This window comes from Triturus cristatus, chromosome 9, assembly GCF_964204655.1.
Source record: "Triturus cristatus chromosome 9, aTriCri1.1, whole genome shotgun sequence".
Taxonomy (NCBI): Eukaryota; Metazoa; Chordata; class Amphibia; order Caudata; family Salamandridae; genus Triturus; species Triturus cristatus.
Window position 1 is genome coordinate 458,700,708 of NC_140592.1, and position 144,179 is coordinate 458,844,886.

Below are 144,179 nucleotides of genomic sequence, written 5' to 3' on the forward strand. Positions count from 1 at the left end.
GAATTAAAAAAAGTGTCCTGGTTTAGCTGATTTTAAGAACTGGGAGTGCAGGTGATTATATCAGTATTCTTTTCATAAGGCCTTAAGTTTGGTTAGAAAGATAGAGCATTTGGGAGCTCTCCATTGATTTTCCAACTTGTGCATGATGTGTCTTTTTGAGCTAAGGTCTTGTGTTAACCATTGTTGTGAAGGACAGTTATTTTACCTTTTTTAATAGAGCCATAGTGTTGGTGGCATTGGAAATGATATTGACATCTTTGTAAGGTAGAAGACATTTTAGATCTTGTGACGAGATTAATGTGAAAGGCCATTTCCAGAATTTACTCAGAGGTTTGATGGAGACATATGTGTGAAGATGAAGCATTAGCAGAAAGGGTAGAAGAGCATGGTTGGCCCAATCATCATCTATGGGTTGAATGCAATGCACATGGTCAGTTTTCATTATAAAGAGGTCCAAGATGTGTCCCTTATTATGTGTAGGTACATGAAGTGTCTATGTAGATCCTGAAGGTCAATTAAAGATTTTAGGCCAACATGTACAAAAGGTTTTAGGGGTCGCAAAAGGAGAATCTGACCGTTTGCGACCACTAAATAGCCTTTTGATATGTGCTAACCCTATTTTGTGACTCGGTAACCTATTACCGACTAGCAAAATAGGATTTGCGAGTCAGTATTAGGAAGGGGCATGTTAAGGGCATCCCTTTCTAATAGCAAGTCACAGGGGGATGTATGAATGTTTTGCGACCGAAATGCAGTCGCCAAACATTCACATTTTAACACCTACTTCAAGTGGGTGGTAAGCCAGTCACAAACGTCCTCTTTGTGAATAGTTTCAAAAATATTATTTAAGAGCAGGCAGTGGTTCAGTGGTCGCATGGACCACTGCATACTCTTAAAAAAATGTAACTGAAACTTTGATTTTTCTTTATGAAACGCATTCCGTTTTCCTTTAAGGAAAATGGGTATCTGTTAAAAAGAAAAAGAAAAATTGCTTTATTGAAAAAGCACTCACAGACATGGTGGTCTCCTGACCCCAGCAGGCCACCATCCCTGTGATTTTGGCCATTCCCAATGGGTAGCAAAGTTGCGACCTGCCTCATTAATATTGATGAGGCAGGTCCATTTGTGACCCATTGGGAATCACAAACAGTGTCAAACACACTGTTGTACATAGGATTTTGCGATTTCCTAATTGCGAGTTGAAAAAAGTAAATTTACAAGCTCGCAAACATGTGGCCCTTAATGATGTAAAAAGTGTGAAACTTTTGTTATAGGAGCACGATATCTGGCAGGACGCAATGTATTCACAAACTTGTGCATCAAAATCACATGTTATGATCAGCGGGTGGTAAATTATGTGTAGAGTGCCAGATGTAGACAGTGTGTTTGAACTGATAGCTTAAAGCATTGAGCTCAGAGGTCCATCTCTTATATTTTGCTTAAATGTTCTGGTACTCTGTTCATGTGCGATAGAATACCTTCTTAATTCACCCGTTTTTTTCTTTTCATTTCATTTTTGTTTGTCAACGTATTCTTTTATATACCTTCAGATTTGCAAGAATTTAAACAGTTAGCTTTTATCTGATTAGTGCAGTAGCGGCCGACACATATCAAGGGTGGCGGGGCGAGGGGGGCTGTGTAATGGGATTAAAGAAAAATTGAAAACCATACCTTACTGCCGCATTTCACTCTCTCTGTCGTCTCTCCTCGGAACAGGAAGCAGGCAGCCAAGCTCCCCTGACAATCACAACAATGCAATGCAGCTTTGTGATTGGTCAGCACCCAGGCTCCCCTGACCAATCACAACGCTGCAATGCAGCATTGTGAATCAGCCAGGTACTGGGGGCCTGGGCATGTTCTCCACGCAGGCTGTAATGCAGCCTGCATGGAGAACATGCGAAGTGCGCAAGACTGTTTTGGGCGGCCTGAGAGGGCCAACCAAGCAGTCATTGCGCACTTAGGAGGGTTCCACCACTCTTCCCCTGCCCTGCGAGCAGAACAGCCCCGCCCTGCCCGGTCGCACAAAACTGCAGCAGAGGGAAAAAATAAAATGATAATAACATTACGTTATTATCATTTAATTTTTCCTTTCTTGCACTGCTTCGAAGCAGTGGGGCGACGCTCCTCCACCTTAGCAGAGGGTCCGCCACCGCAGCAGTGGCTGTAATATTTTTTATGATCTTTGCACTTTGAGCTTGTCAGCAAAGATATTCTGCTTCTTATGCTCCAGTAGTGGGTATTCTTGAAATAAAAGCTGTAAATCTGGTCTCTCAGTGTGCCTTTACAAACAAGAAATCCTACAAGCTGTCATATCATTTTGAAATGTTTTCTGAGTATGTTGATTGTTACATGTCTTTAGATTCAATATGAACACTCATTTTTTTAAAAGTATATTTGGCGACTGACAGAGATTAAAAATGTTATTGTGCTTGTGTATAGTTATTTTCTCAGTAGCAGTAGTAGCATCAAATATAAATACTACTCAGTGTTGAAAACAGGAATGGTGTTCCTTAGTAATAACCCTAAAGTGTGTCTGAGGAGTAAGTGCTGATTGTACTAATGAATACTGACAACAGAATATTGTAATAGAAGATTATTGCAGACAGAATATCGAGGGATAATATATCAAAAAATAAGTGCATATAGGGAAGTATAGATTTGCTATTCCTAATTCCACATTTACTTCTCTCTTGAGATATATTTTATGCATAGGCATAAATGTGGTGTAGAAAATCTAGACTTATTTACATGTCAACATTTTTGTAAATATTTTGCTCTCAGTATTGTTTCCCACTCAGGGCCGCTCCTCCCCTAAGGCGGAGGAGCGTCGCCCTACTGCTCTGAGAGCCGAAAAAAAGAAGAAAATGATAATAACTTTGTCATTATCATTTTATTTTTCTTTGCTACGGGGCTGGGTTAGGGCGGGACAGGCTGGGGTTGGAGCCTGGGAGGAGTGGTAAATGCACCCCCTCAAAGCGCGCATGACTTCTTGGCCGGCAGTCTTGGCCAGGCCAAAGCGTCATGCGAACGTAGCATGTTCTCCACCAGGGTGCACCATACAGCCTGGTGGCAAATATGCCCAAGCCCTTAGTCCTCATCTGAGCGTCGAACCACGGCACTCAGACCAATCACAACACTTGTGATTCTCCAGTATTGGGGTGTCTTTCATAGATTCACATGCTTGAATATTCCCCGTCGTCGGAGTGGGAGTCCCACGGTAAATAATATAGCAATATATACAGCCATAATATATATATATATATACATATACATAAGTAATCATATAAAAACAGAGATATAAGTAAGTAATAACATCAAGAATGTCCCTATATGAAATTTCCATAGAGATACATGGAAAGAGAAAAAAGACATTCGTAGTCTATCTCTGTCATTATGTTAGTCCAAACTACGGCCAATCAGGCGCCAGCTCCTCTCTAGAACCTTCTCCTCAGAGCTCCTCACCTCAGATTTTCTACCGCACGTCGTGTGACAGGGAGTCTCCCTGAGCTCTGCTCAGTTTTTGTCAGTCAGAATGTCTTCAAGTAAGAAATCTTTGTTTAGACCATGTTCTTCGTGTGGAAAGCTGCGTTTATTTTCTGAGGACCCACACAGTAAGTGTATTTACTGTTTGTACCCAGATCATGAAGTGGCAAAATGTAAATTTTGTAGAACTTTTTCTACAAAGACTTTAAAGGACAGAGAAGGCCGTCTCTTAATATGGCTTCAGAGACTGAAGGATAAAGATGACCCAGTGTCTGACATGGAAAGTCTTCTTTCTGGCCGTTCTCACACAGCCTCTAAGCGCAGTAGTGTGCAGGAGTTACCATCTCCTTTCCTCAAGAAAAAGAAACTGTCAGCTGCCACTTCTGCAGTCTCACCTACTGTTTTGTCGCCTTCGGGACATAGTTCTCAGGCTGTAGAGGCGTCTATTTCCCAGTCCTCAGGAAAAAGACTGTCCGCCTCGTCGACGATGCTGCCGACGACGAGATCTGCTGTATCTGGCTCGTCGACGGTGACTCTGATGACGACATCGGCTGCTTCGTCGTCGACGAGTGTTCTGTCGACGTTATCCTCGTCAACGGTGACCATCAGTACTTCAAGGGCGGTGACTTCTATTTTGCCCATTACATCGTCGTCGACGAAGAAGGTAAAGGTACCGTCGACGCAACCCGTGTCGTCGACGAAGACGTCGTCGATCTCGTCGGCGTCCACTTCGTCGACGAAGAAGAAGAAGATCCCGTTGACGGGATCGTCGACGGTGGCTTCGTCGACGGTGGCTTCGTCGACTAAAGCCTCGTCAGCGACGGCTCCGTCAACGGCGGCTCCGTCGACGTCGATTTCGTTGGCACAGTTTCCGCCGACGTTTATTCCGTCGACCAGCGTTCCATTATCAACAGCTCCGTCGACGAGGCCTTCGCTGAAGACGTCCACAGTGCATACCATGCAGCAGTCGACGGCAGGTTCTTTCATAAAGATAAAGGTGAACAAGATATCGTCTGCCCAAGGGTCAAGGAGGGAACAGCTACCTCATGCAACTTCAGCCTTGCTTTCATCATTCACTGAGGTTCCTTTGACACCATTACCAACTGGTTCTAGCCTCGATAGGCAGGAAGAGATTATTCCTGTAGGGGATGCGCAGCCTCCCTCCCCTTTATTTGCTACGGATTCTGATCAGGAGTCCGAGGGTTTACCGGAGTCCTTTGGAACGGCGCAAAGCCCATCCGACTTGATAATTAAATGCCAGGATGTCAGCAGTGAGGGTGAAGACCCAGTTTACATACAGCAACTGCCTGTGAAACATGCAACGGCGACTCTTCCATTGTCGCTCATAACTAATCTCCAACGCATGTTGGACGACTACAATCAACGCTTTCCTCTATCTCCACAGCGTTCTGAGGTCCCGTTAACTCCTGTGGTTCCAACAACTATACCACCGATACCAAATGTAAATCCTTTACCTCAGCTACCGTCTGCACCACCAAGACAGGTCCCAGAGAGAGTGTTGCCTCACTATGAGCCTCCGCAGGAAGTCCCTCAAGAAACAGAAGAGGGTGAAATCCCAGATGATAGTGGGGATGTGGATAACGATGACGATGATATGGCGGAGTGGGACAATTACCAAGCACAAACTCCATCCCCCTCTCAGATAGTAACAGGGGATTCACCTCCAGTGGACATAGCGAATTTTCACCAACTAATGGAGAGGGCGGCGCAACGTTTTAAACTGACAACGGAGCGCAGAGAGGAAGATTGTTTCCTGTATGATTTTAAGAGTCAACCTTTTAAACAGACTCATGCTATTCCTATTGTGGAATTTATTTGGGAAGAAGGCAAGAAGTTGATGCAAACACCGAATACCTTGCCGGCACAGGTGCCTAGATTAGAGAAGAAATATAAGGCACCAATAGGAACCCCAGCATGCCTCACGGGACAGGCTAAACCTGAGTCAGTCGTTACGCAGGCAGCGCAACGTAAGGCAAAAAATCCGGCGTCGACTGTCACCGCACCACCGGATCGTGACGGACGTCGAATGGACGCCATAGGGCGTAAGTTCTCTTCAATGGCCTCTACTGTGGTTAGAGCAGCTAATGCCTTGGCCATTTTGGGTCGCTATGACCGACAAGTGTGGGCTGATATTTCAGATGTGCTGCAAGAGTTGCCGGAGCCATCTAAGGCAGAAGCAATGAAGTTGCTTCAAGAGGGAGAAACAGCATCGGCGGAGATAATTGATTGTGCAGTAGACATCGCCTGCACGGGGTTCCGTCAGCTTGCCGGAGCGGCTGTTCTGCGCAGGCAAGGATGGTTAAGATCAACATCCTTTCGACAGGAGGTACAGTCCATGATCCTTAACATGGCTTACGACGGCGAGGCGTTATTTGGAAGTCACGTTGATGAGTCACTCCAGTCCATAAAGAAGGATACTGAAACAGCTAGATCCTTAGGAAACCTACAATTTCAAAGGCAAAATTTTCGTGGTGCACGCGGACGCGGCACCTCCTCCAATTTTCGAAGGGGTAGTAATCAATACAGACCCTATAATCAAGGATCCAACCGATATTCGAATGGCCAGCAACAGCAATCTTCACGACAGCAGGCCTCCAAGTCGTATAGAGGGAAATCCTCATACAGAGGAAACGCATCTAAAAGACAGTGACTCTTTCCGGACATGCAGGGTTGGAGGTCGAATCTCTCTGTTCTTTTCTCAATGGTCCTCCATCACAAGGGACCGTTGGGTTTTGGACATTGTGAAAAAAGGACACGCCTTAGAGTTCACCAAATTCCCTCCTCCCACACCACCCTCCGGACCACCACCTGCTCACATGAAAGAACTTTTGCATCAAGTTCGACTTCTAAAGCAGAAGGGAGCTGTAGAATTGGTGCCAGTATCTCAAAGGGGAAAGGGTTTTTATTCCTGATTCTTTCTGATCACGAAGAAGAACGGAGAGTGGAGGCCCATCCTCGATCTAAGGGCACAAATACCTAAAGAGCCAATCCTTTCGTATGATGACGCTAGTAGACATCTTGCGTCTACTCTCGCAGGAAGATTTCATGGCAACTATAGATCTCCAGGATGCCTATTTTCATATTCCTATATTACAAAGGCATCGCAAGTTCCTGCGCTTTCGAGTGGGTCAACACGATTACCAATTCACAGTGTTACCGTTTGGTCTGCGCTCGGCCCCTCGTGTGTTCACGAAGGTACTAGCTCCAGTAATAGCTTTTCTGCGACTTCAGGGAGTGCAAATTTTTCCATATCTGGACGACTTTCTCCTGAAATCTCAGTCAAGCACTCACCTAAGACAACACATACTTCTATGCCAGAACGTGTTTCGCTCATTAGGTCTGTCCATAAATGCAGCGAAATCCCAACCTCATCCTGCTCAGCAAAGGGATTTTCTGGGAGCAACTCTGGAAACGGTATCAGCAAGAGCGTTTCTTTCCCAAGAGCGTCTGCAAAAGATTCTACGGCTGGTCGCTTTGATCAAGTCAAAAGAGTCAGTTTCTGTGAGGTTGTTAAAATCGTTTCTGGGGATGGCGTCATCCTCCATTGCCTTAGTTCCCCATTGCAGGCTGAGAACACGTCCTATTCAGGAAGCACTGGATGTTCAGTGGCGTCAAGTAACGGGCTCTTTCCACGACATGGTACGTGTCACAGATCAAATGAGGTCAGCACTCGCATGGTGGGCAAATCCAGCCAACTTGACAGAAGGCACGTCTTTTCTGTCGGTGCCGCCGGACTGGACAATCACGACAGACGCCTCATTAGAGGGATGGGGCGCACATTTGGAGGATCTCTCGGTAAAAGGGAGATGGTCAACACACCAAAGAACTTGGCACATCAACAGGTTGGAGTTGATGGCGATTTATCTCGCTCAAAAGTCCTTTCTGCCCTTGATCCAAGGAGAATCAGTGCTAATACAGATAGACAACACAACCTGTATGCACTATGTGAACAAACAGGGCGGAACAAAATCCCCGAGTCTGTCCAGGTTAGCTCAAAGAATTTGGGACTGGTCTCTCAGTCATCAAGTCATGATTACAGCAGTACACCTGCCAGGAGTATCCAATGTCCTAGCGGATTCCCTGAGCAGGTCCTCTTCGTCGACCCACGAGTGGCAATTACACCAACCCACTCTAGAGAGGATATTCCAACTATGGGGTCGTCCGCAACTGGATCTTTTTGCTACGCCGCAGAACCGGAAATGCCGGAATTATGCAAGCTGGCATCCCCACAAGGAGTCGCTGGGGAATGCCCTTTTGATAAACTGGTGCAATCTATTTGCGTACGCCTTTCCTCCAATTCCCCTCATACCTCGGGTCCTTTGGAAGATGAAGAGACAACCTTGCCACCTGATTCTAATAGCCCCTTGCTGGCCGCGACAAGCGTGGTTCTCAGAACTTCTCCTGATGTCCCAATGTCAACCAATCCTCCTGCAACATCGGACAGATCTGCTCACAATGAGCGAAGGGAGAATTTGCCATCCGAATCCCTCCTCACTGAGCTTATCTGCCTGGAACCTGAACACCATGAGTTCGCCCATCTAGACATCCCGCAGGATTGTAGGGATATTTTGGCCCAAGCAAGAGCACCCTCTACAATCAGGACGTACAAGTTCAAATGGAGAAGATTCTGCCACTGGTGCGTTTCTAACGGAGTCCACCCGATACACTCCACGGCGCATCAATCACTACCTTTTTTCCTGCACCTAGCTAATTCTGGACTGTCTTATGCAACCCTACGGGTTTTCCTAGCAGCAATTTCCCGTTTCCGGCAGGATGGATCAAATTCCCTTTGTTCCTCAAGAATAATCCGTCAATTTTTTAAAGGTTTGTTTCGGAAATTCCCGCCAATTCGACGCCCTCCTCCGTTGTGGCCTCTTAACGTTGTGTTGGTGCAATTGATGAGACCTCCGTTCGAGCCCATTCACAAGGCCGACTTAAAATATCTAACTTGGAAGGTCGCACTACTTCTGGCATTAACGTCTTCACGTCGTGTCAGTAACATTCATGCTTTTACCGTCAAACCTCCGTTCCTGCAGTTCAAACCGGATGCTGTAGTGTTACGCACCAATCCATCATTCCTACCCAAGGTGCCTACTGATTTTCATATTAATGAACCAGTAATATTAAAGACCTTCTTTGCCAATCCTCAGACACCTGCAGAGCAAAGATTGCACTCTTTGGACGTGAAGCGATGCCTAAAATTCTACATCAGTAGGACAAGTTTGTTTCGAAAATCTGATCAACTTTTTATAGCATATGGACGTTGTCATAAAGGACGTCAGGTTACTAAGCCGACGATTGCACGCTGGATTTCGGCAGCTATTGTTTTCTGCCAGCAAAAGGCAAACAAACCCCTACAGTCTTCAGTGAGAGCGCACTCCACTAGGGCAGTATCATCATCTACTGACTTATTTGCTGGAGTACCTTTGCAACACATCTGCAGAGCAGCTACGTGGTCGACCAGACACACGTTTACTAAGCACTACTGCTTGGCAACTTTAAGCGAAGAGGACGCTGCAGTAGGACAGGCAGTGCTACGCAATCTTTTTAAATAAGGTGAGCCTCTTCCTCCCGCCTCCATATTGTTTCCATTTATAATTGACATATGATGCATTTATACAATTACAGTTATTCAGTACTGTCATATGCATAAGAAGATTGATTGTCATTATAATTTCAAAGCTGTGTGATCATGGAAACAATGATGATTGTTACTGCTAGCTATTCTATATTCAAGCATGTGAATCTATGAAAGACACCCCAATACTGGAGAAGAACAATTGTTACTTACCTGTAAACAGGTGGTTCTCCAGTATTGGTGTCTTTCATAGATTCACATGCGACCCTCCCTCCTCCCTTCAGAGGCTCTCTTCTCCTCATACACTCTAAGGTCACTTTGGTGCTACGAAAATCTGAGGTGAGGAGCTCTGAGGAGAAGGTTCTAGAGAGGAGCTGGCGCCTGATTGGCCGTAGTTTGGACTAACATAATGACAGAGATAGACTACGAATGTCTTTTTTCTCTTTCCATGTATCTCTATGGAAATTTCATATAGGGACATTCTTGATGTTATTACTTACTTATATTATGGCTATATATATTGCTATATTATTTACCGTGGGACTCCCACTCCGACGACGGGGAATATTCAAGCATGTGAATCTATGAAAGACACCAATACTGGAGAACCATCTGTTTACAGGTAAGTAACAATTGTTCTTGGCTTACGGGAACCAATCACAATGCTGCATTGCACCATTGTGATTGGCTATGGGGAGACCAGGTGCTTCCTTGTTCCGGACTTGCCGGGAAGAGAATGAATGACGGAGAGACGGCGGCAGCGGAAAGGTAAGTGTTTTTGTTTCTTGTTTTATTTCCAACCCCCACTTCCTGTCAGCTGCCACTGGTACCCACGTTATTCTGGGAATGATATTCAGAGTACACACCATCAGGTAGGAAGAGTGTTCCGTAGTGCAAAATCCCACACAAAATCTGGAATCGATGCACCTACAAGAACTAGTTGGTCAGACTGACTAGTCTGACTGACTTCTGAGACGAACTCCAATCCAATTTCCAGAGCCACACAGCCTCATCTCTGCGCTGGGACCTTGGCTACTATCAAAATCCATTGCTGGCATTTCACTTTAAGGCATTACTACACTAATAGCCTTGATGAAAGATGCTCATTGAAAGGAAAAGTGTGGGAGCTGATCCTCTGATATATATGAATCTCTGGCTGATCTGACATTTAGGACGAGAAGGACGTCTAGAAGTACGGGGTTCCCAAAGTACAAGGAGCGTTTTACCCGTACGCCTCTCGCAATCTTATGAAGCCCAAAAAGGGCAACCCATAAGATGAGGATATAATACCTGTGTAGATCCTCTTTATTGGAGTACATGATTGAAGAAACAAGGTAAAGAGTCTCACCTAGTATACGTAGAGGGATCCATAAAACCGATCAGAGGTCCTGACGAAACCCACCGACCACAGAAGGCGCAAGTAGACTTGCTATTTCACATAGATGTGTGGGACATAATATTTCCTAAACACATCCTTTTTAATAATTAAAACTTGCCAATACCCATCCCCCCCTTTTAAATATATATATATATATTTAATACATTTTGGAGGTAGGAGGTAATTTTAATACACTTTATCAACCTTTTGGGATCACAAATTGTCTCTGAAATTCATGAGACTATTCCTCCTGGTGGAGGTTAGACCCTATGATATAACTATCGGCTATAAGTACGTCAGAGGGACACTGCTGATGACAGAACACAACCCATTAAAGGTTTCACAATCATCCCAAAGGAGATCCTACAATTGGAAATTGTGTTCCCACTTCTTTTTGATTGTTTATGATCTGATATCTGAACCCCTTCACCACAAGTCACTTTCAACACCCACAAAGCAATGACTCAGTGCTTTGAATTTCCATAAACATATCAAGAAACTGAGCATAGGGGAGGAGCTTAGCGCGCATCCAAGATGGTCGCGTGAGCACAGGGCTCCCCGGACCCTCGCCGCTCCTCGCAACTTATCCTGATGATATCCTGATTTCTTGGACAGACTTTTGAAGGCGAACCTAGACTGAGTCCATAACTCTTTCCAGAATTTGAATCGGACTTGGGCGACCGAAATTACGGCACTTTGAACTTTTTAGGCCCACCTTGAGGCCGTGCCGGGGACTTGGTGATCTGTGGAGCCGGGGCGTAGTTGAACAACAACGGCATTGGGACCTCCTCAGTGGCCGTGTCCCCACTTTCGGTTTCGCTTTCGGTTTCTGGCGTGGTCTGATCGAGGGCCTGTTTCGCTCGGCCGGGGACCAATCCAGCCTCCTTCTGTTGTCATCGCTGCCTTCTCATCACAGCGTACTGGGTCAAGTCGCGCCTCTCTCTGGACCCCACGAGCCAGCTTCTTGGCCGGCTGGTGCCCGACCTGCCGGCGGCCATTTTCACTCGGTCTTGTGGGCCCCTCCAGGGTGCATCTTCCACCATGGCGGGCAGGGGTGAAACCGAAAGGCGGAAGACCAAGACGTCTCTTCGTGGGGGACAGTTCCAGACAAATGTTATGGACTGCTATACTCAAGCCAAAGGATCCCCCGGGCCTTCCGGCAGTACCCCGGAGGACGCCAGAGAAGACCTATCTGCCCCTGTTGACTTGTCCCTGCAGGACATTATGGGCGCCATTGCTGCAGATCGGCGCATATAAATTCTCCCAGCTTCCACGGACAGAGTAAATCTACAGTCACACGCGCAATCACACATCATACACTAGGGCCCATATCACTAAATTCACGCTATTACTCTATCCACACTGAATATAGGAGAGAAAACCTAGACCAATCTGCATCTACAATGAGGTCAATGCGACCATAATGACATTGCCTTGAGTCATGATTTTGAACATAAGAAATACATTTGAAACTCAATAAATGACAAAGAATAAACACCCGACACTGTAATTCAAACAAATGCTTGTTTATCTAAAATTAGTTCAAAAGTAAAGTTAATCATTAGCAAAATCGTTATTCTCATAATTACCTATTCTAGCTAAATGGGACAGGACAGGTCTCTCGGTAAAGTCTCTCGAGCTGTCGTCCTCAGCATGAAGTCCAAACGCGATGACGATGACCGCAAGGAACGCGATGAATGTAAAGAGCGCAACGAACATGGACCCTCTCTAGTCTAACATTTTTATAGGAAAACTAACAAATCAAAGTAACAAATAAATGTTGAATATCCGTTGAGCCACTGAGCAGAGCGAGCAGGAAAGGAAGTCTTTAGATACATTTAGAAAATCTCTGCTCAGGAAAAATCACAAAAATAAAAAGACGGAAGAAGGAAACTCAAGTTTGCAAATGTTTCTTTCGAAGACGCTCTTCCTTGATATCTCTAGCAGAGCCACCGCAGCATTGTCATTGTTCATTGTGACTTTATCCTTGTCCAAGGGCAATTGGACCCGCGCCCAGAGCTGCTGTCCTCACGGAAAACTTTTAAACCAGGCAAAGACTGTGGTCAGGTGACTCTCGACCATGTTCAGCAAGGCCCTCTCATCAAAATTCGTTCACTCGAGCGCAGGCTGTAAAAGGCAGCCATCTTTATCTAGGCCAAAACGGACCATCTTAATTAAAAGAGACAAAAACAACGTTACCACATCATAATGATTGTACAGTGTTAACCCCTCTAATACCCTTATGTGTATGTACTTATCTAGCCCTCTGCAACACAATAAAGCATTAGTACACGTTATTTTAAACGCACAAAACACAAAACAAATAGCATTTGTGAATAAACCGCACACTATTATTAAGCAACATAAATGCATCCCACGTGTAGTTTCTCTCGTTAGTGATATTAGTTAGTCTAGACAAAACAAACTATTAATTAATTGTTATTAATTAGTGTTTTAAAAAACTTAACATTTAGACGAAACTGGAGCTTAAAACTCGATAAATTTTCAACAGAAAACTCTGCTCCAGCACCATCACCGGCATGAAGGAGACCATCGGCCAGCAGTATGAGGCCCCGGCTCGTAAAATTGACACGGTCGCCATTGACGTCACTCTAATCAGGGCTGACCTGTCCAAAACTAATGAGAAGGTGAAGTCATTGGATTTGAAGACCTCCAGCCTCACGGCCGGTGTGTCGGGACTTTTAACAGACCTTGGCGCTCTGAAATCGGCCAACTACTTGATGTCCCATCGGCTGGACGATTTTGAGAACAGGGCAAGACGCAACAACATCCGCGTCATAGGTGTTCCGGAGAATCCTGAGACTCGTTCTGTTGACCTCCTGGTTGAAGATCTAATCCTTACTCATCTTGCCCCTTCTGGACTCAGCAAGTTCTTCGCTGTGGAGCGTGCACATCGTGTTCCGGGCGGCAAGCCCAAGCCTGGCGCTCCCCCGAGGCCCATCATTGCTAAACTCTTTCATTTCAGGTACCGTGATGCGATTTTGCAGGCCTCGAGGGTGCACGGCCCGGTGAAATTTGAAAACTCCTCTGTCAATTTTTTCCCGGACGTCACTCAACTTGTGCAGAGACAGAGGATGGGCTTTCAGGGGGTTAAGCGACGTCTTCGGGACCTGGGCTTGAAGTATGCTATGCTTTTCCCTACCAGGCTTCGAGTGGAACATGAGGAACGGACCTTCTTTTTTGAATGACCGGACAATGTGAGTGACTGGTTGGATTCCCTGCCTGGCCGGGGCGATCGAGCGGGGCATCCTGGCGGTGCCGAAGGTGGTGAGCCTCCACAGAAGTGATCTTTCGGTCCCTAACCTTGATAATCGGACATTGCTCAGTTGGGTTCTTCCTTTTTTGTATATTTTGTCTTATAGTAGTTTGCGTCCGGGTGGCGGGTGGAGACGGGCCTCTCTCCTCCTCCGGGGTCTTTTTGTAGAATGGGATTGTTAGGGCGACAGGCACACTGCATTTTGGGGTGGTTTTGTTGTTTGCAGGGGTGCAGGGAGGGGGGAGTTGTAATGGGTTTTGGTTGGGGGGTTTGTGTTTGTGTTTTCTTTTCTCAAGGCGGCATATTGGTTCTTTCTTTGCTTCTGGTGTCCTGCTCTCTGTGGGGAGACTCCTGCTACTTTTGTGGGGATGGGGGGTAGTGGGTTGAGGTTGATAGCTTGGAACGTCAATGGATTGGGGGATCGTATCAAACGGGGTGTTGTATTGCAATATTTGCGTCGTTTGACTCCTGATGTCGTACTCCTGCAGGAGACGCATTTGGTTGGCAATGTGTGTCATGCTATGAACAGGTGGGGATACCGATTGGTTGCACACTCTGGGTTCACCACTGGTTCCAGAGGGGTTGGTATTCTTGTCCGGTCTTCCCTCCCACTAGAGATTGATAAGGTCATCCTTGACAACAGAGGGCGTTATGCTGCCCTAACTGGGAGGTGGGAGGGCAAGACCCTTTCCTTGGTCACGATATATGTTCCCCCAGGCCTCCAGACATCTACTTTCTCGGATGTCGGCCGGCTGTTGTTGGAACTCCCCAATAGTCTTCTCCTCATGGGTGGGGACTTTAACTCGGTGCTATCCGGCAATCTGGATCGTCACCCCCCCAGGGCCCTTCCCGTTTCCCAATCATGGCTCGGTGGGTTCTTGGACACCTTCGGTCTGGTGGATTGCTGGAGGTTAATGCACCCGACGCAATGTCAATACACCTTCCACTCCGGGGCTCATGGGAGTCTCTCTAGGCTTGATTACTTCCTCATGCCCGCGGCCCAGTCCACCCACGTTGGGGAGGTTCGACACTTGGCCCGGGGCATTTCAGACCACTCCCCTGTGTGGCTGCTTTTTGACACGGGGACGCAAGCCGCGGGGCGGATCGCCCCTATTAACCCTTGGCATCTGCGCAACCCCGGGACTCGCGACAGCCTCATTAAGTCGCTCGACCACTACTTCCTGGAGAACGAGGGGTCTGTCCTGTCCTCCGTGTCCCTGTGGGAAGCTTTCAAAACTGTTATTCGTGGACAGGCCCTCTCTTTAATAGCTGAGACCAAGAAAGCTAGGAATTGGGAGGTTGTGAGGCTAGAGGCTGAAATACTGGAGTTGGAGGCTGAGCTAGACTCGGGTGTCACCCAGGATAGGCTCCACGCCCTTGGCTTGAAACAGTTCGAATACAAATCCCTTGTTACTGACGCTGCCAAGACACTGTACAGGGAACAGCAAGGTAGACTGTATGATGTTGGGGATAAGGCGGGTAAACAGATTGCGTGGCTCGATAAGAAGGAGAGAGTGAACCGCGTGGTCCCTGTGCTTCAGGATTCTGGTGGTGTGCGTGTGACTGACCCTGGCGAGATTGTGGAGTGTTTTGCTGATTATTTTCATGTGGTTTACTCCCCGGTGTCCGACAGAGATGAGGTTGACTCTCGTTCCTTGTTGAGGGACATTGCGCTGCCTTGCCTGTCTGAAAAGGATCGAGAGTGCATGGAGGCATCGTTGTCAGCCGACGAGATTGCTATCGCGATTCGTTCCCTTCGTACTGGTAAGGCTATGGGCCCCAACGGATTGCCCATTGAATTGTAGAAATTGTGTCCGGATAAAGTCACGCCTTTTCTCCGTGATATGTTTTTGGAGTCGCGTGAGCTTGGTTCCCTCCCTAGTGACCAGCGGCTGGCCACCATAGTTGTGATTCCCAAGGAGGGCAAGCCTCGTGATCGTTGTGCCTCATACAGGCCCATTTCCCTACTGGATGCTGAACCAAAGATCCTCGCCAAGGTCCTCGCTAATCGCCTACTCGCTGTTATCTGTGACCTGATTCATCCGGATCAATCTGGTTTCATCCCGCACCGGAACACCGCTCTCAACCTGCGGCGTTTGCATGGCGTTCTTGCCAGTGCGGAGTTTCTTTCCGAGCCGGCCATCTTGGCTTCCTTGGACGCCACGATGGCCTTTGATACGATAGAATGGTCATATCTTTGGGCCACTCTGGCGAAGTTCGGTTTCGGGCCGGGATTTATTAGTTGGGTCAGACTTTTATATACAGATCCGCTGGCTCAGGTTGTTGTCAATGGGAGGGTGTGCCAGCCCTTCGTTCTCGGGAGGGGTACTAGGCAGGGATGTCCGCTGTCCCCCCTGCTCTTTGCTCTTGCTTTAGAACCGCTCGCAGCCTGGCTCCGATGGGAACCGTCGATAAAGGGCATTCAGTGCCGACGATATTCTTTTGTACCTCACCTCCCCGCGTGAATCTCTTAATGTCCTTTTTGACGTCCTCACTTCTTTCGGGAAAAACTCCGGGCTGATCATCAACTGGTCCAAATCCTGTGTGTATGTTATTTCCGGTGACCTTCCCCCCTTGCCGAATAGGCTTCCCATTCAAATTTCGCAATCCGGTTTCAAGTACTTGGGGATCTACGTATCGTTGGACCCGGCGGTCCGCCATGAGCATAATCTCCTTCCTCCTCTCCGACGACTAAAGTTGGACGTGGCTCGCTGGCGTAGGTTGCCGTTGTCGCCACTCGGTCGAGCGGCACTTTTTAAAATGATGTCCCTGCCCCGATTTCTTTACGCACTCCAGAACTCCTTTGATATTATTCCAGCGGCCTACTTCCGGGAGGTGGAGGGTCTATAGAGGAGACTTATTTGGGACGGTCGCGCTCGTATCGCTCTTGCAAAACTGACTCTCCCCTGGTATGACGGGGGCATTGCGCTCCCGGACATCAGGAGGTACTATTGGGCCTCCCAGCTGTCCACTGTCAACCATGCTACGTATGCACCCGGCCCAAATCCGGCTTTCGAGATGGATAAATATCAGTTGCCTGGTGGCAACTTCAATTGAGCGCTCTATTCTCGGACGGCGGGGAGGAACCTAACGGGACCCACTAAGATTGCAGTGCGTGCGTGGAGGGATGCCAATGTGGCCATGCGTTGGAATGACACGAGCGACCCCCCCTGTTTGCGTCGGACTGATTGGGATGCCTCTGGACGACGAAAGGTTTTGAGAACTGGGATATGATTGGCATTAGCAGAGTGGGTGATCTCTGGGTGAAAGGTTCTGTCAAATCCTTTGCGGCGCTTCAGAGTGAGTATGAGCTGAGTGAGAGGGAGTTCTTCAGGTACGCACAGGTTCGCCACGCTTTGCTGTCGGTACCACGATCCCCGTAGCTTCACCACTCGAGGACCGTATACTTGATGGTCATCTGCCCGATAGTACGATTTCTTTGATTTATAAGAAGTTAATCAACAGTCGGGCGGACCTCTTTGTACATCTTCGGGAGGCCTGGACCGGAGACGGGTTGGAGTTGGATGACGAGGACTGGAAGTCTGCATTGTCTTCCCCGAAAGAGGTCGCCATTCCTGCCCGTCTCCGTCTTGTCCAGCTTAAAATTCTTCACCGTGTGTATGTGACGGGTCCTCATTTGGTTGCGATGGGTTTTTCTTCGGATGGGCTGTGTAAGCGCGGCTGTGGTATGAGTGCCACCTCCCTTCATATCCTTTGGGAGTGTCGCGAGGTTGCGGCTTATTGGCGCCGTGTGCATGTGGTAATGGAGTGTGTCACTGGGGTTGCTCTGTTGCCTGAGGCTCGTCGATGTTTGCTGAATGTATGGGAGCCGAATGATTATAACGTTGCCCAGGCCCGGTGGGCGGCACTTGGGAACATGATTGCAAAGAGGGATATCGCGCAGCTTTGGGGTTCCCGACGGCCTCCCACCGTGTCAGTGTGGAAGGAGAACATGGACTGGTGTATGTTCAGGGAGAAGACGGTATATCTGGTGCGGGGCAAGCCTGGGGCGTGGGGTAGAATTTGGGGTCAGTGGAACGCCTACTGAGGTAACATTTGTACGCCCCCTTTTGAAGATACTTCTGATATTTCCCTGTCCCCCTGATCCTGGGGTTCCCTGAGTACTGTACTCTTTACGCTGATTGTTCTGGCCTCCCCGCTGCCTCCCCCTCCCCCCCCCCGGTCATCTTTATTGACCTCCTGATTCTTTACCTGGTAGGGTGGGGTCCCCCCGTCGGCGCTTGACACTGTCTAGACTGTTTCTCGCCTTGAGTTTTGTTTTTCTTCTTTGTTCGTTTTCCTTTTTTCTAAATTTAAAATATCAGTATTCTGCCTAACTTCTCTGTTGCCGAGCATAACTTTGTAATCCTAATGCGCCTCTGGGGATCAGTCGCTGCTTTGTGACGTCACGTAATTGGCATGCATGTGCTAGCGGCCGGCCCTGGTGGTTGTAGGCCCACGTTTGTACTGTTGCTTTCTGCACAGTAAAGTTTTTCAAAAAAAGAAACTGAGCATAACAAATCTGGTACTTTCTTGTTTCTACTACAAATTGCTATGTTTGTCTGGCTGTTTTTTCAATTTAACTTGGAGAAGGTAAAAAAACATTTGCACCTATTAAAATTTGTGTACTTTTATATAAACTTACGCATAATGTGTGTTTCGTATATTTAGGTACTGTAATTGACTTAATAGAATCGCACAACCCAGACAATGATTTAAATCCACTTCCAATTTTACACTTTATTTTCTATTAGTTTTGTTTTGTTTTCCTTTGTTCCATAAGCTTCTTAAAACCGATTACATGTAATAATAATCATACTAAAATTGGTTCAAATGTAGCTTTTGTTAAGCAATTGTAATGGTGCCTAACCACTTTTTTATTTGTTTGAATTCCATTGTCAATCTCCTTGTGTTTTGCTTCTGGGTTAATGCGAGTTGAGATGTTAGTATGTTAACTGGTCCTTTGGGTCACATGCTTTTAGTGCGGAAACTATTGACCGGTTAGGACGTTAAATAATTTAACCCACCGCGCTATTAACAGAGAAAGAATGAATTGTGATTAACGAATTTACGTCTGTGTGAATCTTTTCCCTCGTGGAGCTTGGATACACTGGAGTGGTCTACGCTCAGACCACACCAGTTTCTTACCTTTTGGGTGTTTAGCGGTTGTTGTTCTGTTGTCATCTAATTCACAAATTAAATTCAAAAACAGTGTAATGGAAAATGTTCTGAACTCAATGTACTGCAGCCATCAGTAGAAGATGAGGCATGCCAGTAACACATGATTTATGAAACCCTCTCCCAAACAAAGACCACACCAAGGCAACTCCCAATAACTCACTCCCAAGAGGTCCTCCTCCAGAAAGGAAACCACCCAGCTGACAAATGCTTTTCTGCCTTGGTTGATGTAGTTGAATGTCCACATCCGAGGCAGATAAAAACCAATCTCGCGCCAAAGCTATATATTTCAATTTCACTAATATGCAAAGCAAAGCGTATATCTCATTAGTATGTAATGCAATGTTTACATTGCACTGACTTGGGTGACCACTGTACCCTGCTGTAATTTTGGGTTGTATCCGTGCAGAATTGCACCTGTAAACACCAAAGTGTTTTCAGCTCACATTTCACACTACCATATTCCACCTGCTTCTTGTAGGTGGAAAGTGTGAAAAGAAAATGGTCCGGAATCCATGAAAAACGTGGTATGCACAGTGGTAATTCCAGGACCCACTTATTATTTCCCATCTGGGACGCCAAACTTGAAATGATTGGTAAATAGGGTGATGATACCGGCCAAAACTGGTAACCCTGTAGTCGCTGTAGGGTCCTCCCCAGCCTGGGTTCATGCAAATGATCACGCCACACATGGAGCTTGGGATTACACGTCTTCATTCCTCAGCGTGTAACCGTTAACTGAACAATCTACCTCAGGAATTCTATCACCCAAGCACTTACATCACTGTTCTACAGAGTCCGTCAGGGACCATAAGGTCCCATCATCTCTAACTCAGAACACACTACGGGCATATGTACAAGGAAATGGCGGATAGAGGCGTTAGCCGTCATGGCTTAACGCCTCACTCATCCACTTCAGAAGCGCAAGGCTGCACCATATTTACAAGGATACGGTGCAGCTTTGCGTTTTCCCCGTGCTGGTGCAACACTTAGCAGTGTAGCACCAACGCAGGCACCCTTGCATTGTAGTGCAAGGGTGTCTGCATGCAGGGGAGGATTGTTTATGTGTAGGAAGGTGTCCCTTCCTGCATATAAACAATCCTGAAATGCCATTTTGTCACTTCTATGTGTTTCTGCCTAATGCAGCACACATGCAAGTTACAAAATTTAATTTTGTTTAAAGGATTGTTTATGTGCGAGAAGGGTCACCTTCCTACACATAAACAATCCAAGACGTTTTGGTTTTTCCATGTGTATGGCACAAGGCGGCACACATGGAAAAAGCAAAACCGAGAGGAAATAAAGCATTTCTCCTTGTTTTGCCAACTTAAGACCAGGTTTTCCTGATCTTAATTTTGGCGCTGCCTCCTATTTATGCTGCCTTTGTAAATAGGGGGTAGCATCAAAAACAATGGGTGTTGTGGTGGAACGCCCACTGCAACGCCCACACCTTTCACGCTAAGCATAGCGTGAAAGGGGGCTTATTTACATGGCAGAGTTAAGCCATGTTAAGTGGCTTAACGCTGCCTCGTAAATAAGGCCAGGCCCCTATTGCAACCACAATGTCACTCAAAGTAACGTTGTGATGGCGATAGGGACTTGTACATATGCCAGTACATTTCCCCCTTTTTAAAATAAAAAATACAAATAATACATATACACATCACAACTCTTCAATAAGTTGTGTTGGTGCTCAAATCAATCATCCAGATCTTGTCATGTGAGGAGGCGGAGATACAGGAGAAGTGTCCAAAACTGGCACTGGTGACAGAGACACTGGTAAAGCCATTGGGCTCTCCGGATTCTCAGGTGGATAAGTCTCACTTCTGACATCTGAAACTGGCAAATGTCGAGGCAGGAGCTTCAAGTGGGAAGAATCTCATATAACAGACTTTCCGGGATGATGCGCAGTCGCCATGTGTTCTTTACTAGTCACAGCCCTCAGTGGGGCAGCATCAAATGGAGCATCAGACCTGTGTTTCTGTTTCTGCCGGAGAATGACTTGGTCCCCTTTTTTTAAAACAGTGCTCCCAGCACAGCGGCATCTCTCCGCATAGGTCTTCATTTTGCGTTTGTGAGACTAATCAGTAGTGCGAAGTTTATCAGTGTCAATAGGTCTTACAGTGGTCCAATGAGGCAATTTGGTTCCTCTGGCTCTCCCAAACATTAAGGTGGCCGTGCTTTCATCCATGGTAGAACAGGAAGTTGACTTGTATGCACGAAGCGTAGACTGAAGAATTGTTTTGAGTTTAAGCTTTTCCAGTACAGCGCGCTGAGCGGTCTTCTTGAGGATGCTCATAAACCTCCCCACACCATTTGCCTGTGGCCAGAGAGGTGTGCTTTTCTGATGCTGCACATTTAGAAGAGTGAGAAACTTTTTCAATTCTCAACTATTGAACGGCGGGCCATTGTCAGATTTCAAAATAAGATGAACATCCCAAGTTGCAAAAAGACTTTCCAATCCCTCAATGACTCTGTCATGAATGGTTGAGGACAGAGTTTCCATAAGGGGAAAACAGAAATATTCATCAGCAATTACTAGTAGATGTCTATTGTCAAGGGATCCAAAGAATTCAATTGCCATCTTCTCCCATGCATGCTTTGGAAGATCAGACCTGTTTAACAGATGCAGGGTTCTTTTTGATGACAAGCAGTTGCACAAATGAAATGCCCTTAACTCTTTTTTAACTCTTTCATCAAGATGAGGAAATCACGATGTCCCTAATTGGCCAGTTCAATAACTTGTTGTCTCAGACTCTCAGTTATGACAATGCTCGACCCTCGTTAGATGATGCCTTCTGGGGTAACTGCAAGTTCTTACTGCACATTTTTGAATTTCTGGTATTCAAAGTCATCATGAAGAAGCTGTGTATGTTTTCACCACCATTGACGTGTAATAATGTCTTTGAGTGTTAGCAAATCTCTGTCAGTGCTTGTGGCATGATGATTTGTTTGCAGCAGGGGTACTGGATTTCACGATGAAGTTAACATAAGATCAGCAGCTTTCGAAGTGGTGCCATGACACGTTATTGGTACACATGAGAAGTAGTGAGCAGGGTTTTGATCTTTTCTTGGACGATGTACAATCATATAGTCATGCTCCTGCAGTCGCAACCCCTACCTCTCAAATGCGACAGGGATCTTGGCTTTAGGATTGACAAAAATGGTGAGCATGGTGCTCAGTGACAACCATGAAATGCTTTCTTATACAGGAACACATGAAAATACTCACAAGTCCACAACACAGCGAGGATTTCTTTTTCAGGTTGTGAATATGCACGTTCCATCGATGACAAACTCCGACTAGCATAACCCACAATGTATCTTGGAGCATTGGGATGTCCAGTGTGCTGGGCAAGGATGGCACCCAACACCACTGGGTGTGCATCAACAACAACATTCGTCTGCAATTTCAGATCAAAGTATGCCATTTCAGAGGAGTTTTCAATTGCACGCATGATTTTCTTGAAGCTTTGTTCTTATTCATATGACCATCGAGATGGAACATTTTGTTTTGTTAAGCATATCAATGGGGCACTTACAGTGGCAAAGTCGCATATATACCTTGATCAGTAACTGGTCATACCAAGGAAGGATCGCAGCATAGTTACATCATGTGGAGGAGCAGTGGATGATAAGGCTTTAGCGGCGGCTGACCCGCAATGGCAGAGGAGCGTTACCCCTCTGACTCAGCCAGCATCTGAAGAATAAAATAATATTGTTTTATTGTTGAGCTGCTGGCTGAGCCAGCATGTGTCGGGGTGGGCAGGGCCAAGCCATGTGAGGGGGCAAAATGATGTGCACTGCTAACTGTGCATCAAGCCTGCTTAGGCCAATCTCCACGCGGCTCTCATGCAGGCAGGGTTTGCACAGGGAGTCTCTGAGGCTAACCCAGTGGCTACTGGGACCAGGAAGCAGAGGAGCTCGGAGGCGTGAGGTGGCAGAGCAGCATTAGGTAAGTTTTATTTTTAACAGCTGCGTACTCAATGGAAGCCAATGGAGAAGTTGCAGTTTTGAAGAAGAAGGACTCAGCGGACCTCAAAGACACCCTTTAGAAGATATAAGGTTGGAGAACTGCCCCTCCCATGGTTGCCCCGGGAACCAGACTACACCAGGGAAGCCGGGTGCATAGGGGTGAAGTTACGTTGAAACCTGCCATAGACAACAATTGACGACTTCAAAGAAGATGCCTCTGGAGAAGATTGTGTAGGTTCCGGTGGAATCCAAGAGTGGATTCTAGAACTAAAGAACCTGCAAGCAAAGGGGACTGAGTCTATGCCACTTGGATGTGACCAGTAGGCACGGAGACACAATCCCCACCAATGTCTGGAGGTTCTGAAGAGCAGAAGGTGACCTTGTTTCTGCAGCTGTGAGGACCAGGCCATGCTGAGGAAGACCAGGAGCCATGCACGAGCTGTCCCACATTGGATGTCAGTGACTAGGTGCTCGTTGTCCCGCGGGAGCACCAACAAGCCTTGGTAGCTGCAACTGGCGTCGAAGATGAAAAAGGAGCAATGTTTGGACCAGCAAGGTCCAAGATGCGCATCATCAGCAGGAGAGTGGGAGCAGGCCCCCAGCAAGCAGAGGCGCTCACTGAAGCAAGAGAAGACCCTCCGTAGGACCCATAGGCCAAAGGCACAGGGGTCGCAAGAGGACCTCGAGCAGCTCACCAAAAATGGAGGCCCACGGTGCTGAGGACACAGTGAGGACTCTGATCTTGGAGGGAAGAGTTGCTGGAGGCTGAAGCGTCTGGAGTGCAGAGCCAACAAGCCTTGTCAATGGCACAGGGGTTCAGTCCCAGTGGTTACGACGAGTAATAATAGCCTCAAAATTTCAGAGAGGTCAGGTCACGTCTCAAGGGAGTTGCAGAACCACCACCTGTGTTGCTGAGCCTCGGGAAGTCAGTAGGACGTCAGGATTAGCTGACTGGTCAGCCGTGTTGAGGTGCCTGCAGATGCAGGGGAGTTACGCCTTCACTCCAAGGGGGATTTCTTTGGGTGTCCTTGATGCCCACAGGTCTGTTGAAGAACCTGGGTGAAGCACAGACACTGACGATGAAAAAGACTTGAAAAACAGTGAGACCAGTAGCAGTAAGAGTCTTCCTTGGTGCAGTCTTGGTTCCAGTCGAAGTCCAACAAAGTCCAAGTGTCCAGACGATTGAAGAGCGACATAGTTTCAGGGCTGGGTCTTGTCCCACGACGAATCTAAGGACCCACCCACTAGTAATCCCTTAAGTACCCTAAGGAAAGGGTTGGAACAACTCGTGGGGACCTCCCAGAGGAGAGGCTGGACAGGGGGGACGACACTCCCATGTCCTTTGTCCAGTTTCATGCCAGAGTGGGAGCCAAGGGCTCCCTGAACTGGCTCAAACTGGAGTATGCAAGGAGGGCACCAAATATGCTCTTCAAAGGAATCTGGTGGTGCTGGCAAGCACCCCATCCCAGTCCAATGCACTAAGTCCTGTTTGGGAGGTGGTCACACCTACCTGTGACAGGAAACCTATTGTTCTACCTTCCCCTGCTCAAGCTCAGCTCAGCTACAGGAGGGCAGAATCGTATCTGTGGTCGGCAGCAGCACTAGCCTGCTTGCAGAACCTGAAGGGCTGTTACCGGGAGTACAGGGGGGATCCCCTAAGGAGCCCCCCAGTACATGGTATCATACTTCCAACACTGGAATCAGTGTTGGTATATGATTCCAACATGTTTGATAGCAAACATGACTAGTTTGGGCACAGCCAGTATATAGTTAGACATCTCATAATGACTGATTTCCACTACATGTCTTAAAATTGCTGACCGCACTTAGAAAGCCTGGAGAATCAACTCCGGAGTTTGTAGGGGTATTCTGCTCATGCAGGGGTGCCCTCACACTTGTAACCAAGCACCCAGCCCTCAGGACTGAAGAGCCTGCCTTAGGGGTAACTGATATGTTTTAAGTGCAGTGACCTCAGATATAAGGAAACTTATATCTGTTGTGAGAGGTGCAAGCACTAACTCACACAGGCTGCAATGGCAGGCATGGTGTCAAAGTTTAACTGGACTTCCATAGGTGGCACAATACTTTTCTACAGCCCATGGGAAACCCCTGGGGTACCTATGCCCTGGGTACCTCAGTACCATATACTAGGGACGTACAAGAGTACTCCAGTAGCCAATTGTGGAGGTATAAATGTACTTACAATGTCAATTTAGGGGAGAAAGCACAGTTGCTGGGTTCCAGTTTGGCAGTATCCCAGCAGAATATGTCGAAAACACACTGACACCAAGCAAAAAGTGAGGGTAACCACGAAAGCATATCCTTTCCTACAACACCTCTTTGATTTGACAGTATGCCACTTCTTCACATTGTGGTATTTTTTGTCACTTCTTTTACTCCTTCACTGGTCAAATTCTTCAGATATTAATGATCTTTCTAACATTTACTTTTTCCAACGCATCAATGAAATCATCAAGAGTTTCGATCAAGGCAGTCCATTTATCACTGATATTCTGCTTTTGGGCAGTGTAGAAGGGAGACAATGGTTTTAAGAATGTGGCAGCATCTTAACCTGTGGAACGTTCTGCTTTCGTGAGACCGGAGCCAGCTCAGGATGCGTTGGCTGCCCTCTTGGACCGACATCTTCGTTAAGCACTAGCCGTGTGCTTACATTTGGGTCGTCACTGGCTGTGACGTGCTGTCTTCTTCTTTGGCGGTAAGTAGCAGTTTTGTTTCTTGCACGGTGTCTTCACCACTTTCATTTCTTTGCATTGTACCTGGTTTCTACTGCCTTTAGCGTTTCTTTGAGTTAGCCTCTTTTAACACTTCCTTGCGATCTGCGATCACTATCTTTGGTGCTTCTCTGTACCTGGTAGTCACTGCCTTTAGCGTTGTCGTACTGCATGAATGACAGCTCTGTGTTATGCTGTGGCGCAGTATTTCTTGTCTCGACTTTACTCGCATATTTCTTGCCAATGGCAAACAAATATCTATTTCTCTCTATTTCTATGCCTTCACTTTCTTCACAGGCCTTGCCCCGGCCGAAGTGGCGCTTTGACTCCACTTATGCCAATTGTCAATTTTCACTCCGACTGAGGCACATGTGGCATGCACAAGCAATTTGCTAAACCACAACAAACTCTCTGGGAGAGCGCTCTTGCTTCCTCAAGTTGCTGGGTTTTCATAATCCCCTATCTCGTCACCAGTTGTAGCGTCATTCCCAGCCCGGGTACATACAAATGATCATGCCACACACACACAGAGCTTGAGATTACATGTCTTTATACTAAGCATGAAACCATTAACTGAACTGAACATTCTACCTCACATGGTCTATCACCCACAGCCAAGCACGTATGTCACTTTTCTACGGAGTCCGTCATGGACCAAAAGGGTCCTGTCATCCCTAACTCACAAGACACTACAGCCACCAGTGCCACATTTCGTCAGCTCTGAAAGAGGACCTTAAAGGCCTTATTCGGAGTGCTGCGTGAATCCTGACGGTGTCGATCACGATAATTATCGTTCCCCATTGGGAAAAGTAAACCAGGAAAAACCAGAACACAAAAATCAGAACCTGTAGTATGCATTGTGATTTTTCACACAGCCATTTTGTCCCCTTAAATAGTCCGGATCATTTTTTTGTGAATATCTGCATGGAAATGGTGACAAGTCTGAGAATCGATGAGGCAGCAACTTTATTTGACAGAGTCAGAACACACAGGTCCTATTTTTATTCTTTTCTAATCGTTCTGCGAGTTGCATTTTCTGGGTGCCCGCATTAGACAACTTATGCACACGTTGACAATATATCCAGGCAGAAAATAACATTCTTGTGTAATGAAGATATTTGTGGATTCTGTGAATAGAAAACTGGTGTACTGTTTGATGAGAAGTGGTTTCTTTGCTTTATTCTTGGAAGATGAGGCACGTGGTTATAGGTGTGACTCAGACACTCAAAATCATTTCAAGCCAGGTAAGGAACATCCGAAGATAGACCCTTAAGCATGAATTTACTGAGAAAGACAATATATACTTGGGGTTCCTTTAGATTAGTGGTTCTTAACCAGTGGTCCTGTGACCACTGGGGGTTCGTGACTGCTTAAACAAATTAAATATTATTTACAGTTTAATAAGGTGTATAAAAATATAAAAGCAAAATGTAAAATGTTTAACTTTCTGTAACTGTGAAGGGATTTGAAATTGGATACTAAAATGTAAGTTGGTATCTTCAGATTGATTCGTGGGGGAGTCAAACAGAACATAGTTTGATGTTGGGTGGCCGTTAGTAAAACTTCAACTTTCCCTTTAAAATAAAAAAAAAAGATATATTTATATTTGTTTGGGAATTAAACAAAATATTTCATCATTTGGTTATTTGTATGATGATTGCATGTTCCCATACTTTTGTGTATCGTTTTGCGATTCAAATAATGGAAATTGCTTAGACCAGGGTCCTTTGATTCCAAGAAATACCCAGTGGGGGTCCCCTGATTCCTGTAATGATTAAGTGGGGGCTTAAAGACATCAACAGTTTAAGAGCCAGATACAAAGACCTGGTACTAAACCCAGTCAAGGTTTTTCTGTTTCAATGAAACTTTGGCTAAGTGGAGGATTCCCTCCCCATAAAAAAGGATTTCGTCATATACAAGACCTTCTCGCGAAGAAAAGGAATGCATCTTTGAAAATGCAACAGCCTGTTTACATCTGAAAAACTAGCGACGTGTGTTCTCATCTCCACATTATGGTTACAAATAAATATAACAGAACTGATTGCAATTTTTCTTGTTGGCCCGAGGGACTGACTGTCTGTTTTTTTGCACATGTTAAATACTTACGTCAGGGTTGCGTCTAATTTTGATCTGACTATTTTAAGATTTAATTTATTGCCCAGTAATAGTGTAGGACAGCTCTACTCTCAATCACTCTCATGCATTGTGTCACTATGAGAATGTAATTTTCTCATCATGCCTTCTGCCTGCCAACTGGTCAGAGACTGGACTGAAACTGTGCAGCATATATTTGTAAATCTGAGAATTAAAACACAGTTAGACAAGTGTACAAAGTAATTTGGATATACTTATGTTGAATGATAACAGAATTAGAGCACAGATTAGCTCATTGGCCCAGCCTTGCCTACTTTAGGTTCTCACGGCTACTCTTCAGAATTCCTCATGATGTTTCGGCTCTTCTGGGCTACCATATATAGCACTCAGGGCTACCATATATAGCACCCAGGGCTACCATATATAGCACTCAGGGCTACCATATATAGCACTCAGGGCTACCATATATAGCACTCAGGGCTACCATATATAGCACCCAGGGCTACCATATATAGCACTCAGGGCTACCATATATAGCACTCAGGGCTACCATATATAGCACCCAGGGCTACCATATATAGCACTCAGGGCTACCATATATAGCACCCAGGGCTACCATATATAGCACCCAGGGCTACCATATATAGCACTCAGGGCTACCATATATAGCACTCAGGGCTACCATATATAGCACTTTCATCAATTCACTGACTCCCTATAAATCCTGTGAACAACACTCCTCTACCAAATGTCTAGCAACCGGTTTCTTCTCTTGAGCTTTTTTAGTTCCTGTTTTTCTCCTATCGAAGCATACTGAGACTCAATATCAGAGGCATGTTTGGCCATTTGTAATCTACTATAAACAAATTCTTTCGCTTTGTGCAGGTGACTGGCAAAGGTAGGGATGGCGAAGGTCATACAGGATTTTAGGGGAGTGTTCAGTTCACTAATAGACTGACCTTTTGGCAAATGCAAGGCAAGCAATGTGCTCTTATTAAAGGACACGCGGTACTCCTGACTCAGGCACAAACAGGTGTTTACGCTAGTATCCGAATACAGGTGGTGTGTAAATAACACACTCACTCACATTTGTTGCCCACACACATTTTGTTAGGAGGGATGGTGACATTTCTGCATGGAAAACCACACGATTTCCGGTTTTGCAGCCCAGAAACCCAGAGAACACGCACCACTATCCCCTTGGAATTCAGAGTGGTTGTGAAATACCACATCAGAGAAAAACCAAACCATGCAATATGGGAACTCCCATGAGCAGTAATACCTCCCACGATTACTAATGGTCCTGTAATAGGGGCATCTGTCTAAGTTTGCAAGCGGAGTGTACAGGCATCAGCGCATGGCAAACTTTATCTGACCACCGCTCCGTCGTCTAGATAGATGCTGGGTCCCCAAATACTAGAAACTCTGTGCTTGATTTAGAGTTTGCCAGAAGGGTTGGTTACTTTGCCACAAATGTGGTAGATATTCAGTTCACCTTATTATAAGTGCCATATGATATAATTCACTTGTAATTCACTTGGGGGAGAGGATGTGGTCTCACGGCTAGACTGCCAACTTTGGAGCTGGGAAACCAGGGTTCGAGCCTCGGGTCAACTCTACATCCTGTGATTCTGGGCAAATCACTTAATCTCCCCGTGCCTACCAAAAAATGAATATATCCTTGTGTAATGTAACTGGTGCTCATGTAAAGCGCTCCAATAACTTCAGGTCGAGTTTGTGCTATATAAATCTGCAAAACAAAAAAAAATACAGCGGACAGGTTATTCCAACATATTTTAGTCCTTCCTGTACTCTAGGGCATCGTTTTTTCCCCCTCACTGTGACATTAAAGACAGGACCTAATTTCTTGTAAATCAGCCTTGATTCTGCAGCTTGAGTCTTTTGCCACAGTGAGGCGTAAAACTCATGCCTGAGCATACTAGTCACACTCAGGGCATCTCACGAGAAAAGGAACACAAATTATGGGTGGAATAATTGTATTAAACTCAGTCACTGATAATTAGTTGGGCTGCTATGTAGTCTATTGTTTTCTGCTATCTGTGCTTCTGCAAAAAGATGCAAACTTTTTGCAATTCTGACCTGATTCTGCTCCAGTAGGAACAGTACAGGCCAACCTCCCAGGCAAGAATGTATTATATTTACCATCAATGAAGCACACCTATGCTTGTAATGCCTGCTGGTCTCTCTCCACAGAAGTCAAACCTAGCCCAAGTTTTCTTGGAATTGTTTTGTTTGTTTACATAGCCTTCCGGATACCCTCATCATTGACAGGGGCACTCAATTCACTGCGCAAGTCTCGACTGAACTAATAAAGAAGTTTGGTCCTGTACATTTCAAATCCACTAGTTACCTTCCTCAGATGGATGGACAAACAGAGAGAGTAAATCACTCTACAAAAGAGTGCCTTAGGTATTTCCTGACTAATCACCAGTCACACTGGTCACAGTGGATATATCTTGCAGGATGTCTTTATAATAACTCCCTGTGCTGCTCATTATGAACATCCCTCTTTGACTACACGTATGCTATCCAACCCAGTATATTGCCCCTCATAGCATCATCTCTGGAATACCCTCAGTCTCACGCTTATTACATCGCATAAACTACATTCAACAAACAACCGCAATGAACCGCACTCCGCTAGCTCCTCCTCCGGGTCGCCCCAAGGGAAGCTGGTACATGAAGTTCTTGAGTGGTTCACCCCAGTGGGTGCAAGTAAGTACTTGTTGAACTGATGATCTCTGATGGAGTTCTTGAGTGGTTCACCCCAGTGGGTGCAAGTAAGTACTTGTTGAACTGATGATCTCTAGACCCGATACATGTCCCGGGTTTTAAAATATCGCCCGAGACATGGCTCGGGTTTCGGGATAACTTCCTTCCTCAGTAGAGAAAATAGTTAGGGGTGGAAGAGAGGGCCGCCAAGCAACCATCAAGGGCCTCAGTGCCCGCACAGGCACGCAGGTGCGTCGTCCAGGAGCTCGTCAGCTCAAAGCTCGAAGGAGCCATTTTTATAAACAACCGCAATGGACCGCACTCCGCTAGCTCCACCTCCGGGTCGCCCCAAGGGAAGCTGGTACATGAAGTTCTTGAGTGGTTCACCCCAGTGGGTGCAAGTAAGTACTTGTTGAACTGATGATCTCTGATGGAGTTCTTGAGTGGTTCACCCCAGTGGGTGCAAGTAAGTACTTGTTGAACTGATGATCTCTAGACCCGATACATGTCCCGGGTTTTAAAATATCGCCCGAGACATGGCTCGGGTTTCGGGATAACTTCCTTCCTCAGTAGAGAAAATAGTTAGGGGTGGAAGAGAGGGCCGCCAAGCAACCATCAAGGGCCTCAGTGCCCGCACAGGCACGCAGGTGCGTCGTCCAGGAGCTCGTCAGCTCAAAGCTCGAAGGAGCCATTTTTATAAACAACCGCAATGGACCGCACTCCGCTAGCTCCTCCTCCAGGTCGCCCCAAGGGAAGCTGGTACATGAAGTTCTTGAGTGGTTCACCCCAGTGGGTGCAAGTAAGTACTTGTTGAACTGATGATCTCTGATGGAGTTCTTGAGTGGTTCACCCCAGTGGGTGCAAGTAAGTACTTGTTGAACTGATGATCTCTAGACCCGATACATGTCCCGGGTTTTAAAATATCGCCCGAGACATGGCTCGGGTTTCGGGATAACTTCCTTCCTCAGTAGAGAAAATAGTTAGGGGTGGAAGAGAGGGCCGCCAAGCAACCATAAAGGGCCTCAGTGCCCGCACAGGCACGCAGGTGCGTCGTCCAGGAGCTCGTCAGCTCAAAGCTCGAAGGAGCCATTTTTATAAACAACTGCAATGGACCGCACTCCGCTAGCTCCTCCTCCGGGTCGCCCCAAGGGAAGCTGGTACATGAAGTTCTTGAGTGGTTCACCCCAGTGGGTGCAAGTAAGTACTTGTTGAACTGATGATCTCTGATGGAGTTCTTGAGTGGTTCACCCCAGTGGGTGCAAGTAAGTACTTGTTGAACTGATGATCTCTAGACCCGATACATGTCCCGGGTTTTAAAATATCGCCCGAGACATGGCTCGGGTTTCGGGATAACTTCCTTCCTCAGTAGAGAAAATAGTTAGGGGTGGAAGAGAGGGCCGCCAAGCAACCATCAAGGGCCTCAGTGCCCGCACAGGCACGCAGGTGCGTCGTCCAGGAGCTCGTCAGCTCAAAGCTCGAAGGAGCCATTTTTATAAACAACCGCAATGGACCGCACTCCGCTAGCTCCTCCTCCGGGTCGCCCCAAGGGAAGCTGGTACATGAAGTTCTTGAGTGGTTCACCCCAGTGGGTGCAAGTAAGTACTTGTTGAACTGATGATCTCTGATGGAGTTCTTGAGTGGTTCACCCCAGTGGGTGCAAGTAAGTACTTGTTGAACTGATGATCTCTAGACCCGATACATGTCCCGGGTTTTAAAATATCGCCCGAGACATGGCTCGGGTTTCGGGATAACTTCCTTCCTCAGTAGAGAAAATAGTTAGGGGTGGAAGAGAGGGCCGCCAAGCAACCATCAAGGGCCTCAGTGCCCGCACAGGCACGCAGGTGCGTCGTCCAGGAGCTCGTCAGCTCAAAGCTCGAAGGAGCCATTTTTATAAACAACCGCAATGGACCGCACTCCGCTAGCTCCTCCTCCGGGTCGCCCCAAGGGAAGCTGGTACATGAAGTTCTTGAGTGGTTCACCCCAGTGGGTGCAAGTAAGTACTTGTTGAACTGATGATCTCTGATGGAGTTCTTGAGTGGTTCACCCCAGTGGGTGCAAGTAAGTACTTGTTGAACTGATGATCTCTAGACCCGATACATGTCCCGGGTTTTAAAATATCGCCCGAGACATGGCTCGGGTTTCGGGATAACTTCCTTCCTCAGTAGAGAAAATAGTTAGGGGTGGAAGAGAGGGCCGCCAAGCAACCATCAAGGGCCTCAGTGCCCGCACAGGCACGCAGGTGCGTCGTCCAGGAGCTCGTCAGCTCAAAGCTCGAAGGAGCCATTTTTATAAACAACCGCAATGGACCGCACTCCGCTAGCTCCTCCTCCGGGTCGCCCCAAGGGAAGCTGGTACATGAAGTTCTTGAGTGGTTCACCCCAGTGGGTGCAAGTAAGTACTTGTTGAACTGATGATCTCTGATGGAGTTCTTGAGTGGTTCACCCCAGTGGGTGCAAGTAAGTACTTGTTGAACTGATGATCTCTAGACCCGATACATGTCCCGGGTTTTAAAATATCGCCCGAGACATGGCTCGGGTTTCGGGATAACTTCCTTCCTCAGTAGAGAAAATAGTTAGGGGTGGAAGAGAGGGCCGCCAAGCAACCATCAAGGGCCTCAGTGCCCGCACAGGCACGCAGGTGCGTCGTCCAGGAGCTCGTCAGCTCAAAGCTCGAAGGAGCCATTTTTATAAACAACCGCAATGGACCGCACTCCGCTAGCTCCTCCTCCGGGTCGCCCCAAGGGAAGCTGGTACATGAAGTTCTTGAGTGGTTCACCCCAGTGGGTGCAAGTAAGTACTTGTTGAACTGATGATCTCTGATGGAGTTCTTGAGTGGTTCACCCCAGTGGGTGCAAGTAAGTACTTGTTGAACTGATGATCTCTAGACCCGATACATGTCCCGGGTTTTAAAATATCGCCCGAGACATGGCTCGGGTTTCGGGATAACTTCCTTCCTCAGTAGAGAAAATAGTTAGGGGTGGAAGAGAGGGCCGCCAAGCAACCATCAAGGGCCTCAGTGCCCGCACAGGCACGCAGGTGCGTCGTCCAGGAGCTCGTCAGCTCAAATCTCGAAGGAGCCATTTTTATAAACAACCGCAATGGACCGCACTCCGCTAGCTCCTCCTCCGGGTCGCCCCAAGGGAAGCTGGTACATGAAGTTCTTGAGTGGTTCACCCCAGTGGGTGCAAGTAAGTACTTGTTGAACTGATGATCTCTGATGGAGTTCTTGAGTGGTTCACCCCAGTGGGTGCAAGTAAGTACTTGTTGAACTGATGATCTCTAGACCCGATACATGTCCCGGGTTTTAAAATATCGCCCCAGACATGGCTCGGGTTTCGGGATAACTTCCTTCCTCAGTAGAGAAAATAGTTAGGGGTGGAAGAGAGGGCCGCCAAGCAACCATCAAGGGCCTCAGTGCCCGCACAGGCACGCAGGTGCGTCGTCCAGGAGCTCGTCAGCTCAAAGCTCGAAGGAGCCATTTTTATAAACAACCGCAATGGACCGCACTCCGCTAGCTCCTCCTCCGGGTCGCCCCAAGGGAAGCTGGTACATGAAGTTCTTGAGTGGTTCACCCCAGTGGGTGCAAGTAAGTACTTGTTGAACTGATGATCTGTGATGGAGTTCTTGAGTGGTTCACCCCAGTGGGTGCAAGTAAGTACTTGTTGAACTGATGATCTCTAGACCCGATACATGTCCCGGGTTTTAAAATATCGCCCGAGACATGGCTCGGGTTTCGGGATAACTTCCTTCCTCAGTAGAGAAAATAGTTAGGGGTGGAAGAGAGGGCCGCCAAGCAACCATCAAGGGCCTCAGTGCCCGCACAGGCACGCAGGTGCGTCGTCCAGGAGCTCGTCAGCTCAAAGCTCGAAGGAGCCATTTTTATAAACAACCGCAATGGACCGCACTCCGCTAGCTCCTCCTCCGGGTCGCCCCAAGGGAAGCTGGTACATGAAGTTCTTGAGTGGTTCACCCCAGTGGGTGCAAGTAAGTACTTGTTGAACTGATGATCTCTGATGGAGTTCTTGAGTGGTTCACCCCAGTGGGTGCAAGTAAGTACTTGTTGAACTGATGATCTCTAGACCCGATACATGTCCCGGGTTTTAAAATATCGCCCGAGACATGGCTCGGGTTTCGGGATAACTTCCTTCCTCAGTAGAGAAAATAGTTAGGGGTGGAAGAGAGGGCCGCCAAGCAACCATCAAGGGCCTCAGTGCCCGCACAGGCACGCAGGTGCGTCGTCCAGGAGCTCGTCAGCTCAAAGCTCGAAGGAGCCATTTTTATAAACAACTGCAATGGACCGCACTCCGCTAGCTCCTCCTCCGGGTCGCCCCAAGGGAAGCTGGTACATGAAGTTCTTGAGTGGTTCACTCCAGTGGGTGCAAGTAAGTACTTGTTGAACTGATGATCTCTGATGGAGTTCTTGAGTGGTTCACCCCAGTGGGTGCAAGTAAGTACTTGTTGAACTGATGATCTCTAGACCCGATACATGTCCCGGGTTTTAAAATATCGCCCGAGACATGGCTCGGGTTTCGGGATAACTTCCTTCCTCAGTAGAGAAAATAGTTAGGGGTGGAAGAGAGGGCCGCCAAGCAACCATCAAGGGCCTCAGTGCCCGCACAGGCACGCAGGTGCGTCGTCCAGGAGCTCGTCAGCTCAAAGCTCGAAGGAGCCATTTTTATAAACAACCGCAATGGACCGCACTCCGCTAGCTCCTCCTCCGGGTCGCCCCAAGGGAAGCTGGTACATGAAGTTCTTGAGTGGTTCACCCCAGTGGGTGCAAGTAAGTACTTGTTGAACTGATGATCTCTGATGGAGTTCTTGAGTGGTTCACCCCAGTGGGTGCAAGTAAGTACTTGTTGAACTGATGATCTCTAGACCCGATACATGTCCCGGGTTTTAAAATATCGCCCGAGACATGGCTCGGGTTTCGGGATAACTTCCTTCCTCAGTAGAGAAAATAGTTAGGGGTGGAAGAGAGGGCCGCCAAGCAACCATCAAGGGCCTCAGTGCCCGCACAGGCACGCAGGTGCGTCGTCCAGGAGCTCTTCAGCTCAAAGCTCGAAGGAGCCATTTTTATAAACAACCGCAATGGACCGCACTCCGCTAGCTCCTCCTCCGGGTCGCCCCAAGGGAAGCTGGTACATGAAGTTCTTGAGTGGTTCACCCCAGTGGGTGCAAGTAAGTACTTGTTGAACTGATGATCTCTGATGGAGTTCTTGAGTGGTTCACCCCAGTGGGTGCAAGTAAGTACTTGTTGAACTGATGATCTCTAGACCCGATACATGTCCCGGGTTTTAAAATATCGCCCGAGACATGGCTCGGGTTTCGGGATAACTTCCTTCCTCAGTAGAGAAAATAGTTAGGGGTGGAAGAGAGGGCCGCCAAGCAACCATCAAGGGCCTCAGTGCCCGCACAGGCACGCAGGTGCGTCGTCCAGGAGCTCGTCAGCTCAAAGCTCGAAGAAGCCATTTTTATAAACAACCGCAATGGACCGCACTCCGCTAGCTCCTCCTCCGGGTCGCCCCAAGGGAAGCTGGTACATGAAGTTCTTGAGTGGTTCACCCCAGTGGGTGCAAGTAAGTAATTGTTGAACTGATGATCTCTGATGGAGTTCTTGAGTGGTTCACCCCAGTGGGTGCAAGTAAGTACTTGTTGAACTGATGATCTCTAGACCCGATACATGTCCCGGGTTTTAAAATATCGCCCGAGACATGGCTCGGGTTTCGGGATAACTTCCTTCCTCAGTAGAGAAAATAGTTAGGGGTGGAAGAGAGGGCCGCCAAGCAACCATCAAGGGCCTCAGTGCCCGCACAGGCACGCAGGTGCGTCGTCCAGGAGCTCGTCAGCTCAAAGCTCGAAGGAGCCATTTTTATAAACAACCGCAATGGACCGCACTCCGCTAGCTCCTCCTCCGGGTCGCCCCAAGGGAAGCTGGTACATGAAGTTCTTGAGTGGTTCACCCCAGTGGGTGCAAGTAAGTACTTGTTGAACTGATGATCTGTGATGGAGTTCTTGAGTGGTTCACCCCAGTGGGTGCAAGTAAGTACTTGTTGAACTGATGATCTCTAGACCCGATACATGTCCCGGGTTTTAAAATATCGCCCGAGACATGGCTCGGGTTTCGGGATAACTTCCTTCCTCAGTAGAGAAAATAGTTAGGGGTGGAAGAGAGGGCCGCCAAGCAACCATCAAGGGCCTCAGTGCCCGCACAGGCACGCAGGTGCGTCGTCCAGGAGCTCGTCAGCTCAAAGCTCGAAGTAGCCATTTTTATAAACAACCGCAATGGACCGCACTCCGCTAGCTCCTCCTCCGGGTCGCCCCAAGGGATGCTGGTACATGAAGTTCTTGAGTGGTTCACCCCAGTGGGTGCAAGTAAGTACTTGTTGAACTGATGATCTCTGATGGAGTTCTTGAGTGGTTCACCCCAGTGGGTGCAAGTAAGTACTTGTTGAACTGATGATCTCTAGACCCGATACATGTCCCGGGTTTTAAAATATCGCCCGAGACATGGCGATATTTAGTGGCTCTCTGAGCCGGGGAGTCGACGGACTCAGGTTACGCACCTGCGTTGCTACGAGAGGTACTAGACCTGATAATGATTTTAGCAGCTTACATTGCAACCCTACACTCTTTCCTACTCCCTGCTGATGAGAGGCAACTACCTCGAAACACGTGTCCAGGGATGGCTAACGCTATTCACACTTGCACTCACGACACGAGCATAGGTGTATCCGCTGACGCTGACTACAGGGACCACAGTTCTTTGGGGTAACACGCAGGTAGGTCAGCAGTGTGCGACCATTTTGATGTAACTATTTAGTGGCTCTCTGAGCCGGGGAGTCGACGGACTCAGGTTACGCACCTGCGTTGCTACGAGAGGTACTAGACCTGATAATGATTTTAGCAGCTTACATTGCAACCCTACACTCTTTCCTACTCCCTGCTGACGAGAGGCAACTACCTCGAAACACGTGTCCAGGGATGGCTAACGCTATTCACACTTGCACTCACGACACGAGCATAGGTGTATCCGCCGACGCTGACTACAGGGACCACAGTTCTTTGGGGTAACACGCAGGTAGGTCAGCAGTGTGCGACCATTTTGATGTAACTATTTAGTGGCTCTCTGAGCCGGGGAGTCGACGGACTCAGGTTACGCACCTGCGTTGCTACGAGAGGTACTAGACCTGATAATGATTTTAGCAGCTTACATTGCAACCCTACACTCTTTCCTACTCCCTGCTGACGAGAGGCAACTACCTCGAAACACGTGTCCAGGGATGGCTAACGCTATTCACACTTGCACTCATGACACGAGCATAGGTGTATCCGCCGACGCTGACTACAGGGACCACAGTTCTTTGGGGTAACACGCAGGTAGGTCAGCAGTGTGCGACCATTTTGATGTAACTATTTAGTGGCTCTCTGAGCCGGGGAGTCGACGGACTCAGGTTACGCACCTGCGTTGCTACGAGAGGTACTAGACCTGATAATGATTTTAGCAGCTTACATTGCAACCCTACACTCTTTCCTACTCCCTGCTGACGAGAGGCAACTACCTCGAAACACGTGTCCAGGGATGGCCAACGCTATTCACACTTGCACTCACGACACGAGCATAGGTGTATCCGCCGACGCTGACTACAGGGACCACAGTTCTTTGGGGTAACACGCAGGTAGGTCAGCAGTGTGCGACCATTTTGATGTAACTATTTAGTGGCTCTCTGAGCCGGGGAGTCGACGGACTCAGGTTACGCACCTGCGTTGCTACGAGAGGTACTAGACCTGATAATGATTTTAGCAGCTTACATTGCAACCCTACACTCTTTCCTACTCCCTGCTGACGAGAGGCAACTACCTCGAAACACGTGTCCAGGGATGGCTAACGCTATTCACACTTGCACTCACGACACGAGCATAGGTGTATCCGCCGACGCTGACTACAGGGACCACAGTTCTTTGGGGTAACACGCAGGTAGGTCAGCAGTGTGCGACCATTTTGATGTAACTATTTAGTGGCTCTCTGAGCCGGGGAGTCGACGGACTCAGGTTACGCACCTGCGTTGCTACGAGAGGTACTAGACCTGATAATGATTTTAGCAGCTTACATTGCAACCCTACACTCTTTCCTACTCCCTGCTGACGAGAGGCAACTACCTCGAAACACGTGTCCAGGGATGGCTAACGCTATTCACACTTGCACTCACGACACGAGCATAGGTGTATCCGCCGACGCTGACTACAGGGACCACAGTTCTTTGGGGTAACACGCAGGTAGGTCAGCAGTGTGCGACCATTTTGATGTAACTATTTAGTGGCTCTCTGAGCCGGGGAGTCGACGGACTCAGGTTACGCACCTGCGTTGCTACGAGAGGTACTAGACCTGATAATGATTTTAGCAGCTTACATTGCAACCCTACACTCTTTCCTACTCCCTGCTGACGAGAGGCAACTACCTCGAAACACGTGTCCAGGGATGGCTAACGCTATTCACACTTGCACTCACGACACGAGCATAGGTGTATCCGCCGACGCTGACTACAGGGACCACAGTTCTTTGGGGTAACACGCAGGTAGGTCAGCAGTGTGCGACCATTTTGATGTAACTATTTAGTGGCTCTCTGAGCCGGGGAATCGACGGACTCAGGTTACGCACCTGCGTTGCTACGAGAGGTACTAGACCTGATAATGATTTTAGCAGCTTACATTGCAACCCTACACTCTTTCCTACTCCCTGCTGACGAGAGGCAACTACCTCGAAACACGTGTCCAGGGATGGCTAACGCTATTCACACTTGCACTCACGACACGAGCATAGGTGTATCCGCCGACGCTGACTACAGGGACCACAGTTCTTTGGGGTAACACGCAGGTAGGTCAGCAGTGTGCGACCATTTTGATGTAACTATTTAGTGGCTCTCTGAGCCGGGGAGTCGACGGACTCAGGTTACGCACCTGCGTTGCTACGAGAGGTACTAGACCTGATAATGATTTTAGCAGCTTACATTGCAACCCTACACTCTTTCCTACTCCCTGCTGACGAGAGGCAACTACCTCGAAACACGTGTCCAGGGATGGCTAACGCTATTCACACTTGCACTCACGACACGAGCATAGGTGTATCCGCCGACGCTGACTACAGGGACCACAGTTCTTTGGGGTAACACGCAGGTAGGTCAGCAGTGTGCGACCATTTTGATGTAACTATTTAGTGGCTCTCTGAGCCGGGGAGTCGACGGACTCAGGTTACGCACCTGCGTTGCTACGAGAGGTACTAGACCTGATAATGATTTTAGCAGCTTACTTTGCAACCCTACACTCTTTCCTACTCCCTGCTGACGAGAGGCAACTACCTCGAAACACGTGTCCAGGGATGGCTAACGCTATTCACACTTGCACTCACGACACGAGCATAGGTGTATCCGCCGACGCTGACTACAGGGACCACAGTTCTTTGGGGTAACACGCAGGTAGGTCAGCAGTGTGCGACCATTTTGATGTAACTATTTAGTGGCTCTCTGAGCCGGGGAGTCGACGGACTCAGGTTACGCACCTGCGTTGCTACGAGACGTACTAGACCTGATAATGATTTTAGCAGCTTACATTGCAACCCTACACTCTTTCCTACTCCCTGCTGACGAGAGGCAACTACCTCGAAACACGTGTCCAGGGATGGCTAACGCTATTCACACTTGCACTCACGACACGAGCATAGGTGTATCCGCCGACGCTGACTACAGGGACCACAGTTCTTTGGGGTAACACGCAGGTAGGTCAGCAGTGTGCGACCATTTTGATGTAACTATTTAGTGGCTCTCTGAGCCGGGGAGTCGACGGACTCAGGTTACGCACCTGCGTTGCTACGAGAGGTACTAGACCTGATAATGATTTTAGCAGCTTACATTGCAAACCTACACTCTGTCCTACTCCCTGCTGACGAGAGGCAACTACCTCGAAACACGTGTCCAGGGATGGCTAACGCTATTCACACTTGCACTCACGACACGAGCATAGGTGTATCCGCCGACGCTGACTACAGGGACCACAGTTCTTTGGGGTAACACGCAGGTAGGTCAGCAGTGTGCGACCATTTTGATGTAACTATTTAGTGGCTCTCTGAGCCGGGGAGTCGACGGACTCAGGTTACGCACCTGCGTTGCTACGAGAGGTACTAGACCTGATAATGATTTTAGCAGCTTACATTGCAACCCTACACTCTTTCCTACTCCCTGCTGACGAGAGGCAACTACCTCGAAACACGTGTCCAGGGATGGCTAACGCTATTCACACTTGCACTCACGACACGAGCATAGGTGTATCCGCCGACGCTGACTACAGGGACCACAGTTCTTTGGGGTAACACGCAGGTAGGTCAGCAGTGTGCGACCATTTTGATGTAACTATTTAATGGCTCTCTGAGCCGGGGAGTCGACGGACTCAGGTTACGCACCTGCGTTGCTACGAGAGGTACTAGACCTGATAATGATTTTAGCAGCTTACATTGCAACCCTACACTCTTTCCTACTCCCTGCTGACGAGAGGCAACTACCTCGAAACACGTGTCCAGGGATGGCTAACGCTATTCACACTTGCACTCACGACACTAGCATAGGTGTATCCGCCGACGCTGACTACAGGGACCACAGTTCTTTGGGGTAACACGCAGGTAGGTCAGCAGTGTGCGACCATTTTGATGTAACTATTTAGTGGCTCTCTGAGCCGGGGAGTCGACGGACTCAGGTTACGCACCTGCGTTGCTACGAGAGGTACTAGACCTGATAATGATTTTAGCAGCTTACATTGCAACCCTACACTCTTTCCTACTCCCTGCTGACGAGAGGCAACTACCTCGAAACACGTGTCCAGGGATGGCTAACGCTATTCACACTTGCACTCACGACACGAGCATAGGTATATCCGCCGACGCTGACTACAGGGACCACAGTTCTTTGGGGTAACACGCAGGTAGGTCAGCAGTGTGCGACCATTTTGATGTAACTATTTAGTGGCTCTCTGAGCCGGGGAGTCGACGGACTCAGGTTACGCACCTGCGTTGCTACGAGAGGTACTAGACCTGATAATGATTTTAGCAGCTTACATTGCAACCCTACACTCTTTCCTACTCCCTGCTGACGAGAGGCAACTACCTCGAAACACGTGTCCAGGGATGGCTAACGCTATTCACACTTGCACTCACGACACGAGCATAGGTGTATCCGCCGACGCTGACTACAGGGACCACAGTTCTTTGGGGTAACACGCAGGTAGGTCAGCAGTGTGCGACCATTTTGATGTAACTTTTTAGTGGCTCTCTGAGCCGGGGAGTCGACGGACTCAGGTTACGCACCTGCGTTGCTACGAGAGGTACTAGACCTGATAATGATTTTAGCAGCTTACAATGCAACCCTACACTCTTTCCTACTCCCTGCTGACGAGAGGCAACTACCTCGAAACACGTGTCCAGGGATGGCTAACGCTATTCACCCTTGCACTCACGACACGAGCATAGGTGTATCCGCCGACGCTGACTACAGGGACCACAGTTCTTTGGGGTAACACGCAGGTAGGTCAGCAGTGTGCGACCATTTTGATATAACTATTTAGTGGCTCTCTGAGCCGGGGAGTCGACGGACTCAGGTTACGCACCTGCATTGCTACGAGAGGTACTAGACCTGATAATGATTTTAGCAGCTTACATTGCAACCCTACACTCTTTCCTACTCCCTGCTGACGAGAGGCAACTACCTCGAAACACGTGTCCAGGGATGGCTAACGCTATTCACACTTGCACTCACGACACGAGCATAGGTGTATCCGCCGACGCTGACTACAGGGACCACAGTTCTTTGGGGTAACACGCAGGTAGGTCAGCAGTGTGCGACCATTTTGATGTAACTATTTAGTGGCTCTCTGAGCCGGGGAGTCGACGGACTCAGGTTACGCACCTGCGTTGCTACGAGAGGTACTAGACCTGATAATGATTTTAGCAGCTTACATTGCAACCCTACACTCTTTCCTACTCCCTGCTGACGAGAGGCAACTACCTCGAAACACGTGTCCAGGGATGGCTAACGCTATTCACACTTGCACTCACGACACGAGCATAGGTGTATCCGCCAACGCTGACTACAGGGACCACAGTTCTTTGGGGTAACACGCAGGTAGGTCAGCAGTGTGCGACCATTTTGATGTAACTATTTAGTGGCTCTCTGAGCCGGGGAGTCGACGGACTCAGGTTACGCACCTGCGTTGCTACGAGAGGTACTAGACCTGATAATGATTTTAGCAGCTTACATTGCAACCCTACACTCTTTCCTACTCCCTGCTGACGAGAGGCAACTACCTCGAAACACGTGTCCAGGGATGGCTAACGCTATTCACACTTGCACTCACGACACTAGCATAGGTGTATCCGCCGACGCTGACTACAGGGACCACAGTTCTTTGGGGTAACACGCAGGTAGGTCAGCAGTGTGCGACCATTTTGATGTAACTATTTAGTGGCTCTCTGAGCCGGGGAGTCGACGGACTCAGGTTACGCACCTGCGTTGCTACGAGAGGTACTAGACCTGATAATGATTTTAGCAGCTTACATTGCAACCCTACACTCTTTCCTACTCCCTGCTGACGAGAGGCAACTACCTCGAAACACGTGTCCAGGGATGGCTAACGCTATTCACACTTGCACTCACGACACGAGCATAGGTATATCCGCCGACGCTGACTACAGGGACCACAGTTCTTTGGGGTAACACGCAGGTAGGTCAGCAGTGTGCGACCATTTTGATGTAACTATTTAGTGGCTCTCTGAGCCGGGGAGTCGACGGACTCAGGTTACGCACCTGCGTTGCTACGAGAGGTACTAGACCTGATAATGATTTTAGCAGCTTACATTGCAACCCTACACTCTTTCCTACTCCCTACTGACGAGAGGCAACTACCTCGAAACACGTGTCCAGGGATGGCTAACGCTATTCACACTTGCACTCACGACACGAGCATAGGTGTATCCGCCGACGCTGACTACAGGGACCACAGTTCTTTGGGGTAACACGCAGGTAGGTCAGCAGTGTGCGACCATTTTGATGTAACTTTTTAGTGGCTCTCTGAGCCGGGGAGTCGACGGACTCAGGTTACGCACCTGCGTTGCTACGAGAGGTACTAGACCTGATAATGATTTTAGCAGCTTACAATGCAACCCTACACTCTTTCCTACTCCCTGCTGACGAGAGGCAACTACCTCGAAACACGTGTCCAGGGATGGCTAACGCTATTCACCCTTGCACTCACGACACGAGCATAGGTGTATCCGCCGACGCTGACTACAGGGACCACAGTTCTTTGGGGTAACACGCAGGTAGGTCAGCAGTGTGCGACCATTTTGATGTAACTATTTAGTGGCTCTCTGAGCCGGGGAGTCGACGGACTCAGGTTACGCACCTGCATTGCTACGAGAGGTACTAGACCTGATAATGATTTTAGCAGCTTACATTGCAACCCTACACTCTTTCCTACTCCCTGCTGACGAGAGGCAACTACCTCGAAACACGTGTCCAGGGATGGCTAACGCTATTCACACTTGCACTCACGACACGAGCATAGGTGTATCCGCCGACGCTGACTACAGGGACCACAGTTCTTTGGGGTAACACGCAGGTAGGTCAGCAGTGTGCGACCATTTTGATGTAACTATTTAGTGGCTCTCTGAGCCGGGGAGTCGACGGACTCAGGTTACGCACCTGCGTTGCTACGAGAGGTACTAGACCTGATAATGATTTTAGCAGCTTACATTGCAACCCTACACTCTTTCCTACTCCCTGCTGACGAGAGGCAACTACCTCGAAACACGTGTCCAGGGATGGCTAACGCTATTCACACTTGCACTCACGACACGAGCATAGGTGTATCCGCCAACGCTGACTACAGGGACCACAGTTCTTTGGGGTAACACGCAGGTAGGTCAGCAGTGTGCGACTATTTTGATGTAACTATTTAGTGGCTCTCTGAGCCGGGGAGTCGACGGACTCAGGTTACGCACCTGCGTTGCTACGAGAGGTACTAGACCTGATAATGATTTTAGCAGCTTACATTGCAACCCTACACTCTTTCCTACTCCCTGCTGACGAGAGGCAACTACCTCGAAACACGTGTCCAGGGATGGCTAACGCTATTCACACTTGCACTCACGACACGAGCATAGGTGTATCCGCCGACGCTGACCACAGGGACCACAGTTCTTTGGGGTAACACGCAGGTAGGTCAGCAGTGTGCGACCATTTTGATGTAACTATTTAGTGGCTCTCTGAGCCGGGGAGTCGACGGACTCAGGTTACGCACCTGCGTTGCTACGAGAGGTACTAGACCTGATAATGATTTTAGCAGCTTACATTGCAACCCTACACTCTTTCCTACTCCCTGCTGACGAGAGGCAACTACCTCGAAACACGTGTCCAGGGATGGCTAACGCTATTCACACTTGCACTCACGACACGAGCATAGGTGTATCCGCCGACGCTGACTACAGGGACCACAGTTCTTTGGGGTAACACGCAGGTAGGTCAGCAGTGTGCGACCATTTTGATGTAACTATTTAGTGGCTCTCTGAGCCGGGGAGTCGACGGACTCAGGTTACGCACCTGCGTTGCTACGAGAGGTACTAGACCTGATAATGATTTTAGCAGCTTACATTGCAACCCTACACTCTTTCCTACTCCCTGCTGACGAGAGGCAACTACCTCGAAACACGTGTCCAGGGATGGCTAACGCAATTCACACTTGCACTCACGACACGAGCATAGGTGTATCCGCCGACGCTGACTACAGGGACCACAGTTCTTTGGGGTAACACGCAGGTAGGTCAGCAGTGTGCGACCATTTTGATGTAACTATTTAGTGGCTCTCTGAGCCGGGGAGTCGACGGACTCAGGTTACGCACCTGCGTTGCTACGAGAGGTACTAGACCTGATAATGATTTTAGCAGCTTACATTGCAACCCTACACTCTTTCCTACTCCCTGCTGACGAGAGGCAACTACCTCAAAACACGTGTCCAGGGATGGCTAACGCTATTCACACTTGCACTCACGACACGAGCATAGGTGTATCCGCCGACGCTGACTACAGGGACCACAGTTCTTTGGGGTAACACGCAGGTAGGTCAGCAGTGTGCGACCATTTTGATGTAACTATTTAGTGGCTCTCTGAGCCGGGGAGTCGACGGACTCAGGTTACGCACCTGAGTTGCTACGAGAGGTACTAGACCTGATAATGATTTTAGCAGCTTACATTGCAACCCTACACTCTTTCCTACTCCCTGCTGACGAGAGGCAACTACCTCGAAACACGTGTCCAGGGATGGCTAACGCTATTCACACTTGCACTCACGACACGAGCATAGGTGTATCCGCCGACGCTGACTACAGGGACCACAGTTCTTTGGGGTAACACGCAGGTAGGTCAGCAGTGTGCGACCATTTTGATGTAACTATTTAGTGGCTCTCTGAGCCGGGGAGTCGACGGACTCAGGTTACACACCTGCGTTGCTACGAGAGGTACTAGACCTGATAATGATTTTAGCAGCTTACATTGCAACCCTACACTCTTTCCTACTCCCTGCTGACGAGAGGCAACTACCTCGAAACACGTGTCCAGGTATGGCTAACGCTATTCACACTTGCACTCACGACACGAGCATAGGTGTATCCGCCGACGCTGACTACAGGGACCACAGTTCTTTGGGGTAACACGCAGGTAGGTCAGCAGTGTGCGACCATTTTGATGTAACTATTTAGTGGCTCTCTGAGCCGGGGAGTCGACGGACTCAGGTTACGCACCTGCGTTGCTACGAGAGGTACTAGACCTGATAATGATTTTAGCGGCTTACATTGCAACCCTACACTCTTTCCTACTCCCTGCTGACGAGAGGCAACTACCTCGAAACACGTGTCCAGGGATGGCTAATGCTATTCACACTTGCACTCACGACACGAGCATAGGTGTATCCGCCGACGCTGACTACAGGGACCACAGTTCTTTGGGGTAACACGCAGGTAGGTCAGCAGTGTGCGACCATTTTGATGTAACTATTTAGTGGCTCTCTGAGCCGGGGAGTCGACGGACTCAGGTTACGCACCTGCGTTGCTACGAGAGGTACTAGACCTGATAATGATTTTAGCAGCTTACATTGCAACCCTACACTCTTTCCTACTCCCTGCTGACGAGAGGCAACTACCTCGAAACATGTGTCCAGGGATGGCTAACGCTATTCACACTTGCACTCACGACACGAGCATAGGTGTATCCGCCGACGCTGACTACAGAGACCACAGTTCTTTGGGGTAACACGCAGGTAGGTCAGCAGTGTGCGACCATTTTGATGTAACTATTTAGTGGCTCTCTGAGCCGGGGAGTCGACGGACTCAGGTTACGCACCTGCGTTGCTACGAGAGGTACTAGACCTGATAATGATTTTAGCAGCTTACATTGCAACCCTACACTCTTTCCTACTCCCTGCTGACGAGAGGCAACTACCTCGAAACACGTGTCCAGGTATGGCTAACGCTATTCACACTTGCACTCACGACACGAGCATAGGTGTATCCGCCGACGCTGACTACAGGGACCACAGTTCTTTGGGGTAACACGCAGGTAGGTCAGCAGTGTGCGACCATTTTGATGTAACTATTTAGTGGCTCTCTGAGCCGGGGAGTCGACGGACTCAGGTTACGCACCTGCGTTGCTACGAGAGGTACTAGACCTGATAATGATTTTAGCAGCTTACATTGCAACCCTACACTCTTTCCTACTCCCTGCTAACGAGAGGCAACTACCTCGAAACACGTGTCCAGGGATGGCTAACGCAATTCACACTTGCACTCACGACACGAGCATAGGTGTATCCGCCGACGCTGACTACAGGGACCACAGTTCTTTGGGGTAACACGCAGGTAGGTCAGCAGTGTGCGACCATTTTGATGTAACTATTTAGTGGCTCTCTGAGCCGGGGAGTCGACGGACTCAGGTTACGCACCTGCGTTGCTACGAGAGGTACTAGACCTGATAATGATTTTAGCAGCTTACATTGCAACCCTACACTCTTTCCTACTCCCTGCTGACGAGAGGCAACTACCTCGAAACACGTGTCCAGGGATGGCTAACGCTATTCACACTTGCACTCACGACACGAGCATAGGTGTATCCGCCGACGCTGACTACAGGGACCACAGTTCTTTGGGGTAACACGCAGGTAGGTCAGCAGTGTGCGACCATTTTGATGTATACATTCAACAAACAGTACAACAGCATTCAGTGAAGGCCCAAGCTGATTCCACCTCTCCTTCCTATTGCCCTGTGGATACATTTGGCTCCCCTAAACACTTCTTTTTTTCCTGGGTTGCATCCAAAGTTTACACTCAAATTTGTAGGCCTCTTCAGGATCATAAGGTTAATAGCAAAGGCAGCAGTCAGATTACTATTCCCGGTAAAACAGCAAATACACCTTGTTTTATCAATTTCCAGGGTTAATTCTGCTACTTCTGACAGAGGGTCTCTTCCACTTGCTACAATGATTGATGACACACCTGAGTATCAAGTAGAGGTTATTGTATGCTCTAGGATATGTTATGGGAAGTTGCTGAAAGGGTCATGAAATATAAAAAAATCATGGAAACCAGCCTTATTTGAACATGCATCTCATTTGGTTTGCCAGTTTTACGATTGTTTTCCTTAGAAATCACATAGAGAGGGGGTGGCCTGGGCGGTATTTCAAGATGGCGTGCCCCGACTGATCTCTTCTCACATGCAAAGAAGGGAGATATTCAATCACTCTTCCAAGAAATAAGAAAGGAATCAGTGGGGGGGGGGGGGGGGGGGGGGTTTCCCAACAGTCGCCCCCGCTACAGGGATGATGGGCACCAACAAGCCATCATGTTCTGTTGATTATTATGCTTTAGGCTTTGTTCTTTTGTTATTGTTAAGCTTTAGCTTAATTTTTGTTTCATACTCCATACACCGATCCAGGTTGCGAATTCTTTTCTATGGTAGATATGGCACAGATGCAAGGCCACCTTCTCCACGGGGAGCCAGTAGAGCTTCCTTAGGTGTTGGCTGATGCGCTCATGTCGAGGGATGCAGAGGACGAGTCTGGCAGCAGTGTTCTGTATCGTCTGGAGTTTGCAGAGTAGGGACTTGTTTATGTCGGCGTAGATGGTGTTTCCGTAGTCCCGTCTGCTAGTGATGAGTGCCTGGGTAACTGTCTTCCTTGCCTCGGGGGGATCCATTTGAAAGTCCTACGGAGGATGCGGAGGGTGCTGAAGCAGCTGGAGGCGATGACGTTAACCTGTCGGTTCATGGAGAGGGATGAGTTGATACAGAGCTTTTACGCATAGTCTGTGGGGGTCGGTGGGCTGCCGAGGGCAATGGGCCACCAGGTGTCGTCCCATGCTGAAGGAGTGGTCCGAGGACGAGGACTTCTGTCTTTTCAGAGTTGAGCTTTAGGCAGCTGTTGGTCATCCAGGCTGCGACATCCTGCAATACTTTCTTGAAATTGAGTCTGGCGGTGGTGGGGTCCTGGGTGAGGGAGAGGATGAGCTGGGTGTTGTCAGCGTAGGATACGATGCTGAGGCCGTTTTGTCGGACGATGGCGGTGAGGGGGGCAAAGTAGATGTTGAAGAGGGTCGGGCTGAGTGATGACCCCTGTGGGACTCCGCAGGTGATTTCCGTGGGATCAGAGAGGAAGGGCAGCAGTCTAATCCTTTGGCTTCTGCCGGTGAGGAATGCTCAGATCCAGTCGAGGGCGGTTCCTTGTATACCAGAGTCATGCAGTCTGGCCACGAGTCTGCGATGGGAGACGGTGTTGAATGCTGCTGATAGGTTGAGTGAAATCAGGGCTGAGGTGTGGCCTTGGTCGAGGAGGGCGTGGATGTCATCTGTGGTGGCGAGTAGGGCGGTCTCGGTGTTGTGGTTGCTTCAGGATCCGGATTGAGACGGGTTGAGGACGGTGTTGTCTTCTACGAATCTTGTCAGTTCCACGTTAACTGTTTTCTCTGCGACTCAAGCAGCAAAGGGGAGAAGCAAGATGGGCAGGTAGTTATTGAGGTCCGTGGAATCTGCTGAGGGCTTCTTGAGCAGGGGCCTGAGTTCTGCGAGTTTCCAGTCATCTGGGAAGGTGCCAGTTTCGAAGGTGGTGTTAATGGTGCGTTGTAGTTTGGGTGCAATAGTGGTGGCGGCTCTGTGGTAGATTTGCGGTGAGCAGGGGTCAGTGGGGGCCTCTGAGTGGATGCCTTTCATGGTCGAGGCAGTCTCTTCGGCCATGATTGGTGTCCAGGAGGAGATGGTGGGCTGGCTGGTGTGGCTGGAGGGCGGGCCGGCTGCAGAGTCGGGAGTATGGTCGACAAAGTTGTCATAGAGGTTTTTGATCTTCAGGTGGAAATGCTAGCTTGTCTCAGACGTCCTGTGAGGGGGTGATGTCCATGGCTTCGCTGCGGGGATTGGTGAATTCCTGGATGACACTGAAGAGTTCCTTGGAGTTGCTAGAGTTGGCGAGGATTTTGTTGTGGATGAAGGTCCGTTTGGTAGTTCTTTTTTTTTGTGAAATATTTTTATTGTTTTTTAACAAAACATCAAAACAGTTCAGCAGATATATCTCGGTCAGCGTCCATCTGTCACAGGTGACAAAGATTGCATATGATAAAGATCCAATAGTAGCAGGAGTACAATTCTCCCTTAGGACCCCGGCGGTAGTTCCTCCCCCCGGTATGGGATAGCTCACAGATCTCTTAGTGGAGTGTAGGCTTAGAGGAGCGAACCCCCACCCCCACCTTGTTTCAGATGCTGGCTTCCGCCTCTCTCCCGTCTTCTTCCATTTCTAAATTGTAATAGCTCAGCCATGGTTGCCAGATTTTCCGAAATTCCCGCGGGCATCCCCTTGCTTTATAGATCATTTTTTCAGCTCCCATATACATATCCATACCCGACCTCCACTCCTTCAGTGTGGGAGGATCGGGTGTTCCCCAGTACCTAGCTATATCTCGTTTAGCCACTATAAGACCCAGGCTGCTAAGTAAAAGTTGATATCTAGAAATGTCAACATACATATTGATGCCCAACAAAACATTTCTGGGGTTCATCGGGATTTGTATGTGTAATACATTGTTTAACTCTTGCACTATCTGCATCCAGTAACAATGTATCGGCTGACAATCCCATAACATATGAATGAAGGAGCCTCTTTCTGTGTGACATCGCAAACACTCTGGTGTCTCTGCCCTACCCATCGCATGCAGTTTCGCCCTGTCATAGTAAACCCTATGAAGGATTTTAAACTGGACCAATCGAAGTCTGAGATTAATCACCACCTCTCTGGGGTGCATCAGGGACATCTCCCAGTTTATATCTTCTAGTGGACCTACGAGGTCTTCCCACTTGCCCCGGAGTGTCTTAAGTCTGTCAGGCATATTGTTTATTAGAGTCTTATAGGTCCAGGAGACTGTTTTCTCCTGTATCCCCTCCTGTGAAAACTGACCCTCTAACAGGGCATATTCTGGGAGCTCTGTGATATCTGGTTTCTGCGCCAGCCATGCGTGTCAGAGTTGAACATATTTGTAGTGCTGCGTATCGGTCAAATTATACTCCGCTTGCAGGTCTGCAAACGTCATCAGAGCGCCCCACCGCGTTATGTCTCCCAGGGTAGTGATGCCTATAGCGTCCCATCTCTTAAACCCCTGCAGCTTTACATGCTTGGGCAGGCGTCTACCCTCCCATAGTGGTGTGGATTTCGTTAGCTGTTTGTCCCAGCGCATCTCCCGATCGGCCTCTCTCCATGCCGCAATTACTCTGCGTTGCGGATAGAAGGCTTCTAATCCCTTGCCCCCCATAGATGTAGTGAAAGTGTGAGCGTTTGTGAAATTGGAGACTCTCTAGGGTGTATGTGGGGTGGTCCTGCAGTGCATGTCCCCATTCATTGAGAACCACTAGGTGTGCCGCCCTATAGTATGCCCTAATATCTGGTAGAGCAATTCCTCCGTTGTATTAGCTACGTTGTAGCATTCGGAGTGACACTTGGGGGTGTCCTCCGTCCCACAGCAAGGTGCGCAGCTTGGAATTTATAGTATTGAAGATTGCATCCGGTATTTTATGGTACGTATTTTGGAGGACATACAGTAACTTAGGCAGGGGGATCATTTTAAAGCTAGCCGCCCTACCGAACAGTGTCAGGGGGAGGCGTCGCCATCGAGCCACATCACTCCTAAAATCTGTTAAGACTCGTTGAATGTTATGTGAGAGGCAGCTTGTCACATCTACAGAGATGTGGAGACCCAAATACTTAAAGCCCTCCTGGGTCATCCGAAGATGTGCCGGTATGGACTGTATGTCAACGTGTCCTGCTATTGGGTAGAGGACTGACGTTCCCCAGTAAATCTTATATCCTGCCTATCTGCCGTATTGTTCAGTTACCGTCAAAATAATTGGGAGTAAAATTAGTAACATACAACAGAACCCTGTGAGGTCTGGGTGGGTTCTAATCAGGCATGCAAGGGGTTCTAGAACAAGTGAAAAAAGCAAGGGGGACAACGGGCATCCCTGCCTCGTACCCCTTTGGATGGAAAACTCAGCCGATTTGACGTTATTTTTTATTTTTATTTTATTGTATTTATTTATTTATTTTTGATGAAAACTCACTCAGGCTTACACTATTACTCGCCTACAACCCGGAGGCCGGCTGTTTCATTACTGATAGGCACTACCCAACACAGCTTATCCCACATCCCGGGGGCTGGGCATCACTGTCTTCTTATGCAGTAAGTTGACATCTCTATCAATAAGTGAAGCCCATCTCGCCATTCCTCCTAGTCTATTTCCTGTTAGGGGCTACAAAGTTTTCTTCTGAAATCAACACATAAAACTTAACATCAACCCCCCTCTCCCCCCCACCCGCTCCCGTCGAGAAATCCTGTCAGCTGCTCCCAAAGCTCCCACACACATGCCATGCCTGTCATGCCACGCTCTTAAACCGGCCTATTATATCTAACCAAAACGAGACCCATTACCCAGTACCAGATGACCTTTTATGACCTCTAGTTCTCAAACTCTTCCCCGAGACGCACGCCCCCCTCTATACAGCAGTATTCGGAGCTCCAGCAGACGTCACAGAGCTCATCTCAGTTCGGACCAGCACTCGCCGCCTCCAGGGCCGGGTCTTCTGCTTCCCCAACCCTAGGCTTCTCCCCCGTGCCACCCCTCCCGAGGTATTCAGCATACAGTCCCCAAAAGTTCTTAGGTCTGCTTCTCGGAGGCAGCAGTTCGCTAAACGTCTCCGACTGCGTGCAGCAATAGGGCACGTCTCGTTTCCACTGCGCCGTGGGCAAAGGGCCCCGCATCCAACATATAGCCACCCTGCGCTTGGCGATCAGCATGCCCATGTCTACTAGTCTACGTGCTGCCTTTGGGAGCCCCCTCGAGTGACCCAGCAGTGCCACCGCTGGATCCAGATTTAATTCCAAGTCAGCTATCTCTCCGATCTGTCGAAATATAGTCTCCAAATATTTGCCTACTCCGGGGCAGTACCACGCCAAATGCATGAAGTCTGCATCCGGGTGTGCACACCTTTCACATGCCGACCCCTCGCGAAGGCCATATCTGTGCAGCCTTTCCGGCGTGTAATATACTCTGTTTATGAATTTGAAGTGTACAAGCCTATGCTTTCCATGCAATGAAATACGACGTATACCTGCACAGCAATATGACCACATGGCATCATCTATCACCGTGTCCAGGTCCCCCTGCCAGGCCAATCGGGCTTTTGTATATTTCTGGGATCTCTGCGACATCGCCAAGCAATATAACTTGGACATCATCCCACGAGGGCTTTTGTGCTTGATGAGATACGATAATTCCAGAACCTCAGGGGGTTCGGCCATATCCTCGCCTAGGTGTTGGCGCCATGCGCCTCTGACCCTATGAAATTGAAATCGCTGTAGCGGAGTAGAGGTCACCAATGTCGACGCCACGTCTTCCCACGTATTGGCAATACCGTCCTGAAACCAGTCACCCAACAAGTGTATGCCTAATTCCCGCAGGGACCGCACAACGCCACTGCCCCTGCAAGGGGACAACCACACCGCCCATTCAAGAGGCATGGCCGGAGAATACAGCAGCGCCCCCGCAGTCTGCCTAAGCAGCCAGTGCCATGCATGCCGAGTAGCATTTAAGGAATCTAAGAAACCAGTTCTACGATCGGCTGTCTCGAATATGACTGCGGGTAACGGGAGAGGAGCTGCAAACAGCCTCTCTAGTTTTAGGTATGGAATCGCGTCCTCGCCATGTACCCAGGCATGCGCCTGTGCTCCCTGTGCGATCCTGTAATATAATTCCATATCGGGCGCCCCTAGGCCCCCCATGTGGTACGGCAGCGTCAGGATGCTCCAACTCACACGGGCTTGCTTCCCCGCCCACGCCAGCCGTACCAGTAACTGAGTTAGCCTAGCAAAAAAGGTACGCGGCAAAACTATTGGGATATTGGAGAACAAAAATAAAAATCGAGGCAACACTACCATTTTGGCGATGGATATTCGACCCATAAGCGAAAGGGGGAGGCCAACCCATGTTTCCACGTCTTCCTCCAATTTATTAATGGCCCTCCCATAGTTCTCAGTGAAAACTACATCAGAATCCCTGTGCAGTTGGATCCCAAGGTATCTGACAGCATCGTCCGACCACTGCAGTGGGTACTCCATTTCAAACGGAGCGGTGGACAACGTCAGCGGAAATGCAATGGACTTGTTCCAGTTGACCTTTAACCCAGACAGCGCCCCAAACTGCACGACCTCCCTCAGAACTGGTGCCAAGTTGCTCTCCGGCTCCCTGACATAGAGCAAAGTATCATCTGCATATGTAGAGACCACTATACGATACGATGGAAAGCTAACGCCTCTCAGGCTGTGGTACTCACGCAGGGCCCGAGCCAGCGGCTCTGCCACCAAGGCGTATAGTATGGGGGAAAGGGGGCAGTCCTGATGCGTCCCCTTGGAAATCGATATAGCGTCCGTAACCAGATCACCCAGTCTAATCCTAGCAGTAGGGCCCTTATACAGCACCCCAATCATTTGCAAAAAAAACGGGCCCAATCCCATTTTGGTCAGGACCTGTCGCATAAAGGGCCACTCTACAGAGTCAAAAGCTTTCTCCATATCAAGGAAAACTGCAAGAGCCCTCGAGTCTTGTCGAACATGCTGCAATACACCAAACACCGTCCTAAGGTTGTACGTGAGGTTCCTGCCCGGCCCAAACCCCGCCTGCTCCGGAGCGACCAGCTCCGGAGTGAGCAGCGCAAGTCGCGTGGCCAACACCTTCGCGAATAGTTTAGTATCAACGTTCAGCAAAGATAGTGGTCGATACGAGCTGCACTCCTCCAAGTCCTTGCCTGGCTTGGGGATGGCTACCAGAATAGCCTCCCTCATGGTGGGAGGCAAGTGGCCGGTGACGCACAAATCGTCAAACAGCGTAGAGAGATGCGGAAGCAGTAAATCAATAAAGGAGCGGTAGAAGGCTACCGTGAGGCCATCCGCCCCTGGAGCACTATTTGCCTTCATACCCGCCAGCGCCTCAAGGATTTCGTCCCTTTCTATCGGCAGGGCCAAAAATTCCCTGTGCTCAATTGAGAGGAAGCGTAGCTGGATATGATCTAAATAGTCTTGTATGCTGTCGTCCATATTGGCCTGTTGAGATGCATACAGGTTAGCGTAATATAATTGAAAGCGCGCGGCAACGTCCGCCTCTTCAGTCAACATCGCCCCATCATCCGATCGTACTTTAGTATCCGCCACGCTGCATCTACGCGCTTTTAGTATATTGGCTAGTACGGAGCTGGGCCTCTCACCTTCACCATACACTCTGGCCGTAGCATACTTCCCGAGATGCAGCACTTCCGCATCAGCCGCGTCGTGGTATTCTGCCAGCAGCGCCTTCAGCTCTTCTGCAATAACTTCCGACGCTTCAGACCGCTGCGCAGACTCAACTTCCAGCAGCCTGCTTTCCAGTGATGCTAACCTCTGCCGGATAGATCGCAGCACCCCAGAATGCTTAGCAATCGCCACCCCTCTAATATAAACTTTAAACATTTCCCACACCATTTGGAAGCTGTCCACCGACCCTAAATTGGTATCAAAAAACTTTGTGATCTCCTCAGCCATTTCTACTTTAAACAAGGGATCAAGGAGGGAGTATGGGGGGGACCGCCACGCAAAAGGAGGGATAGTCCTACTGGGCGCAGCCAACGTAAGCACTATGGGAGAGTGATCCGATAGGGTGCGCAGCAACACCTGGCACGCACGGACCTGCCACATGAGCGACGAAGACGCCAGCCAATAATCTATATGAGTATGCAGGTTATGAGAAGCGGAGTAGTGCGTAAAACCCCCCTCCCCAGGATAGAGGACTCTCCAAACGTCTGAAAGGGCCATACAAAGCATTTCCCTCCTGATTGTCTTAGCCGCAGTCTGTCCGGGCCACCCAACCTATCAAGATCGGGATTCATAACCGTGTTAAAGTCCCCCCCCCATAGTATGTGGGCTGAACCAGAGTCCTTGACTCTTTGTCAAGAATTCCTGTCATACAAGGGAAACACGCCCTTATGTAAACAGGAGAGCTGTTACATAACTCAAGGGAAACACGCCCTTATGTAAACAGGAGAGCTGTTACATAACTCGAGGGAATCACGCCCTTATGTAAACAGGAGAGCTGTTACATAACTCAAGGAAAACACGCCCTATAAAGGGAGGAACCGGGAGGTACAACGCTGTCGGATATTGTGTTCACACCGACGTACCTGCTTCGTGAAGAGCAGTGTTCCGGAGTGGTGCTCCAGTAAGGCAAGAACGGAGGTAGGTCGAGTCGTTACTCCCTGGGCCGTGTCTTGCCCCATCGTCACCTGTGAAGGACCCGGAAGCTCTACCGGTCAACCATTGAGCTTCGCTTTTTGACTCGGCTGAGTCCAAGCGCAGTGGCGCTTTTGCTGGTTGGAGTCGTAACTCCCAGCCCGACCAGAGACACAGGGACTGCCAGCTGTAACGCACACCAGGAGGTGTTTGCCGCGTTACAGACTCAGAAGTCCACAGGATCGATCGAGCGGCTGCTCTCGGTTCAGTCTTCTTGCTTGTGATTGGGGTATCGGTGACGCATCACCAGGAGGTGACTCCGCGTCCCGGTGCAGTCTGAGGAAGAGGTTGAGCGGCTGCTCCCTTCAGGTAGAGACCCCGGCTGGGTGTTTCCCTGGCTCCTCGATTCTCCCCAACACTCTTCGTGCCCCTCACAGCCTACCGATTGGCATTGTCGGCCATTTCATTTCTGCCCTCTGTTGGCATACGCCGGGACCGGCGTATATGCAGAGGACGGTTAGGACCATCCGTGCTGTGGGCTGGTAACGTACTTAGCCTGGAGGATTCCAGTGACTATAACTTGTTTATTCTTTGTATTATATTTGCCTTCATTAAAACAACTAACCCTTCACTAGTGGTTGCGTCCTCATTGTCGTGTCTGTTAAACGATCCTGAGACGTTCAGGGCGTTACAAAATATCCGACCTTAATAACACTAACTGTCTCCCGGTCGATAACAGACATGGCAACACTTGATGATGTGCTGGCTGCTTTAGCGGCCATGCAAGTTGAAGTGGCTGCCTCTAGGCAAGAAACAGCTGATGTAAAAGCCAGACTGGATGCTATCCAATTGGACCCGCTCACGCCCAGCACCTCCCTCACGAATCAGACCCCTGCGGTAGTAGTGGAATTGCGGTAGCCATCCCCTTGGCGACACCAGAGAGGTACAGTTGGGATCCTAACACAGTGCAGGTATTCCTCACACAAGTGGCGCTACATTTATCGTGCAAACCAAAGGCGTTCCCCACGAGTCAGGCTCGTGTGGCTTTCCTTATATCCTATTTGGCTGGAAACGCGGCACAATGGGCCGTACCTCTGGTGAGCAGGGACGACCCCCTCTTATGTGATTGGGGTGCTTTTCGCGAGGAATTCCTGAAGGTATTCGACAGAAGGGCTGACTCGTACACGGCGGACCGTGAAATGCTTGAGTTGAGACAGGGATCCAACGACCTGGTGCAGTATCTCAACGCGTTCCGAAGGCTGGTTGCGGAAACCAAGTGGCCTGTTGCTAAACAGACGGCGCTCTTCCATCAAGGGCTGTGCGATGAGCTCAAGGACGCCGTGGCTCATATTGACCCTCAACCCAAGACATGTGAGGGCCTTATCAACCTGGTATTACGGCTGGAACATAGGCTAAGTGAAAGAAAGGGGGATCATGGGAGAAAAGGAAAATCCCTTCCATCCTATGTGACGGTGGGAAGTCCTGAAACTTCCACCGCATCCAAGGGAGAACCCATGGACATCGGCGCAATACAAGCGAGCCTCACAGCCACGGAGAAAGAGTCACGCCGTAAACAAGGATTGTGCCTATATTGTGGCAAAAAAGGCCACTACGTACGTGAATGCCCTGCCAAACCGAAGACGTCACGTTATCGGGCCAACCGGTCAGTAACAGCCGTGGTGGACATACCGGCGGAAAACTAGAGGACTCCAAGACCAGAGAAGGGGCATCTCGGAGTCACTCATCCATCCCTTCACTTTCCAACTCGGTCACTAAGGGACAACGACACCTGTTTATCACGGTGCACGTGGGAGTGCATGACCAGTGGATACCCGTTGTGGCCATGGTGGATTCAGGGGCCACTGGCATGTTTATGGACCACAACGAGGCATGCAGGCTAGGGCTAGTGCTTCTTCCCAAAGCTGTACCCGAAGACGTCTATGCTGTAGACGGAAGGCGATTGGTGACGGGGCCCATCGGGCAGCACACGGGGGTCCTTCCGATGAGATATGGGTGGAACCATTTGGAACAAATCGATTTTAACATCATCCGAGCGCCCCAATATGGCGTCATATTGGGATTGCCGTGGCTACAGAAACACAACCCCTTTGTGGATTGGCCAACACATCGCATCGAAATGACGTCACCGTATTGCATCCTGCATTGTGGAATAAGAACGGAATCCCTTGACGCAGATGAGAGCGGGAGTCAGACGGTGGCTACAGCGGCAGAAAAAGATGTGGCTCTCCCCCAGGCTTATCACAGTTTGGAGGATGTATTTGATGAGGTGAAGGCGGAAGTGCTACCACCACATAGACAGTTTGACTGCCAGATCGACCTGGTGCCAGGGGCCAGCGTTCCCAGCGGCAGGCTGTATGCCCTGACGGAGCCTGAAAACGTGCATCTCCGGGGGTACCTGGATAAACTCCTCAAGCTAGGATTCATCCGCCCGTCCAAGTCTCCGGCCGCCTCACCACTCTTCTTCATCCCGAAGGCTAATGGGGAGCTGAGAGCCTGTGTGGACTTTAGGGCATTGAATGCGATAACCATAAAAAATCGGTACCCCTTGCCTCTCATCAGTGTACTTCTGGAACAGGTCAAGAAAGCTCGTATCTACACCAAGTTGGATTTGAAAGGGGCATACCATCTGGTGCGCATGAGGGACGGAGACGAGTGGAAGACCGCCTTTAAGACCAGGTTCGGCCTTTTTGAGTACCTCGTCATGCCGTTCGGTCTGTGCAACGCCCCGGCAGCCTTTCAGTACTTTTTGAATGAGGTATTCAGAGAGGAGTTGGATATCTACGTGGTCGTATATATCGACGACATCCTCATCTATTCGTCCAGTGTGGAGGAGCACGTACACCATGTCAAAGCTGTGCTCCAAAAGCTGAGGGAAAACATGCTGTTTTGTAAACTCAGCAAGTGTGACTTCCACGTCACATCCGTGGAATTCCTCGGAGTGATGCTGAGTCCAGAGGGACAGGAGATGGCAGAACGAAAGATCAAGGCGGTGAAAGAATGGCCGGTGCCCCAAAGCGTGAAGGACGTCCAAAGTTTCATTGGCTTCGCCAACTTTTACAGGCGGTTCATAGATGGATTTTCAGGAGTGGTGGCCCCAATCACACAGCTACTGAGGAAGTCCAAGGAGTTTGTCTGGTCCCCTGAAGCGAACAAAGCCTTTGAGGCCCTGAAAAGTGCCTTTGGTAAGGCGCCGGTGTTGGCTCACCCCGATCCGGATCTCCCCTACGTGGTGGAAGCGGACGCGTCGGATGTGGCGCTGGGGGCTATCTTGTCCCAACGCAACCACGACACAGGGGTGCTTCATCCCGTTGCGTACATGTCCCGCAAACTCAACGACGCCGAACGCAACTACCATATTGCGGAGAAGGAGCTTCTCGCAATCAAGGACGCCTTCACCGAATGGAGGCATTGGTTGATGGGGGCAAGACATGTGGTATCGGTGTACACGGACCATCGGAACCTACAGTTCATGACTGCCACTAGACACCTTTCTCCCAGGCAGCTGCGGTGGATGATCTTCTTTGCGGGGTTCAACTTCCGCATCGCATATCGGCCGGGGACAGAAAACCGAAAGGCGGACGCCCTGTCCCGTCAATCTGCAGTTAAGGAACCATTGCCTGCGACCGAGCGTTCCATCATTTCCCCGAGGATGGTATTGGGGGTTATCCAACCGGATACTTTCCTGAGGGGAATAAAGAGAGGGATCAGGTCATTCGCATGGCGGAGGTGGCTCCTCAGTCACAGAGAATGGCAGCTGAAGGACGGGATACCCCTGAAGGGCAGGTGCCTATTGATACCCACGCCTAGGCTAAGGAAACAAGCATTCATCTGGTGCCATGACTCTCCATGCGCAGGTCATTTGGGCTTTGAAAAAACGGTGGCTAGCATGGGACGGCATTTCTGGTGGCCAACCATGAGAGTGGATGTCAGGAGGTGGGGACAGGAGTGTCCTACGTGTGCTACCATGAAGGCCGACCATGGCCGAACCCAAGGGCTCTTACATCCACTTCCAACCCCGGATAGACCATGGGATAGCATATCACTGGACTTCGTGGTGGGCCTACCGGTAGACCAGGGGATGACGGCAATACTGGTGGTGGTGGATTACTTGACGAAAATGGGGCACTTCATCCCCTGCAAGAGAGTCCCTACGGCCGGGGAATTGGCGTCACTACTCCTAAAGAATGTGGTACGACTGCATGGATTACCTGGGGTGATCGTGTCGGACCGGGGGTCGCAGTTTACTGCGCAATTCTGGAAGACTTGGTGCACTGCGCTGCATGTTAAGACCGCCCTGTCCACCAGCTACCACCCTCAAACGGACGGCCAAACCGAGCGCCTGAACCAAACGCTCAAACAGTATCTGCGATGTTTTGTGGACCAGGGCAGGGAAGAATGGGTCGACTTGCTATGGGTTGCAGAGATAGCCTATAACAACGCCACTCACAGCTCCACACAGTCATCTCCGTTCTATAGCAACTATGGCCAACATCCCAGGTTCTTGCCATTTCTACATCCGTTCAGAGAGGACAGGATTCCCGCCACAGCGGACAGGGTGGCACACATAAAAGACACATTGATGCGCTCAAGGGCTGTCCTAATAGAGGCCAAGAGAAGATACAAGGCTGCGGCAGATAGGAAGAGAAGGCCCGGGCCACTGTACCGCACTGGAGACTACGTCTGGATATCCACAAGAAACGTGAGGTTTCGAAAGAACAGTGTGTTCCATCCCAAGTACATGGGCCCCTATCGAATTACCAAGTGTATGGGTCCCGTGAACGTGAAGGTGTGCTTGCCCCAGTCATTGCGGATACACCCTGTCTTTCATGTATCATTGCTCAAACCAGCACCCTCCAAGCCGTCTGGGACACCTCGGCCGGTATGCGTGGAGTCGGAGGTGGAGTATGAAGTGTCGGGCATACGGGCGTCCAAATGGCGCAGGGGGAAGCTGTGGTACCTGGTTGCGTGGAAAGGCTATGGCCCGGAGGAGCATTCATGGGAACCGGCTGAAGGGGTTCATGCTCCGCGCTTGGTCTCCTTGTTCCATCGGCGTTTTCCTGCCAGCGCTGGACCCGTGGGGAGCCGCTGAGAGGGAGGATGTACTGTCAAGAATTCCTGTCATACAAGGGAAACACGCCCTTATGTAAACAGGAGAGCTGTTACATAACTCAAGGGAAACACGCCCTTATGTAAACAGGAGAGCTGTTACATAACTCGAGGGAATCACGCCCTTATGTAAACAGGAGAGCTGTTACATAACTCAAGGAAAACACGCCCTATAAAGGGAGGAACCGGGAGGTACAACGCTGTCGGATATTGTGTTCACACCGACGTACCTGCTTCGTGAAGAGCAGTGTTCCGGAGTGGTGCTCCAGTAAGGCAAGAACGGAGGTAGGTCGAGTCGTTACTCCCTGGGCCGTGTCTTGCCCCATCGTCACCTGTGAAGGACCCGGAAGCTCTACCGGTCAACCATTGAGCTTCGCTTTTTGACTCGGCTGAGTCCAAGCGCAGTGGCGCTTTTGCTGGTTGGAGTCGTAACTCCCAGCCCGACCAGAGACACAGGGACTGCCAGCTGTAACGCACACCAGGAGGTGTTTGCCGCGTTACAGACTCGGAAGTCCACAGGATCGATCGAGCGGCTGCTCTCGGTTCAGTCTTCTTGCTTGTGATTGGGGTATCGGTGACGCATCACCAGGAGGTGACTCCGCGTCCCGGTGCAGTCTGAGGAAGAGGTTGAGCGGCTGCTCCCTTCAGGTAGAGACCCCGGCTGGGTGTTTCCCTGGCTCCTCGATTCTCCCCAACACTCTTCGTGCCCCTCACAGCCTACCGATTGGCATTGTCGGCCATTTCATTTCTGCCCTCTGTTGGCATACGCCGGGACCGGCGTATATGCAGAGGACGGTTAGGACCATCCGTGCTGTGGGCTGGTAACGTACTTAGCCTGGAGGATTCCAGTGACTATAACTTGTTTATTCTTTGTATTATATTTGCCTTCATTAAAACAACTAACCCTTCACTAGTGGTTGCGTCCTCATTGTCGTGTCTGTTAAACGATCCTGAGACGTTCAGGGCGTTACACTCTTTTTGCAAGTTCCAAGTAAAACTCAGGGCAATCATAGTTAGGTCCGTACACATTAACTAATAATAAATCCTGTCCCTTCCGCTGATACCGTGACAGCACAAACCGGCCCCCACTATCCACATGGAGCAGTTGCGCCTTGCCACCCAGCTTAGGGTTAAACCAGGTTAACACCCCCCTGGCATGGGTTGTGAAGCCGGCCGCGTGCGAATTACCTGCCAGCCCTCTTACACGCAGCATCTGGCTGCAGCCAGGGAGGTGCGTCTCCTAAAGGAAAGCAATGTCTACATTATGTCGAGTGAGGTAGTGCATCACCTTGCGCAACTTCCGGTGATCGTTTAGACCCCTGACATTCCAGGTCATCACTCTCATGGAGGCGTGCAACCCGTTCCCGGTATAGGTACTAGCCATGTCTGTCCCAACTGCGGCCGTTATTGTCTACAACTGTGTGTCGTATGTGACGATTACTTGGGTGAGACCCACGCAAAGCTAACTGACAGTTCGACCCCCTCAAAAATAAATCAAATAACTGCAACCCTGTCCCCCCCCACCACCCACAGCAGACCCCCCCCAACTTGGCCGTGCCGCGCCCCATTGAAAGACTGCCCTCCCCACCCACCTCCCGTCCCAGAGCAACGTAACCCCAATAAAAGGTGGACTGCACTTGCAGGCGGAGGTCACTCAATGCGTAATATGTAGCAACTTATCGCTGTCACCGCCCGCCTGGCCTCCCATTGCAGCAAACCCATCTCTGCCCTACCGCCCTTTCCAAGTCACCTCGCCACTCTCCTTCATACGGCGCCTGCAGCTCTCTGCCACACACACTTCTGTCACTCCCTACTAACGCATAACCTGCTAGTGAAAATAATCGCCTGAGGCATGAGCGCCCTGCTCGCCTAAGTGCCCTTAGCTACAGTACTAGCTGGAATTAAAAAGGCCATTATGCATATCGTACAATAGAATTGCATCAGTCTGTCTTCTCGAGGCCACCAAGCGTGCCCAGCACCCCCAGTTTCTTCCCACCAGACCCACTAAATAGTTCTGCCGCAAAGCTGCATAGTTCGTAACAGTGCTTGCCAAACCATCTACGTCAGTCCTGCAGCTCCAGCGTGCTCTCCGTCTCCTCACTCCGCTGTCGCTTCTCCGGACTGCTCCGCCGGTCCCTATGCCAGTCCTTCAGCGCTCTGTGTAGTGCCTTTGGGTCCGTGAAGATGTGCGATTTCCCCTGCCGGTTAACACGTAGCTTGGCCGGATACAACATCGCATAGTCCAGATCCAGTTCGCGCAGCTGTTTTTTAGCAGGGACAAACTGCCGTCTCGCCTCTTGAACCTTGGCCGTAAAGTCAGGATAGAGCGAGATGGTCGACCCCTCGTATACTAGCGTCTTTCTTTCTCGCGCCAATCTCAGGGCCGCATCTCTGTCGCGGTAGTTCAATAGTTTCGCTATAATAGGCCGCGGCGGCGCGCCCGGAGGTGGCCTGGGCTCAAGCGATCTATGTGCTCTTTCCACCACAAATACTCCAGAAAACGCCTCCCGGCCGAGCAGCTCAACCAACAGTGTCTCCACAAAGCACTCCATTTGCCCCGTAGAGGTTAACTCCGGAAGGCCCGTGATGTGCAGGTTACAGCGGCGGGTACGTGCCTCCAAGTCTTCGGTCTTATCCTGCAGAACTTGCATGAGCCGCCCAAGTTGCTTTTGGTCCGAATTAAGTGAGGACTGTGCCTCTTCAACCTCCCCCAGGCGCTGTTCCGACTGATCAAGTCTCTCCGCATGTTTATCTATTCGTTCCCCCATACGGTCCATTCTATAGGATAGTGCGTCAATCTTTGCGCCCAGGGAGGTGATACAATTCTGCAACCCCCTTTCCATGGATAGCAGTAATCCACGCAAATCCTGTTCCTCCGTAGGCGGGGCCGCGGCCTCCGCCAGCATCGTCCGCCATCGGCGTCTGGGTTTTGACACGGTTTTGCTCAAACGTCAGTTTCGGTTGGGACTTATCGATCTTGCCCATGATAGCGGTGGTCATCGCACTGCACCTCGTACAGCAGCGCAGCCCGGGTCAAATGGCAAGTCCCAACGAGGACAGGAGCGGCCCGCGCACCCCGCAGTTCAATTCCACACAATCCCAAGCCCTGACCAGCAGCCCCAAACAGATGCGTCACTTCCTCTGCGGCTTCTCCACTTCCACCACAAGTGTCTGACCTCAGGGCTAGTCCCGTTGCAGTTAGCAGGCCTGCTCCAGCTAATGCGCTCACGCCACCTCTGGCTCCCTCCGGCTGCGGGGGTCAATGCAATTCACCACCCCATGTCATACCTCCAATCGCACGTCGTGCGCATCCCCGCAGTGGCTCACACTCTACCGCCAGCCAGTCTCATCCGCTCCGTTCTTTCAGAGCCGCCGCCGTCAATCTAATCGCTGCAGCGCAGTAACTACGCCATGTGCGACTTCCCGCCGCAGCGTGTCTCACCAATCCCCCACTGCCGCAGCCATCCGGGCGTCGTCCCGCAAGTTGTCTAGGCCTCCGCTGTTTCCGTCCAACACGGCCGTATTGTACTTGGCCCAGTAGCGCCCCACGCCGCCTCAGGCGCGCACCTCTCAGTATGGCACCCGCTCTGCCCACAGCATCTGCCCCAGCGTTCGCGCCGCCTCCGTCGGCTACTCCGGTCACCGGTCGGGGCACCCCCAAACAGATCCGCTACTTCCACTGCTTACTGGCTGCCACAACAGCGAGAGAAGGACACCCCCCTCTCTCACCGTTACACGCTCTTCACGTCGCCGTGTCCCAGGTCTGGGGCGCGATAGCCGCACTTCAGGCCGGCCCCTCCCACTTCTCTCAGGCCGCACGTCGATTGACGCAGGGGCGCCTGCTGCGAACGCGACTGCCGGGGGTCCGAGGCCCAGCGCTTCACGATGTTCCTTCTGCCGGCTCTCCGCCGCTACGCCTCCTTCAGGGTCCGGAACCTCAGTCCACGGTAGCGCGCCCGATCCGACGCCCGGACCACTTGGGTAGCTTCTTTTACGGGCAGCAAAGGGCAGGATGATTGATGGATTGTAGCGCTGCAAGCCGGAGCCCAGGGCTCAGGCAGCCATACTTGATGCGAGCCAAGCTCCGCCCCCCGATTTGACGTTATTTACTCGTACTCTAGCCATGGGGCTAGTGTATAAAATATCGGCCCACGCTCAGAAGTTAGGCCCAAAGCCCAATTTTAAGAGGACTCGCCTCATAAAACCTTTCGGTAGTTCTCATTCGTTAGTGGTAGTCCGTCATGGCATCCTTGTAGGTGGTGTCGTTTCCAGGTGTCTTACTGTTTCTCCAGTTCTTCTCCAGGCGTCTGCAGGTGCGTCTGGCTTCTAGAAGATTGGTGGTGAACCAGGCGGCTTTCCTGGGGCGTTGTCTGTCGGGGTTGCGTAGCGGGGCAAGCTCGTCTGTGCAGTTGGAGATCCAGGTGTGGAGTTCTCTGGCTGCGTCATTTGCGTCGAGTCCCCAGGTGTGGTTGTCTCGGGTGAGGGTGGAGTTAAGTTGTTCGTCGGTAAACTTGCTCCAGTTCCTTCGTGGTGGGCGTGGGGCTGGTTTGGGTGCCTTGGGTTTGTTGATGGTGAAGTGTATGTAGTGGTGGTCGGTCCATGGCGGCTGCGTTGTGTGGCTGAATTGGATGCTGTTTCCTGCCGCAAAGATGGGGTCGAGGGTGTGTCCTGCTCTGTGGGTCGGTGTGTTGACGAGTTGTTTAAGTCCTATGCTGGCGAGGTTGTCATGAAGGATAGTGGAGTTGGTTTCGCTGGGGGTGTCAGGTCTCCAATGAGTATGTAGTTTGTTGAGGCGATGGCGTGGGGTGCGATGAAGTCGGTGATGGTGGTGGCGAAGGGTGTTTGGGGGCCAGGGGGCTGTAGACGAGGGTTCCTCGGAGTGTGGCTTTGAGGGTGGTCTGGATCTGGAAGTGCAGGTGTTCGCGGAGGGAAAGGTTTTGCTGGAGGTGGTGACGCAGAGGGTGCTCTTGTGGGCGATCGCGAGGCCCCCTCCTGGGTGGTTGTGGCGGTTGTTGGACTTGGCCCTTTTTGCAGGGTCATCCTTAAACTTTTTGCCTTCCTCCTGTATTTTATCTGACCTGGTGTTGGCTGTTTTATGACTCTGGGCACCTTACCACTGCTGACCAGTGCTAAGGTGCATATGCTCTCCCTATGGTAAAATGTTGATGTTCATTGGATTCCATGTTTGGCTTATTTGGTTTACTATCAGCCCCTAGTAAAGTGCACCAGGAGTGCCAGGGCTTGTAAATACAAATGCTGCTGGTGGGCTTGCACCACAGAAGCGGCCTAGTAAAATGTGTCTAAGGTCTGCCACTGCAGAACCTGCGTGCAGTCTGGTACTGTCGCGCTGACTGCGCAAGTGCACCCACTTGCCAGTCCCTAAACCTTCCCTTAACTGCATATTAGTCACCCCTCTGGTAGGCCCAAGGGCAGGGTGCATTGTAGGCATAAGGTAGGACATGCCCTGATGTGTGTGGCATGTCTTAATAGTGAATTACAGCCATTTTCGTTTTTCACTATTGAAGGCTACCTGCTCTCCATAGGCCAGAATGGGCTGCTGGAATTACTACACGCTGTAATCCCAGTGGACTCATAGAGCATGGTAGAAAGTCATGTTTAGTATGCCTGAACTCAGAATAATAAAATACTTCTTTTAGTAAAGTTTATTTTAATATCCTGTGTTTGTAAATACTACTTTTAGAAAGTTAGTATTTACTGACCTGGCCATTTCAGTCCGCCTCTGCTGTGTGTGTGTGTTCTGCCTAGTAACAGTAAGGAGCAGGGCTGGGGAATTCCAGGAGACAGGCTGGCTGCCAGGTGGTGGGTAGAGAGATTACACCAGGATGGGTGGGAGGAGGACACCTTGACTCTGAATAGACCTGTGCTCTGCCACCACAATGCCGGCTCCGCCCCCTGTGGAGCGGCTGATGTCTCTGCCCTGCTGGTGAAAGGAAAGAGCAGAGTCACCACAACAAAGTGCTCCAAAACCGGACTGAGCCAGGCCAAGGCCCCCCTGGCGACAAAGAACAAAAGAATTGCTGTATAAAAGAAGGAGCCCTGCTCCTAAAAAATCAGATCCTGTTTGCGCCAAGAAGAAACTCTGCCTGAAGAGAAGGACCTGGGAAAGCTGCATGGAGGAGTACTGTCTCTAAGCCTGAGAGACTGGCCTGTGGTGGGTGCCTTGCTGCTGGAAGGAGAGGAAAAGACTGAAGAAAAGACTTTTATTCAACTTGTGCTTTACAAACAATCTCCAAGGGCTTGCTTGTGAACTTTCCCCCTGAACTGCGCCCCAGGAACAGTGGGCGCTACCTTTCCCTGGAAGAAGAGGAAGCTGCTGTGGGTGGCCCTGCAACGCTGACCCCAGAGAACCTGTGTGCCCCCATCTCGCTGAGCACCGCGACTTCTGGCTGCCCGGGCTGCTGTGAGCACCGTGAAGACCAGCCTGCCTGGCCTGACCAAAGCAATCAACTGCCCCTCGAGCCGTTGCTCGCAACGTGAAGGGAGATTACCTGCGTCCAAGCGCCGAGCCTCTGCGACCCTGAGCCGCTGAGACCACTGTAAGGACCCAAGGTGCACTGTTCACCGATCCTGGTGTCTGCCGACAGCGTGACATGCTGAGAATCACCCCCGAGCTGCCCCTCCTGCTCCTGACCTCCGTGGTGTGCTGAGACGTCCCCGAGCGCCCCCCAAAGCATCGCCGTCCACTGAAGAGCCGGGACTGCAACGCGACGCGGGACGCCCTTTGCGGGACTGCTGAGGCCGCCACGAACTCCCTACAAAGATCCAAGGTACTGTGAGCTGAAAGCGCCTTCGTACGAACCGTACTTGCCTTTGTACGGTCCGTACCAGCGCTGGCGTCGCGCTACGCTATTCACGCGTGAAGAGTGAGCTTTGGTACGGGTTGCACCAGCTGTACGGAGCGTCCCAGCGAAGGTACGGTCCGTACCGTTGAAAATATATAGACGTTGCTCACGCGGGAAGCGTGAGGTTTGGCAAGAGGTGTACCGGACTTGTACGACGCGTACCTACGAGGGTACGGTCCGTACGGCTTAAGTCCTAGTACGCATGCTCACGCGAGAAGCGTGAGAAACGGCACAACGCGTCCAAAAACTCGTACGAAGTGTACCGACGGCCCTACGAAGCACACAGACCTCAAATAAGTGTATTTTGAACCAAGAATTGCCATTTTAAGAACTGTGGACTCCTGAAAAGTCAGTACAAGTAACTGGAACCTACTTTGAAGTGAAGAACTGTATTTTTAAAGCCTGCTTGAAGAAACCTTTTATATAAAGAGTTTATTTTTACAAAAATACAGCCTTGTGTCTCTGTGTGGGGGTTGGTGGTTGTTGTGTGGGACATCTTGAATGCTTAACCTAATGCCCTCTGGAACCTAGCCTGACTGCTCGCGCCACGTTACCTAGAGAGTGAGCAGGGGTTATTTTCTTAGAGTAATCCTTCGCCCTGACTTAGAGGAAAGGGTCCCTGCTTGTCGCAAGTGCATACCTGCGCCAACCAGAGACCCCGGATTCTAACAGCGGTCTTTCCTCTGGATCTTGTATCCGTCTGGGATGGCGGTGCTGATGTCAGGGGCGGAGGATGCGTTGGTCCAGGTCTCTGTGAAGAAGACGATGTCGGGCGAGAGAGAGTCAAGTAGGTTCCAGATTTCCATGGCGTGTTTGTTGAGGAGGATGCATTTTAGGGTGTTGTCGGTGCTGGCGTCGGCGGTGTTGAAGGCTGGGGAGGCGGTGAGGGTCTGGCATCAGTGGAGGCAGGAGAACTGGCCATGGGTCGTGTTCTTCGAGGCCTGTTGGCATTCTCTAAGTCTTCCAGGGTTGAGTGCGAGGAAGGTGGTGGTGTCGTAGCGATGGGTAGTGGGAGGTCCAGGGTTCCTGGTGCTGTCCACGGTCGGGTCGCGGACGGGCGCAGACGTGCTTTCCTTAGGCGCTCCGGGTGCACGCCTTCTGCGCGTGTCCGCTGCGTGACCGCGCAGTGACTGCCATTAAGTAGGGGAGGTGGGAGGGAGGAGAGGCTGGGAGGCGGGAGCGGGAAAATTCTGGGGGGGAATTCTCGGGGGGAATTCTGGGGGGGAGGGGCCACAAGGGCAGCAGCGGCAAAAGGCGAAAGGAACAGGCAGGCACGAGAAAATAAAAACAGTGGTGGAATTAGAGCAAGACACAGATGGGCACAATAACAGTGGCACAACAGGGAAAAATTAAGAAAGAAAAAAAGGTTACGGTGGTTGCAGGCAGTCTGGTCCCAGTTGGAGCAGGCAGCAGGCGCAGGAGCGGGCAGCAGCCTTGAACCTCCCAACGAGGAGGTCGGGGTCTGGATGCAAGAAACGACACAGCGGACCTGCGGGGAGAGAGTGGACCTAGACTGAGGGTCGGAGGTGTTTTCCTGATCTCCCAACCTCTCCATCCCCAAATCATATCAGCCTCCATAGGCACCCAGACTGTCAGTCTCGGAAATCGCTTTCCAAGACTCAACCAGTGAAGTTTTAGACCACTATTTTAAAGGTAATGACACAGGTGACTCATCTTGTGCCATGCTGTGGGATGTGGCTAAGGCCATGTTGAGAGGTGAATTGATAGCGCACATGTCAACCTTTACTAAATTAGCCAAGGCCAAAAGGCTGACTTGGAGGCTCGCCTTTCAGATCTAAAAGCTAAGCACAAAACCACCGGCCCTTCTAAAGTCTATAGAGAACTACGACGAGTCCAAGGGAAGTTAGAGCAACTGCAGCACAGATGTTGTTACATGTGAACCAGAAATATTATGAGAAGGGAGACAAAGCTGACACACTGCTTGCATACAAAAGGAGACAGAAACAAATGAGGAACCATATTTTTTCCATAAAATTTGACGCAGGGTGACCACCATAGACACATCAGGGATTTTGTACCCTTTCACATCCTAATTTTCAGCGCCATACCAGGCGCAACCCCCGACTAGCAACACTCAGGACCAATATCTCCTAGATTTCACCTTTCCCTACCTAGACCCTGAATTACTCCAAGAATTAGAGAACTCCATCACAACAGACGAAGTGCGGTAGGCTATATTCCAATTACAAGCTAACAAGGGCCTGGGGCCGGATGGGAGCTCAGTATCTTTTTATAAAGCTTACTGTGAATTGCTAGTAGAGCATCTGACCAAGGTCTTTAACCCTTTCTTAATTACCAAAACAGTAACACCAACTATGATAGAGTCCATTGTCATGCTCTTTCTGAAACCTGGTAAAGACCCCACAACCCGCTTCTCTTATAGACCCTTCGCATTACTGAATTTTGATGTTAAAATATTCCCTTCAATTCTAGTCTCAAGTCTACACTCAATTTGGCCATTGTTGTTGTCTCGCTGTGAATTCGGCTTTATATGGAATAGACAGGCCCGAGACAATGTACGACTAGCATGAATATAGTCAACATAGCAGAACAGACTAACACTACAACCATCCTTCTCTTGCTGGACATGGAGAAGGCGTTTGATTGAATACACTGTCAGTTCTTCCGAGCCATCCTCTCAAAGACTGGATGGGGATCCCTATATGACAGCCTATGTGTTAGCCAATTACAACATCCTGGTGTCACATATCAAGATTAATGGTGCCCTTTCACCCCTGATTACCCTTTACAGGTGCACCAGACAATGCTGCCCATTGTCCCCATTAATATTCGCACTCACAATGGAGCCCCTGGTTCATCGCCTAGAAACTAACCCTGAGGTTCTGGGAATACAGGTCGATGGAGAGCACTACAAGTTGGCTTTATTCACTGATGACGCCCTGTGCATCCTGACGTGCCCCGATACACCTCTCCTGCATCTGCTAGCTGAATTACAACAATTTAAGGCTGCCTCAGGATTCCGCATCAATTACGCAAAGTAGGAGTAGCAGACCCCAACAATATATACCAATGCTTGCTTACTACCTCCAGACTGACATGGAAAGCTGCCTCATTACGCTACCTGGGGATTTATTTTACTAACTCAACCTGCACTTTATACAATTACAATATATGTTACCTGTGTTGAGGCCCTGTTTAAAGACCTCTATCGGTGGGCAGGCTTGAGATTTCATGGTTTGGTTGAATCAACTGTATTAAAATGAACTACCTACCCTGACTACTGTACGTGATGACACATACTCTGCCCTTGTAGAATCCCAGTGACATCATTACTAAAATCCAAAAACAACTGCTTCAATTTGTATGGAATAATTCAACGCCCAGGGTACCCAGGGACACACTTTACAAGAGAACGTTCAGTGGTAAGCTGGGAATGTTCCCAAACACAGAGCACAACATCCACGCAGGACAACTGCAATCAGCTCTGGACTGGCACAAACTTCCTTAAACCAAACCTTGGGTACTTTAAGAACAGCGATGTACTCCCACTCCTTTACACCACGTCATGTGGATGAGGCCCCAAGATCTCTTTCCACCATCCCAGACGCCACTACACGGAACCGCTACCCTCCTGTGATATTGGTACAAAATCAATTACTGCCAAGAAACCCCCACATACCCTTCTCTGCTCTCTCCCATTATACAAAACCCTGAATTCCTTCCAGGCATGTTGAACCAATGGTTTGAGGATTGGACAGCGGGTTACCTCTACTACTGGAGGACTTTTATGGGGACATTAGGTAGACTTACATACAGGCAGCTCTTCCAATTGTCCACTACTGGCGATTTTTGCCACTCCTTCACTGGGCGAACACAGAAAAGGTAAAGGACAACAGCAGCAGAACCAAGACATCCCTGGAACACCTCTTCACACTGGGGCCCGTGAGGAAAGGCATTACCCATCTTTATGTGGCCTTGTGTAATCACCAACATCTACATAGGTACCCCTACCATATGAGATGGGAGCAAGACCTAAGCACCACTCTTACCTGGCGACAGCTTTCATCACAAGCAACTAAGACTTCTGTCTATTTACAACATAAGGCTAACTCATGCTAAATTCTTACCACGTTTTCATTCACCGCGGTATGTCTCCATGCTATGTCCAGAATATCTGATCTTTGTTGGAGGGGTTGTGAGACCCAGGGAACTTACCTACATATGTGGTGGCAATGTACACAAGTGAAGCAGTTTAGGATGAGGGTTCTTCAGCTGATTTGCCAAGTTGGCTCTGTGGCCTTGCCACTAGACCCAGTGGTGCTCCTGATGGGAATATGTCTAGTTTTCCCGCATGCTTTTTTTACGCATGCCATTACAACGCGGTCATTACAATGACCGCGTTGTAACAACGCATGCTATTACTCCGCAGTCAGAACAACAACTTGCTCTACGGGGGCGCTGGATGTTGGAATAGTTTAATTTACTATTCCAACTCCAGTCTGTGCAACAGTAGGGAAGGTGTTGGATTTTTGTTCCAACACCTTCTGACCCCAAGAACAACGACTTGCGAAGTAATGGCATGCATTGTAACAACGCGGTCATTGTAACAATCGAGCTGTAATGGCATGCGGTGTTCCGGTTTTGGGGTAAATGATGTTTACTCCTGCTGGGCGAGGCTGGGGAGGACTCAGTCTACCCACACACAACCCCTAGGGACACGCTGCTAACTTTCTTCTTACTAGCGGTAAGGTTAACAATTACCGATATCCTGAAAAAAACTCCCCAAGTCTTACATTATGGTGGACCTCGATGTGGCATATTTACGTTTGACTGCTTTAGTTAATGACAAGATGTATAAGTTTGATAGAATGTGTTTACCGTTCAGGGCTTATGTCAAAAGGGACAGGGACCAGGTGAACACGACTACTTCTGTGGCTGTTGTCTTGCAGCAAGCTCAGCTGGGGAGCTCTCGGCATCAGACAGTAATTCTGGCAATGCTGGGGACGGTCTCATATGATTTGTTTTTAACTGAACGACGATGTATGCTTGTAGATAATTGGCTTTCTATTTTCTATGTCACAATTACGTGGGCTTTATTATGCGGCCTTACGGTAAGCCCTGTGTTGCCCACATGAGGCCTATGCTAATTATCTGAAATGAAAACACCGTGGAGTTTCATTAAAAATCCACAAAAAAGGGTATTAAAAAAAAAAAGAAACCATTTAGTCTTGTAAATTCTTTTGAGGGGGACTCTTAGGTACAGTTAGGATTTCAGTCCAGAAGCGAGGCGGGAAAGGGTCAGTCATTAGCATAATTTAAAAAAAGTCCGGACCTAGTTTATACAGCATCGCTTACGCATCTTTACCCCCTATGTAAATCACAGAATAAGCTGTTTCAAATATTGAAGGGACTGTAAGCCCTGGAAGACTAGTAAATGGCTTCTGGGAACCCACATTTAACTGTACTGATTTCTTGGCTTCTTGCCTGAGTTGGATTATTTATTTATTTTATTTATTTATTTGAAAGTTTTATAGAGCGCGGACAAGACCCTTGCGGGTATCAGAGCGCTTAACAGTACATCAAGTATTATACATAAACCAAAGACAAATTGAAGCATCTATATGCAAAAACATGTTACAAAAGCAAGGTGATCAGGTACAATAGGACGCTATTCTCATGCGACAAACAACAGGAAGATGGGATGTCCAGATTGCTTAGTAGGTCCCTTGTCCTAGTCAGGGTAATGGCCACGCTGTATTAGTTCGTCACAGAACAATGGGCCTTAATCAGGTGAATTTGGCCATGAGAATTGATTTTACTTCCTTTTTGAATGAGACAATAGAGGGGTTAAGTCTGGTTTCAGATGGTAAAGCATTCCAGATTCTTGGTGCCATTCCTGAGAAGGTACGGTTGTATGTTTTTTTCTTGTTGAATCTCTGTGGTTTTAGTAATAGTTTTTCCGCACTTCTGGAAGATCTGAGCCCACCAGAGATCCCGTTTGCATTTAGTTAATTCACCCGACCTTGGATCAAATCCCTTTTTTGTTTTCTCCCTTACAGGTTCCACTAACGGGTTTGACACTGCTCTTGTGCCTTCTGGACTTTTGTCTTGTTGTTTTTATGTTATCTGGACTGTCTACTGTCTGGCTGCTGCTGTTTGAAGAGTTCCATGCTGTTTGATATCGGGGGGGGGGGGTTGAGAGCTGATATGCTGGTTGACATCTGGTCCCATCACCGCCTTTCATGTCGTGGATTGGGATAAAATACTAATCCCGATAGTGGAAAATTCCTCACTGTGCAAGACCTTACTTTGTACTGCCTGTTCACTGCCTTTTCTGCATTTACAATATGTATCTGGAACTGACCTCCCTTCTTGCGTGTGAGTCAGTCAGCACACAAGATCACTAGTAGTAGCCGGTCCAGACTATGCATTCCAGATGATGCCTACCACAGCAAGAGTTGCTGTGTTTTTGCCACCCCTTCCCCTGCAGCTTTCTCTTGTAAGGCATTTGAGTTCTCAATACATCCAGAGAGACTTATGAAGGGAAGAGATTCTCAGCAGAAATACACCTTTGCCCAAAGCTTGAAAAGCCACGTTCTTGTCTTTTTTGTTTTCTTCTATTTTTGCCCACTGTGCCACTATAGACGAATATATGTCGTTACTACGCATTCCGTTGCAACGCATGCCTTTACCACGCATGCGTTACAACGGAATGTGTTTTCCACGCTTTACCCTTACCCCGATTTTACCTTTACTCCGCTTTTTCTTTTTTGGGGGGAAGACCCCCCCCCCAAGCCCCCTTTCTTCTTTTTTTTTCCTTTTTCCGCAGGTCTCCGCCGACACTGAAAACGGACTGATGCTTTTTTTCGGATTAGGATGACGTTGTTCCGTGATGACGTTGCTTGCGTGGTGAAGATGGTCGTTGAAGCATTACGCGTTGTGAAGACGTTTACGAGGTAAGTGTATCGTTGTAAACGTATTGCGTAGAAAATGCTTCGTGGTAAAGGCTGTTTCCCCTATAGACAAGCCTGCTCTTACAAGAAGCACCCACCCAGCTTGAATTGCCAGGTCAGGTCTCTTTCAGAAGGTAACACAAGTAACCACAGACCGTTTTCAATCTAGTTTGGCCTTATCAGTGTGGCACGTTGAACCCAAGACCCACGCCTCCTGAAGAATGGCTACTGAGCCTGAAATGCATTTAGTGAATAAAAAGTTTATTAGTTACAAATTTGAATTAAATAATAAAAAGTTCTGATTTTCGAAAATTGAACCAAAATATTTGCAGCTGATTGTTGGCTTCATGGCACTGAAAGTGGTGCACCTTGCATCAGGATAAAGTTAAACCAGATTGGTCGCACACTGCTACACCTACCAGGCGTGTTCCCCCAATGTAAATGGTCCCTGAAGGTCAGCGTCGGCGGATACACCTATGCTCGAGTGTGAATGCAAGTATGCGTGGCGTGTGCCATCCCTGGACACGTGTTTCGAGGTAGTTGCCTCTCGTCAGCAGGGAGTAGGAAAATGTGTGGGGTTGCTGTGTAAGCTGCTAAAATCGTTATCAGGTCTAGTACCTCTCGTAGCGCGCAGGTGCGTAACCATGAGTCCGTCGACTCCACCGGCTCAAGGGAGCCTGAATATAAAGTTAAACCAGATTGGTCGCACACTGCTACACCTACCAGGCGTGTTCCCCCAATGTAAATGGTCCCTGAAGGTCAGCGTCGGCGGATACACCTATGCTCGAGTGTGAATGCAAGTATGCGTGGCGTGTGCCATCCCTGGACACGTGTTTCGAGGTAGTTGCCTCTCGTCAGCAGGGAGTAGGAAAATGTGTGGGGTTGCTGTGTAAGCTGCTAAAATCGTTATCAGGTCTAGTACCTCTCGTAGCGCGCAGGTGCGTAACCATGAGTCCGTCGACTCCACCGGCTCAAGGGAGCCTGAATATAAAGTTAAACCAGATTGGTCGCACACTGCTACACCTACCAGGCGTGTTCCCCCAATGTAAATGGTCCCTGAAGGTCAGCGTCGGCGGATACACCTATGCTCGAGTGTGAATGCAAGTATGCGTGGCGTGTGCCATCCCTGGACACGTGTTTCGAGGTAGTTGCCTCTCGTCAGCAGGGAGTAGGAAAATGTGTGGGGTTGCTGTGTAAGCTGCTAAAATCGTTATCAGGTCTAGTACCTCTCGTAGCGCGCAGGTGCGTAACCATGAGTCCGTCGACTCCACCGGCTCAAGGGAGCCTGAATATAAAGTTAAACCAGATTGGTCGCACACTGCTACACCTACCAGGCGTGTTCCCCCAATGTAAATGGTCCCTGAAGGTCAGCGTCGGCGGATACACCTATGCTCGAGTGTGAATGCAAGTATGCGTGGCGTGTGCCATCCCTGGACACGTGTTTCGAGGTAGTTGCCTCTCGTCAGCAGGGAGTAGGAAAATGTGTGGGGTTGCTGTGTAAGCTGCTAAAATCGTTATCAGGTCTAGTACCTCTCGTAGCGCGCAGGTGCGTAACCATGAGTCCGTCGACTCCACCGGCTCAAGGGAGCCTGAATATAAAGTTAAACCAGATTGGTCGCACACTGCTACACCTACCAGGCGTGTTCCCCCAATGTAAATGGTCCCTGAAGGTCAGCGTCGGCGGATACACCTATGCTCGAGTGTGAATGCAAGTATGCGTGGCGTGTGCCATCCCTGGACACGTGTTTCGAGGTAGTTGCCTCTCGTCAGCAGGGAGTAGGAAAATGTGTGGGGTTGCTGTGTAAGCTGCTAAAATCGTTATCAGGTCTAGTACCTCTCGTAGCGCGCAGGTGCGTAACCATGAGTCCGTCGACTCCACCGGCTCAAGGGAGCCTGAATATAAAGTTAAACCAGATTGGTCGCACACTGCTACACCTACCAGGCGTGTTCCCCCAATGTAAATGGTCCCTGAAGGTCAGCGTCGGCGGATACACCTATGCTCGAGTGTGAATGCAAGTATGCGTGGCGTGTGCCATCCCTGGACACGTGTTTCGAGGTAGTTGCCTCTCGTCAGCAGGGAGTAGGAAAATGTGTGGGGTTGCTGTGTAAGCTGCTAAAATCGTTATCAGGTCTAGTACCTCTCGTAGCGCGCAGGTGCGTAACCATGAGTCCGTCGACTCCACCGGCTCAAGGGAGCCTGAATATAAAGTTAAACCAGATTGGTCGCACACTGCTACACCTACCAGGCGTGTTCCCCCAAGTGCGACCAATCTGGTTTAACTTTATATTCAGGCTCCCTTGAGCCGGTGGAGTCGACGGACTCATGGTTACGCACCTGCGCGCTACGAGAGGTACTAGACCTGATAACGATTTTAGCAGCTTACACAGCAACCCCACACATTTTCCTACTCCCTGCTGACGAGAGGCAACTACCTCGAAACACGTGTCCAGGGATGGCACACGCCACGCATACTTGCATTCACACTCGAGCATAGGTGTATCCGCCGACGCTGACCTTCAGGGACCATTTACATTGGGGGAACACGCCTGGTAGGTGTAGCAGTGTGCGACCAATCTGGTTTAACTTTATATTCAGGCTCCCTTGAGCCGGTGGAGTCGACGGACTCATGGTTACGCACCTGCGCGCTACGAGAGGTACTAGACCTGATAACGATTTTAGCAGCTTACACAGCAACCCCACACATTTTCCTACTCCCTGCTGACGAGAGGCAACTACCTCGAAACACGTGTCCAGGGATGGCACACGCCACGCATACTTGCATTCACACTCGAGCATAGGTGTATCCGCCGACGCTGACCTTCAGGGACCATTTACATTGGGGGAACACGCCTGGTAGGTGTAGCAGTGTGCGACCAATCTGGTTTAACTTTATATTCAGGCTCCCTTGAGCCGGTGGAGTCGACGGACTCATGGTTACGCACCTGCGCGCTACGAGAGGTACTAGACCTGATAACGATTTTAGCAGCTTACACAGCAACCCCACACATTTTCCTACTCCCTGCTGACGAGAGGCAACTACCTCGAAACACGTGTCCAGGGATGGCACACGCCACGCATACTTGCATTCACACTCGAGCATAGGTGTATCCGCCGACGCTGACCTTCAGGGACCATTTACATTGGGGGAACACGCCTGGTAGGTGTAGCAGTGTGCGACCAATCTGGTTTAACTTTATATTCAGGCTCCCTTGAGCCGGTGGAGTCGACGGACTCATGGTTACGCACCTGCGCGCTACGAGAGGTACTAGACCTGATAACGATTTTAGCAGCTTACACAGCAACCCCACACATTTTCCTACTCCCTGCTGACGAGAGGCAACTACCTCGAAACACGTGTCCAGGGATGGCACACGCCACGCATACTTGCATTCACACTCGAGCATAGGTGTATCCGCCGACGCTGACCTTCAGGGACCATTTTCATTGGGGGAACACGCCTGGTAGGTGTAGCAGTGTGCGACCAATCTGGTTTAACTTTATATTCAGGCTCCCTTGAGCCGGTGGAGTCGACGGACTCATGGTTACGCACCTGCGCGCTACGAGAGGTACTAGACCTGATAACGATTTTAGCAGCTTACACAGCAACCCCACACATTTTCCTACTCCCTGCTGACGAGAGGCAACTACCTCGAAACACGTGTCCAGGGATGGCACACGCCACGCATACTTGCATTCACACTCGAGCATAGGTGTATCCGCCGTCGCTGACCTTCAGGGACCATTTTCATTGGGGGAACACGCCTGGTAGGTGTAGCAGTGTGCGACCAATCTGGTTTAACTTTATATTCAGGCTCCCTTGAGCCGGTGGAGTCGACGGACTCATGGTTACGCACCTGCGCGCTACGAGAGGTACTAGACCTGATAACGATTTTAGCAGCTTACACAGCAACCCCACACATTTTCCTACTCCCTGCTGACGAGAGGCAACTACCTCGAAACACGTGTCCAGGGATGGCACACGCCACGCATACTTGCATTCACACTCGAGCATAGGTGTATCCGCCGACGCTGACCTTCAGGGACCATTTTCATTGGGGGAACACGCCTGGTAGGTGTAGCAGTGTGCGACCAATCTGGTTTAACTTTATATTCAGGCTCCCTTGAGCCGGTGGAGTCGACGGACTCATGGTTACGCACCTGCGCGCTACGAGAGGTACTAGACCTGATAACGATTTTAGCAGCTTACACAGCAACCCCACACATTTTCCTACTCCCTGCTGACGAGAGGCAACTACCTCGAAACACGTGTCCAGGGATGGCACACGCCACGCATACTTGCATTCACACTCGAGCATAGGTGTATCCGCCGACGCTGACCTTCAGGGACCATTTTCATTGGGGGAACACGCCTGGTAGGTGTAGCAGTGTGCGACCAATCTGGTTTAACTTTATATTCAGGCTCCCTTGAGCCGGTGGAGTCGACGGACTCATGGTTACGCACCTGCGCGCTACGAGAGGTACTAGACCTGATAACGATTTTAGCAGCTTACACAGCAACCCCACACATTTTCCTACTCCCTGCTGACGAGAGGCAACGACCTCGAAACACGTGTCCAGGGATGGCACACGCCACGCATACTTGCATTCACACTCGAGCATAGGTGTATCCGCCGACGCTGACCTTCAGGGACCATTTTCATTGGGGGAACACGCCTGGTAGGTGTAGCAGTGTGCGACCAATCTGGTTTAACTTTATATTCAGGCTCCCTTGAGCCGGTGGAGTCGACGGACTCATGGTTACGCACCTGCGCGCTACGAGAGGTACTAGACCTGATAACGATTTTAGCAGCTTACACAGCAACCCCACACATTTTCCTACTCCCTGCTGACGAGAGGCAACTACCTCGAAACACGTGTCCAGGGATGGCACACGCCACGCATACTTGCATTCACACTCGAGCATAGGTGTATCCGCCGACGCTGACCTTCAGGGACCATTTTCATTGGGGGAACACGCCTGGTAGGTGTAGCAGTGTGCGACCAATCTGGTTTAACTTAATTTCACCTTGCATCAGGATGTTACCTGACAATTACCCATCAACAGAAGGTTAGTTCCTACACAAAATCAAATATGGCAGTAGATGGGCTGAAAGCCATCTGCATGAGCATCTTTGAAATGAGAACTTATATGTCAACAGGGAATGCCATCCCAAGTCTTACAACCAGTTTTGCAAAGGATATTATCTTCTTTTTTGGGAACATTCAAGAAATTAGGAAGATACGGTCAAGCCACAGGGTTCCACCTATCAGAAAAGTCCCATGCAACATCAAACATGGAGAAGGGGGACAACAAGGCAAAGGAAAGTGTGGACACACTTAGAAAGAACAAGGTCTTCCAGGGCCAGTCAGATCAGTCACACTGCACCAGCCACACTAGAGCCACCCACAACCAGTAGCACTTTTCGGTGGATAGAAGCAGAGCGATATATAGACCTACCTGTTACCTTTATTGTTTTCTTTCTCCCTAGTTCTCTCTGATCATCTGTCAATAGCCCCATACCATGTTGTATTTACCTTGTGTTTGTTGTGTTTCCATCTACAAACGTTTTCTATGTCGGTGCTGCAGTGTTCTCCTTGCTATCTTCAGCTCTTCTGCATGAATCAATGTTTGTCTCTGGATGATAATCACACTCTTCCTGCATGCTGCACTGTCTCAAAATGTACATGCTTGCGATAAACAATGTATACATTGCTGTTAAGCCTTCCTACTTAGGGCGCTATCATATGTGATAATCATTGCATCCGATAAAAATCTGACACTGAGGTGTTTGGAATTTATCAGATGCAATAGTTATTGCATACTCCTAATTTGGGGAAATAACATGTAGATTTTGGTGCTTATTGGACCAAATCACGCATTTCCTCCTTGTTAAATTCCAGCAGGTTTGCACTGCTGAAATTATACAAAGGGTGCAAACTGTAACACACCTGGGGCTCGATGTAAAAATGTACACAATTGTGATTTCCTAATTGCAAATCGCAATTAGGAAATCTCAGTTATTTATTTACGTACAATTTGAGGCCACAAATTGCAAGTTGCTACTAAGTCACATTGTAAGTTTGGAAATTGCCATTAGCGATTACCAAAATTGTGACTTGAGTCGCAAATTTCAAACATGACTGCAAATAGATAAAAAATACATCCTGGTCATGGGTGATCGGTTCTAAACCAGGAAGTGCCTTACAGTGCCTGCCTGGAGACCAGCCTGAGTGGCTGTGGAATGGAGATGGAATGTAGCTGCCACATCCAGCACAGCTATCCAAACCCCAGAGAAGGTCCATCTGCACCAATGGCCAGCCAAAGTTGAAAAAAGTATGCAGGAGGCAGAAAGCAAAAATATGAAATGCCATTACAAGACCGGAGGCTACCATTATGCAGTCCACTTTAATGCAGTCCCCAAGCAGCCGCATCCATCATAAAGCAAAGGTTCCATAAAAGAACGTTAACAATAAATAAAAGCCATGAGACCATAACATTCTGCCTCTTTTAAATGCGGCTCCAAGCAGATAAGTTATTTTTCATTACTTGTCTACTTTTCAAATAATTGTGTTTATTTATCTCTTAATGATGTGATTTACCCTTTTAACTTAATGACGTTATTCTAGTCTTGATGATGTTATTCGCATTATTTTGCCTTTTTGCCTTGATGACGATATTCGACTTTATATTGCCAGTTTGACTTTCTACAGCTTTTCTGTGGGCTCTTAACCCCCCCTTAACCCCTCCTCTTTCCCCAGTTGTTGCGATCTCCAATTTATGGAGATCGACCTCTGACCTTGTTCCTCGTGTATCCTGCTTCGTAAACCAATTCTTTTTTCCGAATATTCACTTGTCCACAATTAGCGCTGGGCGAGTAAATTTACTACTGAGCTTGTCTCACCCCCGACTCGACTCCTCCGGTGGCATCTGGTCCTCACTGCGAGACTGCGGTGGAAACCCTCTGAAAATGCGCTTACGCGCTGCTTCGTTGAATGTTTGAGGAACGGTCCTTGGCAACGCACCTCTAACGTCACTGCGTTGCCAAGGACTATTCCTCATTTATTAGTGACGACTTACGCGTTACAAAGCCTCGCAATGCCCGTTTTCATGACAACCAAACACTCATCAACTTCCCATAATCGCGCTTGAGCGCATTTACCGTCCCTCATTTCAAGATACAGCTGGCAGTTTATCGGAGAGCTTTTCTTAGCATTAAATTAATATTAGTATAAAAAAAAGGGGGGTAGATTTGTTCACCATTTAAGATTAATATATATATATATATAAAAACAAAAAAAATGGAAATATACTTAATTAATATCTTTCTTAACCTCCTATATTATGTCAGATTTAGACTTAGATGAGGCAGAGGCTAGCATACCCACCCCTAACCTAAATAATGAGGCTTTTAAAAACATCATCCACGAGGAAATGAGATCTTGTATGTTGGAAACATTATCTAAGGTAATGACATCAAAGAGACCCTTCCAGTGCGAAGAGGATGATAATATTCAGGAACAACATACCCTTCCTAATGACAATCTCATACAAATAAGGGGAAAAAGACTTAAAAAAATTAAGAATTTAGATTATATCCCCAAGAGCACTGTTGGAGGCCCTAATACCTCTACCTTCATGGGAGGTCTTCGCACCTCAAATACATTGGGTGTCCTTAGCGGCACAACGCATAATGGTGTCCTCAGCGGCACAAAATATCTGGGTGTCCCCTGCGGCACAAAATATCGAAGTGCTCAAAATGATGACCTCGAAGAGAGAGATGATGATTTTCAAGATGTTGACACCTCTGATTCTCCTGATGAATATATTTTAGATCCTGATGAAGACGACCAGGAGTTTAATTCACAACCCTTTGAGGAAGATCTCCCTTCATCGTCAAAAGATACGATTCTAGATCCTAGATTCTAGAATGGGTTCCTCAGGATCACATGAGCAAATTTATTAATAAGTGGTTAAGGAACCCCTCGCAATCTCTTAAGAGCTGAATGCTCTAGACCTTCCATTGGGGATAAAGCTTGCCAGACCCCAAATCTTGACCCCGAACTCATCAAATACCTTTTTAAGCTCGGGAGAGACCCGAGGAAGGGAATGGAGAGACCCCTTAAAGGTTGTCAAGATCGAGTCCTGGATATCCTAGGCCCTCTAGCCAGAATTATTGATATAACTGAAGATAGCCACATCACTGGCTCCCCACTAAACACAGAAGTAATTAGAGGTCTTAAGCAGAGAGCTTTAGTCCTATTGGGCAATGCTAACGCCAGCCTCAACTCCGAGAGAAGAAGGGTAGTCCTCACCAAAATTAGCCCAAAATTAAGCGATCTAGCCGACAAGGAACCCTCCCTCAACCCTAAGGGTTTGCTTTTTGGTGAAGACCTGATTAAAACTCTAGACAAATATGTATCTACATTTACGGCTCTGGATAAAGCCCATCAAAATATGAAAAGGGTTTTTAATACCAATAATCTTTTCGGCAGGGCCGGTAGACTGGGCCTATCACCCGGCCGCTTTAACCGCAGGCCCTACCCTAGATCCAGAGGATATGGCGGAAGGGGATTCCAACCCTCGAATACCCCTCCATTCTTTCCACAAAGAGGAAGAGGATTTCGCTCCAGAAGCTTCAGATCTCGTGGAGCATCCAACGACAACTACACCCAAAGTGAGTACAACTCCTATCTTCCCCCCTCCTTTCCCTCCTTTTCCCCCAAAAGTGGGAGGCAGACTCAAGTTCTCCTTTCACAATTAGAAAGTAATAACACAAGACCCATGGGTTCTCAATACGGTGAGAGGGTTTATGACAGATTTTACCAAAATCCCTTACCAGTCTTCTTTCCTCAGAGACATACCTCTCACCTCAGATCAGGAAAAAATAATAGAGGAGGAGATCTCGTCTATGCTTCAGAAGGGCGCTATTGTAGAAGTTCCAATAGAGATGTTAAGATGTATAAGCACTCTCTTCCTCGTCAAGAAAAAAGACAAAGGGTGGAGACCCGTCATAAATTTAAGGGAACTGAACAAATATCTTGTTTACAGACACTTCAAAATGGAAGGGATTCACCTTCTCAGGGACTTACTCCTAGAGGGAGACTGGCTTGTCAAACTAGACCTGAAGGACGCTTATTATACTATCCCTATGGCCAAAAATCATCAACCCTTTCTTCAATTCTTGTGGAAAAAACATCTCTTTCAATTCCAAGCCCTCCCTTTCGGTCTCTCTTCGGCTCCATGGTGTTTCACCAAAGTGATGAGATCAATTGCCTCCTTCTTAAGAGAAAAGGGTATTCGTATGATACTATATCTGGACGATATCCTTATTCTATCCCAAGACCACTCTCAAATCATTCAAGACCTGAAGACTGTTGTGGACCTATTAGAAAACCTGGGGTTCATCATAAACAGAAAAAAGTCAATTCTCTCTCCCTCCAGAAGCGTAGAATTCTTGGGATTTTGAGTAGATACCTTGAAATGCCTTCTTCTACTCCCCCCGAAGAAAATATCAAAAATCAAGAAAGAGATAAGACACATTCTAAAACTAGAGAATTTTTCATTAAGGGAATTAGCCAGGTTACTAGGCCTCCTTTCATCTTCCATCCAAGCTATTTTTCCAGGTCCATGAAATTAGCGTGCCCTTCAGAGAGTAAAGGCCAGGGCCCTTCAATCGGGCCTATGGTACGGGGATCTCATCTCACTAGACCAGGAAGCAAGACTAGAACTGAACTGGTGGTTAGAGAACCTAGATGCCTGGAACGAGAAAGCAATTTTTGGTTCAGCACCAGAATTTGTATTAGAATCCGATGGGAGCCTTCATGGCTGGGGAGCTTGCCTCCAAGATCAGAACACTGGTGGAGTTTGGTCTCTAGAGGAATCTTCTTACCACATAAACTTTTTGGAATTGACAGCTGGCCTCTACGCCTTGATGAGTTTCAAACAGTCCCTTCAGGGCAGATCTGTCATTCTAAAGATGGACAACATGTCCGCAGTTGCATATATAAATCGCCTAGGTGGAACAATTTCTGTAGACCTCTCGAATCTAGCCAAGAAACTCTGGATGTTCTGTCTGGAACACAAGATCTCTCTAAGAGCCTAATATCTCCCAGGAAAAACAAACGTATCAGCAGATTGGAACTCAAGGTTCCTCTTAGACCACAGCGACTGGAAACTCAACGTCTCTATATTTAATTCCCTCAACAATTCATGGGGCCCACTCCAAATAGATCTCTTCTCCAGCAGGTTGACATTCCAACTCGAGAGATACTACAGTTGGATGCCAGACCCGGGTGCTCTGGCAGTGAATGCCCTTCTCCAATCTTGGGAAGGGAGCAACGGGTATACTTTCCCTCCTTTTTCAATGATCCAGAGAGTCCTTCAGAAAGTCAGACAACAACGCTGCTCCATCTTCCCGATCACCCCCTTCTGGCCCGCTCAGGCTGGTTTCCCACCACTCTGGAACTAACTTACGACCTCCCCTTCCTAATTCCTTCCCTAGTGGATCTTCTTACAGACATAGACGGACGTCATCACCCCATGGTTCAAACAGTGAAGCTCAACCTTCTTGCCTGGAGAGTGTCAGGAGATCCAACGATCTCGCAGGACTTTGGTCAACAGCTTCAACTCTCCTCTGAGAATCTTGGGCCCCTGGTACACACTACCGGTATAACAACACATGGAAATCATGGGTTCGTTGGTGCTTGGAAAGGAATCTGGATTCCGTGGAAGCACCTATCGTTGACAAAAGTCAATTTCCTTGTAGAACAATTTGAAAGGGGCCTTAGTTATAGATCTATAAATTGTTATAGATCGGCTATTTACGCAGGTCATTCACTTGTTAATGGTAAGTTCTCAAGAGCATCAGACTCAGGAGACCTCCTAGACCAAGATACCAATCTCTCTGGGATGTCAAGTTGATTTTTTTTTTTTTTTTTTTTTTGAAACCGTTTATTACAAATCTCAAGAATATACAGGTATGGGCCTACAACCTCCCGGCCGGCCGCTAGGATGACAGGAGCATATGACATACGTTCATAAAACACTTGGTGTGCAGAGGAGCCATAATCAGGAGGTATCAATGCCGTGGGCCATATCAGTCAGACCCCACAATACGGTTTCATTTTATACAAACAACAAGAAAAAACCACACCCACAAGGCAACCCGCAATCGACAGTAGCAGCACGTGCTCCCCGAATGGGGGACCCCAAGTAGACACAGGAGTCTAAAGAGGGGAAGGGGGACAGAGCAAGGACTGGGGGAACCCTGTGCCCGGGGCTGGGGGAAGGAGTCAGCTAAGGGGACGGGGCTGGTGAGGCAGCAGGCAGCAGTGGTGGCGCGCAGATACCCCCACGATAGGCGTTCCAGGGGCCCCATACTTTCACCCATGTCCCAGGCTTACCCCTCGCCACATACACCACCTTTTCTCGAAACATGCACCAGTCCATGTGTTCTTTCCAGGCCGACACCGCCGGGGGCTTCTGGGATCCCCACAGTTGAGCAATATCACGCTTAGCTACCATATATCCCAGAGTCACCCACCACATATGCGGAGCCGAGTAGTCAGTTGGTTCCCACACATTCAACAGGCACCTCCTCGCTTCAGGCAGCAGCGCGACACGCGTAACCACTCGCAGGACCTCATGCACACCACGCCAAAATCGCTCCACCTTCGGACATTCCCACAAAATATGCAGAAAGGTCGCCAAAGCACCACACCCACGCTTACACAGCCCATCCTCAGCATAGCCCATACGCAGAAGCCTTGGCCCCGTCATGTAGACCCGGTGGAGTATCTTAAGCTGGACGAAGCGAAGGCGAGCCGGTATGGCCACCTCCTTGGGAGAGGCCACCGCGGAGGTCCAGTCCTCGTCGTCCAACTCCAGCCCATCGGCAACCCAGGCCTCTCGGAGGCCAGTTAGCAAGCCCGAGCGGTCATTGATCAGCTTTTTGTAAATAAGGGAGACCGTGCTGTCTGGGACATGGCCATCTAGCACTCTGTCCTCCAGGGGGGAAGACTCCGGGATGGAGGCAACGTCTGGGAAGACGGAGCCCAGTGCATGACGGACCTGCAGGTACCGAAAGTATTCACTGTCCTGCAGCTGAAACTCCGTCTGCAGCATCTCGAATGTTTTAAATCCCCCCCTCGTCCAGAGATCCCCGACTTTACTGATGCCTATCATGTCCCACTTCTCGAAGCCCTTCGAGGTCCACAGGGAGCCCAACCTCTCAGATGCGTACAGCGGTGACGCCCGGGTCAAACGGTCCTTCCACCCCATAGCTGCATTAGCCGCGTGCCATACTCGCACCATGACACGCGTAGGTCCCGTCAGGCGAGCGTCGGGCGCGCCAGAGTAGAGCGCTCGATTGTAGTCGCCACCGGGCAGTAGCATCTTGTCCATTTCAAATGCCGGGTTCAAGGCGGGCCCGTAGAGGCCATGGTTGATTGCAGCTAACTGGGAGGCCCAGTAATACCGTTTAATATCCGGGAGGGCAATCCCCCCGTCGTACCATGGGAGCGTCAACTTCGCCAGGGCAATACGCGGCCTCCCGTCCCAGAACAGGCGGCACTGTAGACTCTCCACCTCACGGAAGTAGCGCGCCGGGACTAAGTCCATAGTGTTCTGGAGAGCGTACAGGAAGCGTGGCAACGACATCATTTTAAACAGCGCCGCCCAGCCGAGCGGCGAAAGCGGCAGGCGCCGCCAGCGCGCGACGTCCTCCCTCAAGCGCTGGAGGGGGGGAAGCAAGTTCCGCTCGTAGCGGGCCTCCGGGTCCAGAGTAATGTAGACACCCAGGTACCTAAACCCCTGAGCGGCAATCTGGATCGGACAGCCCCGCGGGAGGCCGGGAGCCTCCCCGGAGAGCACATACACACATGATTTAGCCCAGTTGATGACAAGGCCTGAGTTGCGGCCAAATGAACGTAAAACATCAACCAGGACTATTAGTGATTTACGTGGGGAGGCTAGGTACAAAAGGATGTCGTCAGCGTATAGGGACACGCGGTCCTCGTACTCGGGGGTCCAACGGAGACCACGGATGGAAGGCTCCCACCGCAGCCACTCCGCCAGGGGCTCCAAGGCCAGCGCAAACAGGAGCGGCGACAAGGGACAGCCCTGCCGCGTGCCCCGGCCCAGCTCGAATGGGGCCGATACTCTTCCGTTTACCACCACCTGCGCCAATGGGCCCGAATACAACAATTTGACCCAACTGATGAAACCCGGGCCAAATCCAAACTTCGCCAGCATCGCCCAAATGTATGGCCACTCAAGCGTGTCAAACGCCATGGTGGCGTCTAGGGACGCCAGTATGGCCGGCTCCCGCACGAATGGAACACGTGCGAGCACCCCGTGCAAGCGCCGCAGATTAAGGGCTGTGTTGCGATGGGGAATAAAGCCGGATTGGTCTTGATGGACCAGATCGCCCACCACACCGACCAGCCGATTGGCCAGCACCTTGGCAAGAATTTTGGGCTCCGCATTTAAGAGCGAGATAGGCCGATAGGATGTAACCCGGTCCCGAGGTCTCCCTTCCTTGTGGATCACCACGATTGTAGCCAGACGCTGGTCCAGCGGGAGGGAGCCCAGCGAGTGGGCCGCCAGGAACATCGCGCGAAGGTGGGGTGCCAATGCATCCGGTCGCAACTTATACAACTCGATAGGGATGCCATTCGGGCCCATGGCCTTGCCAGAGGCGACCGAGCGTATGGCGAGGGCAATTTCGTCGGAGGTGGGAGCGGCATCCAACGACACCCTGTCCTCCTCCGAAAGGGAAGGGAGCGCGATATCCCTAAGCAGGGCATGGGAATCCTCCTCCGAGCAGGGAGAAACCGGGGAATACACTTCACGGAAATAATCCGCGAAACAGGAGACAATTTCTTCTGGCTCGGTTACACTCACACCATCCATCCTCTCAAGCAGCGGGACCACACGATTCGCTCTCTCCTTTTTATCCAACCACGCGAGCAGTTTACCAGCCTTATCACCCACATCATACAGTCGCCCCTGTTGCTCCCTACTGAGGCCCCTGGCCGCCTCCGTGATGAGGGCCCTGTAGGCCGCCTGCTTAAGCTGTAGGACATGTAGCGCAGCATCTGTCACCCCACCCTCTAGATCACCCTCCAATTCGACAATTTCGGCCTCCACCCGGGTCACCTCCTCCCGCTCGCGCCTCCGGGCATGAGAAATAAGGGATAGGGCCTCCCCTCTGAGAACTGTCTTGAAGGCTTCCCACAGGGAGATAGCCGAAGGGACGGACCCCACATTCTCATCGAAGTATCGCTGTAAGGATTTAATCAAGTCAGCGCGAATGATGGGGTCGCGCAAGTACCAAGCATTGATTGGAACTACCCTGCCCTCACCCCTCGGGCAGACATCAATGTGTAACAGGAGCGGGGAGTGATCTGAAATACCCCGCGCCAAATGGCGCACCTCTCCTACCCTCCCAACATAGGCCGCCGGGACAAGGACATAATCAAGCCGTGAGAGGCTACCATGGGCCCCCGAGTGGAAAGTGTACTGCAGCTGCGTGGGATGTTTTAAGCGCCAGCAGTCCACCAATCCCAGTGTATCCAAGAGGCCGGACAGCCACGCCTGTGCCCGGGGGAGGTCCCTAGGGGGGTGACGATCCACAGTCCCAGAAACCACCGCATTGAAGTCCCCCCCAACCACCAGAAGCCCCCCCGGAAGGCCAAGGAGGAGGCGCCCCAGGTCTGCAAAAGTGGTCGACTGTAGCCCCGGTGGGACGTATACTGATACAAAGACAACTACTTTGCCCTCCATTCTTCCCACCAAGACAGTGTAGCGTCCCCTATCATCATGGAGCACCTCATCAATTTCCAACGGGAGCGAGTTCTTCACCATGATGCCCACACCCCGTGAGCCCGACGTGAAGCCCGAGTGGGCCACTAAACGGTAGCCACGCCGATTCATGGCACAAAAAGAATTACCAATAAGGTGTGTCTCCTGCAGAAAGACTACATCGGGTGAGATTCGTTTCAAATACTGCAGGACCACACCTCGTTTGATCCTATCCCCCAGTCCATTAACGTTCCAGGACAACAAAGTCAAGTCCCTACCCCCCATCACACACAAAAGCCATCATTCGTCCCCCGGAGAGCACCTTAAGACCAATACAAAAAAGGGTTTGCCTTGTGGTAAAAACGTACAACACCCCACCCCAACCCACCCACCCCAACGGAACTCCCCCCTCCCTGCACCCCTGCATGAGCCCAAACAGCCCCCACAAAGTGCAGTGTGCCTGTCGCCCCATAGATGGTTAAACTAACTAAGCCCCCAGAGGAGGAGGGAGAACCCCCAAGAGACCCCACACGACCTCCACAGGAGGGGAACTTACTCGAACAGACGAACAGTCCAAAGTGACATCAATTTTGTCCAGAGCGAGGCCTAATATTAGTCCCTCAGTCCTGATCCGGCGAGCCCTCTCCCCCAACCGCTCCCCCCCCACCCCCCCGAGCCCGATCCCCAGACAAAGTATCCAGCCAGTCCCCAGCCGCTTCGGGACGATCAAAAAAGTGCGTGCGGCCATCCACCTCCACCCGCAACTTAGCTGGGAAAAGCATCGCATACTTGAGGTTAAGGTCCCGTAGACGACGTTTGACTCCGAGAAAGCTCAGTCTCTGCTTTTGGACCGCTGGAGTGAAATCCGGATAAAAATTGACGTCCATGTTGTCGAGTCTGACCGGTCCCTGTAGTCTGGAGGATTGCAGAATAGCATCTCTGTCCCGAAAGTTGAAAATCCGGGCAATAAGAGGCCTCGGAGGGGCTCCGGTCTTAGGCCTTCCCCCGGGAACCCTGTGGGCCCGTTCCACCGCGAAGAATTTACTCAGCCCCCGGGGCTGGAGATGAGTGAGAATCAAGTCCTCCACGAATAGGTCCGCCGCCGCCTCCTCACGTCCCTCAGGCACCCCGATAATGCGGACATTGTTCCTCCGGGCCCGACCCTCGGAATCCTCCAAGCGGCGGTCCATCAGCGCACTCGCCTGGCCAAGCCGGCGCACCTCCTTTTGGAGGGTCGCCACATCTGTCGTGAGGCCCGATGTGGTGTGGGCCAAAGAATCGACCCGATCATTGGTCTTGGATAGATCGGCCCTCACCAAGCCAACATCCACGAGGACCGAGTCTATCTTCTGCGCCAGTGTATCAAAACGCTGGCCCACCGAGGCCTTCATCTCGGCGATAGCACCCATGACATCCCGCAGGGTCAGATCCGCGGGCAGAGCAGGAGCATCAGCCGGGCCCTCAGGGGACCGACGCGGCACCTCAGGAGATCCCTTCTGGAGGGTGTAGCGGTCCATACTGTTAGACTGCTGGGCTGCGCCACGTCGAGTCGATTTCACCTTTGCCCGGTCACCATCTTGCTTTGTGGACATGGTTCCAGTCCCCAGATCGTGCCAATCACGTCGTAAAGGGCAGGCAAGCCGGGTCACGGGCTCCGGGGGGGGCCACCGCAGACCTGCGGGGTGGATCACAGCCGGCGGGCCGGCAAGGTACCCCAACGAGGCCACACCACCTCACAGTGCCCCGCGACCCAACCTCGCCAAGACAGCAAGGAGGGTGCAAAAGCGAAAGTGAAAGTGCGGGGTACGCGAGTCGCCGAGCCCTGCCCGCCGCTGTTGTTCACTTTGTCTCCGGATAGCCCCACAGATCTAATCCGGGGTCCGGCGTGGAGAAGGCCGCAAACCTCGATCGATGTTCCCGTCGGTGTCCGAGGTCCAATTTGGAAGCGGAAAACGGGTGCCACCTCAGCTCGGGCTCACCAAAACAGTCCCCTCATCTAGGACAGGATATTTTCAGGATATGTGTAGGAGGTCACGGAGGTCCTCGGGAGCCTCGCACCTACGCGGCCATCTTGGTTGCGCGCTAGGCTCCTCCGTCAAGTTGATTCTTCATCTATTTTTAAACTGTCCCGAGAATACCCATCTGAATAGGAAAAATCTATCCATCAAACTTGCTACTTTACTTTGCCTAATATCCTGTCGTAGAGTTTCTGACGTTAAAGCTCTTGAAATGTTTAATAGATCCTACAACATGTTTGGAGTCAATTTTGATCTGTTTAGAAGAACAAAGACTATGTCTGATTCTATCTTTTACCCTCGTTTTGATTGTTGCAAAAAACTTTGTGTTGTTGATTGTATGAAAGAGAACGACTGTAGAATGAATTCTCTTCACCCTTTAGGTGTGAATCAATTACTTATTTCTTTTGTCAAACCTCACAGAGCTATCACCTCTACTTCTATTTCTAGGTGGGTTAAAATTGTTATGAAATTAGCAGGAATTGATCTAAATATGTTCAAAGCTCACTCTATCAGAGGTGCAATGGCCAGTAAGTCATTCTGGTCCGGAGGTAAGTTGGATGATATTCTTAAGGCTGCTGATTGGTCTAATGCTAGAACTTTTGCTTAACATTATTGCAAATCAATTACTCATATGCCCGATGTAGTCTTACAAAGCTACCAACATGCATAATGGTAGCCTCCAGTCTTGTAATGAAATTGCGATTCTCCTATTACCATAACTAGAGAATCTGGATTTCATTAAAGACACGGAGGCTAACATTATCCCTCCCTCCACTTTTCACATTAAATCTTATCTCTACAGTATAAGAAACAATACTTAACTGTCATTTATGATGTTTTATACCTTATGTCATTTATAATGTTTTATACCTTAAGTTTTTGATGACATTTATTAATGCTTGTTTAGTATCATACCTTTGTATGCTTTATCTAATCACATTGCTTGCTCATCTACTTTACCTTTTTCTTAAACCAGAATTACTTGTATTTGTTTCTATCTGTTTCAGATAATCTCTCCTAACTTCAGGATTCTGACTTTCGATTCTTCATCCTTCTTGGTTTCCTGCGTTGCCTGATGGTTCATCGAAGATGTTTGAAGTTTTTTGAGGAACTTTATTCCGTTTCTACACAGAAGATGTTTGAAGTTTTGGAGGAACGTTATCCTGTTTTACACCTCATTTAAAAGAGGCAGAATGTTATGGTCTCATGGTTTTTATTTATTGTAAACGTTCTTTTATGGAACCTTTGCTTTATGATGTATGCGGCTGCTTGGGGACTGCATTAAAGTGGACTGCATAATGTTAGCCTCCGTGTCTTTAATGAAATCCAGATTCTCTAGTCATGGTAATAGGAGAATCGCAATTCTCGGAAAAGGAGTTGGAGATCCTGACTGAAGAGTGCTCTGAGAACCATGAGGTACTGTTTGGAAGGACATCCACATCACTCCCAGACTCTCAAAAGAAAAAGATCTTGAATGGGAATACAATGAACAATAAATGCCGTTAGAGTCACCCACCAATCCATAGATGAGATCCGTTAGAGGTGGTACGACCATATGTTGTGTACTAAAGAAAAGGTGGCAACGCGACTGTCGGCATCCCAGGAGGAGGTTAGACCCCCAAACTGTAACCCCACCCACTGCACTGGAGACCATGGCTGAGACACACAGGAGCCTGAGGCTGTTGAGGGAATCGGGAACTTTGACACCTCAGCACCTGGAACCTCAGAAAGTAAGTGTCAATTATTTACGATTGTCACATCTAAGACCTCTCATCTATGTCCAAGTCCACATAGAACTGTAGCATACATCAGACGGCTGTCCCTAAACTTAGTTTAAAAAGTACTGTTCTAGTGCACTATGAGACATGTAGTCAAAAATTCATCACAGGAGTCACATGTATACATTTATTGGGGTACTGCTATCAAAACATACACATTGATATCTCATCAGATCAATGAGTAAACACAATTTTGTTATTTCCCACATATCTCCCTGAGGTTCAAAGGGATGAAACCAATGTGGAGAGAGTGGAGGACACAAACATGGCAGCTGTGGAACCCATCCCCCTGCCAGTCACCCAAGCACAACACCAGCCCAATGTAGCACTGTCTCATGGTCACCACAGGCAGCATTAATGGAGGATGGCACAGTCACTCTGCCAACCAGTCCCATCCCGCACCCATGTGTGAGGCAACAACAGCATGTTCCAGGGTGTGGGCGCAGTTGGTTCCGTGAGGCACATCACGCTGTAGATCCTGATGCCAATACACAGTTGTTTGGAGGCCTTGAGGCATCCATGATCCAAATTCAACATCTGCAACACAAGCAGAAGAAACTCATCAACATTAAGATGCAGAATATGCAGCAAAGCACCTCATTTTGATGTGAGAACATTGGGACACACCTGGCAACCATGAATACCAATGTAGTCAGCCTCACCACCACCATACAGGAATTATGCCAGCACATGGGAGCTGACCATGCCTATCAAAGAGGTTGAGATTATAGTGCTGTGGCTAGAATAGACGGCCTAACCCATCCCATTGGTCGTTTGGCCAATTCTACCACCCTATAAAGGAGAACAGTTACCCTGCAGGTGGAAATGGGGCAATTTAGTGGTGATGGTGCCAGGAGCCTAGGGCAAATCACGTGTGCAGTTGAAGTGCTACAAAACGCACAGATAACAGGTGGTGTTGGAGATGCCCCTCAGGATAGTGAGGACATCTCAAGTGTTAGCAGCATCTCTGCCAGTGATGCATGTGGGCTGAGATGCAACAGCGGCCCCACTCCTGCTGGAGAACATGTAGAGGCAGGCCATGTTGGTGGCAGCCGCAGAAAGCAGTGATGGACACACCATATTGTTATGTCATATTAGCATGTTTGTAGTTATTTTGGTGATGTAACCAACTTTTGTTTGTACTTTACTGACCACTTGGTTATCATACAGTTTACAACTTAAACAATGGATATAGTAGCCTGACATTAAAGGTTGCTTTACTTTGTTCTATCAAGTTAGCTTTCATCATTTCAGTGAGTGTAGTGTCACATAGAACTTACCTTGTGAAGCAATTGTTGGAATGCCATCCTCTTGGCATCTCCCCTCCACTGCTGTACTCCGGTCTCCAGCCTGCTGAAGAGGTGGGTCAGTTCCTCATCTTCAGAATTAGTGCCCTCCAAAGTGAAGGTTAGTGCACACCTGGTAGCTATGTTGTGCAATATGGCACATGTTGCTACAATTTTACATGCTGTCTCGGGAGTCTACTGTTGTGCAACTCTACTCCTGTGAAAGCATCAAAATTTTGATTCCAGCATGCCAACTTTTCGCTCAATCACCGCTTTGGTGCATCAATGAGCAATTTTGTAGCTCCTGGTTTCCTAGGGCTAGGGATGGGGTCAATATACGAGTCTTTAACACATACACCTGTCACCTGGAACAAAACAAGTAAGTGTGAGCATGGCAGAACATTCATGTGTTATGATGCAGCATCACATTAATTGAATTGAATTGAATTAAATTTATAAATCGCAGCATATACCCTAAGGCATCTTGGCGCTATACCTGATATAAGAACAGTGGAACAAAATGCACAGGTTATCGTCTGGTTAAGCGGATTAAATGGCTTGTGTAAACAGCCATGTTTTCAGGTCTTTCCTAAAGTGAATCAAAGAGGAGGCGGCTTTTAGAGAGGAGGGAAGTGTATTCCAAAGCAAAGCTGTAGAACTGAAAAGACTCTTACCTCCCCACGTTATTTTTTTAAAAGGGGAGATAACCATGTTCCTAGCAGTTCCAGACCGTAGGGTCCTGTTGGGAACATACCATTTTAGTTTGTTCCTGAACTGTACTGGTCCCAGATTATGTAGAGACTTAAAAGCCAAACATAAGACCTTAAACTTACATCTTTGCCTGACTGGGAGCCAGTGCAATTTCTTTATGGCTTCTTTAGCTGAGATGTGCTTGGGTATATTCATAATGAGGCGAGCTGCCGCATTCTGTACCATCTGGAGTCTATTGATCAAGCCTGAGTTGATGGTATAGTAGAGGCTATTACAGTAATCCAATCGGGGCAGGACCAGAGCCAAGGTCACTGTTTTTAGGAGATCCTCTGGTATGAAATGCTTTATTTTGTTAATTAGCCTAATGGCACAAAAAGAGATGGCTGTGACTTTGTTGACTTGAGCTTTAAATTTCAGTTCCTTGTCAATGATGATACCTAGGTCCTTAGTTTTGGTAGCGGGTATTGGTAGCACCCCCAGAGCAGGTGGCCACCAATTTGTTGTCCAGAGGGCAGGTTTGTTACCCATGATGATCACCTCTGTTTTTGTTGCATTCAACCTCAAACAGTTGACATCCATCCAATCACTCACATTCTTCATGCAGTTCTTGAATGCCTCACCCGGGTGCCTTTCTTCCTTTGTTAAGGACACAACAATCTGTGTGTCGTCAGCGTAGGAGGCCAAAACAAAACCTGCTTTTTTTACTATTGAAGCTAGCGGTGCCACATATAGATTAAAAAGCGTAGGGCTTAGGGTTGACCCCTGCGGCACTCCACAAGGTAATGAGAAGTGTTTGGAGGTTGTCGACCCCATTGCTACATTAAGTTGCCGATTGCTCAGAAAGGATTTCAAAAGTTCAAGTGCCGAGCCTTTAATTCCTGCCTCTTGCATACGGTAAGCAAAGATCTCATGGCTGACCGTATCAAAGGCCGCTGAGAGCTCCAGCAGCACCAGAGCGGATGTACCCCCTGTGTCCAAGATAGACCGAACGTCCTCGGTGGCTGTAATTAAGGCTGACTCTGTGCTGAGATTCTTCCTAAAACCGTGTTGTGTGTCATCTAGCAGGGCGTTAGATTTGATATGATGAGTTATTTGTTTATTCATTATATTTTCAATACATTTGGCAGCAAAGGGTAGTCTTGCAATGGGGCGGTAGTTACCAGGTTCTGAGCTATCAAGGTTGTCTTTCTTCAAGAGAGGGAGGATGGAAGTCCGTTTCCATTGAGTCGGGAAGATTCCATTGGCAAATACTATCTTAATGATGGATCCCAAGCCCAGGAATTAAATACATTATGTTGGGCGGGCAGGGGTCGTAGGGTGATCCTGACTTGATTGATAAAATAAGGTCCGAAAGTTGCTCATCCAGAGGCTGTGTAAAATCAGAGAAACTAGTTAGATTTTTGTTGTTATTGATTTTGGGGTTATTTTGACAATCGGTGCCAGTGAACAAATCGTAAATGTCTGTCACCTCTTTCTTAAAAAAATTTGCCAGCCCATTACAGAAGTCCTGACTGTATTCATTGGGGCTGGGCTTATTAGGTTTAACCAACCTGTTGATCACTGAAAAAAGAGTTTTATTGGTGTCACAGGCAGTTTTTATTTTTTTCGTGAAATAGTCCGTTTTGGCTGTGATTATATTTTTTTTATGTTTAGCAAGTTTCATTTTGTATACTATTTTCTCGTCTGCCTCATAATTGTTTCGCCATTTTTTTTCCTGTCTACGGCATTCCTACCTAGAAAACCTTAAATTCTCATTATACCAAGGTTGGGACAACTTCCTTTCTTTTCTTGATGCTCGAGAAGTGGGGATAATTCTGTCTAGTATGGTGTGTAGCCAGCCTGAGAGGATATCAATATTGCGCTCGGCGTTTTCACCCAGCTCAAGTTGGCATGGGGCAGCGCTGATTGCCTCCGTCAGAACGTCTGTTTTAATTCTGTGCCAGGCTCTACTACTGGTGGTCTGTAGTGTAGTCGGTCTGTGTCACCCTAATTTTATGGTCATCATGGACCCGGTAACCGCCCAGTGATCTGACCAGGTTAATGGAAGGGATGGGGCTACCCTATGATTTTCCCAATTGGAGAATATGCCATCCAGCATATGAACTGCTTTATGTGTAGGACCTTTACTGACTGAGGACAGTCCAAACGAGTCCATTATGTCAATGAGTTTACATGAATTAGGATCTTCCGTGTTCTCTAAATTGAAATTATAGTCTCCCAACACTGTATAGTCTTCGTTAGCAATAACGGTTTCCATAATGGAGCTGAGTCTGTCTAGGAAGCCATTTCTGTCTCCTCGAGGACGATACAGCAGTACTCCTTTGATAGCAAGTGTGTCTGGGTGTGCAATTGAGAATGTCATAGCCTCAAGGTCCAACAATTGTAGTGGTTCAAATCTAGCCTTATAATGGTCCCGATGTAAAATCGCCAAACCTCCACCTCTTTTATGTTGCCTATCTGCTCTAGTGATAGTATATCCGGGGGTTGTGGCAGCAATAATATCAGGGCCGGAGCTCTCGTCTGCCCATGTTTCTGTTAGAAAGGCAATATCTATATTCAACGTGAGAGCAAGTTCTTGGAACTCTAATTGGTGTTTCACCAAGGATCTGGTATTAAGAAGCAGGCAGTGAATATTCAGCTTATCTATTATGGAGGGTTGAGATAAATTTATGGGCGCCAGGGGCGAGGTGTGCGGAGGGGCAATAGGCGAAACATCGATTATTTCAGATGCATTACCTTGTTTTAGTGCGAGTAATTCCTCCCGGGAATATTCAATAATGTGGTTATGATTTAACGTTCCGGGGCCAAAGGTTCTGGCGCTTGGCGCGATCTGGGCGCGGACGGGCCCAGACGTGCCTGTCTTTGGCGTGCCTCTGGCGCGCTGCCGGTGCACCCGCTGCGCGCGTCCGCTGCGCACTCGCGCCATTCCCTCCAATTTATGTTGCCGTGCCTGTTTGAGTAGCGGAAGGCTAGACCGCCAACCCAAACAAGATGGCGGTTTCAAATGGTCCAACCAGGAAGTAGAGCACCTCAACAATGATGGCCGTACCCAGAGATTTCCCTCCACTTCCAACAGTCCGCTAATGACTGGCGGTGGGCCGGGGAGATCGTAGGGTGCGAGGTGCTACAGACTTCCCCTGGTGAGTGTTGACCCTGATCCCTCTCTTTATCAAAAGTAAAAGGTCAGAGTAGCAAGGTATATGGAATAAAAACCAGAAAGGTTCGCCGCAATTGTTAAAAAATATCGGAGCTCAGTTTTGAGTGCAAAATTTACATGTGCAAAGTTAGCAAACTAAAAATCATCATTAGTTAAAATTGTACTTAGGTAAAATGTTCGCCGCTAATTCCGCCCGCTAAACCGAGTGGGAGCCTGTGTTGGTGTGTTCTGTTCTCAAAATCAGTTGCGCGCTCGCGCCATTCCCTCCAATTTATGTTGCCCTGCCTGTTTGATTAGCGGAAGGCTAGACCGCCAACCCAAACAAGATGGCAGTTCCGAGTGGCCCAACCAGGAATTAGAGCACCTCAACAATGATAGCCGTACTCAGAGATTTCCCTCCACTTCGAACAGTCTGCTAATGACTGGCGGTGGACCGGGGAGATCGTAGGGTGCGAGGTGCTACAGACTTCCCCTGGTGAGTGTTGACCCTGATCCCTCTCTTTTTTAAAAGTAAAAGGTTAGAGTAGCAAGGTATATGGAATAAAAACCAGAAAAGTTTGCCGCAATTGTTAAAAAATATCGGAGCTCAGTTTTGAGTGCAAAATTTACATGTGCAAAGTTAGCAAACTAAAAATCATCGTTAGTTAAAATTGTACTTAGGTAAAATGTTCGCCGCTAATTCCGCCCGCTAAACCGAGTGGGAGCCTGTGTTGGTGTGTTCTGTTCTCAAAATCAATACATAGCTGTCCTCAAACTCCCCTCTTTCCAGGTGATGGTGTATTACACTGTGTCTGAAGATATACGAGTCATGGGTGCTCCCTGGATATTATGCCACTATATCTGCAATTCCATTATGTTCATCACATACAACTTGGGTATTGAGGGAATGTGTTTTTTTTCCTATTCTGAAACAGTGGGCTAGGGACAAATAGGAACATGTGTTCCATCTACACACCTTCAGACATGGGGGAATTTGGCCACCATGTGAAAGTTTAATTTTGCGCTTTGAATTTCCTCTGCATTCCTGAGTAGGTATATGTAGCTGCTGATGTTTAGGAGCATGACATCTAGGACCTTCCGCAAAAAACATAACAGTACACTTTATGATACACCACCAGCATAACAAATCACGCCCTGGTAGCTGCCCAGTGTCCAAAGATGCAGTGAGCACAGACTGAGATCAGCCCGTGCCCTGCAGGACTAGGCCAGTACTAGATCAGGGAGGCAGCCCACAGACAGAGTTCACTCAGTGCTTCAGTGTCACATGCGCTCTGACCTCGAGCGGTCAGGTGCACCTAATTTGTTCCCTCGGGCTGCAACCAGCCCTCTGGATGCGTGTGAAGTACAAGAGGCGTTGTGAGAAGTTGGCCTGGTATATGATGTTCACTAGTTAAAGTGACCACCTTGTACCATGCCAAGCAACCCATATGGTGTGGTTGTAAGTCAACCTTTTCGGACTAGCTGCCCTAGTGGTAGCGTAGGCTAAGCAGTCTTTGAGGCTAAACTCGTGAAACGTGTTAAGCAGGCTGTTTTACCAAATGTAACCCCCTTTTATACCAATGAAAGGACACCACACAGATATATATTCAAAATATATATGTATTTATTTCTCAAAGTAACCCCTAGACTCTTTATGAGCACAGGAGCACAAATCGTTAAACAAGATTACAGTAGAATACACAGAAGTTGCACTTTACATGGATAGGCCCTGGTGGCCGCTCAAACCATATACTAAAATAGTGGTATAAGTACCACGAACAGAAAAGGGAAAGGGCCTAGGGCCTCTAGAATCGCTGGGCCTACAAGGAGCTAACTTCAGCTAGTGACCAGGAGGTCCACGGGTTGCGTGTGCAGAGCAAATAGTCACACGCGAGCTCCCATAGGTTTTCAATGGGTGCGTAAAAAGTACAAAGTTACTGCAAAAAGGATCTTCCGGATGGACTAGGAACTCAAGATTGGAAACACAGACACTAGAGATGATTCTCTACACTTGGGCACCGGAGTGCCAGCTTTACCCCACCCACAGGAAGCGGGTGCATAGGCCTCGAAGTGCGTCGGGTTTCTTCTATCTGTTCAATGGAGCCTGAAGACAAAGATGCTGCAGGCGGTCGGTCCGGAAGGGATGCGGTGGATCCAAGAGTGGATCGGAGTTGTAGAAGACCTGTAAGCAGAGGGGACAGTGTTCACAGTCACTAGCCAGTGACCAGCGTGGCACCAGGTGGGTACCAGGCGATGTCGGGTGCAAACAGGAAGAAAGGTGCAGCTTGTCTCTGCAGCCACGTGGTCCCTGAAGGTCGACGACGTCCAGGAGTCGGTTCACGAGCTGTCCCACGCAGGCTCTCGCTGTCGGCGGTGTCGGCGACTTGGTCGAAGCAAACAAGCCTTGGCAAAAGCAATTGTTGTGGAAAACGAAATAAGCTGGTGGTTCTGACCAGCAAGGTCAGAGGGACTGCTCCTTTGGAGGGGAGCAAGGGCCAGTCTGGAGCAACCAGACCAGCAGTGTAGTTCTTGAAGTTCGTCGCCAAGATGGCCACTAGCCAGCGGGCCAGCAACCGGTTAGGCCCGTCAAGTGGCAAAATGCAGAAGGGCCCCACGCAGATCGTGGAGATGCTGGAGGGCTCACCTTTGGTGCAGATGCTGCTCGGGTGTTGGGCTTCTCAGATCCCAAAGCACAACTTGGAGGGAGCCTCGGTTGTTGCGCTTGCAGCTCGTCGTGGTCTTTTCAAGATGGCTGGCTCCACGTGTCTCGGTGCCTCCACGGGTTCCTTCTTTTCAGGGACTGTGGATCGGGCGGTGAGAGGTCTGGAGGTCCAGGTCTTGTCAGTCTCTGGGCTCGGGCTCCGGCGGGAGGCGGCGGCAAAGCAGACGTTGATTCGCTGGATGGTGCTTGCGTTAGCAAGGTGGTCACTCCCTGACCACAGGGGAGATTGGCTTCAGTCCTCTGTGCGGCAGAGCGTCGAAGTTCCCGTCTTCTTCTTGTAGTTAAGTTGATTCCAGGATGTCTGAAGTCTTAGGACACAACTCCTACCTTTAAGCGGATTCTAGGGGCCGGACTACCTGCTAGGTCCCTCCCTAAGGGTGGGACCAGGAAGGGGGGTGGTTACACCCCCAATCCTTTGTCCAGCTCGCCCCAGGCCCGGGACTGGTGTGCCCCAGGACCGGTTTGAACTGGCATATGCACCGAGGCTCCTTGTGAGCCTCAGGCATGTCTGGTTTCTTTCAAGCCCTACCTGACCAATACACAAAATCCTGTCTGGGGTGGTGCACGCACCTCCCCTGGCAGGAAACCCTTTGTCCACACCTCCCAAGCTGGAAGGACTCCCAGCAGCAGGAGGGCAGACTTGTGTCTGTGGTGGCAGCATCCATTTTGTGGAGCTGAGGCTATGTCTGATTTTACCCGGGTTTCAGGTACTGTACATGTCGTGTCCCTCTAGAAGGGTGGAATGCTAACCCCGTCGCCAGAATTGGCGAGGGGTTAGTATTCCAATTCGTATGACACCTTACTCGACATGTTTTGATAAAGCCAAACCAAAGATAGCATTTAACCGCGAGGTTCATAATGCACTTAAGAGTATATGGTATGACGATATCTGGAAACAGTAGAAGGAAGTGGTTCCGACCACTGCAGACAGGCTCAGCTCATGCCAGAGCACCATCTCACATGGAACCAAGCACTCTGCCTTCAGGATTGTTAAGGCCTGCCATAGGAGTGACTTATAGGTTAACATGTGTCCCATTTAAGGTTAGGTATAGGTATACTACACCTAAGTAAGAGGTGGTTACACCAACTTACCCCAGCTGAGTGATCAGCCAGTTGTGTCAAATTTGTTAGGCCAGTCCAGGGGTGGCATAATACATGCTTCAGCCCTTGGTAGGCCTTAGATACACCAATGCCCTGGGTACCTAGTGTGCACTGGTACAGGGGCTCACAGGGTGATCCACTTCCAATGGGTTATGCACCTAGGGTGCATGGAGTCCATTTTAGAGTGAGAGCAGACAGGCTGAGACCCTGAATGGCAGGATCTCAGGCCTACTAAGTCGAAAAACCAGCTAGACACTAGGCAAAAAATTGGGGGTAACCATAGTCAGATATCCACCTTCCTACACAACCCCCCCCCCCAAACGAAGGGAGATAAGTCTGACCTTGACCAGGTAAGCCTATATTGCCCAAGTGGCCATATAAGGAGGAACCAGCACTGGCATGGTTACCCCCTGTCTCATGGTCCACTAAGCAATCCCTCACCCTAAGGGTATCAGAGGGTCTCCATTTGAATTTGAATTTAAAAGCATTTGTTAAGCGCACGTATACCATGCGGTTTCATGGCGCTTTAAGTGATGCAGTAGCGGTCGGCAGAAGGGCTAGACAGTATAAGCTTGCTCAAATAACAGGGTTTTAAGGTCTTTCCGAAACTGTGTGTATGACGGAGAAGATCGGAGAGCAGGAGGGAGAGAATTCCAGAAAAGTGGGGCGAGAACAGCAAATTTCGCTCCGCCAGATTTCTTTTTCTTGAAACGAGGAATGATGAGGAAAGCCCTATGGGCAGAGCGGAGTTCACGACCTGGGAGGTACGGTTTTATGGCGGCGCAAATGAACTCGGGGGCTGTACCTGATCTAGCCTGAAAGGTAAGGCAACCCAGTTTAAAAAAGGCACGCTCCCTCACCGGGAGCCAATGCAAAGCTTTAAGCAGGGGAGTGGCACGATGGTATTTGGGTAAGCCATAGATCAAACGAGCCGCTTGATTCTGAATGAGCTGCAAACGAAGGAACGCATATGCTGGAGCTCCATTGTAAATGATGTTACCATAGTCAACTCTCGACAGTACCATGGCCAGCACAATGATTTTTAAAGCAGGAAGGGAAAAAAAGCGGGATACTTTCCTAATTAGTCTTAAAGAAAAGAAACAAGCAGAGACCACTGAACCCACATGTGAGTGAATAGAGAGTTGTGTGTTAAGAAAAAGCCCAAGAGTTTTGACCTTAGAGACAGGAAGAGGGGGAGCACCAAGTGACAAGGGCCAGTGGGCAGAGGTCCATGGACTGCAACCACCTCCGGTCAGGACTAACTCAGTCTTGTCCGGATTGAGTTTGAGGTGGTTGCAGTTCATCCAGTCCTGAATGAATGTCATTACGGTCTGAACATTGGAAGCAGATGAGGGGGAGTTGGAGAGATTAAAGATTAGCTGGAGATCATCAGCGTAGTTAAACACCATGACCTCCATCTGCTGTAACGAAAAAATGAGGGGAAAGATGTACAAATTAAATAAAAGTGGGGAAAGTGATGAGCCTTGAGGGACTCCGCACTCCACTTTGCGAAAGTCAGCGGTGAAATTGGCCAAATGGACGGCTTGGGCCCTCCCTGTGAGGAAGGACTCAATCCACGAGAAGGCAGAACCTTCTATGCCCGCCGCCCTGACAAGGCTGAGAAGAATGGAATGATCCACCGTGTCAAAGGCGGCGGACAGATCTAATAAAATCAAGGCTTGCGGAAGGTTGGTGTCAATGCCTTCACGTAGCACGTCCATTACCGAGATCACCACTTTCTCGGTGGAGTGCAATGGGCGAAAGCCGGCTTGACGGGGGGAAAGACAGTGATTGATTTCAACATGAGTGCTTAAGGTGGTTGTGACGTGAGTTTCCAAAATTTTTGCTAGGTAAGGCAGTAGGGAAATGGGATGGTAGTTGGAGGGGGAGGAAGGATCAGCGTCAGGTTTTTTAATAATAGGTATGACAACCGCTGATTTGTGTATATCAGGAACGTTTCCCTTCTTTAGCGAGTCATTGAGGAGGGTCAAAGGGGGAGTGGGGGAAGATAAATAGATTTCCCTGAGGATATGGGCGGGGGCAAAATCTAAGGGAGAACCGGATTTGACTCGGTGGTCCACCATAGGGAATCTCTACCTTTGGTGTGTCTTGGCAACGTAAAAGGCTGGTGTTGAGATGGAGTACTGAAGTGAGTGTCCTCAAAGTGAGGCCTCAGCTTCCTCCAATCATCCTCCACCATAGATGCCTTTCTTTCCTTAACTGAGTTGCACTGTGCTCTCAGGGTCAGCCTCTGGCTACCTAAAGCTGGAGGCGGGGTCCCTTTTGTGGGCTTACTGGAGGGACAGGTCAGGTTTGGGGCCCTAAGGTCCCATGTTTGCCTGTGCCCAACAGAATCCCTCTGGGGGAGGTCCCTAACTACCTGAAAAGGAGATCCCTCAGGAATGTTTTTACCCATCACCTGGCTAGGGCTACTAGCCAGGCAATCCTCATTCTTTTGATGGGGGGGTTCTTGGGGACAGGGGCCCTCTTGGGGTCCACTGGCCTCCCTGACCTCTGCAGCCCCAGGCTGACTGAGGCAGGGTAGAGAGAGGCAGGCTACCTGCACCAGACTGGGTCCCACCTTGGAAGGGGCCACTGACATTAGAGGCTCTGCCAGGCCAGGCCTGGCTACCTCTGGGGCAGTTCCTTCACAAGGGGTGAGGTCAGATCCCTGAGGAGGCTGACCTTTTCCTAATGTCTGGGGAGAGGGAGACTTTTCTTCCTCCCCACTACTCTCTGTTTGTGTGGAGTGATCCATAGTTTCAGGCTTCACTAAACCCATGTCAGTCTGAGTATAGGCTGAGACCATTACAGCCTTGCCAACCTTTTCAGGGAGGCACTCAGTTTGGGTTTGAGCTGTGACTGTCACAGCTCTGCCAGTCTCTACAGGGAAGTCTGTCTGTGCCTGGGCTGTGGCTACCACTGCCCTTCCAACCTTTTCAGGGAGGAAATCTATTTGGACAGGGGTTGTGAATGGCACAACCCCACTACCCTTTTGTGAAAGGCCTACCATTTTAGAATGGGTGTCTTGTTCAACTCCAGCCCAAGCTGAGAGTTCCAAGTCATTCCCCAGTAAGCAGTCGACAGGCAAGGTTGGGGACACTGCCACCCTTTTAGGGCCAGTGACCCCTCCCCAGCTGAGACATACCTCTGCCATGGGATGACTGTTCTGTTTGCCATCAATGTTAGTCACCTGGTAGGAGAAACCAGGCAAAAGCTGCTCAGAGGGAACTAGCCAATGGGCCACCATAGTGATGCTAGCTCCAGTGTCTCTGTAGGCCTCAGCTTTTGTACCATTGATGTAGGGCTCCTGTCTGTACCTACCCAAAGTGTTGGGACAGGCAGTGAAGTTGGCAAACCCCATGCCACCATCACAGACAAGAGTAGTTGCTGTAGGGGAATTGGCTAAGCCAGGGTCCCCCTGTGTTCCCCAAGTAAACCCACCCAGATTTCTGGGGGCACTCCCACCACCTGGGGGATTACTGCTGACAGTAATAGGTGGTGTGACAGGAGTAATTGGAGGAACAGATTTGTTTTTAGCCTTTGGGCAACTGCTGTCAGTTTTCCAATGCCCAGGAATTTTACATTCATGGCAGTAAGGCTTTTTAGCTGTGGTAGAGCAGGGAGCTTGGGACCCACCACCCTGTGTGGAGTTTTGGGGCCCTGAGGAAGATTTCTCTTTTGCTTTATCCCCACCCTTCTCTTGAGGCTTGGTGGTATCTTTCTTTTGGTCACCACCCTGGTTTTTAGGCCTGATCCTGGTCCTGACCCATTTATCTGCCCTCTTTCCCAATTCTTGGGGAGATGTCAAATCTGAGTCTACCAGGTGTTGATGGAGAAGCTGGTTTTGACAATTACTTAAAATCTGCTCTCTCATCATCAAATTGTACAATCCTGTATAATCAGACACCTTACTTCCCAGCAACCAACCCTCCAAAGCCTTAGTTGCACATTCCACATATTCAGACCAGTCCTGAGTTTGTGCCTTCTGGGTATCTCTGAACATTAACCTGTACTGTTCAGTGGTTAAGCCTAACCCATCAACCAGGACACTCTTCAGGGCTCTGTAGTTTCTGACATCCTCCTCTCTAACAGTGAGGAGTCTATCTCTGCCTCTACCTTCAAAGGAGAGCCAGAGGATTGCTGCCCACTGGTCTTCAGGGACCTGCTGCACTTTGCAGGCTCTCTCAAGAGCAGTCATCCATTTGTGGATGTCATCCCCACTTTTGTAGGGGGGCACAACCTTAGACAGGTTCCTATTATCAAAGACCCTATCTTTGTCCTTAGGGACAATGCTGCCACCAGTGGGTATAGACCCACTCTCTCTAGGTTGCCTAGCTTTGTTCAGTTTCTCTTCCATCAGGGCTACCTCTAGCTCCTGCTTCCTGATCCTCAGCTGGGCTTCCTGCATTCTGGCCTCATGCTCCCTCCTCTGAGGGGTGGTCATCCTTCTCCTGGAGTGACCTTGAGAGCCTCTGGAGGTATGAGAAGCATTGGATTCACCTGAGTGATTCCTTTGCCTCCCAAGCCCCTGGTTAAGTCCACTGGGGAGATCCAATGGGAGGATCCCATTCTCAGTCCCCAATAGCCTTAAGTTAGCTGGGCCACGTATAACACTTGGCACTGGGCTAGTTCTCCCTTCATCCTCACTACCTTCTGTATCCCCACCACTTTCCTCCTCTGTAGTATGATTCTCATCTAAGGGATGACTATTGGAAAGGGGTACTTCAGTAGCATCTTCAGAAGGGGGGCCTCCTGTTCCTGTCCCTAAGGGGCCTAACTGGGAGGCTTTCCTGAGAGCTTTCTGATCTTCATCAGCCTGTAAAAGCTCTCTGAGTTCAGCAGAAGTAGGATTCTTGGGCTGTTGAAGGCCCCTGCTATTTGCCAACTGCCTGAGCTTGTTTTGATTAAGGGTAGCAAAGATGGATGGTGCCCTCTGGGTGTCACTCTCAACAGAGATGGGTACAGTGGACCCCTCTGCCCCAGCCATTGCTCTTAAGTGTGGGTGGATGTGTTGCAATCTACCTACACTTGGGTTTACCTACTAAACCTATCTAGTAGTTGTAGTCAGGGTGTGCTACTCCCTTTGCTCTACAACAACTAAGTTCAGTAGAACTTAAGTATATCTATCTTGTTTTATATGTACCTACAGGTACCTATGTGATCTTTCAATTGGTAACCAAGAGATTACAATGGTAAAACACAGCAAGCTCAAATCCAACCGCTGCTCACCAATGTGAGAAGTTGGCCTGGTATATGATGTTCACTAGTTAAAGTGACCACCTTGTACCATGCCAAGCAACCCTTATGGTGTGGTTGTAAGTCAACCTTTTCGGACTAGCTGCCCTAGTGGTAGCGTAGGCTAAGCAGTCTTTGAGGCTAAACTCGTGAAACGTGTTAAGCAGGCTGTTTTACCAAATGTAACCCCCTTTTATACCAATGAAAGGACACCACACAGATATATATATTCAAAATATATATGTATTTATTTCTCAAAGTAACCCCTAGACTCTTTATGAGCAAAGGAGCACAAATCGTTAAACAAGATTACAGTAGAATACACAGAAGTTGCACTTTATATGGATAGGCCCTGGTGGCCGCTCAAACCATATACTAAAATAGTGGTATAAGTACCACGAACAGAAAAGGGAAAGGGCCTAGGTCCTCTAGAATCGCTGGGCCTACAAGGAGCTAACTTCAGCTAGTGACCAGGAGGTCCACGGGTTGCGTGTGCAGAGCAAATAGTCACACGCGAGCTCCCATAGGTTTTCAATGGGTGCGTAAAAAGTACAAAGTTACTGCAAAAAGGATCTTCCGGATGGACTAGGAACTCAAGATTGGAAACACAGACACTAGAGATGATTCTCTACACTTGGGCACCAGAGTGCCAGCTTTACCTCACCCACAGGAAGCGGGTGCATAGGCCTCGAAGTGCGTCGGGTTTCTTCTATCTGTTCAATGGAGCCTGAAGACAAAGATGCTGCAGGCGGTCGGTCCGGAAGGGATGCGGTGGATCCAAGAGTGGATCGGAGTTGTAGAAGACCTGTAAGCAGAGGGGATAGTGTTCACAGTCACTAGCCAGTGACCAGCGTGGCACCAGGTGGGTACCAGGCGATGTCGGGTGCAAACAGGAAGAAAGGTGCAGCTTGTCTCTGCAGCCACGTGGTCCCTGAAGGTCGACGACGTCCAGGAGTCGGTTCACGAGCTGTCCCACGCAGGCTCTCGCTGTCGGCGACTTGGTCGAAGCAAACAAGCCTTGGCAAAAGCAATTGTTGTGGAAAACGAAATAAGCTGGTGGTTCTGACCAGCAAGGTCAGAGGGACTGCTCCTTTGGAGGGGAGCAAGGGCCAGTCTGGAGCAACCAGACCAGCGGTGTAGTTCTTGAAGTTCGTCGCCAAGATGGCCACTAGCCAGCGGGCCAGCAACCGGTTAGGCGCGTTGAGTGGCAAAATGCAGAAGGGCCCCACGCAGATCGTGGAGATGCTGGAGGGCTCACCTTTGGTGCAGATGCTGCTCGGGTGTTGGGCTTCTCAGATCCCAAAGCACAACTTGGAGGGAGCCTCGGTTGTTGCGCTTGCAGCTCGTCGTGGTCTTTTCAAGATGGCTGGCTCCACGTGTCTCGGTGCCTCCACGGGTTCCTTCTTTTCAGGGACTGTGGATCGGGCGGTGAGAGGTCTGGAGGTCCAGGTCTTGTCAGTCTCTGGGCTCGGGCTCCGGCGGGAGGCGGCGGCAAAGCAGACGTTGATTCGCTGGATGGTGCTTGCGTTAGCAAGGTGGTCACTCCCTGACCACAGGGGAGATTGGCTTCAGTCCTCTGTGCGGCAGAGCGTCGAAGTTCCCGTCTTCTTCTTGTAGTTAAGTTGATTCCAGGATGTCTGAAGTCTTAGGACACAGCTCCTACCTTTAAGCGGATTCTAGGGGCCGGACTACCTGCTAGGTCCCTCCCTAAGGGTGGGACCAGGAAGGGGGGTGGTTACACCCCCAATCCTTTGTCCAGCTCGCCCCAGGCCCGGGACTGGTGTGCCCCAGGACCGGTTTGAACTGGCATATGCACCGAGGCTCCTTGTGAGCCTCAGGCATGTCTGGTTTCTTTCAAGCCCTACCTGACCAATACACATAATCCTGTCTGGGGTGGTGCACGCACCTCCCCTGGCAGGAAACCCTTTGTCCACACCTCCCAAGCTGGAAGGACTCCCAGCAGCAGGAGGGCAGACTTGTGTCTGTGGTGGCAGCATCCATTTTGTGGAGCTGAGGCTATGTCTGATTTTACCCGGGTTTCAGGTACTGTACATGTCGTGTCCCTCTAGAAGGGTGGAATGCTAACCCCGTCGCCAGAATTGGCGAGGGGTTAGTATTCCAATTCGTTTGACACCTTACTCGACATGTTTTGATAAAGCCAAACCAAAGATAGCATTTAACCGCGAGGTTCATAATGCACTTAAGAGTATATGGTATGACGATATCTGGAAACAGTAGAAGGAAGTGGTTCCGACCACTGCAGACAGGCTCAGCTCATGCCAGAGCACCATCTCACATGGAACCAAGCACTCTGCCTTCAGGATTGTTAAGGCCTGCCATAGGAGTGACTTATAGGTTAACATGTGTCCCATTTAAGGTTAGGTATAGGTATACTACACCTAAGTAAGAGGTGGTTACACCAACTTACCCCAGCTGAGTGATCAGCCAGTTGTGTCAAATTTGTTAGGCCAGTCCAGGGGTGGCATAATACATGCTTCAGCCCTTGGTAGGCCTTAGATACACCAATGCCCTGGGTACCTAATGTACACTGGTACAGGGGCTCACAGGGTGATCCACTTCCAATGGGTTATGCACCTAGGGTGCATGGAGTCCATTTTAGAGTGAGAGCAGACAGGCTGAGACCCTGAATGGCAGGATCTCAGGCCTACTAAGTCGAAAAACCAGCTAGACACTAGGCAAAAAATTGGGGGTAACCATAGTCAGATATCCACCTTCCTACAGGCGTGTTACGGCCTGGTGGCTCACTACATCCCTTATAACCTTTAATAACTGAATAGAAAATAAAAGTCAAAATAATAAAGAAAAAAATGGCTGTAAAGCAAGCTGTTATTATTACAAAATGTTCAGCATCTGGGGTAGGCAAGGCATCAGCACTTCTCGGCAAACGGTCACACTCTGCGCCAATCTCCTGCACACAATGTCCCGGAGCCTCTGACTAAGTCAAGGGTTTGCCCGTAGGAGATAGGGATAACCCCTGGTGTTCAAATTCTCTCTATGGTCCGGCTGACTTGTGCGACCGCCTTCATTCTCGCCGGCTTGTCTCCAATTGCTTGGTGCACCGCCATCACTGTGACTTGGGAGTTCCCACGCCTCAACCTGGATTTCTTCCAGACTGGGACTGTTCATGCTCCTGTTGGATTTCCACTCGGGTTCACCATTGTCGCTTTCATTCGGTCCATTGCTTGGATGTTTTCTGAATCATGATACAGTCCTCGATACTTCGGTGCTAACCCTTTTAGCTGTCACCATGGTTCCCTTTATTCGCAGCACATCCCATGCCGCTCTTTCAAATGGGGTTCGAAACTTCCACCCCGGGATGCCATCCATGATGCCTACGCAGTCACCAACTTTCAAAGTGGGGCTCGCCGCTCTACTATCATGACTCTCTCTCTCATTGTTCTCCTTTCTTCACTCCTGAGCTGCGTGTTCATCGAGAACAGTGAGGCCGAGTAGGCAAGACATCTTGCAGTGATCGTTTCATCAGGAGGTCGCTCGGAGCACACCCAGTAGTGCTGTGGGACGTTTGGTGATGGGCACCTAGAAATTGGTGTGAGCTACACTCAGGATTTATACCCCACTCTATTCCAATTCTCAAGGCCTTGTTTAGGGTCCTCATGGACTGCTCCACCTCTCCATTTGCCTGAGGTCAGACTGGGGAGATGCTGTGATGCCTGATGTTTAGTTGGTGGAGGTAATCGTGGAACTCTTGACCTTGAAAGGGAGGGCCGTTGTCTGACTTAATCTCCTCTGGCAGCCCTATTAATACAAATACTTTCTCCTGAGCGGGTCGTACGCAACTAAATGCCATTGAGCTGACCACCTCTACGGCGGTAAATTTGGAGTAACTGTCCATTATGACTAGTGTGTCCCTGTCATCGGGAAAGCCAGCAGCTGTAGTCCATATTGAGAGATGACCAATGCTGGGTACAGGACTCCTCTGTAATGACTGAGGCGACGGGTGATTTGCCTTCCGTAATGGTGCATGAGTGGCATGTCCTGACTCGCTCTTCGACCAAAAGGTCCATGCTGAAGAACCACCCCTTGCTTCTTAGACGTGTTTTTGTTTTGGTAACGCTTTGGAGTCCCTGATGCGCTAACTCTACTGTCCTGTCCCATAACTTACAGGGAATGACGGCCTGGAGTCCCCACAGCATGAGTCCCTCATCACTCTCACTGAATTAATCCTGGCGTCGCTACAGCTGAGCTTGTGCCTCTTGTTCTTCGGGTGTCAGCCCTCCTGCTCCATCGAGGAAGTTCCTCCATTAGCACAGTCTTCACTTTCTGTACACACCTATCTGCCTGGGTGTGTTCAGTGTTTTCAGACAAGGAGAGTGCATGGGGAAACACAACTTCGTGACCATCTTCACAAAATCTTCTGTCTCCAGGGCATCCTATTGGTATGGTCCTGCCTTCGCTGTTACAGGATGTTGCAACAGGTAATCCGCAGGATTGTTGACCCCTGGGCGATAAGTCACCTTAAAGGAATATTGCTGTAACTAAACAGCCAATCTTTCAATTCTCAGTGGCTGGTTGCGGGCTGTTCCGGCAAAAAAATTACCAGGGGTTTGTTATTGGTCACCACTTGAAATCTCTGCCTGCAAAGGTTGAGGTGAAAATGTTTCCTGGCCCATTGAATGACTAGAGCTTCTCTCTCGATTGGTGCATAGCAAGTTTCCACAGCTGTGAAGGCCCTGCTCGCGTACGGTCTGGGGACCCATTTGCCTTCCCCTTACATCTGTAGCAGCACAGCTCCAAATTCTACAGGACTAGCATCCACAATCAGTTCAGCTCTTCTGCTAGGGTCAAAATATGCCATGGTGGCGTTATGTAGCAGGGCCTCCTTGACTTCAGCAAATGCCTTTGCAGCTTTGCCACTCCATTCCCACTGGACATCTTTCCTTGTGAGTACTCTCAGAGGCTTCGACAGCGTGGCGAGCTGAGGAATGAAAAGGCCGCAGTAATTCACCATTCCCAGAAAACTGCGAACTCCAAAAGGTCTGCCTGGGACAGCAGTTGTCTTGATAGCCTCGATTTTCTTGGGATCTACTTAGAGGCCTTCCGCAGAGAACCGATATCGGAAGAATTCAATTTCATTGGCGTAGAACAGGCATTTGTGCTTGGCGGAGGGTCAACCCACATTCTGCCAGGCGATGCAAGGTGGCCCTGCGCCGTGTGTGATAATCTTCTAGGGTGCTGCAGAAGATGAGAATGTCGCCACTGACATTGATCACATCTACCAGACAGCCTTTCTATGATTGTGTCCTGAAATACTACAACCGCTAAGGACACTCCAAAGCTGAGGAGGTTAAAACAGAAAAGCCCCACGTGTTTTGTGTTGTTAACAATTAGCCACAATTTGGTCATTGGTAGCCGTTAAGTTGTCGTTCTCTGTGAATGGCCTTGTTGGGCAGTCTCATATCAATGCAAAGTTTGATGGCCCCCGGCTGCTTGGGTTTCGGGCAATAATCATTGGCAATACCCAGGGGTTGGACCTGTCACCTTCTCAATTACACCATCCTTCTCCAGCCAGTCCAATTCCTACTCCACTTGTGGCCTTAGGTGAAACGGCACTTGGCGATGACGCAGGGCTACTGGCCTCATGGTGACATCGATATGAAGTTTCACTTGCACTGCCTTTAGGCATCCCAGCCCATGAAACAGCTCTGGGAATTCAGTCTGTATTTTGTCCACATGAGACTGATGGACTTGCCTGGCAAAGAACACAAGCCCCAAGTCCTCGGCTGTGTGACACCCCAGCAGGGTTCCAGTACTGTCTTTGGTTACATGGAATTTGATCTTCGTCTTTATGTTGCGGCTGGCTACTTCAATAACTCCTCATAGCGGAATGGGATCTGTACCAGCGTAAATATATGTTTTGGTCTTTGTTGGGCGGATTGCTGTTAGACGGCTCAGCTTCAAGAACTGTTCTTAGTCAATAACGTTAAATGATGACCCAGTGTTGATGAGAGCTGAGATCAGCACCTGTTCATGTTGACTTGGCACACAGGAGGCGGTCTTCTTCTCTGGTTTTTATGACCAGTGAAAGATAAGGTGAACACACCCTGCGTTCTCATCATCCTCTAGTTAAATCCCTTTGGCATCTTGTGGAGGGTCCAGGTCCTTCTCTTGGTCCTCTACTGACAGATGCTTGATGTTCAGTGCCTTCTTCCCTCTAGCGCTGGCACCGGATCTCGGGGGTGAGGTTGCGATAGACTTTTCAAAATGGTTGGACCCACTGTACTCCAGACACATCTTCCCTGAGCCAGGCACCCACGTGGCGGATTATTCTGCAACTTCCACACAATCTCTCTTTCGTCTTGGGAATGGTCGTTCCTCGCGCTTTTGCAGGGCGCCACATAATGGTCTCAACTTGTTTCTCCTTGACCTTTGCCACTCCCTGCAGCTGCCAGGTTGGTTGAGCAGCGAGCCAACACCGACTCCATTGTGCCTGCCAGGCTGTCCGCTAGTTCATGGGATCTTGCTAGTATGAGTATTTAATCTAGTGTGATTCTGGGTTGACGTAGCATCAATTTACTGAGGTTGGAGGATTTACATCCCTGGATTAGTTGCGCTCTTATCTCAACCTGTTTATCGCTGCCTGTGCAAGTGCTTGCTAGTTTATGCATCAGTGTGAAGAACATGTCCACTGATTCTCCTTCTAGCTGATGCGCCTGTTGCAACTTGAATCATTTGTAGTCGGTATTCGGTTGTGGATCAAAATGTCTATTTAGCGCGTTCACAGCCGCATCAAAATCATAGTCAGCTTCCGTACTGGGTAAGTTCACAAATAGGTCATATAGTTCATCACCGCCCATTTGGAGCACAAGCAAGCGCTTTACGGCGCCATCCATCTCATGTATGGTGTAAAAAAATGGTTGAGTCTTCTAATCCAGTGGCGCCAATGCGTGGCTGCTGTCACTGGGTCCTCTAGTTGGCTGGAAGGCTAAAGCGCTGTCATAGGCATCTGTACACCCCTGTGCTGTATTGGCAGCACAGGCTACTCTGCCGCAGCATCTCGCGACGGTGTAGACATGAGTTTTCACTTATTGAGCAGCTGTAATAATGCCCCTACATGTGGGTTCTGATGCTGACCGGTGTGTCTCAGGATCTGCAGAGCTCTCTCTGTCGTGGTTAGGAAGCCATTGTGTCTTACCGCTGCGCCCTCACTCAACAGTCGCAACGTTTTGCCTCTCTGGCACTTTAGGTGGCCACCTGCTTCTCTGTGTGCCTGGCTGATGACTTGCAGCACACTGTGCTTTAATCATTATTTTTTCAGTTTAGATTTCACCAAGTGGTAGGAGCTTTATCAGATTTTTCAGTTACAATTTCAGTTTTGAGTCCACAGAGCAGCAGGATCTTTGTGTGAGGTCTGCATGATGATGTCACCTAAAATGCCTCTCTCCTCCACATGCCACACCTCCCGCGTGACGAGTCTCAATCCCCAGGCTCCCAGGGTAGCCTGTCTGAGCCATGTAGGGAAAGGCTTGTAGGTGCACCGCCCTCACGTGTTGATGGGCCGTCTCCACACACTACCATGGAGACGGACTCCCGGACCACCAGGTAGAACTCCAGCACTACCATTAGTGCTGTAAGGCGAGTCTGCATGATTTGCACCCTCCGTCAGGATAGTGCATGAGCGGCAGCCAGTTAAGCCACTGTGCATACTTGACGGGTAATGTCCGACTCGTCGCCAGTCAAAGCTCAGCCCGCACCACGTATGTCTAGGCCGGTAATAGGTCAGGGATGCAGGTCACTGACAGCCCACTCAGTGCTTCGCTGTCACATTCACTCTGACCTTGAGCGATTAGGCGCTCTTTATTTATGTATGTGACGTACATGAGGCTTGTTGTGGCTGGGTGGCTCACTATACACAACAAACGCACATGAGTGGGGATAGAACTGCTGCGCAGCATACTGCTTTCAAGAAGTAGTGTCAGCAATTGAATCAAATCTAATATCACTGCACTGCTTAGCCTGTATTTTTCAAAGATTTCCTCCTCTGTCTGTTGGAAATGGTAAGCCTGGTTCTAAAGATCATCTCCTGTCTCTCCTCCTCCTCTGCTGAGCAGCCAGTAGTCACATCCTCCTCTTATTCACAAATAATGCACCCATAGTGGAAGCCCCTGATGCATTCTGGGCCAACTTTTATAATTTGCACACAAGTACAACCTAAAAACAAATAAGTGCAAAATTGCATATGCAAACGGGCGATTTTGTGACTAGCCGCTAATTGCAACTGCCTTGAACATATGTGTTGCGATTCAGTATTTGCGACCTCGCAAATATCAGTAGCAAAAAATTGCGAATTGCAAATCGGTTGCATCGCTATTTTTGGTTCACAAATGGTGTTCGTTCATAACAAAATGCCAATTTTTCGATCGCTAACCTATTTGCGACCAATTTGCAAGTCGTAAATTATTCGTATATCTAGTCCCTGGTAGCTGCCAGATGCGATAAACATTGCAGCACTTGCATCTCTGTCTGGATCGCAATTTAACAGGTCACATGTAACAAGGTCATTAATGAGTTCTCTTTCTATAAGGTGGGGAACTCATTGTACCTTGAATCCTGCACAAGATGCTGTGCCACACCAGTTCTTTGAGCTCTTTCAAAACCAAACCTGCAGGAGCGAGCCTTGCTCTCTCTAACTGGTTCTTATCCTCCTTCCCTATTAAGTTTTCATCCTCTTCACTATCCTTGAGTTTGCAAAAGAGAGTTGAGCGGACCTGTAGTGGGTGGATGAGAGATTTGCTTTTACATCCTCAACCTTGTGTACACTGGGGTCATCACAAACACCACCCAAAGCCCTCATCACCCTAGAATTTATCTCTCAGTATCCTAACATCCCGCCTGATAAGGGGACAAATGCCTGTAGAAAGAATTCAGCCGAATGGACTGTCCAGTTGGGGCACATCTCGGACGACATGAAATTTATACTCGCCCACAATTTTAGTTTGAATGAAACATTTCCTAAAAAGATGGGAGCAGCAATTGGACACACTAATGGCGTTGGAGTAAGCTAGGCTCTTAATGGCAGACCCAGAACAGGATTTTTTACAATGAATTCTGAAACTAATAATGTACATACGATACATAGGTGAGACTTTCTTGATTTAACCCCTTAACTGCTGGGCATTTGCTCCCCCAGAGCTGAGCCCTTTTTTGACTATTTGAAGTAGTTAGCGCTTAGAGCTTCATAATATTTTTGCAACTTAAATGTATGCCAAATTTGCATCCTTTTTTTCCAACATCCAGGGGATTCTAAAGGTACCCAGGGTTTGTGGATTCCCCAGGAGGGGACTGAGAAAATAGGTAAAAATATAGCTACTTTTTGAGTTTTTGGGGACAATTGTAAAAACGTGCTCTGGGTAAAAATGTCAAAAAAGCAAATTTCACCAAATTGTTTGCATTTTTCAAACAGGTGGCCCATTTTTCCTATTTTTGTGTTCTCAACCTACTTCCAGTTTGTGGTGGAAACCAGTATAAAACCAATGGGTGATCCAGGAAAGCTATAGATTTCTTAAGAGTAGACAAAGTTTCAAATTCAGCAATGGGTCATATGTGTAGATTCCTCAAGTTTTTCCAAAAGAAACTAACAATTGAAATAAAGAAAAATTAAAAATGAGTAAGAAAAAAAAGCTTTTTTTAAAAAAAAATGTTTTTATTGATTTACCATAGATCTAGGACGGAAACCACAAAAACGAGCAAAAAGCAAAAGGGGGTTCAGTTACATACCCCAGTTGTGTATCAGAACCACATGGCAAACTAGGTTAATGAAGACACACAGTTTCGTAAGCTGTCCATGCTTACTGGTCAGGCAAAACCCATGAGTGAGTTCCTTGCAAACATCATTGTCCAACCATCGAAAATTCAATCCCCAACTACCCCCCCACCCCTCCTCCCTCACCACCCTCCCAGGCATGTCACTTAAGTGCTGGCTACGAAAGATCAGGAGAGCTAATGTCGCAATAGGGCGACTTATTGGAATGAGAAGAAGCTGAGTGCATGCCAAGCGCCACTACTAATTGTGTGGAGACAGAGCAATGTGGGTGCAAAGCTGACTATGCGCTAAACTATGGCTGCCCCAGGGTCGTCTACAGTTGCATCCCCCGCATCGTCTTCAGGGGATTTGAGAGCTACAACAAGCATTTCCCAGGCTCTCGCCTTCTCTATTGCCTTTTCACTCCCCGTGCGATTTGCAATTTGTAACCTAATCACTCCCTCACACTCAGCCCATTTCAGGAAGCCTGCTTTCCACTTGGCAATACTAGGGCCCTGTTGTGCTTTCCACTGAGTGGTGATGGTTCTCTTGGCTACTAGGAAGCCCAAATCTATAAATTTACTAGTGATTTTGTTCTTTGAGGTATGGGGAAACCAATGTAGGATACAGTGTGCCATGGATGGGTCTAGGTCCCTATCAGTGAGGTCTGTCAGTAAAGCTGTTACCTCCTCCCAATAGCTGTCTAGAATCGAGCAATCCCATATCATATGTTTAAAATCTGCGCTGTCTGCATTAAATCTCGGGCAGGACGCTGGCTGGGCCAGGAAATATGCGTGGATCTTTGCTGGGGTAAGGTATGCTCTGTGTAGAATGTGAAAGTGCACTAACTGAAACCTCGCATTCGTCGTGCTCTTCCAGGCTCTCTCCATAAGTTCACCCCACGTCTTCCTGCTCCCCTGACGTACCCATCGGCTCCTCACACCGGATTGCGCGCACGCTCATCCCCCCCTCGGTGGGAGGCAGCAATACTGTAGGATGGTCAAGGGCGGGCTCCGGACATAGCCTTGGACACATCATTCAGAACTTCATGGCACTCCCCAGTTTGGCTCTCCTCCCCAGTTTTTACTTTACTGGCAAGCAACTGCTACAGTACAGACCGCATCTACACAGAACAAGACACATACATGCTTTCTATATCGCAAATGGTGTAATTCGTTACTCATGTAACATGCTCATTTCCACGGAATGTGGTGTATGTATGCTTATCTTCATAAATGCCAATAAAAAGAACGTTAAAAAAAGTTCACCCCACGTCTTGTCAGGGATGGCCACCCCTATATCCGTTTCCCATTTAAGCTTTAGGGCAGACAGAGGGGATAGGGACTCTAGTGTCATGCATCTGTAGAGACACGTCACCGCCTTAAAGGTGGCCGCTGCCATCACCACATACTGGCACCCCATAGATGTGGGTGGTTCTGTTAGACCTCCACCCCAATGTTTCCTGATGGCCGTCGTGAGGGCCTTGTATTGTAATAAATCACCCCCAAGCAGGTCGTAGCGAGCTCGTAGATCGTCAAATGGAATCATGGCTCCCTCCTCGTAAAGGTCTCCGATGATGGTCAGTCCCGCTGTGCCCAAGTCTCCAATCTCTGCCAGTTGCCCCCATGTGGCAGGGCCCTGCACATCTTTAATGGTATTTCTGGTGCATAAGGGCTCTTAATAAAAGCCCTCCGCAAATATCTGTTCCAGCATTTCCGCGCTGTGGCAAATTCTAGGGTGAGGAATGTAGGACTGATTGGGAGTCTCAGCACTATGCGGGACTGCACCATCAGGGGCCCCAAAACTTCTCCGGGCTCTTCCTCCCCTCTAGTGGCCCTCACTACCCATTGTGTGAGCCATTGAAATTGGGCTGCTAAATAATAAGTCTCGTAATCTGAGACCGCTAGACCTCCCTCTGCTCGAGGGAGCATGAGTGTACTGAGGGCTACCCTGTGCCTGCCCGCGCCCCACAGGAAAGCAGTGATCATTGCACAGAGCTGCTTGAAGTAGGGTGCTGGGATCCAGATCAGCAAGGTCCCGAAGAAATATAGGAGCAGCGGGAGGGTCACCATTTTGAGTAGCGCCACCCGACCTGCCACTGAAAGCGCCAGGGAACCCCAGAATTCAAAGTTAGCTTTTTCCCCCCTGATGGCCTTCCCAATGTTACCTTAGAGAATATCCTCCTGCCCGTGATAGATAAGAGTGCCCAGGTAGGGCAGGCATCTGTCCTCCCAGTTCACTCCCTCCGTGCACTGTGGGCCTATTATATCGCTGCGCAGCGCACCAGGAATAGGCATGATTTTGACCAATTCACTTTTAATCCTGCCACTCTGCTGAGAGCGTGGGGCAGGTTTTTGACCCTAATAAGGCCTCCCCCGAGTCCGCAAGGAAAAGTAGAAGATCATCCGCATGAAGTGCAATATGATGTACCTGTCAGTGTACGTCAAGCCCTCGATATGCCCGCCCCGACCTAGCTAAAGGTTCCACCGCCAGAGCAAACAACAGACGGGAGAGGGGACACACCTGCCGTGTACCCCGCCCCACCCTGCATGCTTCCGAGATTACTCCCCCAGTCTTGACTCTGGCGGTGGAGTCAGCGTACAAGAGAGCTGTCCAATTCACAAAGTCAGGGCCAAGCCCCATTCTCCACATGACGTGAAACAGGCACACCCATTCCAAACTGTCAAAAGCTTTTTCTATTTCTACTGCAAAGATCACAGCAGTGTCAACGTTGTAAGAATCTGCCTCTAATATATGTGAGAGTCTTCTGATATTTAGCGCTGTGTTTCTGGTAGGGATGACCCCGGATTGGTCAGCGTGTATGAGGGTGGTCATGTGGGGGAGCAATCGGGAGGCCAGGATCTTCCTTAGTATTTCATAATCGAGATTGAGCATAGATAAAGAGCGATACGCCATTCTATCCCGTGTCTGCTTGCCCGGTTTTAGTAGCGGAATAATGATCACCTCTCTAGTGGAGACAGGTAATTTGCCAAGCCTCTTAGCATCATTATATAATCATGTAAGTTGGGGAGCAAGGAGGTAAATGTAAGCGAGGTAAAATCTATCTGGAGGCTGTCAGTGCCTGGGGTTTTGTTACAGGCCATACTTTTGATGGCAGCACGCACCTCCCGTACTTCGAACTCACGTCCCAGCAAAGTTGCTACATCCTCATCCAACACAGGCAGTTCAACTTCTCGTGTGAACTCCTGCATTTCATCCTCCGATGGGGCCAGTCAGCTCCGATAAAGCTCAGTGTAATAGTCAAAGAATATATCGTTGATCCCCTGATGGTCATATCTAGCTACACCCCTCTGGTCTCTAAGTTCCAATATAACTGATCCTCGCCTAGCCGGATTCGCCAACCAAGCCAGGAGGGCTCCCGACTTATCCCTTTCGTGCCCGTGTGATGTAGGTCTTATAATTGAAGCAGCGTAGCCGCTCCACGTGTGCGGCCACCGCCTCCCTCGCCTCTAGTAACTCCCGGTGCTTGCCCGGGTTTTCAAGTGTGACCTTTTCCAGGGCGCGCAGACGCCCGTCATCTCGCTGAATATCCTGAAGGAGAACCTTCCTAACCCCAGCCAGTTCAGATATGCACCGCCCTCTAAGCACTGCTTTACAGGCGTCCCATTCCACATTCGTGGACGTAGCTGTACCCTCGCTAATCTGGAAATATTCAGTGATAGCTGTTCCAATTGTGGTACGGAAAACCTGGTCATCTAAGGCCTCTGGACGCAAGCGCCAGGTGGGGATTGTGGGGCGTGCTCGCGTCCATTGCCACCGTGCCAGGACAGGATTGTGGTCGGAGACTGTCCTAGTGAGGTATTCGCTGCAGCTAATCTCCTCATGGACATCTGGTGAACACAGAATGGCATCTAGGCGGACATGTAATTCATGAAGGGCTGAGAAGAAGGAGTAATCTCGGGCTAAAGGGTGCCCTGCCCGCCAGGTATCAATTAATCCCCATTTCTGTTGCCAGTTATGGCGTGATTCTGCCAGCTTGTGTGTAGGTGCATAAGGGAGTGGGGGGTGAGAGCGGTCTAGGGTCATCAGTGGTGCAATTGAAGTTGCCCCCCAGTAACAGCGACCCTGTGAGGGTGGTCGCCAACCTCGTGATAGTAAGGAGAAGAAGACCGGCTGGTCCGCGTTAGGCGCATATATGCTGCCCAGAGTAATGTCTCTACCGTCTAATTTCCCCGTCACTATCACAAATCTGCCCTCTGGGTCAATCACCTGTGTTGTGCATTGGAATGGGACCCCCGCCCTTATCCATATCAATACCCCTCTCACAAAAGCAGAGTATGTAGTATAGTAAACCTGACCCCTCCAGCGGCGCTGCAATGCCTTGCCTTCTTGTGCCAGGAGGTGGGTTTCTTGGAGGAATGTGATCTGAATGCCTCTGTGAATCAAATAGGACTGTATCTTGTGGCGCCTGATCAGGGAGTGCATATCGCTCACATTCCACGAGAGACAAGCCAAGCCTAATGGGGGTCCCATTGCTGAAACCTTAAAAATGTTCCCCCGTGACACACCTGGATCCCCTTAAAATACTCCAACTAGAAAAATAATCCCAACTCCCCCTCCCCAGGACAGGTATCCAACGAGGCGTCCCCATCCAAACTGTGATAGTACCAACCAATGTCTGGCAGCCTCTCGCTAAAAACCCCATAAGGTACCCCATAGTGCCGCCTCCCTGTTAACTGTTCCAATCGATAAGCCCCAGTTCAGTTGGATGTTACCTAGAGGTCCAATGGGGGGAAGCCACCAGTTCTTGGAAGTTGCTCCTATAGCGCAGGGATGCCAGACCTTGGGAAGAACTGCATGCTGAGTGGTAGGGCATGCTCCTCACACTAGATCATCGGCCGTTTGGGGCATAACCACCGGCATGTTCGTTCCCAAGCTGTCGTTGTCACTCCTGCCTAGAGAGGACCCATGGCTGGCCTGGCTGTGCGACACCACTGCCTGCAACACTTTTCATCGTTTAAGGCTGAATTCCCTGGGCAAAGGAGCCTTGCAGCCCACCCCATGGCCCCGAGGACTCTGCTGCGAGGTTCTTGAATGAAGTTGAAGCAGGTCGATCCATTGAGCTGTGGGCTTCTAACCAGTCCCAAACTTCTTGTGGCAAATTGAAGAAGCGTGCTCCCACTGGGTCCGCCACCCTAAGTCGAGCAGGAAATAGCATTGCATAGGACAGGTTCAGTTTGCGCAGTTTAGCCTTGACAGCAGCAAATGAGGCCCTGCTGCATTGAACTTCTCTTGTAAAGTATGGAAAGATCATAGCAGTATTATTATCGATGCGGAGGATCCGTTTTTGGCGGGCACAGTGTAAGATGTGGTCTCTATCTCAGAAGTCTAATAGTCTAGCCACCACCGGTCTGGGGGAGCTCCCGGTTTTGGCGGCCTAGCTAGTACTCTATGAGCCTTCTCCAGGTCATAAAAGGGGGACAGACCTGGTGGAGCCACCTCAGCTCGGAGCCAGTTTTCTAAGTAGCTGACCATGTCCGTCCCCTCCATTTTTTCCAGTATCCCGATGACGCAGCTGTTGTTCCGCCGTGACCGCCTTTCACTGTCTTCAGTGTGCAGTTCTAAGGTTTTCACTTTAGTTTCCAGAGCAGAGAGAGATCGGTGCATTTCCTGTACTTCGTCCGGCAGGCCACATAATTCTTTTTCATTGCTTGCCCCTCTGTCTTTGAGCTTGCGGTGATCATCTTTGAGTAATCTGAGGTCCGTGCCGATAGCATCTATCTTTCCCTCTAACGCCTCCCTGGAGGCCGTTATAGCTTGCATTATGTCAGTTAATGTAGGTTTCCAGGAGGGCGTCTCTCCATTTGTTTCAGGCGCTTCCTCTTCGTCTTCAGAGTGAGGTCCGGGGACATCTACACTAAAAGCAGTGAAGCCCCGCTTCTTTTGTGGTCTCCCCAACTCGAAGTTACTGCATGCAGGTTTGGCGTCTGAGGGAGCTCAGTGTCCCCTGGAGGTAGCCCGTCTTATCACTTCCAATTTCGCTGGGCGGCTTCCCATCCGTCGTGCTCCCTCAGGCCGAAGAGCTCTCGCCGTCCTCGCCACAGGTAATCCGAGAAGTCTTGCTGAGACAAAACACCGCCCAGCAGTACGCAGCTCCCGCCAGTATTCCCCGATACTTGGAGACTGCAGAACTTTGCAGCTACTCCCCTCAGTTCCGTCTCTGAAGTGCGTGTCTGGCCCGGCAGCCAGCACTAGCGTTCTCGTCTGCTGTGGCGCAACTAGTTAACCACTCACCACAGGCATGCCCCACAGATAGCCAGCAAGTCGTCCCCTGGGGGTTGGCGCTACATTCGTTATGTAGGTGCTATATTGTGGTGCGCCTTTGCGAATTTGCCAGCACTGGACACCTTCTGCTCTCAACGGGAGTCTGGAATAGGAAGCGCACTTTCACCTCATAAGTCCCTCAGCACTGTTGTGACTCACGGGGCCCCACTTCGTGGTATGGGTGCTCGTTCTTCCGCAGCGACCGTCGCCGGGCTCCGAGTAGTAATGGGGCCGGTCAAAGTGGGGCACCGGGCTCTGCCGATGTGTGGTGTGGGTCGGGTTCCTGCCGCTTAGGGCTACAACAACCTCTTCCCTAGAGAGCGCGCCAGGGAAAAGCAAACCGGTATGCTCACTTGATGCTTGGCGCCATTTTGGCCGCGGTTCTGCGAGGCCCTCCTTGCGGGCAACACCAGGATCTCCAGACTTCACAAGGCTCCACGTCGCCCCGCGGTTGCCCTGGTACATTGGTCACAAGAGGGGTAACAGTGGGGTCATCACAGGCAGGCCTCCATGCAATTGGGCCGCCATTTCAGGGCGCTCTCTGTCCAGTCGCCATTTTGTAATTAGGGCCAGGTCAGGGTGGGGGGTCAGCGCTGCGGGTGAATATATTGTTTTCAAGGTGCTCCAGCCCCTCCCCACCTCCTCAGTAATGCGCCGCTAACTGCCAGGTAGCTCAGGCGAGGTCACTCGGTCTGATTCGTCCGTTCTCCCCACAGGTCGGGAACCACGGGAGCAGTCAGACTGCGGCCGCCATCTTTTCGTTGCCTAGGCCGCCGAGATGGTAACCGCCAGTTTACCCCCGCTGTAATTGCAGCGCAGGGCTCCACCGAGCCCGGCAGTCACGTCCCAGAGGGCTTCTCTGCGGGTTGCGGCTCCCCCCGCTGTGTCAGGGAATTAGGATGTTTGAAACGGGGAGATGGCGGTCGGAGCTCCTTAGCTCGCGTCCGTCTCCATCGGCTGCTGGCCACGCAGAAAAAAAGCAATTTATGACAACATGTTAATTTGTAACTTTTTGTCACAATGACCGATTTACAAAAGCAATATACAATTACATCCACTAGACCCTTCTGATTAAGAGGATGTATAACGTTTGTAGGTTCTCTAACAACCCAAGGTACGTACCCAGAAACAACTGAGCTACACCGTACAATGTTTTTCAATTATGTACCAAGTTTAGATCAACTCATATGGTGAAATACATAAAGTGAAAAATTGGTATTAAGGAAATGTATGTATTTCTGAAATGGGCACAAGATGTGGAGTTAACAAGCACTGGTTATTTGTACATCTCTGGATTCGTTTTTACCCATACTAGAATACGATTTAGAGGGTATTTTTTCAAAATGTCTTCTTTCTTACACACTGGCTTACATTTGGAAGCCACAAGTGTAGCAATATCCAACTGGTGATAACAAATGTTCTTCTATTCTATGTTCCCACATGTTTTCCAATCAAAATGGTACCTCGTGCATGGATAGGCCTAGTGCCTGCCACAGAAAACTTCCCAGAATGCAAGATAGATATATCACATTTTTCCACTCAAACCTGACCTTTTTGTTTTGCACAGTGGGTTGCTGTGGATTTTGTCAAAAATACTGGATTGTTCCTTTTTTGGGGTGGGGGGGTGGCCAATACAAGAGTGCAACACCCGCACCACTTGCTTTTGCCCCTAAGGCAAAATCCCGTGTGTCAGGTGACTTTCTATCTGTTCCGTCCCCCTAAGGGCATATTTGGGGCAATCTCCCCAATTGGGACAAAATTCCTACTTGCACCCCATGGTGGGCAGAAATATACTATTGCCCCTTCTGAGAAGGGGGTATTGCTTAATTCCAGGGTAGGGCGCTCCCTCCTTTTGCTTGTTTTGGCTCCATTTTGAAATGCCTGGTGTTTAGTGGGCAATCTGTCCCCCGGGGGGGGGGCAGATTGAGGGTTAATACCCATATCCACCCTACGGGGGAAGGCAGAAAGTCTATAGGGCCACAGTGTGGGGGACAGCATGGGCCCATGCCGAGGCGGCCGCCACCCTCTTCCCACATAAGTACTGCACAAATGTATTCTTTGGTGGCTTGTGGGCATTTTGCCACCCAGTGGGGAGGGGGCAAATTGGGGTAATTGCCCCAATCTGCCCCAAGAGGGGCAGAAAGACAGTCTGTGCCATTTCTGGGGTGGGGACATGGCTATGCCCACTATCAGTAACCCCCACCCCTATGTTTGTTTCCCTGGTGTCTAGTAGGCTTTCTGCTCCCCCTGGGGGTAAATTGGAGGTAATCATCCCAAATACCCTTAAGCCAGCAGAAAGACTTTCACCATTATTTGGGGGGCATAGTCGTGACCATATTGGGCAGCTCCCACCCCTATATCTATTTTTATATTGGACCATAGTGTCTAGTGGGCCATCTGCAGATGGAGGGTAATAACCCCAAAGGCTGTCCTCTTGTTGGGGTTGAGGCATGACCATGACCACGACCATGGTGGGCAGCACCCACCCCTATATTTAAAAAAAATGCATTCCCTTCTGTCTAGTGGGCTTTCTGCCCCCCAAGGGGAAGGGTAGGTTGGGGGCAATCATCCCCATCTGCTCTCCGGGGGAGCAGAAAGACTGTCACCATATTGTTTTAGGGGTGGGGATATGCCATGCCCATAGTGGACAGCCCCCATGTCTATATTTATTTTTTATTGACCATGGAATCTAATGGGCTTTCTGTCTGGGTAATTATCACCATCTGCCCCCAAGGGGGGGGGGGCAAATACACTGTATGTCCACCTATTGGGATGGGGGCATGGCCCCACACCTACATTTAGAAAAATAAATAAATACATTCCCTGTTGTCAAGCAGGGCTGTCTGCCCCCCCCCACCTGCCCTCCAGGGAGGGCAGATAGACTGTCACCATATTTTTTGTAGGGGACGGGGGCATGCCTATGCTCATAGTGAGCAGCTCCCACCCCTATGTTTTTTTATGTATTGACTCTAGTGTCTAGTAGGTTTTCTGTCCCTCTGGGAGGGGGAAGATTGGGGGTAATTACCCCCATCCACACCACAGGGGGGCAGAAAGACTGAAGGAATTAAACTGCTATGTGGGAGCACAAGCCGTTGCCTAAGGGGGCGCTACCCTCCATCCCTCGTGGCTAATGGGTGGATACCTGCTTGAAGATCGCACTCCTGTGACAATCCCCCAGCAGGGATCCACTGGGCAGAGGTACCATTGGAAAGGGGAGATTCTACCCATTCCGATAAAACCTTACCCAAGAGAATCAGTGCTATGGGCCTGGGATATGGCTCCGAGCACTGATTCAGTGAAAGTGAAACAAGCCCATTCGCTTGTTTTACTTTCACTTTTAATGTAACGACATTACAGCAACAAAACAAAAAAAACACTCAGGCTGCTTAGGAAGCTTTTCCTGAAAATAATATAAAGGACTTCCTCTGGTGCAGAGCACTGGAGGGGCCTTTATGAACCTCCCTAGTGTTGGACAATGACTGACAGATGCACTGTCGCACCATCTGGTTCACCACCAACCTCCAGGCATCCAAGCAGACTTGCAGCAGACTTGAGAAGAAGTGGCGCCACGAACAGACACCGGACAACCACGTAGCCCTCAAGAACGCCAGCCGCAAGCACCACCAACTCATTCGAACCGCCAAAAGGACCTCCTTCAAGGAACGCACCAACAACAACGCGCACAACAGCAAAGAGCTCTTCAACATCATGAAAGAACTCGAAACCCCCCATCTCCAGCTCCAACGACATCCCGCCGTCGCAAGACCTCTGCGACTCCCTAGCTACCTTCTTCCACCTCAAGATAGCAGACATCCACGACGGATTCAACACCCAGACCACCCCCCCCCCCCGACAGCCGCCGACACCTCAGACTCACCGCCCCCCAACCACACCGGCCTCCTGCTCTCCTAGAACCACGTCAACGACAACAACACCATCAAAATCATGAACAACATCCACTACGGCTCACCATCTGACCCCTGCCCCCACCACATCTTCAACAAAGCGAGCTCCATCATCGCACCCCAACTCCGGAAGATCATCAACAGTTCCTTCGAGACCGCCACATTCCCGGAGAGCTGGAAACACTCCGGGATCAACGCCCTACTCAAGAAACTCAAGGCGGATCCAAAGGACCTTAAGCACTTCCAGCCCATCTCCCTGCTCCCGTTCCCGGCGAAAGTCATCGAGAAGACTGTCAACAGGCAACTGACCCACTTCCTAGAGGAGAACAACATCCTGGACTCGTCCCAATCCGGTTTCCACAGCACCCACAGCACCGAAACAGCCCTCATTGCCGCCACCGATGACATCAGGGCCTTGCTGGACAACGGCGAAACCGCAGCCCTCATCTTCCTGGACCTCTCGGCCGCCTTCGACACTGTCTGCCACCACACCCTACGCTCACGTCTCCACAACGCAGGGAACCACAACAAAACCCTGGACTGGATCACCTCTTCCCTCACCGGCAGAACTCAGGGAGTCCGCCTCTCCCCTTTCCAATCCGAAGCCACGAAGATCACCTGCGGCGTATCCCAAGGATCCTCCTTCAGCCCGACCCTCTTTAACGTCTACATGGCACCGCTCGCCAACATCGTCCTATCGCATGACCTCAACATTGTCTCGTACGCTGACGACACCCAGCTGATCCTCTCCAAAACCAACCTCCACGAAGGAATGAAGGTCGTCGCAGAATGGATGAAGAACAGTCGCCTGAAACAAAACTCTGACAAGACAGAGGTCTTCATCCTCGGCTCTACCACCTCCGCCTGGGACGACACCTGGTGGCCGACCACGCTGGGAGCGGCACCGACACCCACCAACCATGCACGCAACCTGGGGCTCATCCTGGGCTCAACACTATCAATGACCCAGCAAGTAAACGCCGTCTCCTCCTCCTGCTTCAACACTCTCCGCATGCTTCGCAAGATCTACAGATGGATCCCCACCGAAACCAGAAGGACGGTCACCCAAGCCCTTGTCAGCAGCAGGCTGGACTACGGCAACGCCCTTTATGTGGGAACCATGGCCAAACTCCTGAGAAGACTTCAATGCATACAGAACGCCTCCGCTCGCCTCATCCTCGACATCCCCCGTCACAGCCACATCACTGCCCACCTGAGAGACCTGCACTGGCTCCCCGTCAACAAGAGGATCACCTTCAAGCTCCTCACCCATGCTCACAAATCACTCCACAACACCGGACCAACATACCTCAACAAACGACTGACCTTCTACACCCCGAACCGCTAGCTTCGCTCAGCTGACCTCGCCTCGCCACCGTTCCACGCATTCACCGAACAACCACCGACGGCAGATCTTTCTCCTACCTCACCGCCAAGAAATGGAACACCCTACCCATCCACTTGCGACAGACCCAGGACCTACTGACCTTCAGGAGACTTCTCAAGACCTGGCTGTTCGAGCAGTAGCAGCACTCCCCCCCCTCCCCTCCCCCTCAGCGCCTTGAGACTCTCACAGGTGAGTAGTGCGCTCTACAAATGAATGATTGATTGATTGATTGATTGATTGATTGATTGATTGATTGATTGATTGATTGGGGAGGTAGTGCGGGTGTCGGCCATTGGCCGACACCCACACTAAACAGATTAAAGGGGAAAGGGATCTCGTGAATTGTTGTATTAAGCATTCAGTTGCTTCGATAAGTCCTTGACGTTCACTGTAAAATAGTATAGAAAGCATATAATTCCTAACTAGGTGATGCCAAATATGTGATCGAAATGGTGGCATAGCAGACAAAACATATGTCCTGAGGACTACCTGCTCCCTTCATATATTTCAAATGAGAAAGATTTTTTGTAAAAGCAGTACCTGTCCTATTAGTGGACATGGGCTGCTTTTAAAAAGAAATGTTCCTGTTTGGGAAAACAAATGCTGGGATGCAGGTCTGCTGTGGCTTGCAGGCCTCTATCCATCATTCGCAGTCAATCACAGGTACACTAAGTTCTACCTTATTGATATATATACTGCAGGTGGTTTTGCAACCGCCTACAAATGAACAATTTCCAATGCAAACTAGTGGGTCATATTGCAGTTCATTCCTATGTATACAGCAGTCAGTGGTCAAATTGCACATCCCTGGGTTGCAAATGTGAATGGAACATCTGGCGCAAGATTTCTTTAGAGACACACACAAAAATCTGTGATATTTAGCCAGGCAGGCAGATGTCACCACTTATAGTTCAGATGAGAAGACAAAGGCAAGCAACTCTAATGTCATCCTTACTGTGGAAAGGTATCTCAGCCAGGCACATTGACAGACAATTTAATTGTGCATAAAGAATCCACAAAGAGAACCTTCTGCACTACTGGGAGCAGAACTACAGGATGAGTAACAATGGTGGTTACCTAGCATTCCGGAGTAGCACAACTGACAGGAATGTAAAGAAACTACAACCGATACTCCACATGGAAGCAGACCTGAAAACATGTTGATGGAGCTCTCTTTATTAACCCAAAGTGAACTAAGCAAATCTGGTGCTGACACTCACACAAAGCTCATTTCCAATGGAAAGAGAGCTTGTGCATGTGTGAGCTTGTATGTATGGATGTGTGAGCATGTGTGTGTGTGAGAGAGAGTGTGAGTGAGGAAGAGTCAAAGACAGGTAGTGAGTGAGAATGAGTGAGACAAGGTGTCAGTAGGTGATTAAGGGTGAGTCCGAGTGAGTGAAAATGCATAAGAGTGACTGCAAGTGATTGAGAGTGGGTGAGTGAGAAGGAATAAGAACGAGTAAGTAAGTGTTATAGAGTGTGGGTGAGAATGAGCGTGAGTGAGAATGAGTATGAGTGACAGTAAAAGAGTGTAACTAGAAGTGAGACTGAGCAGCCAGTGAGAATGAGTGAGAGTGAGCAAAGTGAGAAAGTAAGAGGAGTGAATGTGAATCAGTGTGAATAAGAGTGAGAATGTGTGAGTAAGCATGTGAGAATAAGTGAGTTTGAGTAAGAAAGAGGGAGTCATTTAGAATGAGATAAGAATGAGTGAGAGATAGCGCAAGAGAGTGAGAATAAATGAGTACACAGGTGTAAGACTAAATGAGTGCATGTGTGAGTCAATGTAAGTGAGCATGAGTGAGAATGTAGTGTTATACCTTCAAGCATGCAGTTGGCCTTGGCATACCGAAGGTCTTCTGAGTGGTTTTTAGAGGCACCCATGACAAAATACTCGTGTTTTCATACTGGAGATAAGCCAAAAATATTGGGCGCCTGTGAAAAACCTGGTGCCAGCAAACTGGAGGCAATTCATGGCATACTCAGCAACTTTGCTAAAATAATGGTACTGGAATACTAGAGTTAATTCTTGGCAAATGAGGCACCCATGGAAAAAAGCTGACGCTGGCAAAGTTGAGGAAATTCTTCGCAAAAGGGGCACCTAGGGCAAAATGCTGGGGCTAGAACATTGGAGGTAATCCATGCATAATGGAGGACAACCGAGGCAAATGGGAGGATGGCAACCATGACAAAATGTATGCTTAACATTAGAGATACTTTTTGAATCAGGCATTAGCCACAGTACTTTGAATGCATTCATTGTAAAGTTCTGACACTACCATATTGCACTAAATCTGTTTTGAGTTGCGGAGTAGTGTGCTACCTGCCAAAAAGCGCTTCAACACATCATCCGGGGGTAGCGAGCACTATATAAATGCAAACCTTTTCCCTCTTCTATCCCTCTTCTATCCTTCTCAATCCAAATAACAGACTAACATATCCATCGCTCAAATTCATTTCTTATTTCACTATACTAATTCACCACTAATCCTTTATGGGTTCTGGAGTAGCGTGCTACTCACCGAAAGAGCGCTTCAACGACTCAGGGATAGTAAGCACTATATAAATGCAATTACAATACAATACAATTTTGTATGTCAATTTTGCCATAAGGAAGCACCCATGTCATTCCCAGAGCACCCATGAGAAAGTGCTGGCCACAGCACAATCAGTATAATTGTTTACATATGGGGCATCCATAATGTATTTTGGAAAAAACATGGGGTCAACTACTCTGGAGCGGCATAAGGTTTCATTGGCTTGGCACAACATGCCACTTGCAACGTGCTACTTGAATATTTAATAAGTGTGCTTTGAGGACTTTAAAATGCACTATTTGATCCAATTGTTTCCCCAAAATCTCTTGTATGGAGAATCCCTACAACCCCCCTAGAAGATGTCTAGCTCACTCGAATTGCTAACTCACTACAATTCAGGGGAAGAATTTCAAAGCTCATGTCAGAAAGCCAATATACATAGTATCTAAAACAGACAATTGTCTGTGTTGTGTAGTCATATTAAACACCAGTTATTCTAGCACTTCAGCAGTGTCAATTAGTATGATGCCATCAAGGTTAAGGTCATCTGACATCACATTCAGTGAAATATTGAAGGTCAAAGGTCACATGATGTCAATTTCTGTAATGCCATTATGATCAAAGGGAGTTTGATGTCGCTTCCGCTATCCTTGGCATTTGCGTCAATTTATGTCAATGCCTGCAAGCAAGCATTCCAAAGCAGGTATCTGCTTCTGACTCTTACCATATGAAGGATTTCATGATCCATGAATGTGAGCTGATAAAATGTTATCATGGAGGTGCTGCAGTCTTTTATAGGTTACATTAACTAGATTCACATTCTACCTCATCGAGCCTTGTATTTATTCATTTAGAGGAACTTAAATGCCCTGATTTGCACATTGGTGGGAATATTCCAGAAGCAGCTTGTGACCATCTTGATGAGAAAATCAGAGGACACTAGAGCAGTCATTAGCACACTGTATACTGGGCCTGCATCCTGAAACGAAAAATTGGGAAAATAGCCACACATTTGTATCCTTAGTGGTGGTGTTAGCTGAAAGGAGAAGAACTATAAACTGGTGACAACCCCTGGGCTCCTCCCAAAACGGTTGGAAAAATAATATGAATTAATGGCTGATGACAGATGACATACTAAATGTCTATGGTGAGGAAAGATGAGAGACTCACAAGTGTTTATGACATTCAAGAAAAGCACGAAAAAAATGCAAAGCTAAATGAGGAAGAGAAGAGAGGTAACACTCCACATGACACCCCTGAAGGATGCTAGCTATCAAGCAGTAAGAAAATAAGAGACCTTCATTGAATGAGTAAGTGGGGGAGTTACTCTGGGCTTTCACACGTCCATGATACCTGATATAAAGAGAAAATAAATCATACCACGAAGATAATGCTCTAATGGTTTGCATTATCACTGTCCTCTTAACTGTACATACTATGTGCTCATTCATAAAAAGCTAATACACCTGTATTCAAAAATAAATAAATGCCCTATTTGTCTGTGTTTTTAGATTGAGCCTAAAAAAATAGGACTTACAAGGCTGTTAGAGATATATAATTTAGATAAGAGAGCCTCTCCAATGAATGCATGTTTAGCATTGATAAAATAATATTGCCTCTCTCTGTTTTCTTTCTCTTTCTGAAAAAAATAGTTCTCCAACCTGACTACTTTAATCCTAAAATTGTATTTTCGAATATCGTATGAAACAGAAGTCTGCAGTACCCCAAAAGTGTTTGCATTGAACCAGTGCTGCTTTTCATTTTCAGTAAATCCAGTTAAAGGTAGAAACCTGAAATGTTGCATATGTCACAAAATAAGAGTTCAAGGATATTATGTAATCTAGGTCAGTTTTTTGGTATAATATTCATTGCCATTTCCACTGATACAATGACAACATTAATTAGACATATTGTATCACAACTCCAATTACAAGCGAATCATAAGGTAAACCCCCCCCCCCAACTCTGACCATTTTGTACAAAGTCAAAAATCCATACAGTATCTTATCGATGGAATTTTACAGTAGAATGAAGATCATTGTTAATAACATAGCCTAGGAATGAACAATAGGACTCGAGCGTCCCCAATAGTAGGCATCCCCATCATGTCTGCGCTTCAAACTCGGCTTCCTCTTGACCTATGGGGATAGCTCGTCTGGTGGTGTCAGCAGCTCAGAGAGCACTGCTGCCCAGGCCCTCATATCGTCCTCTAATTTTTCATCCCTGCGCGTCTTTCTCATATGACACTCTTCAGCCATATCTTTCAGCCAATCCTCTATTTTAGGCTGTTTCTGAGATAACCATCCTATTACAATCCTAAGTTTTGCTAGCGTCAACCCCAGGGTAAGGAATTTTCTACTTAGTTTCTTCTTCTTCCTAAAGGGGATTTGTCCCAACAGGCAAGGGCCCAACTCTGTAGGAATCAGTTTTATCAGCAGTTATTCCCAGTAATTATCTATGTTCGTGCAGCTCCAAAGTATATGCAGGCGATCGACTGCTCGCTCATTACAGCGGAGGCATTCCGCAGAATGCTCCATGTTTATGGTGTATATATATTCTCTTGCCCCCTCCATGGACAACAGGACTTCCAGAGTCTATAAGGCCTGCGGCGCCTCAGGAAACATCAGCCAAATCTCACGCGCTGTAGCTGCTATTTTCGCGAATTGGAGAAATTGACCCGCTTCGAGCTGAAGCACCTCCATGGCGTCTGTCAAGGTAATAAACGTATTAATAGGATAAATACCACGCAGAGTATCGCAGCCGCCTTTGCGCCTTTTCTGCAGGGACATACATTGCTCTATATATTGAAATGGGCACAATGCCCAGATGCTCATATCTGGCGCATAAGGAGCCCCCTTCAGTACAACTTTACCACTCACTCCCATTCCCCACAGACCTTTCGAACCACATACAGCAGGTTTGCCAGGGCCTTTGCTCTCATCATCAAGATCTCTGGCAGTGGATATCCACCACAGGTGCCCTTCAACAATCTACGTTCCCAATTAACATCATCATCCAACCAGTGGACTCCATGCTGCAGTTGAGCTGTCAGATAATAATATTTCAAACAGGGCCGTTCCAATCCACCCCTCTGCCAGGTACATTTCAATGTAGCCAGACTGACTCTTTTCCTCCCATTATCCCACAGCAACTCCACTATCAACCTGTCTAATTCTTGACAGAAACTTCTGTGTATGGCAAACAGTGTTCCCTGGACGACATATAAACATCTGGGAAGTGATATTATCTTGATCAAGGTGATTTTCCCCATCAGGGAAAGTCGAAGTGTATTCCGAAATCTTATAGTAGGCTCTAGGCCATCTATAACTCTGCTCATGTTTGCTACTTCGAAGTCCTGAACCCCATGTGTTATTTGGATTCCCAAATATTTGACCATCTTCGTTTCCATGGGGAGGTCGAGATGCGGCAGATCTGTTGCCGGTTTTCCTACTAACCTTCCCAGAAGGAACAATTTGGATTTGTTGCGGTTCACATGCAGCCCGATGTGGTCACCAAATTCGGCCAGAGTCAATAGCATGATGGGGACCAAGTACATCGGGCTACGCAGGTATAGTAATGCATCATCGGCATAAAGGCAAACCATGTGTGTGGTCTCCCCAATTTGGATTTCCCATCCCCATAGCACCGTTTTTAAGCGGGAGGCCAGTGGCTCCATAGCCAAAGCAAAGAGCAAAGGCAACAAAGGGCACCCCTGGTGGGTTACTCAGCTCAGCGCAAAGCTACCCGACACTATTCTCCCAACTCACACCCTTGCGGTATACAGTAGTTGAACCCATCTTATATAGCAGTCCCCTATGCCCACTTTACAAAACACCTCCCACAGAAACGCCCAAGAAAGGGAGTCGAAAGCTTTTTCGATGTCCAGCTGTGCGAGTGAATACTGGTCGTCCTGCAAAGTGGGCAAATGCAGTATCAGGGACAATCTACCTAGAGAACAGAGGGTATTTCTATTTGGGATAAACCCAAACTGGTCCTCCGCTATCAGCATTGATAGTGGACGATAGGAGGACAACATCGAACCGTCCCTGTCGGGCTTAGGCAGCATCACTATAATTGCATCTCGCATGGACGCCGGTGGCAAATCCCCCTTCATAAGCCTCCGTATAGACCTTCTGTAGGCATGCAGCCATATCTCCAATTATAGTATGGTAAAATTCAGCTGGAAGGCTATCTCCACCGATGCTTTGGACTGATTGCTGTCATATTCTCATCCTTAGTGATGGGTACATCCAGAATATCCCTATCATTGCTGGCTAAAGTATGCTATCCCCTCATGAGGGTTACCTCCCCCTGGTGCCGTGTTTACCTCCCGGAGTTGCTCCGTAAATACCTCTGCAATGCCCTGTTGTGAAGATACTATTTGGCCCTGCCTATTCCGGAGCCCCACTATTGATGTATATCTTCACCCCGGATTAGCATGGCAAGCATCTGACTAACTTTATCCCCCACCCTATTTAGCCTCTTCCTATAATTCATATGTATAAATTTATCAAGCCTATCCCAAGTGTCTAGAATTTCTTCCTGACATTTAACCCCATATGTGATTTTCATGCACTCCCCTCTGAACACAACCATCATTGCATCCCATTCCATGGCTCTTGAAGACGCGCTGCCTCAGTTCTCAGTGAAGTAATGATCCAGCACCTTCGTCATACCACTCGATAAAACCTTGTCCAACAGCGCTTCCACACTCATTCTCCATAAGGGCACCACAGGCAACTGACAGTGCATTTGGAAAGTGACCAATAGTGGAGAGTGGTCTGATATATATAACGCGCCAGGTAAGAACATTTTCCATCCACCGAAGGAAAACATCCGATACTACACAATAATCAAGGGGGCTGTAGGTCCCGTTAGCAGGCACATAGCAGGAGTAAGTTTTACTCTGTAGGTGTCGTATTCTCCAGGCATCATGCAGTCCCAGACCCTTCATCAGCTCCCGTAGTGTACTTGTCATCGCTGGTTAAGTATCAACCCTAGGGGGGAGACAATCAATCTTGTTATTTAGTACACAGTTCACGTCTCCTACCATAACTATGGGCATGCACATATGTTCTAGGGTCGCACAGAGCACAGTACCAAATAATTCGGGCTTGTCTGTATTCGGAGCGTACACATTCACCAGACACACATCTTTAGTGTCCAGTGTCCCAGAGACAATAACATAGCAGCCATCAGGGTCAATCTTTGCCTCCTATGCTTCAAACGGAAACCTAGAAGCCACCCAAATCAAAGCCCCCTAGCATACCTGGAGTATGAAGTAGCAAATAACTGCCCCCGCTATCTACGCCGCAAATAGGGCAAGCAAGGCCCCCACATATGGGTCTCCTTAACGAAGGACACTAAAACCCCATACCAACACAAATAACACAAATAAGAGTGCACTCTCTGCGGCTTACTATATTGCCCCAGTCCCCCGACATTCCAGGACATAAACTTCCAATTATAAGCCATCAGTGTCTACGGTGTCCGGCACCTATGTCCCACTGTGCAATCCACTGTTACCCCAACCACCACCTCCCGATCCTGCCTCGCAAACTGTGATAATCGCTGACATCATGTAGTCTGAGCCTGACTCTCCCCAAAGAACAAAACCTATACCTGAACCTCGGGCAACTCCCCCTCCAAACTTGAAGGCCTTCCCCAAAATGGCCAACACTCACATCCCACTGCCACATCCCTCCCAAGGAGGCATTAGCCTCCTTTAATATGAGCGCAACTTGCAAACAACCCATCATCCCACCAGGCCAGCGAGACCGAGGCACTCAGCCCACCCAGCTCGACCGTGGCCCTTAGCGAGCCCCCACCATCTTTTACATAGCACCTTCCGTAACATAACTTCTAAGGAGAATTGAGCCAGGTCTTTCCGCCACTCGATTCCCCTGCATATGATAACACACATCACGTCCCATACATCACAGCACAACAACAGTATGCTTATGTTGGGATAAATGATCATTAAACCCTTCGACGCGCATGACGGAACGGTTCCGTCATGCACGTCGGTTGGGCTGTGCTTATGACGGAACCGTTCCGTCATGGCCCCGCCCGCGCTCAGAACCTTCAGCATGGCGCGGAAATCCGCGCCGCGCTGAAGGGGTTAAAAAACAGTAAGACAAATATCCAAACATCAAAAACTGGCAGTGCATAGGCACAGCATTCACTACATCACCCCAGATCCGGGTCAGAGGCATCATTGTTGCTCTCCCTGGCGTCTCTGTGCAGTATGAAGGAATCACGAGTATCTAGCTAATAGTTGGAGTCAGTCAACGTGCCGTCTGGGCAGACTAGAATTTTCCCAGTGCGGCAGACCCCTGAGCAAGGCAGGGAAACCACGGAGTGTCTACTTGGCCATGCACCTCTCTTGGTGTCCCAGTCCTCTTCTTAGTGCGGTCCTGAGGGTGCTGCATGGGCCGGCTGCCCAGGGTGTTCAGACAGTCATTACCCTCCTCAGGGCTTACAAAAAGGTACGCCTTCCCATTATGCTGGACTCTGAGTTTCGCTGGGAACATAAGACTATACTGGATATCTCTGTCTCTCAATCGTTTTTTGATAGCACAAAAGTTCTTCCACAAGTCCATGGGTATAGTCCAGGTAAATCATTATGTTCTGACTATCAAATTGGGATGGTCTGTGTGCTTAAGCATGCTGCAGGATCGCATCCCGGTCTCTAAAATTAAACAAGCATGCTAGGACTGCACCCTACGGCGCACCTGGCCTGGGAAGCGGGACCAAAGCCCTATGCGCACGTTCAATTGTGAAAAATATAGAGAGTCACCTGCGCTGCAGGGTGTTTGTGATCCAGTCCTCAAAGAAGAGCTCCATGGATTGCCCCTCCGCCTTCTCAGGAAATCCTGCAAAGTAAAGTTTATTTCTCCTTGGGCGCCCTTCAGCGTCCTCCACCTGCGTATCCAGGTGTATTGATAACAACTGTAACTCCATCACTGTTTTTCATAGCGTGGCCACCACGGTCTGCAAGGTTTGTATGTTTCTTTCATTTTCTGTGACGCTTACAGATATTTTGCGGAAGTCAGAGCAAAGCACCTCACCTATCATATCTATTTTTGCAGGGGTGAGATCCCTGGATCATTTTATTTCAGCTAGTATCTTTGCCATTGTGGGGGCCCCCTTGTTCTCCATGTGGGGCATGCTGTGTCACAACTTCCGCTGTACCATCAGGCTGAAGTGGCTGTGCATAGTTATCTATTTTATTAGCCTGGACTGTCTTCAGTATTTTATCTTTAGCCATGACGAGCTGTCAATGCCTCGCCCAAAGCAGGAACCAGGCAAGCAATTAGAAGATCAATAAACTGGGCTCAGTTCCTTTGAACTTAAATGGGCCTGACCAGTATCTTTGCCACAACTCAGTAGTCAATGCAGAGATCCGGGTCTCCCAACCTCTCCGAACGTTATACAGTGGTCCTACTCCAAGGGCCTCTTTAGCATTCAGGAGTCTCGAGCATATAAGGCCTATACCCCGATCCTCGCATCTGCCAGTCCCAAATCAAAAAATTCCAGTGGTTGTATTACAGGTCAGTTTGCACAAACTTGCAGGGCCGCAATGCAATATAGCTGGGAAGGATACCTTCAGGTCCCAAATATGGCCTCAGCACCCTTTGCAATGGAATGTGCAGAGCTGGGCCCAAACCAGGAGATACAGTTCAACGATCTGGAGAGCAACAGCACCTCCTCCGAGTTACATCCAGCAGCCCCTGCCCACAGCCAGTCACTGTCACCAGGCTTCAAAATTATCCGAGGCGCCCTGGCCACCAAGGACCTGTTGCACCTCCTCACCTCGGGCTCTGCTCAGCTCCTCAATCCACAAGGTCTCCACACCTCGGCAGCTTGCTCCATCTCAGGGCCAACAGCATGGCCCAGCAGCTGACAGTCCAACTGCGAGGCACAAGGGAGGATACCGCCAGGTCAGGTCATGGCCCAGATAATTCCATGCTGGTGGGTGCTTCCAGCACAGCAGGCAACACTGCTTACCTCACCGCACGTGTAGGTCAGCACACATTCCACCTGGCCTCTCCTGACAGCCTCTCTCGATTGCTCATGACATCCCCGGGCGCCAGAAGCCTCTAGCAACCACCTGGGGCTCCGGCTCCACCACAGCATTCCGCAGCTCCACGTCCTCAGGTTCCACAGTAGACCCTGCCCTGAGAAGCCACCCCCGCACACCTCCCATGTAAGCCAGGGCAGCAATCCACGAAAGAGCAGGGCCCCTGTTGGCTTCACTGCACCACCAGCACTTTCCAGGAGATAGAAGGCTTTTCGCATAAGCCACCCCCTTCTACTCTCCCCACTTCAATCCACCCGGATCCCAACTTTGTCACCGGGTGGAGGCCGTCTTGGTGGGCACTTGAGCCCCTATGCAGCAAGTAAGGAAATCGATGGTGCAGGATATCGTAGGATTGTAGATGTGTCTGCAGGAGCTTTGGGGAAACACGTCTAGGCAGCCATCTTGCCTGACCACGCCCCCATTTCATCTAGGTCTTAGGGGATTATCGCAATTTCATAAACAAAATTGTTGAAGGACGGTACTGAACACAGTTTTCACCAAGTGTGTGGTGTAACAGCTGTACTTGGAGTTATCTGAACCATAAGGGTCCTTGGCTCGGTGGTAGTTGCCTACACTGGAGAGGTGGTGGAAACCATCTGGAGATAGAGGTGTACTCAACACAATGGACTTGTCATCTGCGGGTGACCAAATATCTCAGTGTTATTCATAATTACTGAGCGTACTTTTCTTTTTAAAAGATGCTTTCAGGCTGGCCTCCCCTGCATTGCCCAGCTCTGTGAGCTAGGCAATGCTTCACCATAGACAGCAGCATTATATTCCGCTTAATACTTTATTTGCTTTCCATACTCCATGTACCATTATAGTGAACTGCAGTAGCTCTATGTACCTTTGAACAAGTCTGTGACTTCTTTAGTCTTCATTTACCCTACTACTTCATCATTTTTACAGACTCACTCTAGCCTAACATATTTGATGGTCATCGTCCACAACTCCCAATTCAATTTTGATTCTACTCCTATACATTGCAAGATTGGGTAGAACAGAAATGTTTGATTCTTTTTTTTTAATCGTGTCTACTTTCTTCTCTGCACGTCATTCAAATTGCTAACACTTTAACACTAAGGCCCAATTCCGATCTCATTCGGAAAGCATTCAGAACTAATCGGATCTGGAATTCTTTCAGAATGACTCGACCGCGAGCCCTCAGAGCAACGGAGTATGATGCAACCCATGTTAAACTCTAACCGGGTCGTACGGAACTTTATCCTTTCGAACAAAGTGTCCGGAAACAGCACCGATGCGACTGACTCATTTGGAAGCGCTCAAGAATAGCAAGCCTGTCATAAATCCGACTCGTATTAATATGCGAGCAGATGACGTTGCATGAGACTCAGTTTCTGAACCGTGTCTGTCTATGTATCAAATGCCAAGGGGGGGAAGTCAAAAACAGTTAATAAAAACCATTGGCAACTCACAAAAAAAACAACAAAAAACAAGCCACACCCAAATCCACCTATATTAAGGGCGAACACCATGACCATGATCCTTTGTCACAACTGCTAATAGGTCCACGGAGCCACCACCACACATTCCCTGCTCTCCGCCTCACACATCACACAACTTGCACAGATTTTATTTCATACAAAACCACACACACTCTTTTTCATATTCACACTCACCCTCACCTTCACATTCACCCTCACCATGGCCAAAAGGAAGCAGCCACGTTTTGCAGATAAGGAGTTGGAAGTGCCGGTAGATTAAATTGTGAGAATAGAGCCATAGTTATTTGGGAACCAAGTTCAAAAGACCCCCCTTTCCCAGAGAAATAAGATGTGTGCCTGCGCACAATGGATGATATCAGGAACAGGTACTATGATGTGCGAGGGGGGTCAAGAGGCTGATGGACAGGGAACACACCCAAAGCCAGCAGACTGGTGGTGGCCCTCCTGCTCAACCTGTCCACTTCACCTCCTGGGAGGAGAAGGTGCTTGACATCCTTCTGCTGGATGGTGTCTATGGAATACCAGGAGCAATAGAGTCCAGTGAGTACACAATCCACATTCAAATAAAGTTACTAATTACACCCCTAGAGACATCACTGTATAGGATACAGTTAAACAAATGACTGTATTAACATATTTTTTTTAAACTAGATTCAAAGAGCATGTTATGTGTATGTCAGATTGATAACAAAAATACCTGCTGTGAAATTGAAAATGCACTAAACTATAACCATGTACAAACTTCTCACAAACTCACACCAAGGCCTTGTGTTCCAAACAACTTGCACCAGTGTCAGACATCTTGGCCGGTTCTTTTCCACTCACTTACAGGAAAGCTGAGTCACAGGTAGGCTGTTTGGGATGGCTGGGAAGGTGGGTGTGGCCACAGCTACCATGGGGCTTGTAGTCGCAGCAAACATTCCACCCCACACACAGCCCAAACAGACCCATTGGGACTATGCTATCCCTGATGGTGAATGGAAATGTACTGGCAAGATGGCTGACATTGCTGCATGGTGTCAGCCTGACCACAACACCCACCATGGTCTTGTGCTCCTCTCACCAGTCCCCAGTGTCAGCCATCTTGACACTACATTTCCATTCACCATCAGGGATAGCATAGTCCCAGGTCTGCTGTCTGTGCTGGCTGGGAAGGTGTGTATAAGACAGAGCATGGTGGGAGTTAAAGTCAGTGCAAACACTCATCCTCACACACAGACCAACAAGCCCTAAGAATGTACTGGCAAGATGATTGGCTATGTGCAATGATGTTTGGAGCTCAAGGCACTGTTGTTGCGTTTAGGGCAAATCAGACACGAGTCACCAGTGTCAGACATCATGGAAGCACATTGCCAATCACTGCCAGGAAAGTAGAGTGACAGGTAAGATATTTAGGATGGGAAGGAAGGTGTGTGGAGGACAGAGCCAGGTGAGAGATGGAGTCAGGGCAAACACTCCTCTCAAACAGCACAAACAGACCACAATGAACCATGCTTACCTGATAGGGAGTGGAAATCTACTGAAAAAATCGCAGACACTGTGTAATTGTGTCTGGACAATGACAGCCTGCTGGGAGTTGTGGACAATTAGGCACCAGTCATCAGTGTCAGACAACTTGCACGAACATTCCCACTCACTGTCAGGGAAGCTGAGTTACAGGTAGGCCTTTGATACTGTCTGAGAAGGTGTGTGTGGGACAATGCCTGATGTGACTTGTAGCCATTGCAAATATTCATCCTCACACCCAGCCCTGCCAACTCCTCTGGGCCTAAGCTTACCTAACAGTGAGGGGAACTGTACTGGCAAGGTAGCTGACACTGCTGCATGGTGTTTATCTTGAAACCAACTCCCATCAAGGTGCTGTGCACAAAACATCATGCAACTGTGTCACCTATCTTGTTAGTTCACTGTCAGGTAGCCATTGCCACAGATGGGCTGGTTGTGCTGGCCTCCACACATCTTCCTACTCAGGGCAAATAGCTTACCTGGGACTCTGCTTACCTGACAGTTAGTGGCAATGTGCTGCCAAGATGGCAGACACTGCTGCATGGTGTCTGGAGCAGAAAGCCTGGAGGGGTGTTGCAGTCAAGTAAAAAACACAGGCACCAGTGGCATGTATCTGGCTGGGACATTTTGCACCACAGTGAGGTAAGCATAGTAGATTCTGGGCTGTTTGAGTTAGGTGAGAAGGTGTACGTAGGAGAAGGCCTTATGCAACTTGTAGACATTGCAAAGACTCCTCCTCCTATCCTATCCAGACTAGGTAACTTCATGGACCACAATGCTTTGGGGTAACACGCTGGTAGGACGAGCAGTGTGCGACCAATTGGATTTTTAAGATGTCTGACACTGTTGCATGGTGTTTGGAGCACAGGTCCCTGATGGGAGTTGCCTTCAAGTTCAATAGCATGCACCTGTGCCAGCCACCTTGCCAGTACACTTACCTGCACTGTGAGGTAAATATGGGCATAGATAAGTTAGCAGGTCTGGGTGGGAGGAGGTTTATTTGTAATGGCTACAACTCACATTAGGCCTTGCCATACACACACTGTTCCCACTGAGCCCAAATACCATACCAGAAACTCTGCTTACCTGACAGTGACTGGCAATGTACTGACAAGATGTTTAACAAGTGGACTGGTGTTTGGACCACAAGTCCCTGTTGGGATTTGTAGAAAAATCAGACACCAGGCACGAGTAT